At 32.2% G+C, this 144179-nt stretch overlaps 5 protein-coding genes, 1 long non-coding RNA gene, 3 other non-coding genes and 1 pseudogene across 20 annotated transcripts; 5 read left to right on the plus strand and 5 right to left on the minus strand.

Annotated features, from left to right (window-relative positions):
• The first annotated feature begins 1531 nt into the window (after positions 1-1531).
• Engase (cytosolic endo-beta-N-acetylglucosaminidase) lies at positions 1532-65352 on the plus strand. 5 transcript variants are annotated; one of them, XM_083085645.1, is made up of 12 exons: positions 1532-1663; positions 2345-2647; positions 2801-3247; positions 3462-3636; positions 3759-3977; positions 4140-4534; positions 4639-4818; positions 4899-5008; positions 52117-52403; positions 54538-54846; positions 56707-56862; positions 64213-65351. In XM_083085645.1, exons 2-12 carry the CDS (start codon positions 2409-2411, stop codon positions 64465-64467), a joined length of 2772 nt encoding a protein of 923 aa, XP_082941771.1. In that variant the 5' UTR covers positions 1532-1663; positions 2345-2408; the 3' UTR covers positions 64468-65351. The 5 variants fall into 5 exon arrangements, with proteins under 5 accessions (XP_082941771.1, XP_082941773.1, XP_082941772.1 ...); XM_083085647.1 differs by having other exon boundaries at positions 1564-1753; positions 4140-4320; positions 4749-4818; positions 64213-65352; XM_083085644.1 differs by having other exon boundaries at positions 1565-1753; positions 2398-2647.
• LOC145962783 (uncharacterized) lies at positions 29761-31041 on the plus strand. The gene is made up of 3 exons (XR_014435961.1): positions 29761-30118; positions 30434-30545; positions 30616-31041. It is a non-coding gene; the product is annotated as an uncharacterized LOC145962783 (long non-coding RNA).
• On the minus strand, positions 59329-59402 carry Trnaa-ggc (transfer RNA alanine (anticodon GGC)). Its single transcript has one exon. It is a non-coding gene; the product is annotated as a tRNA-Ala (tRNA).
• A 1931-nt stretch (positions 65353-67283) lies between the features above and the next one.
• Positions 67284-74203, minus strand: LOC145963566 (putative cytochrome P450 12a5, mitochondrial). Its single transcript, XM_083085648.1, has 9 exons — positions 74005-74203; positions 73368-73613; positions 72272-72515; positions 71343-71539; positions 70750-70951; positions 70068-70227; positions 69472-69720; positions 68848-69063; positions 67284-68184 (listed from the first exon to the last, which is right to left on the minus strand). Exons 1-9 carry the CDS (start codon positions 74051-74053, stop codon positions 68077-68079), a joined length of 1671 nt encoding a protein of 556 aa, XP_082941774.1. The 5' UTR covers positions 74054-74203; the 3' UTR covers positions 67284-68076.
• Positions 74204-75341: 1138 nt separating this feature from the next.
• On the minus strand, positions 75342-77966 carry LOC145963243 (uncharacterized; annotated as a pseudogene). Its single transcript, XR_014436104.1, has 7 exons — positions 77904-77966; positions 77601-77821; positions 76810-77270; positions 76511-76731; positions 76141-76300; positions 75920-76019; positions 75342-75625 (listed from the first exon to the last, which is right to left on the minus strand). The product of XR_014436104.1 is annotated as an uncharacterized LOC145963243 (transcript).
• LOC145962960 (uncharacterized) lies at positions 77905-81913 on the minus strand. 2 transcript variants are annotated; one of them, XM_083084489.1, is made up of 4 exons: positions 81657-81913; positions 80886-81560; positions 78172-79053; positions 77905-78033 (listed from the first exon to the last, which is right to left on the minus strand). In XM_083084489.1, the coding sequence occupies exons 2-3, from the start codon at positions 81529-81531 to the stop codon at positions 78743-78745; spliced, it is 957 nt and encodes a 318-aa protein (XP_082940615.1). In that variant the 5' UTR covers positions 81532-81560; positions 81657-81913; the 3' UTR covers positions 77905-78033; positions 78172-78742. The 2 variants fall into 2 exon arrangements, with proteins under 2 accessions (XP_082940615.1, XP_082940613.1); XM_083084487.1 differs by lacking the exons at positions 77905-78033; positions 78172-79053 and having other exon boundaries at positions 80228-81560.
• Positions 81914-85635: 3722 nt separating this feature from the next.
• Positions 85636-92731, plus strand: LOC145962871 (uncharacterized). Of its 4 annotated transcripts, XM_083084276.1 has the most exons (11): positions 85939-86072; positions 86694-86783; positions 89293-89479; positions 89561-89722; positions 89804-89953; positions 90052-90186; positions 90254-90364; positions 90792-90908; positions 91469-91683; positions 91769-91928; positions 92227-92731. In XM_083084276.1, the coding sequence occupies exons 3-11, from the start codon at positions 89293-89295 to the stop codon at positions 92325-92327; spliced, it is 1338 nt and encodes a 445-aa protein (XP_082940402.1). In that variant the 5' UTR covers positions 85939-86072; positions 86694-86783; the 3' UTR covers positions 92328-92731. The 4 variants fall into 4 exon arrangements, with proteins under 4 accessions (XP_082940400.1, XP_082940399.1, XP_082940402.1 ...); XM_083084274.1 differs by lacking the exons at positions 89561-89722; positions 89804-89953; positions 90052-90186; ... (3 more) ...; positions 91769-91928; positions 92227-92731 and adding an exon at positions 86985-87082 and having other exon boundaries at positions 85636-86072; positions 87168-89437; XM_083084273.1 differs by lacking the exons at positions 89561-89722; positions 89804-89953; positions 90052-90186; ... (3 more) ...; positions 91769-91928; positions 92227-92731 and having other exon boundaries at positions 85636-86072; positions 87168-89437.
• A 1930-nt stretch (positions 92732-94661) lies between these two features.
• Positions 94662-113995, plus strand: Sec23 (transport protein Sec23). 3 transcript variants are annotated; one of them, XM_083084036.1, is made up of 12 exons: positions 94662-94925; positions 95292-95574; positions 95912-95998; positions 96759-97005; positions 97101-97350; positions 97432-98082; positions 98164-98317; positions 98457-98608; positions 98714-98888; positions 100079-100300; positions 108869-108889; positions 113600-113995. In XM_083084036.1, the coding sequence occupies exons 2-12, from the start codon at positions 95296-95298 to the stop codon at positions 113687-113689; spliced, it is 2328 nt and encodes a 775-aa protein (XP_082940162.1). In that variant the 5' UTR covers positions 94662-94925; positions 95292-95295; the 3' UTR covers positions 113690-113995. The 3 variants fall into 3 exon arrangements, with proteins under 3 accessions (XP_082940162.1, XP_082940161.1, XP_082940163.1); XM_083084035.1 differs by having other exon boundaries at positions 94881-95049; XM_083084037.1 differs by lacking the exon at positions 108869-108889 and having other exon boundaries at positions 94881-95049.
• Positions 113996-134053: 20058 nt separating this feature from the next.
• Trnas-gga (transfer RNA serine (anticodon GGA)) lies at positions 134054-134127 on the plus strand. The gene has a single exon. It is a non-coding gene; the product is annotated as a tRNA-Ser (tRNA).
• Positions 134128-141019: 6892 nt separating this feature from the next.
• Positions 141020-141093, minus strand: Trnaa-ggc (transfer RNA alanine (anticodon GGC)). The gene has a single exon. It is a non-coding gene; the product is annotated as a tRNA-Ala (tRNA).
• Between the last annotated feature and the right edge of the window lie 3086 nt (positions 141094-144179).

Raw genomic sequence — 144179 nt, forward strand, 5'->3', positions numbered from 1 at the left:
GTTAATCTCACTTTCTCCTTTTTATACTGCATCATTAGAGTTTTCAAGTATATCTTTATTAGGTGTTTAATAACTTCAGTCACCATCATTAATTTATTATCCATGATAATTATACTTGTAAACTTTTGCTTGAAAACTAATAAAATCAATTAAAGTGTGCAATAAGCATCAACAATGTTACAATAAGTGTGCAATAAGCATCAACTATGTTATAGAAACAATGACGCATTACGCATAATTTTGTGTGCCCTGTGCACATGATACGGAAAAATGACCAAAAATGCGTCATAGGATTCAAAAACAATTTTTGTAATAATATAATTTTAAATTAAATTTATTCAATACTGTCGCAATAATATTTATTTCAATATTTTAAATAGTATACTTGAATAAAATTAGTAAATATTACTGTTTCGGTGAAATACTTATTTTTTTAATTATGTATTCTTTCCCGGAACGCGTCATTTTCATGTCTTTCACGCACCGTGTGCACAGGGCACGGAAAAACATGCGGGATAGAAAAATGCGGAATAGCGCTGATTGGTTGCTTCAATGACGCACTCTCTATTCCGCAGTCCTATTACGCACACAGACTTCTATATATATACTAGACTGCTAACTCCTCATATATAAGACGGCTTCGATTTTATGTACAAATCACAGATAGGTATATAAAGGTATTCTATTCTGCGCATGCGCTCTGCGATAACGCATGTTTATATGTATATACATACGCAAGCTAGGTTAAGTATATGATATATATCTATATCGATGGTATCTGCGCATGTGCAGAATAAGTCACGTTAGTATTCGTATTAAGTTAGCCGGAAATTTTTCAGCCAACCAAAAATCTCCTTATGGAATCGTTTGTATTTCGTATGAAGATGTTTGAAGTGTGATTAAGAACGTTTGTGAGTAATTAGAATAATTATAAAAAATTAATCATTTTTACAGTATGTAGTTAGCCAACATAACTAAATATTAAAAATTCTCCTTATGAATCGTTTGTATTTCGTATGAAGAGTTTTGAAGTATAATTAAAAAGGTTTGTGAGTCATTCGTTTAATTTTAATTAAATTTTTTTATATTGTGAAGTTAGCCGGAAGCTATATAAAATGGACGCCGTCCTGTGATTGGTCGATTTGCTTATGGTAAATACTAAAATTTTCTCATGTGTACTGACTTTAAGTGTAAGCAAAACGAGCAAAATCTCTTTTGTAACTTTTAATCCATGACTAATTTATTATTAATTCCGCATAATCGCATAATATATCATGGATCGTGGATAAGCGTAGATAATTGAAATATGTTTTTCTACCAATAAATAAGTAAATCTTTTATAATTGTTTTATAATGTAGTCATCATTCATGATTTCAGCCTAAGAATTTAGTACGGTTAGTACAATCTAGAGAATTCTCAGCGCTACTAAAGCGCTACCAATGCGCGCATTGGTTAAATCGGAACGATTTTCTATGCAGTCTACGCGCTTCATGCGTAATTCGGAACGCACCCAGTATGTTAAATCCGATGCGCACCGAAGCAGAATCGGATTGAAGACTTCGGTGGAAATTAGACCATTGAAGTACTCTATTTACTAGTTGATGGCCGAAATGTTTAAGATCTTAATTAAGTAGGATCAACGTTGGTCAATAAACCAAAGAAGTAGGCAAGCAAACTAATTCAAAACAGAATCAATGTTAACCAATAAAATTCAAAGAACTAAAAGCAAATTTATCTGTATATCCTATACATGTATGTATTAGATTACATTTTTGATCATGTTTTATTTTAAAAAATATATATAAAAGTATAATAATTATTTTTAGAAGTCATTTCTATAATTATATATTTGATTTTTTCCTCTTCTCAATTATTTATATCTAAGGAATTTTATTAAAATTTTATTAAAATTGAAGGTATTTTTTTGACATTTCTTATTAAAAGTATTATTAAAGTATTAAATTTTATTAGTAAGTAAATTTATTTTGATTGCATAAAAAAAGATTTTAAGTTCTTTGCACAATATAATTATAAATATTGTTCAAACATGTGTTACATATTTATGTGAACAAGAAAATTCTTTGCATTGCAAGTATAGTTTTATAAAAAAGTACTTTTATAGAAATTTGTTAAAATATAATAATTTTTATATCAACTAAAATGTTTAACAAATTTCTATTTTGTTCTTTGTCATTCATTGTACATGATAATTGTCAGTAGATAATAGTATCAGAAGATTAGGTAATTGTCACTTTAATTTCACCACAATGAATAATATTACTATCAAAACCAACAATTTTTTTTTTTAATGAATTATCATACCTTCCGCTGATATCTGTACAGGAAATATTACTGCAGCAATGTATTAGTAAGAATCTTACAATAATGGAATTTAGAAACCACAAAGATGGCAAGCAGTGAAGAAGTAAGAGAATTATTGCCTTTTGAAACATTGACAGAATTATACAATGCCTTGGAAAATGGATTAACAGAGTTACCAATAGCATGTATCACAGAGTCAGTTGATTATGTATATCAAGGTTCAGAAATCAGTGCACAGAAAATTTCGTTGGAAAAAATAGACAGAGATGAACAGCCAAGGACACTTGTCTGTCATGACATGAAAGGTGGTTACTTGGAAGACAGGTAATTATACAAATTACACAAAGAGTATCTTAAAATTTTATACATACATATATATGTATATGTGTGTGGTGTGTGTAAGAGAGATAAATTTTTATAAATTTTCTAATCAAGTCTATGTTACTTTACATCTCTTTGTTTTATATTTCTTTTCAGATTCTTATGGGGCTCTACCTCCCATGATTCTTATATATTTTATCACTGGAGTGTTGTCGATACATTTGTTTATTTTAGTCATCACTTTATAACTATTCCACCCTGTGGGTGGATCAATGCAGCACACCATCATGGTGTAAAAGTATTGGGTACTGTAATTACAGAAGGAAATAATGATACTTGGAATATGATTCTCATATCACAGGAGAATGCAAAAAAATTTGCAAATGCTTTAATATTGGTTGCAAAGTGTTACCAATTTGAAGGCTGGCTTCTGAACATTGAAAATAAAATTAAGCAGGAAGATATTGATAATTTAATATATTTTGTTAAATATTTAACAGAAAATATTCATAAAGAAATTGAAAATTCAGAGATTATCTGGTATGATAGTATTACCAATAAGGGAGAATTGAATTGGCAGAATGAACTGAATGATAATAATAAGTAATTTAATATTTTATTTATTAATTTATTAATTTTATGAACTTTCATTTATGAACTTTTATTTATTAACACTTTTATTTTTATTAATTTTATTAATTTTTATTTAATATTTAATATGATACATTCATTTTTATAAATTTAATATTGAATTTAATATCATATATTCTATTTCTTAATTCTAGCAAAAATTTTAATTATGATTTTTTTGCCTCAGAGAATTTTTCTTACATTGCGACGGTATATTTTTAAATTATAATTGGACGGAATCACGACTTAGCAATAGTCGCATATTTGCAAAGGAATTAGGTCGTGATGGTAAAGATATTTATGTAGGATTAGATGTTTGGGGCAGAGGATGTCCAGGTGGAGGAGGATTTAATTCAGCATATGTAATTACTATTATTATTATTATTATTACTGCTACTATAGCATTATATTATTATTATTTTATTGTCTTATTATCTTAAGAAAGATTAAGCTGAAATAGCGGAAATAAATTTTTATGTTCAAGGCGTTAGATTTAATTCGGAAACAGGATCTTTCTGTAGCGATTTTTGCACCTGGTTGGACGCATGAATACTTTGGTCCAAGTACTTTCCAGGTGTTAGAGGATTTATTTTGGGCTCAGCTGTTTCCATATCTATATGTACATGTACCTATTTATGAAGATGAAACATTTAAGACTTCCTTTTGTCGTGGTGCTGGTGTCTGCTATTACTATAATGGCGAAGTAAATTTATGTAACAAAACACAAAAAATTTAGTCTTTAATATATATTTGAAAATATTCAAAAATATTCAATTAAAAATACTTGAGACATTTAATTAAGAAAAGTTTTTAAATTTAATTCGAAATAATTTATAATTTTAAGAACGTTTGTGTTTATGTTTAGGAGTATTTTGAACCGTACAAGATAAACGGCGAGAGCGTGCACGGAAAAAAAACATTCTATAATTTGCGAATGCAACAACCGCAACTAGCAGTTTCCGCACCGCATTTACAATTTACGCGATCTACACAAACTACCCTTATTGAAGATGTTAAAGATGACGATGGAGTTAATAATGGCCAAGGTGACAAAAATAATGATACTAAAAAGCTGCGTACACGTATAGAACGTATCTATGAAAATAAGAAGAATATTATACGAGTGTGCGATAATGTCGTCAATTTTGAAGAAAAATTACCTGCCCCTGATATCAATACTTTCGAGTTCTGTGATCAATTTTCCTATAATGGCGGTGGATGCTTGAAATTAATTACTACAGATGATAGATTATATCATAGGTGAAAATATATTTGTCTTGGATAATAATAATTTATACTAAAAAATACATTATTTTAATAGCAAAATACATTGCTCAATGATTAATTATAAATTATGATTACAGATTGTTCTTAATTCATATTGATTTAAAACATAACATCCAGGCAACCATCATTTACACAGAACTTGGAACTTTGATAAATGAATCTCACAAGGATCCTATCTTGATTCTAGGTAATGATGGTAATCTAAAATCGATTCTGCCTTATAGTTCCATCAGAATAAACGCCAAGTGGAGAAAATGGTAAATTTTGCGTATTGCTAACGAATTATTTACAATTAACGACAATCGACCATTTTCATAAGTGAGTATATTTTTTGTAGCATTTACTTAACGAATTTGAGGACTGTAGACGAGATCGGTGTGTCCTTTCTGAAACAATGTGATTGCTACTTGGGTGAGATTGTTTTGGAAAAGAGCGATCATCGTTTTGGTGAGTACAAAAGATTGTGCATTATATTGAAACTCTATGCGGCGGAAACAGTCATACATGGCAGGTGGATTGCATGATAAAAGTGTGTGTGTGTGTGTGCGTGTGTGCGTGTGTGTGTGTGTGTGTGTGTGTGTGTGTGTGTGTGTGTGTGTGTGTGTGTGTGTGTGTGTGTATACAGGGTGTCCTAGGTATCTTCCGTCCAAAAAAAATTATAAGTAGAGCTCGCTAAACTGAATTAAAGTCCTGCACCATTTTGCACAAAACGTAAAATTTCGAGATATTAATTAAAGAAGATCGGCCAATAAATGAGCAATCCACGTGGCTAGGCAGTCGGCCATTCCAGCGAGGACGGCCCACCGCCTGCCCGAAACATGCGATTGCTCGCGACGGTGAATATCAGGGCAGCGAAAAACGAAGTAAAAATGATTCTTATAAACTTGTAAACACCGTATCTAAAAATCTAAAAGTTTTTTTTCGAATTCTTAACATTCTTTTGAATAGTTTTAGAGTTCTATGTAAACATTTAAAATAATTTTGATGATTAAATACAAAAAAATCAAATCCGAAAGTATGGTGCATTAAAGTTCACGCATCGCACCAAATCATGTAAAATTAATTATTCTTCGGAGTTGTAGTTTATTTTACAATAGTTCTGCAGTTCTGTATCAAACATACCAATAGTTCTAGCAAATTAAAAGCAAAAAATCGATTTTTGATAACTCGAACTATAATTCGTATGAGAAGAGTGAGATCGGATCGTATTTTTGCGATATTTCTATGCGATTTGTAAGAAATTTTAATCACTTCCTAGTCAAATAATTATTTTTCAAATAAAAACCATTTTCAACATTTAAAAATCAATATTTATTTAAAATATTATAATTATTTTACAGGGAAAAAGTTATAAAATTTGTAAAATTCAAGAAATACTGCGCAGAATTCTTATCAGATCGACTAGTCTGTAAAAAAATTTTTTTTTTAAATGTTGGTTTTTATATGTTAAGAATGGTTTTCATTTAAAAAATAATTATTTGATTAGAAAGTAATTAAAATTTCTTACAAAACCGCGTGGAAACGTCGCAAAAATACGATCCCGGTCCATTACTTTTTTTATACGGACTATAGTTTGAGTTTCCAAAAGTCGATTTTTTGCTTTTAATTCGCTAAAATTATTGGTATATTTAGCACAAAACTGAAGAACTATTGTAAAATAAACTACAACTCCGAAGAATAATTGATTTTACATGATTTGGTGCGATGCGTGAACTTTAACGCACCATATTTTCGGATTCGATTTTTTTGTATTTAATCATCAAAATTATTTTAAATGTTTACATACAACTCTAAAACTATTCAAAAGAATGTTAAGAATTCGAAAAAAAACTTTTAGATTTTTAGATACGGTGTTTACAAGTTTATAAGAATCATTTTTACTTCGTTTTTCGCTGCCTCCTGATATTCACCGTCGCGAGCAATCGCATGTTTCGGGCAGGCGGTGGGCCGTCCTCGCTGGAATGGCCGACTGCCTAGCCACGTGGATCGCTTATTTATTGGCCGATCTTCTTTAATTAATACCTCGAAATTTTACGTTTTGTGCAAAATGGTGCAGGACTTTAATTCAGTTTAGCGAGCTCTACTTATAATTTTTTTTGGACGGAAGATACCTGAGACACCCTGTATATACAGGGTGTCATGAAAGTAATCATAATTTTAAAAAATTAAGGTAGATTGGCTCAAAGTTAGAAAAAAAGTCTTGTACAGTTATGCAATATTCGCAATAATTAACGAGAAATAAATTAAAGAAAATCGGCCAATGCGCGTGACTAGAAGTGCGTGGCGGTGAAGGCGGTCTCACTGTAACATAATGGCGGCACGCGGCGAAACCGTGATTGGGGAAGGGAGGAGCGATGAGTGTGTAGGCGCGCGGCGAAGGCTCTTCCCCTCTCCAATCACTGCTTCTCCGCGCGTCGCCATTATGTTACAGTGGTCTAGTTTCCACCGAAGCGTTAATTCGCATCTAGTGCGGTGTAGAATCAAATTTAAGTCGATGGAAACGCGACTAACCGTACTCATTTCACTCCCGCTTCGCTCTACAAGCTTTATCGGAGTGGCAGCGAACTGATACCAAATTTAGTCCGTGGAAACTTGATAATAAATAGTGCCAACCATATATTTAGAGGTTAGATCACATACTGTATTACATTCAACAAAAGTTAAGTTGGCTGCACTGAAATTTAATCTTCCTCACTTCTATTCTACTTTCGATGGAAACAGTGGGTCTGTTCTTTTTAGCTGCACTGCTGCACTAGTGCAATAAGTTAGAAAGAGACAAACATACTTTCTTTTACTCTAACTAATTGCACTAGTGTAGCAGTGCAGCTAAAAAGAACAGACCCAGTATGTTAAATCCGATGCGCACCGAAGCAGAATCGGATTGAAGACTTCGGTGGAAACTAGACCAATGAGACCGCCTTCACCGCCACGCACTTCTAGCCACGCGCATTGGCCGATTTTCTTTAATTTATTTCTCGTTAATTATTGCCAATATTGCATAACTGTATAAGACTTTTCTTCTAACTTTGAGCCAATCCTTAATTTTTTAAAATTATGATCACTTTCATGACACCCTGTATATATATATATATATATATATATATATATATATAGCAAGATATAAACAACTGTTCCTTAGTGATCACATTCTTTAGTGTCCTCTTCCTCTTTATCATCTTTTGCTCTTTTCCCTTTCGTTTCTCGACTGAAAGCCACTTGAGTGAAAGGAACACCATATGTTGTATCATGATAGAACACAATACTCCGCAAATTAAATTGTTCGATCTTATGTATATCCAATCGCTCATTTGATTTTGGGTCAGGTGCAAAATTGCACTACGGCGAAAATTTCTACGTCGACAATAAAAAGAATTATTAGAAACAACGAAATTATCAATATTTTAAGCGATTCATTGCTCGAATGCTTTGGCTTCCGTTACAAGGATATCTACATTCCTTTGTCTCGAAATATTTATAATAGTAAATGCAAATTTTATTCTAACGATTTAAAGACGCAGCAGAATTGTTACATCAAAAGGTTGACGTTCGCGCATTCCCACATTAAAATGAACGATATTTGTGTCCGAAGGAGGACGTTTCAGCCACACGTATTTGTTATCCGTACGATAATCGATTGCAGATTGCATCGGTTGCTATGTAGTACTACCTACTCTCGGAAAATGCGACATACATATGATCGATTGCATCGAGAATTCTCTGGGCCATTGGCACTAAGTCATTGACATTTTCTAATACTTTGTACAATTTGACGATATGCAAAATGTTTCTGCAAATTCTTTTGACGATATGCAAAATGTTTCTACAAATTCTTTTGACCACTTTCAAATCGATCTTCTTCTTCCTGAAAAATTTAAAAAGAAAGACATCATCCATATATATGTAGGTGACAGTAAAAAATATAGAGAACAGGTTAACAAAAATATATATTAAAAAGCAGCAAAATTGAAATTATATTTAACAACAATTGATTATCAAGAGACACGGTAGTGTCTCGCGCCAAGTTCATGCAAAGCATTAGCGCGGCACTCCGTGTATCTATACGCGAGTCGGACAGTTGAGAGTAACTCAGATTATCGGATTTCAATAACGGTTGAACGGATTGAATTCTTACTAGCCTTAATCGATAGAGCGGGTTTGAATTGTATAAAGAAAGTATTTTTATTTTTGTGCTGCGTGATCATTTTGAGTAGTGATAAGTAATAAAGTGCAAGTTAAATAATAAATAATTAAATTATTAATTAAAAATTCGCAAGAGCCAGTAAGGTATGATAATTGGAGCGCAAGGTAAATAAATATATCTATTTTACAAGCCAAATATAAATATATATAATATAATAATAATAATAATATATATATATATATATATATATTATTATTATTATTATTATTATATTATATATAATTTTTAATATTATTATTTTTGAAAATTAAAACAACTATTTTGTATAACAATGTTTTCAATTAAAATATTTCTATTTAACTTGTACAAGTTTTCTTCCTTGTACTTCTATTTATCTTGTACAAATTTTTATTCTTTGTTGGCGCAATTTTTTTATATCACTACTTTTGTAGACAATATGACAGTTGGATATAATTAGTGCATGAACTTGGCGCCCTTTTTTTACCTTTTTTTAAAAAGGTAAGTTTTTGGGGATTAAGAAACACCGGTAGGAATAATATATAAAGAAGGAGATAGAGACTTATGTATTGACATGATATGAATTTCTTGAAATAATACTTTTAATAAAATGAGATAATACTTTAAAAATGCAAATATTTTATTATTAATATTATAATAAAAATAGTAAAACGTAATTCAAGCCATACAACTTTTGTCTGAGGCATTTTCCGCTATCACCCCTACCTGAGGAGATATTCCCGTGGACGGATTAAAATGGCCCATCCTGTGTATACAGGGTGATTCTGAACAAACATTTGTCTTTAAAATATCAAATTCTTGAATGAATTCTAAAACGATTTTTCCTCTTGCTAAATTTTTCCCGGAGCTTAGTTTTTAAACTATAAAGGAAAATAGTTAACTACTTACGGAACGCGATCAGCTGATTGCTATACGCGATGACTGTAACAATCAGTGTGTGTGTGAGAATGTGTACGCGCGCACGCACGCACGCACACACACACGCACGCACGCGCACACACACACACACACACACACACACACACACTGATTGTTACAGTCATCGCGTATAGCAATCAGTTGATCGCGGCGAGCGCTCCACGTAATCGTCTATATCGCGCCGTCTCTGCCTACCTCTTGTACTTGTTCCGTGAGTAGTTAACTATTTTCCTTTATAGTTTAAAAACTAAGCTCCGAGCAAAATTTTGCAAGAGGAAAAATCGTCTTAGAATTCATTCAAGAATTTGATATTTTAAAGATAAACGTTTGTTCAGAATCACCCTGTATATATATATATATACACACATATATATATACAAGGTAGACCATTTTAATCAATACACGCGAATATCTCTGAAACACTGCATTAAATCGAAAAATGTTTCAGATATGTTATATGGCTTGAAGGGGGACATAAGAGGGTACCATTTGACCTTGGGTGGCGTTGTCAAGGTCAGGGCAAGGTCACTTTGGATTTTTTAAATGGAACTCCCTATTTTTTATTACATATTCTTGTAGCTCATCTCGAACGCTTTCCAAAACACTATAATTAAGTTAGTTTTCATTAAGTACTTTCCGAGTTATGAGGCTTGAAATCATTTCTTAATTTTACATAAACCGTAAAATATCTTGTAAAATATTCTTTTTTCGATTACTTTACCTTAATACTTTTATGTACAAAATAATGAGAGGAATCAATTGGTGTAAAGAAAAAACATAGTTGTTTCGAAGAAAAAATATGTAATTTGCAATAAACAATTACATATTTTTTCTTAAAAATAACTATGTATTTTCTTTACACCATATATATATATATATATATATATATATATATATATATACAGGGTATATATATAAAAACAAATTTTTATGGTTACTTCAAAAAAAGGAAGATGACTACATGAACAATATCGAGCCGATTAGGCTTTGTCATCCCATTAAGGACAATAACACGCCACAATTCTTAATATCCACGAATAACAAACATTTCACAGATTCAAATAGCACTAACACTAATAATTTCATATTTCCCAATCATATTCAGACAAATCCATCTAATCCGTTAAACTGCACTAATAACAAATGGTTCATCAATCTAACAGACACTGAGATACCAACTAACGTATCTAATTTATTACAACTGGGGAGCAAATCCCCCCTTAGCCTTCCTATTAATAAAAATAAAAAGTTGGCCATTCACGAATTTATTAAAGACTTAGAAGGTAACTCGAAACGATCGAATATCAAGAATTTAATGACAGTGCGCAACATTATAGTTCCACAATTTTCCCGTTTTCTACACAATAGAAAGAAAATGGACTGGACACAAGGAAAACTTTTAAAATTGCATAAATTCACAACTAAGTTTTGTCATGACAATCCAAATATCCTTTTCACAAAGGCAATGTCACCGTTGCAATGACCAAGGAGTACTACATTAACAAGGTGGAGAATCTACTAAAAGATAGCAATACATACTCCATTATCAAAAAAAATCCATCCTTAAAGATAGAAAGAGAATTAAATAACACTCTTAAGAGGTGGTTAAAAAAGGATTACATCTCTAAAAAAGATTACTACTTTTTAAGATCCAGTGATTCTCTCCTCCCTAAAGCGTATGGCCTTCCGAAAATCCATAAAGAAAATATTCCTTTCAGAATTATTGTTTCCTCTGTTAACACCGCATTATATTCCATTGCCACTTATCTACACAAAACTCTATCAATTAGTATTCCTCAATAGTATTCCTCAAGCCAAAAGTAATGTAAATAATAGTTTTGAATTATATGGCACACTTTCTGGTAAAACAATAGAAGCGTCGAATGTATTGATATCGTTAGATGTGGTGTATCGCTATTTACTAATATTCCTGCAAATCTTGCAATTGACAGTATTAATAACAGGTGGAATTTTATTGAAATACACACAATTCCAAAAAGTGAGTTTATTTCGATGGTTACGTTCATTTTGTCTTCCACATATTTTACTTTTAATGACAATATTTATAAACAATCTCATGGGACACCTATGGGCTCGCCACTATCTCCTATTATAGCAAATATAGTTATGCAAGATTTGGAGGAATCGATACTCAACACTTTGGATGTTAGTATTCCAATTTACCACCGCTATGTTGATGACATTATTTTGGTTGCACCTGTTAGTGAAGTCACCAACATATTGAACAAATTTAACGGTTATCACGAAAGATTACAATTTACAGTGGAGTATGAGGTGGAACGTAGCATTAGTTTTCTAGATTTAAATATTAAGATTTTCAACAACACTATTTACATTGACTGGTTCCATAAAAAAACTTTTTCAGGGAGATTGTTATCTTTCTTTTCTAACCATCCTAATTGCCATAAAATTGGAACGATCTATAACCTTGTTGATAGAGCAATGCTGCTTTCTCACCCCGTATTCCACAGGAAAAATATAAAGATATGCATATATATTCTGTTGAGCAACGGTTATCCTATACATTTAATTTTTAATGAAATTAATCGCAGAATAAAAACGATTTACAACAAAAAATTAACTCAGACAATTAATACCACGGATAAAAAGAGAACAATAACAATTATTTTGTCATTCCTTACATTAATAACATTTCAGATCTGGTTGCACCCAACATTAAAAGGTCGGATTTTATAGTGGGGTATCGTTGTCTCAACAGACTTGATAGAATTATTAAAGTCCAAAAAGACAAGAATAATCATTCATCTAAGTCCAATGTCATTTATAAAATTAATTGCAAAAACTACGAAGCCTCATATGTGGGCCAAACAAAAAGACAATTAGGCACTAGACTTAGGGAGCACGCAAAGAATATTATATTAGAATCTTCGAGGCATTCGGTGGTCTCAGAACATATTCTCAATACACAACATACCATGGATTGGGAAAATGTTAAAATATTGGACATAGAGTCTAATTACAGGAAGAGACTTATCTCTGAAATGATACATATTAAAGAACAAAAACATGGAATTAATTATAATACAGACACCGAATTACTCGATAGCGCATATTATGATATTTTAAACGAGTTGTCCAACGGATAATTGTTACTTTGTTTTTATCGTGTCACCTACATATTATTGATATTTAACTATTATCATGACATTTACTAACAGTCATGTTCTTGACTCCGAAATGATAGGAAGCCTCTAGGAATATCTTGAACCTTATAGAGACATGTTTATGACAAATTATGTAAGCAGTTTTAACTTTTTTTTACCGTTTTCATCAGTTTTTCATTTATCATGAATAATATTTATTATTTTAGTGTTTATTAATTCATTAATATTTATTAATTTAATTCATTTTCTCTTTTTCTTCTTCAATCTCAATTAATATTCAATAACAATTTTTAAATTTTAATAATACAATTACAGCATGAAAGTGATAGACTCGGACACAGCTGTTATGGCCGGTTTCAAATCAGGAGCTTCTCGCTTCCCAACGAAGAAGTTGTGTTTGAATAGGAGGCCAAATGTCACTCCGGGTTACTCATTTTTTGTGCTGTCGAAACATGTTCTATTACATGTGTCTTTATGGGCTTCTTTTTATTTATTTATAGCGCTCTAACGATTGTTTTTTCTCATTTTACATTTTGATTAAATTTATACTTATGATTTTTTTCTTTCTTTGCGACATACGAAAAACATTTGTCAATGAATACGGATCATTCCACTTCGCTGATTTTATTATATATCTTACTGAAGAAGACTAAGTAAAGTCGAAACGTTTTTGTTATTATTCAATTAAACGAATTTATTACTATTTGTATTTATGTTATTTAGACCTTAGTAATTAGCTCGTATTATTGGCCCTAGAATTTTTAATTTTTATTTTTTTATTAAATATATACAGGGTGAGCCATTTTAATTAACGCACGCAATTATTTCGGAAATAAAGCATTTTAGAGAAAAATTTCAGACAAAAGTTTTATGGTTTCGAGGGGGCCATAAGATGGTATCATTGGTTTGACACTGAAGAGTCATTTGAAGGTCACGTGAAGGTCACTTTAATTTTTTTAAATGGAACACCCTATATATTTTTGCACACTCTTGTAGCTTATCTCGAGAGCTTTCCAAAACACTATAATTAAGTACCTTTTCGTTAAGTACTTTTTGAGTTATGAGGCTTGAAATAATTTCTTAATTTTACATAAACCGTAAAATATCTTGTAAAATATTCATTTTTCGATTATCTTACCTTAATACTTTTACGTACAAAATAATGAGAGGAATCAATTGGTGTAAAGAAAACACATAGTTGTTTTTAAGAAAAAATATGGAATTGTTAATTGCAAATTACATATTTTTTCTTCAAAACAACTATGTGTTTTCTTTAGACCAATTGATTCCTCTCATTATTTTGTACGTAAAAGTATTAAGGTAAGATAATCGAAAAATGAATATTTTACAAGATATTTTACGGTTTATGTAAAATTAAGAAATTATTTCAAGCCTCATAACTCAAAAAGTACTTAACGAAAAGGTACTTAATTATAGTGTTTTGGAAAGCTCTCGAGATAAGCTACAAGAGTGTGCAAAAATATATAGGGTGTTCCATTTAAAAAAATTAAAGTGACCTTCACGTGACCTTCAAATGACTCTTCAGTGTCAAACCAATGATACCATCTTATGGCCCCCTCGAAACCATAAAACTTTTGTCTGAAACATTTTTCTCTAAAATGCTTTGTTTCCGAAATAATTGCGTGCGTTAATTAAAATGGCTCACCTTGTATATATATATATGTATATATATATATATATGTATATATATATATATATATATATATATATTTAATAGAATTTTTAATTTTTATTTTTTTATTAAATATATATATATATATATATATATATTTAATAAAAAAATAAAAATTAAAAATTCTAGGGCCAATAATACGAGCTAATTACTAAGGTCTAAATAACATAAATACAAATAGTAATAAATTCGTTTAATTGAATATATATATATATATATATATATATATATATACGATTTTGCATTATCGCATGTAATGCGATTTAATGCATCAATATAACTAGTCAATTGTAAGTAGCAAATACTTTAATTAATAAGTTACACAAAAGATGCATTTAAAATCTGCAAACTTGTAAATCTATATAACTTCAATGTATTGAAGGATATTAAGAAAGAAATGTATAAATCAATATCTCCGTCTTTTCTTAATGTTTCACAGATACAATAAAATAGTGCATAAGCGCTATTTTATAAAGTCAAGTTGTCAATATTCGCATTAATTTACTAAAAATAATATGATTGCAAAAATATCTCTCGATAGAAAATTTGTTTTTTCTCCTTTCGACAATCATTAACTAGAAGCAACCACAAGAAGAAAAATCCGGAGAAAGAAAAAAATTCAAATGTGCACGTGATCAAACATGTTTTACTTTCACATCACGATTGCGGAGATGCTGATAGAAACTTTACGCGAGAATGCAAAACGTTAGAATGTTACTTGATCATAAGACAGTGCATTGTCCTACTCTTCCAATACTTAGCGGATTCTAGCCGATTTAGCCGAAAAAATAAATAGAGAAGATATGATACTATTGAATCATAGTGATTTACATTAATTGCATTGTTTTGAATATCATCAAATTTGTCATCTCTCTTTTTCATATAAAGTGTACAATAAGAAAAAGAAAAAATTCAACGCCCACTCTTATTTTTAAAAATGCAAAAATTAAATGTCATTTATCTCTCATCTTATAAATATAAATAATAAGCCCCCGCAATCATGATGCTGGAGGGAAGCATTACAAGACCGTAATATTATAAATCTTACGGACTAAACGCGTTGAAAAGTTCACGATTCAATACTAACGTTTGGCTTCGAATTTGCAAGAGAAAAGTGATACAATGCGAGCACTTGATGCAATTGATGTGATGATACGAGCGGAATGACCGATCGGGAATTAATATCTCTTTATGCAGGCATATGTAGTGTCATGTAATTTGCATTATAACCCAGATAGCAAGCACACGTCATTTTTACATTTCCAATTGGTCATTCACTGACTATTCTTGATGTCACGAGTTGATATTTTTATGACGGAAAAGTGACGGTCTAATGTCACAGATTCTTGACGTCATGACATGTACTGCATTTTGACGTCATAAAATGTATCATATTTTAACGGTTTTTTCTTAGCATAATAATGTATTTAATAGCGTTGTCGAATAAAGCCGATTAATCGATTCGAGATCATCATTGAACAATTACAACCATTCTATTCTTCAGTTTTCATATACTCTCTCTTTCTCCCCCCTCACTCTCTCCCCCTCTCTCTCCCCTTCCCCCCTTCTACTCTAATTTAAGCAAAATTCATATTAAAGGAGCTATTGAAATTTTTGGAAATATATAAATATATTTTATCTTACAAATATTTTATTGCAAATTTGAAGAAGCACTTGATTTAATTTATTTATTTTGTTTGATATTATTAATCCGTATGATCAAGAGACACGGTAGTGTCTCGCGCAACGTTCATGCGAAGCATTAGCGAGGCACTCCGTGTGTCTATACGCGAGTCGGACAGTTGAGAGTAACTCAGATTATCGGATTTCAATAACAGCTGAACGGATCGAATTCTTACTAGCCTTAATCGATAGAGCGAGTTTGAATTGCATAAAGAAAGTATCTTTATTTTTGTGCTGCATGATCTATAAACGGAGATATCATAGCGCAAAGTCGAAATATGAAAATTTTCAACTAAGAAACGTCTTTATCATCGCCACCATCATCAACGCACATGTACACAACACATAGAAAGAGAAAACGTACATTTCCTACTCTCGACAGAAGATTGCGCTAGCGACGCTTTGCGATATTAATGATATGTGTCATTAGTGACATGTATCATTAACCGCATTTTGAGTAGTGATAAGTAATAAAGTGCAAATTTAATAATAAATAATTAAATATTAATTAAAAATTTGCAAGAGCCAGTAAGGTATGATAATTGGAGCGCAAGGTAAATAAATATATCTATTTTACTAGCTAAATATAAATATATATAATATAGTAATATACAGGGTTTTCGAAAAGTCCGGAAACGGTCGAAAATCTAAAAAATAAAGCATTTTAGAGAAAAATGTTTCAAATAAAAGTTGTTTGGTTTAAAGAGAACTATAAAATGGTGGCAATGATTTGACCTTGAATAGTCGCTGGAAGGTCACATGAAGGTCACCTTGAATTTTTCAAACGGAACACCCTATATATTTTTGCACATTCTTGTAGCTCATCTCGAGAGCTTTCCAAAACACTATAATTAAGTTAGTTTTCATTAAGTACTTTCCGAGTTATGAGGCTTGAAATAATTTCTTAATTTTACATAAACCGTAAAATATCTTGTAAAATATTCATTTTTCGATTATCTTAATACTTTTACGTACAAAATAATGAGAGGAATCAATTGGTGTAAAGAAAACACATAATTGTTTCGAAAAAAAAAATGTAATTTGCAATTAACAATTACATTTTTTTTTTTGTGTACAGGGTGTAACTGAAAAAGCGCCCACGGAGCAAATAGCGTTATGCCTGATTAAGAATCGAGTCGAAAAGTTCTGAACCATTTTTTTTCTATAATGCTTAATAAAGCGGTAATTATTGAGTGAAGTTGCGCCAATAAGCACCGACCTTTAGACGGGCGCACGTGAGTGAGCCGCGCGCTTGGTAGTGTGCGTGAGCGCTCCGCCGCTACGGCGCTTTGTCATGCTGCTATTGTGCAATATTCTTATACGTCGTAATAATGCGAAAAATTTTATTTTGCATTAAAAATCATATTTTTTCCATTCCAAAAACCAGAATTTTTTAGAAGCGTTTCCTTCAAGAAAATTTCAACAAGGAGGCTAAAGGTCGGTGCTTATTGGCGCAACTTTACTCAATAATTACCGCTTTATTAAGCATTATAGAAAAAAATGGTTCAGGATTTTTCGACTCGATTTTTAATGAGGTATAACGCCATTTGCTCCGTGGGCGCTTTTTCAGTTACACCCTGTATATATACAGGGTGATTCAAAATAACCTAATTGTCCTTAAAATGACACATTCTTGAGTCAATTCTAAGACGATTTTTCCTTTGGCAAAATTTCGTCCGACGCTTAGTTTTTGAATTATTAAAAGAAGTAATTAACTTATGACGGGTCGGATACAAGAGGCAGGCAAGGGTGGCGCGATTCACCGTCAGACGCGGGTGCTTACGCGGGGCGCCTGCTGCGATCACCTGATCGCTACAGACATACACATGCGAATCCATACATTCTCTCTCTCTCTCTCTCTCCCCCCCTTCCCTCACTCACTTTAAGTTATTATTATTCTTACTTAAATTATTATTTACTTTTTATTATTATACATTTTCACTTTAATTGTTATTATTTTAAATGTTTTGTTTTTTTTTCTTACGAGAGAGGAGAAAATGCATTTTATGCATACTCACCGGGCGGTCCGGTGAGTTATGTGGGACTCGAGTACCAAGTCGAATTACCAACTCGGTATTCCCTACCCACTAAAAACCCCTCTCTTTCGCGAATTTTCTCTAATACTGTTTATTTGACATCCCGAAATCTGTTTTCACACAACACTAAAGAATAGTTATTATTACCTTGTTCCATGTATTGCTGTAATTCCTTGAGAAATGAATTTTCGGATAGATCGTACTTTCACTCAAATTGAACGTAGGTATCACGTTCTAAAGGACAGAGATCCACACTAAATAATTAATCGAAAGTTCTTTTTTCTTTTATAAACTGTATTCTTTTATAAACTTCAACATAATCACATTCATTCACTTATTCCATAAGACGAGAAATTTGTTAATGTAACGTACGGTTTTCCCGTATCTCGCGTAATTTATTAAGTCGATTTTAATTACGGATAGCCGTCGGTTCCAGGTAGTGGCGGAATAACGAGTCGTGTATATGTGTTAAGAAAATAAGTGTATTTATTAAACTGTGTGTGTGTGTGCGTGTGTGCGTGCGTGCGCGCGCGCGCGCGCGTGTGTGTGTGTGTGGATGTAATACAAAGTGTGCGAGTGTATGCGCGTGTGTATAATACAATGTGTGTGTGTGTGTGTGTATAATACAATGTGTGTGTGTGTGTATATAATGCTATGGGTGTGTGTGTGTGTATGATGCAAGGCGGGCGCGTGTGTGCGCGATGCACTTGTCGGATTCCCAGTACGGCGCGCTATCGTGTTCTTGCGGCTCGTCGGGCGCGTTTTTGTCGCGTTTCTTTGGCGCGGTTCTTATCGCTCAGCTGTTCGGCTTTAAGTTGTTCGGCTTTAAATCCGGGCCGATATTCGGATTTGCCTTTAGTTTTCCCCAGATGGATTTCGGGATTTCGGAAGGCGTCGCGACGCTAGCAAGCATCAGAGGCGGCTCTCGTTCCACCCCGGAATAGGCGCGACGCCTGATATTCGGATCTCGGTTCGGAGGCGATCCCGCAAGCACCGATATCAATCGGTAGAGGCAGCGTTCCCACTACCTTCTGGCTCTTGGATTTCGCTAGGATTTTCTCGTTCGCTTTGCTGGCCTTCAGACTAGCTCGGCTCGTTGAGAAGGATCGGAAGGATCTGTGTCGATGTACCGTCGAGAGCCCGTTTTATACTTGGCTAATTACCCGCGCCGGCGTATTCGGTAATTACCCCCACCGAGCGGCGGTAAAAATCGGAGCGGTTCGGATCCGCCCGGGGGAGTTCGGGGTGCCGAACGCGGGTTCTCAGCCGCCGGTAACGGCTCCTGACGGCAGTGTCTCAATAGTTGAGAATCCCTACCCGGTCGTTTTTTACGTTATTAAAAATGGGCGCACAGCGCCTCTGCCATTGCCCGACCGATGTTCGTCGGGCGGCAGCTTCCGGCCGGTGTTCGCCGGGAAACGATGCATTCGGGGGTGCATCGTTACATCACCCCCCTTCTCAAATTCACGCCTGAATTTGAGGCGTGACTAGCCGGATGATCGGGCTCAGCGGATTCGCCGATGGTACCGCAACTTCCCATCGCGGCTGAAGCGCAATATCCACTGCCCGTGCAGGGACGGTAGCGGCGGGATGCATGTACCGCGAAGTGCGGTACCTCAAAAACCAGGCCCGGTTCGACCTGGACCTGGATCGGGGGCGCTGGTATGGGCCCCATCGGCACCAACAGTTCCGGTGCGGCGGCGGTGGCGGTGGTCGCTGTCTCGCGGGCCGGTGGCGGCGAGCGGCGCTCGTATGGCCGCGGCGGTTTTCTCCTCGGTGGTGGCGGAGGCGGGATTGCCAGCATGGCAGCCTTGACGGCGTTTACGCGGTCGAACCGCTGTATTACGGTACCGACCCGTGGAGCCGTTGACCTCTCGGGTGGTGGTGGCGGTGGCTCCTTGTCGGGTTCCGTCGTCCCCGACGGCGGATTTTCTTCCGCCAAATAGGCGTTGATCGCTTCTAGAATGTCGTCTGCCTCTTTCGACATGTCGCAAGCGTTTAATCGTTGGTTGTCGATTCCGAATCTTCGTCGGTCTCATTGTCGGTGTTGGTGGGGAGAAGGTCGTCTTCTGTTTTGTTGTCTTCCCTCGTGTGGCTCGGTTTTAGGTCTTGTATATGTACATGTCTGTACCATTTTCCCCGTCGAACGTCAACAATAACGGGTGAGACGATGTTTCTAACCTCGTGCGGGCCGCTATATTTCGGGGCCAGTTTGGCGTTAAAGGCGTTGGCCTTTTTAGAGAGCGGATGTTCCCTTTTCCACACCCACTCCCCTAGCGTGGGTTTCCATTTTCTGCGGCGCAGATTATAATATTTTTCCTGGCGCTGGAAGACTTGCGCCAGATTAATCCGGACCAGTTCGTAGGCTTCCTCTAGATTTTTCTTCACGGCGTCCGGTGTACCTCCGGTGGCTGGTGGCGCGTCGCCCTCGGTTGGCGGCGTCAGTTCACGTCCATGCAGCAGATATGCTGGCGTATATCCCGTGGCGTCGTGCGTTGCGGTGTTGTACGCAAATTGCAGCGCGGGTAGTTGTTCGTCCCACGATCGGTGATCCTTTTGTACGTACTGTGCGATCATAGTCTTGATCGTTCTATTCGTCCGCTCGACCGGGTTACAATGCGGCGCGTATGCTGGAGCCGTGATGGAGTCGGATATTCAGGGCCGCCAGCCGCTCTTCTAGCAGCTTCGACTTCAGCTGCGTGCCGTTGTCCGTGAGGATGGCATCCGGTCTTCCGTGTCGTAGCACGAGGTTCTCTGTCACCGCCTTGGTTACTGCCTCGGCGGTAGCTCGACGAAGTGGAACGAATTCTACCCACTTCGTGAAGCGGTCCTGGATGGAAAGGAGCCAGGTATGCCCCTTCTTGGACTTAGGTAACGGCCCAACCAAATCGATAGTAGCCTGCTCCCAAAGTCGGGAGATATTCGTGGCGTGGAGGGTTCCTGCGGGCCGCTGTTGTGCGGCCTTGTGGCTCTGGCAGTTCTCACACGCCTGGACGTACTTCCCGATATCGCGAAACATCCCAGGCCAGTAGTACCTCTCGGCTATCCTCGCGATGGTCTTCGCGATCCCTAGGTATCCGGCGGTGGGCGCGTCGTGGAAGTTCTCCCTGGTGGTTCGTCGTAACGGTTCCGGTATGCACAGCTTCTACTGTTCTGGACTCGTTTCTTTAAAGTTTAAGCTGTGCAATATGTAACGGTATAGCCATCCCTCGCTGATTTTATATCCCGGTCGGGCCTCCGGGTTTTCCCGGACCTCCTCCATAATCTTGTGATACCACTTGCAGCGGCCGGTGCGTGCGGCGGAATTCGATGGTTGACGCGATAAGGCGTCCGCAACGCGATTGAGTACCCCGCGACGGTATTGGATATCAAACTCGTGCTGTTGCAACTCGAGGCTCCATCGTCCGAGTCGTCCGGATGGCGATTCCAGTTTCTTCAACCATTTTAGAGCCTGGTGGTCGGTTACCACCGTAAAGGCGTATCCCTCCAGGTAATTCCGCATCCGCCGAATTCCCCAGACGATTGCGAGGCACTCCAGTTCGATTGCGCTATAATTCCGCTCAGCCGCGTTGAGCGTGCGGCTGGCGTAGGCGATGACGCGTTCGCCTTCCTCGTATCGCTGAGTTAATACGGCCCCGAGTCCGATACTGCTGGCGTCCGTCTGTAGATAGAACCGTCGCGTAAAATCCGGGCAAGCGAGTACGGGGGCGGAAATCAGCCGTTCTTTGAGAGCGCGGAACGCGGTCGCCTCCTCCTCCCCCCATTTCCAGCGGGCGTTTTTACGCGTGAGTTGCGTTAGCGGGGAGGCAAGGGTCGAGAAGTTTGCCATAAACCGGCGGTACCACGACGCCATTCCGAGAAACTGACGGATCTGTTTGAGCGTCGTCGGTTCTGGCCAGTCAGCCACGGCGCTGACCTTCGGGTCAGTTCTAATTCCGTCCCGTCCCACTACGTGTCCCAGGTACTTCAATTGATCGACGCAGAATTTACACTTTTCCGGGTTCAGTCGGAGACGCGCTTCTCGGAGTCGACGGAAGGTTTCGGCGAGCAGCTCGAGATGTTCCGAAAACGTTCGGCTAATAATGATTATGTCGTCTAAATACACGAATACGTGTGGCTCGAGTTCCGGACCGAGAACGGTATCGAGGAGCCGTTGGAAGGTGGCGGGTGCCGAGTGCAGCCCGAACGGCATGACCCGGAACTGGAAAAGCCCTTTTCCGGGTACCGTGAATGCGGTCACCGGTCTGCTTTCGGGTGTGAGCGGTACCTGCCAATACCCGTTTCTCAGGTCGAGCGTTGACAAGTATCGGGCCCCCCTTAGTTTATCCAAGGTGGCGGTCACTTGGGGGAGCGGATACGCGTCGCGGTGGGTGACTTCGTTCACGCGGCGGAAGTCTATACAGAAGCGGTGCTTGCCATCTTTCTTTCGGATCACCACTATCGGGGAGCTCCACGGGCTATCGGAGGGTTCGATGATGCCTTGTCTCAGCATCTCCTCCACCTCAATCACGGCCTGCATAGCCGGATTCCGCGGTCGGTACCTTTGTTTGATAGGGGTCGGATCTTTTAGGCGAATGTGATGCTGAGCCTTCCCGGTAGGCCGCTGACCCCTTCGAATTTTTCGAACTCGCGGTCTAAGAATTCTTGGAGCGCCTGGCGCTCCCCCGGTGTCTGGCTGGCCAGGCCCCTCGTGGTTCAGCACTGGCTTCCCTCAGGGATAACGGACAAGGGCGGCGGGGGCACCCCCAGCCCCAGTTTTGCCTGCATGTCTATCCCGAGGAGGAGATCACTTTCCATATCAGGCACGATTGTGAAGGTGTGCGTGACCCTCTTTTTATGTACGCGGAGGGGAACGGTTACGGTTCCAGGGACGTCCGTCGACGTTCCGTCCACCAGCAGAATTTGCCCCCCTCCCGGTTGTTCTACCACCCCTTCTCGTCGGAGCACGTTCACGGTGTGTCGGTTCACGAGGGAGACTTCTGACCCCGAATCGATAAGAGCGTCAAACCGTCGTCCCTTGATTGTTAAATAGATGTGCGGCCGAGGAAGGAATCTTATTCGGGGCCTTGTGTGGAGGTCGCGGCCGCGGCCACCCCTACCCCTGACGCGTTTCCCGGACGCGGATGGCATTCGGCGGTCAACACGCCATCCTTGCCGCACTGGGAGCAGAACTTCACGGCGGGGCGTCTGCATTGAGCCCGCGTGTGCCCCCGCTTGCAGCGCCAGCAGCACTCGTGCTTGTTATAGGCGGCGGCGACGGTTGGAGTCGGTTTCTCGCGCTTTTTAATTTCCCGCTTTTCCCGTTCTATATCCTCGAATTCCTTCGTTCGGGACTGCAACTTGGCGATGCTCCGGACATCGTCCACGCGCACGTACGTCTTATATTCCGGATGCATGTTCTCGTAGATTAATTCGAGCTGCTCTTCGTGCGAAAACCCTCCGGCCCGGCGCATCAGTGTCATCATCACCGTGGAGTAGCGTATAAACTCTTCGCCGCTCGCTTGATGACGACCCATGATCTCTCGGCGCAAAGAGGCCGCGTATCGCCTTGGAAAAAATTGTAGGTGAAACGCCCGTTCGAAATCGTTCCACGTCCGCCAATCCTCGCGATGGTTACGGTACCATAACAGCGTGTCACCTTTCAGCATCTCGGGCAACCCCTTTAACATCTGGGGCCCCGATACCCCATATCCTTCCCTGAGCTCCCGGAGCCGTTCCAAAAACGCGGCAGGGTCCCGACCATCGAAGTGACAACCCCATTTCCGGATCTGGTTGATCATCTTCGCGTCCGCGGAAGGAGCCTCCGCAGGGTTGACCACGCTATGTTCGTGGTGGTTAGGCGTTGTCACCGTGATGCTCGGCCCCGCACTTGCTTCCCCTCCCGGCGCATCAAACTCATCCGGATTTTCGTCGACGAAATTACTCATCCGGCGGCGGAGTTCGTCCAGCAGACCGGAATCATCGAGGTCGTAAGTTCGCAGAATGGCCGCCAACTGAGCCTTCGGTAAGGCATAGATCCACCCTTTCATTTTCCGCACGCGTCTCTTCGCACACACACCGCGGAGTGATTTCCCTATTAACGGTCCCTGTTCGGGTGCCAATGTAACGTACGGTTTTCCCGTATCTCGCGTAATTTATTAAGTCGATTTTAATTACGGATAGCCGTCGGTACCAGGTAGCGGCGGATAACGAGTCGTGTATATGTGTTAAGAAAATAAGTGTATTTATTAAACTCTGTGTGTGTGTGTGTGTGTGTGTGTGTGTGTGTGTGTGTGTGTGTGTGTGTGTGTGTGTGTGTGTGTGTGTGGATGTAATACAAAGTGTGCGAGTGTATGCGCGTGTGTATAATACAATGTGTGTGTGTGTGTATGTATAATGCTAGGCGTGTGTGTGTATAATACAATGTGTGTGTGTGTGTGTATATAATGCTATGCGTGTGTGTATGATGCAAGGCGGGCGCGTGTGTGCGCGATGCACTTGTCGGATTCCTGGTACGGCGCGCTATCGTGTTCTTGCGGCTCGTCGGGCGCGTTTTTATCGCGTTTCTTTGGCGCGGTTCTTATCGCTCAGCTGATCGGCTTTAAATCTGGGCCGATATTCAGATTTGCCTTTAGTTTTCCCCAGATGGATTTCGGGTTTTCGGAAGGCGTCGCGACGCTAGCAAGCGTCGGAGGCGGCTCTCGTTCCACCCCGGGATAGGCGCGACGCCTGATATTCGGATCTCGGTTCGGAGGCGATCTCGCAAGCACCGATATCAATCGGTAGAGGCAGCGTTCCCATTACCTTCTGGCTCTTGGATTTCGCTAGGATTTTCTCGTTCGCTTTGCTGGCCTTCAGACTAGCTCGGCTCGTTGAGAAGGATCGGAAGGTTCTGTGTCGATGTGCCGTCGAGAGCCCGTTTTATACTTGGCTAATTACCCGCGCCGGCGTATTCGGTAATTACCCCCACCGAGCGGCGGTAAAAATCGAAGCGGTTCGGATCCGCCCGGGGGAGTTCGGGGTGCCGAACGCGGGTTCTCAGCCGCCGGTAACGGCTCCCGACGGCAGTGTCTCAATAGTTGAGAATCCCTACCCGGTCGTTTTCTACGTTATTAAAAATGGGCGCACAGCGCCTCTGCCATTGCCCGACCGATGTTCGTCGGGCGGCAGCTTCCGGCTGGTGTTCGCCGGGAAACGATGCATTCGGGAGTGCATCGTTACATTAAGAAAAAACATAGTTTTTTTAAGAAAAAATATGTAATTTGTAATTAACAATTCCATATTTTTTCTTAAAAACAATTGTATGTTTTCTTTACACCAATTGATTACTCTCATTATTTTATACATAAAAGTATTAAGGTAAGGTAATCTAAAAATGAATATTTTACTAGATATTTTATGGTTTATGTAAAATTAAGAAATTATTTCAAGCCTCATAACTCGAAAAGTACTTAATGAAAAAATGTTTAATTATAGTGTTTTGGAAAAGTCTCGAGGCAAGCTACAAGAATATGCAAAAGTATATAGGGTGTCCCATTTAAAAAGTTGGAGGTGACCTTCACGTGATCTTCAAACGACTTTTCAAGGTAAAACCAATGACACCATCTTATGGCCCCCTTCAAGCCATATAACTTTTGTCTGAAACATTTCTTTCTAAAGTGCATAGTTTATGAAATATTCGACCGTTCCGGGACTTTTGGGACACCCTGTATACGTCAAATGTAGACACCCTGTTTTTTTAATTGCAAACCATGTTAGATAAACTACCAAACTTGGGATAATTGTTATTTTTTAAAATAAAACAATATTTTGAATGTTAAAACATTTTTTATACTTAATGTTTACTACGAGGACTCATGAATAAATTGTATTTTCCTAGGACATGTCCTCGAATTATACTGTAAACATATTATTTTGCAATTAAAGTGAGATGTCCCAAAATAATACGTTCAAATTTTAGGTTATATATAGTATATATATCGTGAGTTTACTTCGAGGTCATATTTTATATAATTTATGTATACTTTGAGGACATATGGAATATAATTAAAAAATATTTAAAGTTAAAGTTAGAGATTTTCGAATTACGTATATATCTTCAAATTATAAATGTTTTTACAATATGTTAGATTCCTCCAAAATAGTTTTTAATTATATTTGAAATGTCCTCAAAGTATACATAAACTATATATAAAATATGACCTCGAAGTAAACTCACAATATATAAACTAAAATTTGAACGTATTATTTCAGGACATTTCACTTTCATTGCTAAATAACCCTAACAGCACATGTAGATACTGAGAATGTTCGAAGAATATCGCAAAAGTACAATGCATATATTCTCAGAACATTCGAGATACATACTATGATATACTAAGTATATACTAAGAATGCTCTAATGTCCGCCTATTTTGGTTAACCCCTTCACAGTCCAGCGAAAAGAAACTTTCCGTGCCAAAAGTGTGTTGAAGAAAAAAGTTTTTAAAATTGCATGAATACGTCAGTATAAATATTATTGAGGTCGCCGAATCCGAATCTGAAGCCAGAATTACAAAATTCAAAATGGTGAATCCAATATGGCGGATCAAAATTCAAAATAATTTTGGATTTCAATAAAAATGTATCATTTTTGGGGTTGCAAAATCCAAACCTAATATCAGATTTTCCAAATTGAAAATGGCAAATCCAATATGGCGGACCAGAGTTCGAACAAATAGTTGACATACATAAAGGTTGTATATTTCTCTCTTCAATTATTTTTAAATCCCGCTCTCTGCCGAACCCAGAGTCACGAATCGAGGACGTGGCGGTTATTGACTCCGTTTTTTTTATTTTTTTTATTTCTTGAAAACTGGTATACGTTTCCACTTCTGTGCAAACAGCTTGATTTGATAATTCGTGACTCTGGATTTGGCAGATAGCGGGATTTATAAGTAATTGAAGAAAAAAGTGTACATCTTTTATGTATGGCAACTATTTGTTCTGGTCCGCCATATTAAATTTGCAATTTTTAATTTGGAAAATCTGATATTAGATTCAAATTCGGCGACCCCAAAAACGATAAGAAACTCATCTTTATTCAAACCCAAAATTATTTTGAATTTTGATCCGCCATTTTGAAGTTCGAAATTCTGATTTCAGATTCGAATTCAGCGACCTCAGAAACCTTAAAATACTCAAGGACAATCAAATCGTAACAGTAATAACATGTTTTTTTCAAGATGCCCCTATAGGGGCCATGAAGCAAAAGTGGCACGAATTTTTTTGGCCCCTATAGGGGTCCCTGACAGTGAAGGGGTTAATAGCAAATACTGAGAATATGTTGTAGTATAATTCATATATGTAATAGAAATACTTTTAATAAATGCAGTAAACGCACACACTATTTCTCATTTTAATTTCAAATAATCTTTTTAATATTCTGAATCCCAACAAGGAATCCAGAACAACTAAACTACTAAGCAAATGAAAAATTTTAAATTAAGTCAGTTTATTATAAATTAAACTGATTAAAAAGAAAAAAGAAGAAACTTTGGAACTTATGTTAGTACCAGTCCTTTATATCCATTTCACCAAAAATTAAGTATGAGTTTGGTGGCGCGCGTAGCGGCAAAATGAGGAAACACATGCAATATTATAGAATATCCTGAAAATATACGAGAAAGAATATATTAATACGAAATATGCAAAGTATATTTTGAGAATATATGAAAAATAATATACAACAAGAGATGTTATGGGATTATTCTCAGTATATCATCTGTAACGTACATCTGTAACGTATATTTACAATATAAGTATAGAATATTCGAATGATATCATGTGCTGTTAGGGAATATGTTTAAAATATAATTCTAAGACATGTCCTAGGATAAAATACATTTTATTCATGAGTCCTCGTATAGTAAACGTTAAATAAAAAAAATGTTTTGAACTTGTGAGGCAAGAAATTTGTATTGGAACTATGGGAAAAATAGTTAAAAAGTTCTACAATTAATAGATATTATTAATAAACAATATTAATGTTAATATAATGAATATGTAATTTCATGACCAGAATCCGGATCTTGGTGCCGTTTTCCTTACTCCAAGTGCATGCTAGCGACCGAGCGCCGCGAAAAGCAATATCATCTATGCCGGTCTAGTGATGGTAACAAAGAGGGCACCGTCGCGTAAAAAAAAATATATATATATTAACACAGAATACATGTTTATTTAATATTATATATAATATATAAAATAATATAATAAAAAAAAATAATATATATATTATATAAAATAATATAATAAATTATTATATTTTCTTTTTCTACGCGACGGTGTCCTCTGCTACCATCACTAGACCGGCATAGACGGTACTGCTTTTCGCGGCGCTCGGCCGCTAGCATGCACTTGGAATGGGAAAAACGGCACCAAGATCCGGAATCTGTTCATGACACTGTATATAGACTATATACGTTTTCGTTTGACATTATTTATCTTTCTTATATTGAAATCAGATGAAATAATGATTGATTTCTATGTTGTTGATATTTTTTATGACTTTGAAAATTATTATATTTTTTACGACTTGAAGGAAGATGTTGTTCAAGTGTATACTTTTCAAGACGAGCTAAATTTTAGTTATAAATCAGAATAGATTATATCTTCCGGAAATGGAACCCCTCCCCGTAGGGGAAGCAGAAACCACTGTATCCACGTATGTATTTTGCAAGACGAAACGAAGTTCACTCTCAACAAGGATCAAGATTAGATATAAAATGAATTTTGTTTATTCATGATATCTATTGTTTATTAATATTTATTGGTCGTAGAATTTTTTAAATATTTTTCCAATATTCTCTCTGCTAAAAATACTATCGGAATTTACTTTTACATTATAAAGGCGCCAAATAAAGCGTCATTATAAAGGCGCCAAAGTTATGAGAACCGTGTCTTACAAATATCATAATTATTATAAAAGTTAATTATTATAAGAATTTATTCCTTATTAAATTTCAAATCTTTATATTATTTAATTACTATACAGGAGGGTGATTCAAAATAACCCTATTGTCCTTGAAATGACACATTCTTGAATCAATTCTAAGATGATTTTTCCTTTGGCAAAATTTCGTCCGAAGCTTAGTTTTTGAATTATTAAAGGAAGTAGTTAACTTATGACGGATCGGATACAAGAGGCAGGTAAGGGTAGTGCGATTCACCGTCAGACGCGGGTGCTTACGTGAGGCGCCTGCTGCGGAAAGATGGTCGCTACATATGATATACACACAAGCGAATACATACATTCTCACTCCCCCCCCCTCTCTCTCTCCCCTCTCTCTCTCTTCCCTCTCCCCCTCCCTCACTCTCTCTCTCTCTCTCTCTCACTCTCTTTCTCTCTCATTTGCTCACTCACTTGTAGTCATTATTACTGTTACTTTAATTATTATTTACTTTTTATTATTATTTACACATTTATTTTAATTATTAAAAATAACTACAATTTAAAAAAATAACAATAATTAAAGCAAAATTTTAAATAATAATAAGAAGTAAATAATAATTAAAGTAACAGTAATAATGACCAAGTGTGTGAGCAAATGAGAGAGATAGAGGCAGAGAGAGAGAATGTATGTATTCGCTTATGTGTATATCATATGTAGCGACCAGCTGATCGCAGCAGGCGTCCCGCGTAAGCACCCGCGTCTGATGGCGAATCGCTTCACTCTTGCCTGCCTCTTGTATCCGACTCGTCATAAGTTAACTAGTTCCTTTAAAGGTGCCATTTCATACATCGCTCTATCGCTCGATTTTAGCGACATAATGACGTCACGTAGTCGCCAGCAACGGGATTCTGTAGTTGGATTTTTCCAACTACAAGCGACATTCACGAGCGATAATTTTGAAATTTTAAGACTCAAGGTTACGTTCCAAAACGTAAGCAACCGAAGGAATTTTTACTCGATGGCCGATTTGAACCAATCAGAAAGGCTTAAAAGAGTTTCGGAACGGCGATTCGAGTAAAATTTCCTCGGTTACTTACGTTTTGGAACGTAGCCCAAATGGATAATCAAAGAGTAAGTATATAATTTTGTAATAAATATTAAATATATATAATAATAATATTTTATAATGTAATTTTATACATAATAAAAATGTAAATATAAATCTGCTGATATATAAGGTTATGTTAAAAATCTTTTGCGTAATGGCAAGAGAACATTAAAATAAACGAAATATTTTTATTTATAGAATATGTCATGTGAAACTATTTGTAATGAGGATGAAGTACCGACGCATACATGTCTAGAAAGCTATTCTAATTTTATTACGGATGAAAATTTGTGTTTTTATCCTGTATTAGGTAGAATGTTTGTATTTATAAATTTTATGTTAGTTAATTACAAAAATAATCTGTTTTATAATGTTTTTAGATGATGGAGTAACCCAAACACTTTTTTTTTTGTATCGTTTCTTTTTTTCTTCTAAATAATAAAGAACTGCCACTACTGCTAATCTTTTCTTTATATTATTCTGCTTTATATTATTTTCATTTATAATTTTTGTGTATTCAATCATCCAATTATAATATTTTTTTTGCTTGTAACATTTTGTTTATATTTATTTTATACTGTGCGTGTCTCAACGGAACTTTTCTTTCTAAATCGCTGCTGGAGCCCTTTTCATGCAATAGCTAGTCGCTAGCGACAATCTACGTGACAAGTTACGTGACTTTTTTATCACTCAAAACGAGCGATGAGCGACACATGAAAAGGTACCTTAATAATTCAAAAATTAAGCTTCGGACGAAATTTTGCCAAAAGAAAAATCATCTTAGAATTGATTCAAGAATGTGTCATTTCAAGGACAATAGGGTTATTTTGAATCACCCTGTATATAATAATTATGTATAATAAATATTATAAAAAATATTCTAATATATTATATTTATTTTTTTATAATATTGGATTGATTTGACATCACGAATAAAATCGCCTATTAGGCATTTCACTCGCTCCAATAATCAAGTAGACAATGCGAGTGAGATAGTTATAGAACGCATCCAACGATATTCGGTCAGCGTTCGATAAGAGACAATTTGAGTTATTTTTTAAATATAATCATTCAAAACATATTTTCTTGTTCAAAATGCTAAAATTATCTTAACAATCTATACAACAGATTATTTATAAGGTAAATATGCAACATATACTTTGAGGACATATTCTTATTGTTAGTAAAAATATTCAGGTTTTTCATTTCTTATATCTATAAAAAAAGAATCGCGGACATGTACAGAAAACATGTACATAAAAAGTTCTATAATAATAAAATTTGTAGAATTAAATTTATTTCTTCAATTATCATCAATTATCCTTAGTGCTAGGTAGCAATGGCATTAGTATCATACTAAGGCGCAAATAATAATCATCGGACCGGCTTAGGAATGGAAATTTTTGGGCATGGCCATACTGGCACAAGTCGCCAAAGTGCGATGTAGAAGAGAGAGGGGCCTCACTACATTATCTACCTAGGAACATTTAATGAATAAAGTTCAGATCGGTGATGTTGATGAGTTGTGCGATCCGATTGACCATCGGTCTTGCGGAGGGTCCGAGCCCCGCGGTGTGAAATGGACTATCAGACCGTATGATTGTATGATTACTGGAAAATCGAGAAATATTTTGAAAATAGCCATATGGAACGTTCGAGGGATACTGGTCCCGGGTAAACTCACTATCATCGAGCAGGAGCTGGATCGGTATGGAATCTCAATAGCGGGAATATCGGAGACACACTGGAAAAGTAGTGGTTACTTCATAAATAAAGATCATTGCATATATTTTTCTGGCAATGAAGAACAAAGCCAGAATGAAATGTATTGATCTGTAGAAGCTTAAATCATTTCGTAGTGGGCTATAATCTAGTAAGAGATAGAATAATCACTGTTAAAATCAAGGCAAAATCAGTGGAAGTTAATATCATCCAAATATATGTGTCAACATATGTGGAAATTCCGGACGATGAAGCGAAAAGTTTCTATCAATAGTTAGAAACAACTTTGTCAACGATGCCAAACCGCGAAATAACCATAATTTTAGGCGATTTTAACGCCAAAATAAGTGAGATAACGCAGGACGTGTATGCTACATCAGCCGTTGGGAAGTAGAATATAGGGCTTTGAAATATAAGAGGCCAAAAACTGTTGGAATTCACAATAGAAAATGTGCTCATAATTGTCAATAAAATGCCTTGTTCCGATACGATATACGTTACACGTACACTCACCAGGCGATCGGTACAGAAATCAGATAGACTACGCGCTCATCAGTCCACGCTGGAAATCCTCAATTAATGACATGAAAACTTGTCCTGGAGCGTATTGTGGCTCAGATCAATTCGTTATATTTTTCCTCCAAAAGATTGAACGACTTGAATAATTCGGCGCCAAGCACGGAAATTCGCACGACTCCCAAAAGATCTTTCTACATAAAATTAAACCGATAATTAATCGCTACATAAAATTAAACCGATAATTAATCGCGACAGCAAATAAGCTTCTTCGGCTCAGTTACATCAGAATTGGTAGAAGAGATAAGAAAAATAACGAGCATATTATCGCTCGGCAGCGAGTTCGGCCGCGAACGAGTGGAAGAAAGATATCCAATTATGCGCGATCCTCCGGAATGTTGGAAAAAATCGATGTTAGACGGATTGGAGTTTCTCCTTGGCGCAAGGCTTATCCAAGCCCTGGTAACGACATTCTCATTAAATTTATTATCATTAAATTTATTTATGTCATCAATTACTCTTCTTAGAAATCAATATTTCGATAGATGAAGTAATCGCACGTAAATGCAAGTAAATGCTCGTGTAAGAAAGATCAAACAACAATATTTTTCGATATAGCAAGATAATAAAATAATAATAATCACGACTCGAGACAAAAGATCGGCGTCAAATTGGAATATGGTATCGGCCAATTGAGGCCAGTTCGACACTCAACGTATTAATGTTTTCTCCGACTAGAATATATAAATTATAAATCTTTAGCATATAAATTTCAAGTATCAACTGCGAAATATACATTTTGATTGATGATAATTAAAGAAATAAATTTACTTCCACAACTTTTATTATTATTAAAGAATTGTTCGCGATTCTTTTTCTTTGGCTGTTATTCCGAAAGGAACACTTCGAGTTCATGGCAGCCCTTTTGCGTACTGAAAATAGATACCAATATAATGTAACATACAAAACTTCAGCTGCGGCAAATCATTTTTTCGAAAGATTTTACTTAAAAGAAAAATCTCAACTAAACTCAATTACAACAAAGAATTGTTATGAACCATGTAAAGCAAAATGTTATATATCAAGGTATTTCCTACACTTCAGGCACAGGTTGGGTTAGGTTATATCTTCCGAAAGTGAAGCCCCCCTGTAGGGGGGAGCGGAACATGCGGTGTCCACACATACATTTTTCCATGCGAAGCGAGGTTCCACATGAATTTGCGACTTTCCACGCAAAGCGAGGTTCAACCCGAACCTATGTGTCTAGTTTTTTGGTAGTGGAGCCCCCCGCAGGGGGGGCGGAACCCACTGTGTCCACGCATACACTTTTCCATACGAACCGACGTTCCACATGGGTTTGTGACTTTCCACGCGAAGCGAGGTTCAATTCAATTAAAAATCTATGAAAAGTGGTGTCTTATTTACCTTTTTTGTTAATAATTTTTTAATAAAGAATGAGGGATGAATAAAATCTTTTGAGTGTTATTCAGGATGATGACCTTAACAATATATGTTAAGGTCACAATGGTCTCATTGTTCCGTTCATTGCGATATTTGCCGATTTTACTTTTAGGTAAAAACTTTGGAATAAATGATTTGCCGCGGCTGAAATTGTATGTGTTACATTATTTTGTTATCTATTTTCAGTACGCAAAAGGGCTGCCATGAACTCGAAGTGTTTCTTTCGGAACAATATCCTTTTCTTTTAATAAGAAATGAAAAATCCGAATATTTTTATTAAGAATATGTCCTCAAAATATGCGTTGCATATATCTCTTATAAATAATCTGTTGCATAGATTCTTAAGGTAATTTTAGCGTTTTAACCGAGAAAATGTTTTGAATGATTATAATTTAAAAAAATAACTCAAATTTGCCAAAATATATAGGAATATAAATAATTTTTTAAATTATGTGCTTAAATGTTAATGATGTATCCTTTTTATAAATATAAGTAATTAAGAAAACTTATTATATTTAATAAGCATGTGGCCTTGAAATATGCGTTCGAGATATATCGAATAATTTATTGAATATTCTAATTATAACTTTTTCAATTTCAAAATATATTCTTTCATTGATGAGATTAAAAAATAAATTAAATTTAACCAATCGTACTATTAGACTCTTTTTAATTGTGATAGTCATAAATTACAATGATGCATTTTCACAGATGTAAAAAACGTGAGATATGAAATATAAAATATTTTAAATTTTATATCAAAATATATCAAAGATTAAGATATAAAATATCTCATAAACTATTCAACTTTTAACTATTTTATTTTAGCTATTATAACTTTTTATTTAAAATATTATAAGGAATCTGTTTACATAAAATATAATTAAGATACTTCCATTAAAAAAAAAAGTTAATCTTGAAATAATTTTGAAAAATGCTATTCAAGCTACGCAATTCAAGCTAAGATGCTCATGCTATTATGTCTTGAAATTATATAACTTTCGTCTGAAATATTTTTTTCTAAAATTTTGCTCTTATGAGATATTTCGATGAAAAAATTAAAATGAGATACCCTGTATATATTTAAATTAAGAATTAAAGAAAAAATTTTAATCAGGATCTATCGGACAGATTGTTTATAAATTATATATAAAACGCATACATTGAGGTCACCTTAATATAAATATTTGAATTATTTTAAAATCAATATTTTCATTGTTTAAAACTTATTTAGTCACAAAAATTTATTTACATTTACATTATCTAAAATTATTATATTATATTTGTTAAAGATACAAGATCTCGATTTAGCTTTGTGAATCAGAATATTCTCAAAACGGCCAGAATGGCGTCATCTATTAGTAATTGATAAAATTTATGCTAGCCTCAAACTATGCGTATGATATACAGGGCGATCCTGAAAAACGTTATGTCTTTAAAATGACGTATTCCTGACACCATTCTAAGACAATTTTTCCTTTACCAAAATTTGATTTGAAGCGTAGTTTTTGAATTATGAGCAAAAATAGTTAGTAAATCACGCGTCGGGTACAGAAGGCAGGCAGGAGCGGCGCGGCGTGCCGCGAGCGCGGGCGCAGCTGACCGCCCGACGGGTGATTATCACCGCATGAGTCGCTAACTATTTTATCTTATAACATAAAATTATGCTTTAAATAAAATTTTGGTAAAGAAGAAAATGTCTTAGAATTACGTCAGAAATACGTGTTCCTTAAAAAAACGTTATTTTAATAATGAAAAGTTGTTCCGGATCGCCGGCCGTCCGACGTTGCAATCAGCTGATTGCTACACGCGATGTGTGTATGGCGGAGTGTGTGCGTAAGAGAGAGAGAGAAAGAGAGAGAGAGAGGGAGGGTAGGAGGGACAGACATTCATACACACGCACGCACTTTTTTCTCGCTCTCTTTCTCTCTTTTACGCAACACTCATACACTCTCTCATTCAGTCTCTCACTCACACTCTCTCGGTCACTCACTCACTCACTCACTCACCTGCTTACTCACTTGCTCACTCACCTTGTAGCAGCGTAGCGAATCTTCATGCTATGTATTGTTGTTATCTGCTGCACGGTTATGATTGCTAGAGATGCGCGACACATCGAAATTTTTTCGATTATTAATCTCACATTCGATTGACACAATACAGATTACACGATAACGAGTTTACTGTTTATTCACTCACTATTGATTTATCGATACCAAAAATTACTTTCAAAGAAACGCGAATGCAAACAACACATGACTCGACGCGAAGCGACGGACCGCGGAGACTGCGCGACCACAAGAGTTATGTTGCCAGAAACGCGACACGCGACATCTAACAAACGACTTGCGCGTGGCGCGTGATTGAGTAAATAATAATTATTTATTATAATTAGAAATAGTTATTATTTATAATAAATAATTAATTTTTTAAGTATGTCATTATACGTTTCATGTTTTCTACCGCATTCGCAATGCGAAGGTTTTAGCCGATCGTTCGTCTTATCTCGCGTCAATCACGCGCCACGCGCAAGTCGTTTGTTAGATGTCGCGTGTCGCGTTTCTGGCAACATAACTCTTGTGGTCGCGCAGTCTCCGCGGTCCGTCGCTTCGCGTCGAGTCATGTGTTGTTTGCATTCGCGTTTCTTTGAAAGTAATTTTTGGTATCGATAAATCAATAGTGAGTGAATAAACAGTAAACTCGTTATCGTGTAATCTGTATTGTGTCAATCGAATGTGAGATTAATAATCGAAAAAATTTCGATGTGTCGCGCATCTCTAGCAATCATAACCGTGCAGCAGATAACAACAATACATAGCATGAAGATTCGCTACGCTGCTACAAGGTGAGTGAGCAAGTGAGTAAGCAGGTGAGTGAGTGAGTGAATGAGTGACCGAGAGAGTGTGAGTGAGAGACTGAATGAGAGAGTGTATGAGTGTTGCGTAAAAGAGAGAAAGAGAGCGAGAAAAAAGTGCGTGCGTGTGTATGAATGTCTGTCCCTCCTACCCTCCCTCTCTCTCTCTCTTTCTCTTTCTCTCTTACGCACACACTCCGCCATACACACATCGCGTGTAGCAATCAGCTGATTGCAACGTCGGACGGCCGGCGATCCGGAACAACTTTTCATTATTAAAATAACGTTTTTTTAAGGAACACGTATTTCTGACGTAATTCTAAGACATTTTCTTCTTTACCAAAATTTTATTTAAAGCATAATTTTATGTTATAAGATAAAATAGTTAGCGACTCATGCGGTGATAATCACCCGTCGGGCGGTCAGCTGCGCCCGCGCTCGCGGCACGCCGCGCCGCTCCTGCCTGCCTTCTGTACCCGACGCGTGATTTACTAACTATTTTTGCTCATAATTCAAAAACTACGCTTCAAATCAAATTTTGGTAAAGGAAAAATTGTCTTAGAATGGTGTCAGGAATACGTCATTTTAAAGACATAACGTTTTTCAGGATCGCCCTGTATATACGAGATTGTGTGTGTGTCTCCGAACAATGCGTTTGATATATGATTAGTTTGAGACCTGTCCTCAAAGTATAGAAATGTCCCCAAAGCATACATACGCTCGAGATTCTGTCCTCGTTATATGCTAACAACATATATATATATATATATATATATATATATATATATTACTGTATTATATATATTTATATTTAGCTAGTAAAATAGATACATATATTTATTTACCTTGCGCTCTAATTATCATATCTTACTGGCTCTTGCAAATTTTTAATTAATAATTTAATTATTTATTATTTAATTTGCACTTTATTATTTATCACTACTCAAAATGCGGTTAATGATACATGTCACTAATGACACATGTCATTAATATCGCAAAGCGTCACTAGCGCAATCTTCTGTCGAGAGTAGGAAATGTACGTTTTCTCTTTCTATGTGTTGTGTACATGTGCGTTGATGACGGTGGCGATGATAAAGACGTTTCTTAGTTGAAAATTTTCATATTTCGACTTTGCGTTATGATATCTCCGTTTATAGATCACGCAGCACAAAAATAAAAATACTTTCTTTATACAATTCAAACTCGCTCTATCGATTAAGGCTAGTAAGAATTCGATCCGTTCAGCTGTTATTGAAATCCGATAATCTGAGTTACTCTCAACTGTCCGACTCGCGTATAGATACACGAAGTGTCTCGCTAATGCTTCGCATGAACGTGGCGCGAGACACTACCGTGTCTCTTGATATTATACACTCATCAATAAAATTATCGCATAATTTCATATCAAATTTTCGTATAACTTCAAATAAGTATAACTCCGTTAAAAATGGTCGTATTTGAAAATTTTTTTTTCATTCTCAAGCTTAAAGTTCTATTTTAAAAATCATTTGTCAGATTTAGATTTATCCTCCCCCCCCCCCTCTCGTCATCTCTTTAAAAGTAAGGACGTGTTTTGTTTTCAAAAGTTACATAATTTGACGCATTCCACGGGGTGGAATAAATTTTTTTCGCAAATTTCATGATAATCATCGTAAAATATGGACTTTTATGTGTGAATTTAAAAAAATGAAGTTTGTACGATTTTTTTTCGCGGAGTTTCTGCAACATATGACTTATTAAGATTTTTATTAAAGAAAATCGTGTAATCTAAAATTAACAAAATAATCTGTAATTTGAAAGAAACAAGAGACATTCTGTTGTGTGTGTTTCTTTCTTATATAAAATCACTTATTTTATTCTGATTAATCATTTATTCTTCCTTTATTTCGAGAACGAACAAATTTAATAAGCTTTTAATATATATAGAAAGAGAGAGAGAAATGTTTAACTCTTAATTATGATTGGAAGAAAAGATTTAAACATGTTAGAGAAAAAAAAATTTCGCAGAAAAACAGTTGAATATGATAGACGAGCGCGAATAACGCCTTTTGGTGAACGAGAATAATTCTCTCGTTTATTATGTATAGTATGGTATAATAGTTTCCCTTGCATTTAATCTTCACTAATTATACACACGGTTATATACTATTACTATATGTAGTTACATACTAATGCAGATGATTGCTGTTTGGAAAAGAAGAACATTTTCACTTAATCGCTCGATTTATTATTACTTTTCATAATGTATGTATTATGACCAAAATGATGCATTATTATTTTAGTAGCAATGACAAGCATACGTAATAAAATGAGATGTCCATAAACTAAAAAAGATAATTTGATCGAAACAATTTTGATTTTAATTTTATCTAATAAGATTGAAAAATCTTGTAACTTTATTTTTTAAATTATTATTATAAATTATTATTATATTCTTTTAAATTATTAATTATTATTATTTTTTAGTTATTTTAGTTGAATTATTTTCTTTTAGTTTTAAGTCATCGAGAAATTCTCAAATATCTTTCTTAGATATTTTTTGCACATTATGCGATATACGTAAATCACGTTAAAAAGGAAAGTTTCGATGTCAGATGGCTAATAGAGAAAAAAGAAAGATCGATCGATCATTATTGCTGCTATCTCATCGACGCCTATTCATGCGATTATCTCTACAGAAAATGACATGAGTAATCGTGGCGCGAGACTTTCGCCACATTGGTCGCAATTGCAATTTCGCGTATGCGAGAGATGTCGAGAGACGTCATCTTGGATAAATGAACCGTCTCGAAAACAATTTGTAGAGAGACGGCAATGCTTAGATAGGGGCAGCTGCAGCAGCGACGATTCTTAGCTACTCCTCTCACATTTCTCCGATGAATGTCGTTTTAGAAAGGTGGCAGAGAAACTTCTAGAAACGTGTATCGAGACTTTATCTGCCGCGGTGCGACGAGATCAGTGACGTACTGTGCTATCGAGTTACATTTCTTTTCATTCCTATTGATATAGGAGTTCCTAGCGTTTGTGGAGAAAAAATATCCAGAGCTAATTTCTATCTTTTTGTTTTATCTTTCAAATGTATCTAATTAAGCATCTAATTAAATTGTTTTTTCTAGCGTCTTAAGAATATTTTACTATTTATTGAATGATATTTTTATTATAGTGGTGCAATGAAAAATTTTATTATAAGAAATTTTATTTTAATATTTGGAAAATATTTTAGCATACATTGAATGTTTGTTGTAAGAAAATTGAAAGAAACTAGTACATCTTAACAAATATGTCGAAATTATAAAATGAGACAGGATTTTTGTAAAACTCGCACGATTAAAAGAATTTAACGTTACAGTTTCTCAATCAATCAATTTGTGTAAAACGATGTCCAAAAAGACACAGATTAATTATATACACACACATGTGCGCATACATACATATATACACATATTTAAATAATTTTCTTTTATTTGCTGTTGTTTATTGAGTAAAATTATTTTCCTTAATAGAAAATGTAGTTATCAACGATTAACGATAGTGAGGAAACGCGCAAAAACGCGTATATTATATTCGTTTATCCGTATATAATTATATAGAATTATCCAAATTAAAAATAATACATCGACGACAGAGCGATAAATTATTCATTGCGCGATTATCGTTACGCCGATAAGCTTACATTAGAAAGTCGGAAGTAACCGCAGCATTAAAAACGGATGGCGATTTCATTAACCATGATGTGAACCACTGTCGTTGAAATTCCAAGCTGACATAATTTGAATTGCGTCCTGCTCTGATGCAAGCGCGTTCTTCATGTTAAATTAATTCATAAGTATGCAGGGTACGGAGCAATTTTGTTTGTAACATATCTACGCGTAAAAAGAAATGTCTAATTATGCAGCAGAAAAATATATACATTTGCGAAAACAGAAAAAAATATTTTTGATATTTACATTTCGAAAAATAATACAAGTTTTAATTCAGCATTCAGGGAACTTTTACTTATTTATTGTTTGTAAATCTAGATGATTTTAAAATCTTTCGATACAATATGTGTATATCATTTCTCCTGTATGAATGCACATTCTTCTGCCTTTAAATTCCAAGATCTTCTTGTGACTAAAAATACAATATAGAAAGAATAATTGAAGTAGAATTGAGATATGATATATGTGTGTGTATGATATATGTGTGATTGAAATATGATATATGTGTATATACGTAACTCTCGTGTGTCGGGAAAAAGAATTCTCTCCTTCTTATATTTTTTATACAAATTTTGCCTTCGAAAGAAAAATAAGACTCATTAGAGTGGAAATAAAAATTGAGAATCGGAATGCGCTAAAACCATATGCTATATAACAGCTATTTATATAGCATTTATATGCTATATAAAAAATTAAAATATAGAATTAATTTGCATCTTTACAGTCTTAAAATATGAAAAGACATAATGTTAATTTTTAATTTTAAGAAAATAATTTAAATTTGTTTTAAAGCCATGGAAAAAATATTTGATTTTTAAATCATATGTCTGTTTATTATAATAAAATAAATATTCATAATTTTTTTAATTATCTTCGTAAAAAATACAAATCGAAAAAAGTGATTTATATCTTTAAAAAATGACAATTATAATCATACCATGAAAAAAAATTAAATAGAAAAATAAAATAAAAGCATTAAAAAAAAGATAAATATTAATTTTTTCTCGCGAAAATTTTTTGCCTTGGAATGAATGTAACCTCGGTAAATTCATATGTCTTGGATTCTTATTTTCCTTTTTTTCTTGGATTTTTCCTTTTTTTATTACAAAAGTAATGGAAAATGAAATTCCATTATACATGTTAAAAATTCCGCCTGCATTAACGGTCTACGTACGGCACTGAATACAGCAAACTCTTACGAGTAGTACATACTATTAGTACCAGTACATACTTATATAGAAGTAACGGCCGAGTACACGATGCGTGGCACATACATACACAACAAAAGCAGATATATTTCAGCGATGTATATCTGCGAAGAGGATACCGTAAAGAAATATACGCGATTAACTTTTCAGTATGTCGAATCGTGACTAACTATGTTCACGTACATGTATTTTTACGCAAATTGTAAAATATTTGTGCGAAAAAGGCATTCTGAAGAATGCATTTAACTCTAGCGCAATTACACTGCATTTCCTAAAAATTTTTAAATGAACACCCTATATATATATATTTTGTATAGGGTTTTGTATATATTTTGTATATATATTTCATATGAAATATATATACAAAAAATATTCTCTTCAAAGATATCTTTAGTTTTCAAATGACTTTATCTTAATGCTTTTAATAAATAAAATTGGTTAATCATTTTGTTTTTTTTTAAGATGCTAATGTATGCGTATATATATATATATATATATATATATATATATATATATATATATATTTTTTTTTTTTTTTTTTTTTTTTAAATTATCATTAGTTAAATTAATACATAATTGTTTAATTTGAGATAACTTTAAATTTTGCAATTTTAATTATTTTTTATCATTATGTATCTTACAGCGATTAAAAGTTATTTTTTAATCAGTTCACTGGTAATGGCCCATATATGACCAAAAAAACAAATGCCACAACTGGTAATGGCCCATATATGTCCACTATGAATAACTTTGCCAATTTTCAACGGATTTGCATGAAACTTGATACACCCACATTTTTCGAGTCGCTGATGACAAATTTGGGATCGAAATTTTAAAATTCAAAATGGCGGATTTAGTATGGTGAATTAATTTTGTTATTCTATTATTATATTTGTTATTCCATTAGAGAAGATTCAAATTCGATATGTTCAAGTTTGAATGTCTTAAATTAATCCGTTATCTGCGACCAAAAAACGTACCGAGTGTGATATATTTCCATAATGGAATATCAAAGTTAATCACTAGAAACCGCCATATTGGATCTGCCAGTTTAAATTTTGCAATTTTGTCTATAGATTCATAATAAGAGACTCGAAAGACGCGAACATATCGAATTTGATCTTCTCCAGAATGAAATAAAATTAGTCCGCCATATTGGATTCGCCATTTTGAATTTTGAAATTTCGACCCTTGATTCGTCACTAGCGACGCAAAAAATCCCTTATGGATAAACTTTCATGTAAAATACGAATTTATTTGTTCTCACCAGTTTTGGCACAAAACGTTGATTTCGGGTGTACCAGTGAACTGATTAATATATATAAAATATTGTCGCATCTATATGTATATACGCAATTCTTACGTATAATTTATTATAAAAAGGAATAATTTTTTTAAAAAAGTTTGAAACATTCTTGTATGTGGAATTTACTTACTCTTAATTTTACAATGTTAATTGTCAAATGCATCTTAACACGAACAATGCATACAAGAACTCGCGTTTGTGTGCTAGCACTTCTCGAAGCGGAGATCTCTATTTAGAAGATCACAGGGAAGATGTTGATATGCTTGCAATGCATAAGAAAAATTTGTTATTAAAATACAGCATACGAAAAGACTTCTTTTAAAATTTTTATTTTGAAGTCTCTTTTTTTTAGATTTTTTAATATTTCTTTAATAATTCTATAATTCTTTTTAATTTATTAAAATATATATGATAATACGATTGCGAGACACACACGTGCACTCACGCGCGCACATACATGCACACATACACACATATACACCCAACACACACACAAGGAGCGATGAGTGTGGAAGGACTCTCCGAAACATGATGATGGCACGCTCTACTCATCACTTCGCTACGCACCTAGAATGAGGTTACAGTGGCTGCGTTCGTTGCGTTTTTAACGCTTTTAGCACTGAAAACATCGCTCTATCTTCGTTTGATATTCGATGTGCAATAAAGACAGAATGATGCTCACAGCACGTGATTCGTGCAAAGCGAACGCAGCTAGTGAGCCGGATTTCCTCGCCGCGCGCTTATATTCGCACGGATGGTTGATCTTTTTTAATTAATATCTCGAAATTTTACGTAGTTGTTTGCATAATGGTATGGGACTTTTTAATTCGGTTTAACGAAATCTACTTATGGTTTTTCTTTGTTTACACGTTACGAGAGACACTATATAAGATCAGTCAAACCGTGCAAGTATAAGCGCGCGGCAAAAAAGGCCATCCCACTGTAACTTGATACTAGGCGCGTGACGAAGTAGTGGGCGGAACTTACTCACTAAACGTAACGCTGAAACGCCGCGCGCCGCTATCATGTTTTGGAGAGCGCCCCCCGCTTCGTCGCGCGCTTCTCAAGCAGATTGGCCGATGTTCTTTAATTAATTTTTCATTAATTATTGTGAATATCGCAAAACAGTAGAGGATCTTCCTTCTTAATTCGAGTTAATCTACCTTCATACTTCGGGACTATAAAAAGTTATCAGACACCCTGTATATATAGGATGTCTCTCGTAACGTGTCCCAAAGGAAAACCATAAGTAGATCTTGTATATATTGTATATTATATATAAAAAAAGTATGAAAATATATATTTATATAAATTAAATATTATAAATTTATACTCTCGAGTTGAGTAATATACTAATAAAACTATTTTAATCATTTACATTCGTTTGAAAATAATAGTCTTTATTTATGTGGAATGCAAAATATATTTTTGCTTTGTACTTTTACTCTAAAACAAACCCTTTGCCCTCGATTTCTCTTGAAGACATTTTCTCTTTGCTTTTATTCATATGATTTATTGTCTATTACATTTATCTTTTAATTGCACCGCGTTAATTTTGCATCGACAAAATTCAAAGCAAAGAATGAATTTTTTTCAATTTAAATGCGAGTAACTTGTCACAGCGTATTCGGAAAATTACATTGTGCGCAAGAGCAAGAATAACTGCATATTAATATGCACTCTGGAATTAAAGAACTATGAGAAGAAGGAAAAAAGAAGAGGAGGATACATTATAATTGATGACGGAAATGTGATGCGTGCATAAAATTTCACAATAAAATATATATGATTTTATACATCCCCATTTCACCGTAAAGATTCACCCAAGTGCCAATTTATATAAATTGTTTAATATTCTCGAATCGAATAATTCTTTCTCTATAATGAGATTCTCGCATTTAAATAAAATTAGCATTTTGTACAAAAAATTAAGTATATATATATATATATATATATATATATATATATATTTATATTTATTTATTTATTTATTTATTTATTTATTTATTTATTTTTAACTCGTGAGTATAAAAATATAATATCCCATAATTGTATGAAACAATTGGAAGAATAAATATGATTCTGCATACATAAAAACAGATTAAGAAAATATGGAATAAAAATTTAGGCGAGTGTCATTTTCGAGAAAATTCTTATAAATTGGAAAATTAATAATGTCTTCGTATCTTTTTAAACTTGAATTTTATTTGAGGACCAGTTCAATATGTATTATTAAATTTGACTCGGCATATATATATATATATATATATATATATATATATATATATATATATAATTATCAAAATATATATAAAATCTATGAAAAAGATAATATAATAATTTTGCATTTAATCTTGTAATTATCTTACATTTTTTATTTATATCTACGTATAGAATTAGTCCTTTTTGCAATTTTACTATTAACATATTATCACTCTGTACACAATTATAAATTGCTAAATATATAATATGTTAATGCTTTAGAAAGTCGCGAAAATATGATTAATTCCTATGCGCGGGAGTCCCAAGTACATTATCGGCTTTGGAGTACTAATTCTTGTACATTTTCCAATAACGAAGTCATGCAAGGTGACTGATCTCTCGCGTCCATTTCGCAAATTTCCGACGCAATGCGGCGCAGAGGGGGAAAGGCAAAGAAGAAAAAGCGAGTGAACGAGAGGGAGAGAAAGAAACAATGTACAAAAGATGAGAGAAGTAGAAAGAGACGCAGAAGCAGCAGGTAGGAATAGTGTACCTGCAACCTGCCTGGGATAGTGTACATTTCTCGACGCGCAACTCCAGTCACCGATCGAATGCTCGGCAGATCGGTCACGCGATAGATTTTCTTGAAATCGCAACCGCAATCGTCTCCGCTGAGACCGTGCAAAGTGAAAAAGAGTGGTCGCTTGAATGGCGTTTTCAATTAGCGTGACGAGATGTATAACTCGAAAGAATCGACAATAATAATTTATTGGTATGTTAAGTCACAATTATTCGCGTTATAATTATGCTAATCTTTCAAAGAAGCTAATCTTTCACTGAAGTTTTTATTCGTATATATATGTAATACTCTTAATGTGTTATTTTACATTATAATTATATAATTGTGTAATTTACAATTTACGATTTATGACAGACGGTATTTTATGATTGTTTATAAGAAGAAAGAACTTATATATATATATATATATATATATATATATATATATATATATATATATATAAGAGTAAAAATTAATTAGTAAAATTTCGATGAGTTTCGATTTTGATGCTATGCGACAATTTTGTTTCTCTATCTTTATTATACAGTTCATATCTGTATTTATGGGACAATTGCACTGTTTAGAATGTTTTACAAAATTTTTCCATGTTGATATTTACTATATTCTAATATATAATAAATTTACGATAATATTAACGATATACAGATATTATAAATCTTTGCTCATATACATACTGTGAAAAGATAGACATACTCATACTTCGTAGTTTTCATAAAAAGGGAAACAGTGTTGAGAAAGAAGGAGAGAGAGAGAGAGAGAGAGAGAGAGAGAGAGAGAGAAAGAAATATTTTAAAATCAGCAAAATGCAAAAATTCTGTTGTACGTGCTGACCCAAGCGCTTCGGTGAATGTAATAATAATCTCCATCAAGCTCTCTCGAAACGCTCCGAAAGATGCCTCGCAGCTGTAAGAATGGTCCGTTATGTATGTTTATTCACGAGAAGAAATGTATATGTGTATATGGAAGACTCGATTGGGATGTTCAACTCATGTTTTAATCACTGTTTTGCGATTAGTTCTCAACTATATTACACGTATGTAGGTTGATGTCTTTGAATCGCCAGTATATAAATTTTTCTCTCTTTTTTATATTAGACAGGATATTTATCTTATTTATTTCTATTTATATAAAAAAAGTTTGGTTACCTCACTTACAATTAGAAAAATTATTTGTACATATAAAATAACCCCCACTTAATGTAATAATCTAAAGTATCTTCATTATTTTTAATTATACAAGAAAATTTTTCAGGAAAGTTGTATGGTTAGATGATGAAAATATTTATCGTTCAATGAAATTAGTAATGTATTCCATAAACAACAATCGAACAAAACTGACATCAATTTCCGCAATAATATGTTTATAATTTTTTTAATTAATGAGCGAGCGATCGAATAAATATATCAATAAACAAGAAAAATTTAAAAGTCAAGAAAAAATCATACATAAGAAGTCAAATATGTATAGAAGCTATTAAATTATAATATAATTATTATTTCAAATTAAGCATATTAATACATAAAAAAATTTTATTAATGTAGAATCTTTTTTTATTAATTTAGAATATTTTATGATTTGAAACCTAACCTAATCTTTAATAACCTTTAATTTTAGTGGTTGTTGAATTTGTCTCATCATTTGTTATCGCATAAAAAATATAACAATGATTTAAAAAAAATTAAATTGATATTTTACATTAACTTGAAATCTTTTTTATATTTCTACTTACAAAACTAATTACACAATATAATGTCATCTTCCAAACAAAGCAATCGTTGTATAAATTCTTTAAAAATCTTTAATTACTGAAGAATGATTTCACATATCCACTTAAATCAAACATACTGTATGTGTGTGTATAAATATTGAAAATTTCAATGTATATAATATTATATAATTGTCTTTCACAAACATGCATTTTATTGTAAATATAAGGATTATGTGTTAAATTAGAGAATTTTTGTCATTCAAAATATAATATTATAATAATGCATTTTATTATATAAATTTAAGCATCACGTGTGTTAAATAACTGAATTTGTTAATCAAAATATAATGTGTTATCATTGATCACAGCAGGAAATTATAATTTGAAATTAGAAACTCTTCTTGTGTCAAATTTTATCTGTGTCATTGATTAATTGTATTGATGAAAGTAATATATAAATTATAATAATACTTACACACACACACACACACACACAATCCACGCGCGTAAGTAAAATTGCCCATGAAAATCTCAAAATCGGGATCTCTCCATTTAGTGCAGCGACTTCGATGATACTTGGAACAATTTGTAACAGCGCAAATTATCCTGCTTATTTCATACCGATATCTTCTTTCGTATGCAAGCAATTCGAATCTCATAAATTTCGAATAAAATAATTTCCTGACAAGCTGCTTGTGCCGGATAGATGGTTGCTCAAAATAGTTTCACGGTATTTGACGATCATAGCTCGTTTAAGAATTAACGGATTTCTCCCTCCCTCCCTCTCCCTCTCCCTCCCTCCCTATACTTCCCCCTCTCTCTCCCGCCTTCTCTTTCCCCTCACCCTATCCTCCTCTCCCTCTCATCCCCTCCCTCTCTCCCCTCCCCCTCTCTCCCCGCTCTCTCTATCTCTATCTATCTATTTATCTTTATCTTTATAAAACTAAAACAAAACTGTAAGCGTTATTTAAATATAACAGAAATTTAATTAATTTACTTTAAAAAATTAATTTAAAAGAAAATTATTTTATTTTCATGCATACTTATGATATAGATATACATATACACTCAATAATTTTTAACACTATATATTTTTTATCTTGAATAAATAACATTTGTCGTGCGAAATTTTTTCCGTATTTTAAATTTATATCTAACATATTTGTATATTATAATTATACAATTATAATATATAAATGTTTTCTTTAGCTTGGCCACTTGAAATATCTTCATATTGTGTGTGTTTTGTGTGTGTGGGGGGGGGGGGGGGCGTGTGCGTGCGTGTGTGTGTGTGTATGAGCGCGCGCGTGTGTACGTGCGTGCGTGCGTGCTATTGATGATAGAGAAAATAATAGAAAAAATTATTGTACGGAAGGAAGAAATTATTATACAGAGCATTAAGATTATTACATATAAGAAAGATGTGATGATTAAAATATCAAACAATATCAAGCTCAATTTTACTTCAGTTTTGATATTAGTATATAACACGATATCAGTGTCATCCATAAAAGATATATGTAAACTTTGTCAATTTTATATATATATATATATATATATATATATATATATATATATATATATATACACACACACACACACAAAGATGAAAAATTTTTATGATTATTATAATTTATTATTAGTTTTTCTTAAAGTAATGTAGTTTTCTTCTTATATAGCGTTTCCCGTATTGATGACAATCAAGATACATATTTCATGTAATCGAATTTGAATAAAAAACCTTGTATTATTAAAGGATATAACATCATCCATTTATACTTAAGAAAACAATGATACATTATATTTACTTATCATATTATAAAATTTTATTTTGAACTTTATGTTATTTATTCCTAAGTGTTGTAGAAGTTTTTGCTTTATTTCTAGATAATTGCGATTCTGCATATGTTACCAGTCGGATCAGCGATTACCACGTTGTACAATCAACTTTGAATTCAACATAGCATTCTATCGTTACAATGTTAATTCGCAATTATTATATACAATTTATACTAGATATTCAAGTAATATAAAAGTATTTTAATGTATCCTATATATTCAATTTTTAAGAAACAGTTCGAGAAACAAATTTATATCAAAAATAATATACATAATTGAATTTTTATATATCTGTTTATATTATAAATATATATATATATATATATATATATATATATGTATAATAAAATCCAAAATTGAATAAATTTCAAAGTATACATTATAATTTAAATGAAAAAAAAATACATAAATCAATAAAATTATATAAAATTATAATTCACATGACATAAAAATGTATTTTCGCAAAATTACATTCAATATAATAGTAAACGAGAAATCATATAAATTTGGAAAATGCAATCGTTGCCACGATTAAAATATTACCTTCTATTTTGTGCCTCGAATAAAACAAACAGAAGAAATTACTGATGAAAAATTATTTCGAACAGTAAATAAAGATAGTATAATAATTGCGGCGGGATATAATATTATTATCGTAAAAGTCAACCATGCACAATTAATTCGGAAGAAAATCATGGAGGACGCGACAATCGCGCTTGACTCTACAGTGAGAAGTCAAAATTCAAGTCATTCGAAGGAATCAAAAGATTCGGAATTGAAGCCAGAAAGTTGTCTAGAGTCCAAACACTCGAAAGATGTTCTTATCTCAGAGAAGCAACAGCGGCAGCAACAGCATCCGAAGCGCACATCCGAAGATCAACAGGATTTGCAGGCAACTTTTGAGACAAAGAATGACTCTAATTTATTCATGTTTACATCTTGTGGACAATTGTTGCTTGGTAAGTTGTGATGCGAGAGAGTTTTCTGATCCCTTTTATCGATACTTTCCATACCAGGATTAATATCATTAGTATTTATTTCCAATTGGGTCAAGTAGTACAATTGAGATCTTTAATAGATTAGATAATATAATCATAAATGTATTATGAACTAAACGATTTCAAGTGAATACTTTTATTTATGTTTCTCGATCTTATAAAATGAAGACGTTAAATACTGATAATAAATACTGAAATAAAAGTTAGAATTATAATAGTGCTTTATTGGAATTATCATTGTACAATTATTAATGAAAAATTATCACGTTGTTTTATTTTATTTACTTGCATTTTTTTATTTGCATTTTTTATTCTCATATTTTATTCGCATTTTTATCATTTCATTCACGATATTTTCTGAATCTATATAAAATCGAAGTATAATCTTGTATCTTTTATGTGACATTAAAATACAAATATAATAATGTAGACTCAAAGAATTTCTAACAATAAGTACAAATACAATTTTCGCAAATTCTTGCGATTAATTATGAAAATTAGTTCTATAACAGGAAAAATATATCGCCACTTAATTACAGACAATTAAATATAGTGATACATTTTAGATCGAAAAATTCATGCGTGCGTTTCAAGAAGTCACGAAGCGAAATGTTGAATGCACATAAATCAGAAAGCAACATAAGAGTGAAAACATTTCACTTGGAAAGTCGTACATGCAACTCATTTTGCACAACTATAAAGCACAATGCTCTTTGCATACTTACAATTTATTTCGCTTGAATAATCGGGAACAATTGAGATGAATGAGTTAATTATTATCTCTGGCATATTGCTTTGTTCTTCTCATACCTGAGATCATTCGCTAACTATCAAACTACTGATCATTCGATCTATTGAAAGAAAACATAATCACATGTGAACAAAAATTTACGCAATTTAATTAAGATGGCCATACGATCAAGAATAACAAAGAACATATTTGTCTTTTTTCCAGAATTTAATAATTTATTGTAACAAAATTATTGTAACAAAAACTTTCTTGTGCATATGTGTGTCGCGATTTAATATAATTATAACTTATTAAAATTTAATTTATTAATTTTTTCGATATTATTGTAGAGATAGATCTAGTCTTATAATAAATGCCCCATATAATTGATGATTAGGCAAGAAGTTTAAATAAATTAAAATAATGATATATAAAATAAATTAGAAGATAATGATTTTATATGAAAAAATAAGTCAAAAAAATATGTAATAAAATTTACACAGTTTTATAAAGATTGAATCAACGTGAGGAGTAGCGCAGTAAATTAAACAGAAAAGATTTTTCCCATTTTGTAATTTTTGCAATAATTATTAAAATATTAATTAAAAAAGATTGACGAATAAACGCGTGTTTCGTGCAGCTAAACCATAAGGTGTGTTTTAGCATGCCAACGGCGAGTATCATACAATGTTACACAATGAAAACACGAGAACCAGAAAATGTACGGCCAAACTTTTCGTTGTCGACACTCGTTGCTGACATACCTAAAGAACACATCTTACAATCTAGGTATGCAAAACGCGCACTCATTCGCCAGTTTTTTGTAATTAATATTTCAATAATTATTGCGAAAATTGCAGATTGATAAAGAACTTTTGTATTCAATTTATTACGCTCTAATCCTTCATGAGCATTAGTCCAATCTTTATCAAACACTCTGAATAATGAGATGTATATGGTATAATAATTGTACACAATACCATATACAAAGTGTCATTTGTCCATCAAAAATGAAGAAGATGATATGTAATCTGTTTATCTTGCCATGTTCCTAGGCATCGTTCTGGTCGTTTTTGGTGTTTTGGCGCTCGTCCATGGCGCTTCTTTGGGTAGTTCCGGTGCAGGACTCTGGGCAGGTGCAGGTGCCTTGGTTGCCGGTGCGCTAGGAGTGGTTGCAACATTAGCAACGTCTTCCACCAAAACAAATTCCGCTTTCGCATCCGCTCATCTCGCATCCAGCTTGATTGCTCTTGCTCTTTCGAATATGGCCGCTATAACGGCCTTGACAGCAGTCGTCAGAGATTCGCAAAGAGCATCGGAAGTGTCGTTTCTCAATCTCTCGGTACGTCTTCTATACTTATCTTTTGATTCAATTTTTTTGTACAATGTCAGTATGTAACATTTCGAAAGAAGATATTGAAGTTCGTTTATTGTGATTAATTTATTATGTCAAAATGTTAAAAAATACTGATGATATTATAATATGTATAATATGTATAATATATATTATATGTATAATATGTATAATATATATTATAATATGTATATATTATAAAATGTTATAAAAATAAAAATATTATAAAATATATTATAATAAAAAACATTATGACAAATTAAAGTTAGATATATAGAAAAATCAATTTTTACGAATTTAGTACAATTTAAAAAACAGAAAAAAATAGATGATAAAGATAAAAAAGAATTTTATTTAATTTCTATTTTATCAAATTGTATAATAATTGATGTAATTGTCAATTTTCACACTATCAGCACAATTACTTTTAAAAAAATAAAATTACTTGAAAATAAAGTTTTTTTTAAATAAGTAATTTTTCTAGAGTGAGTTATAAAATTTCCAGATTATAATTAATAATTATCCTATGATCCTATGATTTTGAGATATAAAATAAATATTAGTTTATTAATCTCAAAAAAATAAATATTAGTTTGTTAATCTCAATATTAAGTTAAAATCACGCTTCAAAATCAGATTTCGAAATCACACCAGAACATCGGGAAAAAATTTTGCGCTTAACCATGTGTAATCGTGTGTAATATGTATTTCGCCGGCTGAAAATAATATTATTTCTAAATTTTATCATTACTTTTCATGATACAACAACTAGCATCAGGCTTGTTTGTTGCATTCATGCTAGCACAGTGCATGCTCTATGAGCATAGAAGTGCGGATTCGATAAAGATCAAGAATGCATCCACGGCGTTAATTAGCAGACCGAAGCTTTATTTCTAATTAACACACAGACACACGAGTAGATCTGGATTTGCTGCATCAATATCGGCATTTTGACAGTGAGACAGTTTAGAAGAAAGGAAAAAAAAATGTAACCAGAAATGAATCTTTGTTTAAAATATATATTTGAAAATATCAGCTTTTATGATTTTACAAGTTTTTTAAATATTAATTGAAATGAAGAAAATTCATATCACAAAGATTACATCATGTATATTTTCTCATCAGAATTAGAATATATTATATCTTGTGTAAATTTTATATCGAAAAGAAGTAATAAAAACAAAAACTGAAATATTTATGATTTGTATATAAATGCGTTGATATGTCATAATATTATCATGCGTTGATATGACATAATTTAATCATTATTTTTTTAGGAATAAACAAATAAATGTGCGCTAATTTTTATACATTTTCAAGATATATAAAGAATAAAAAATTTATGTTACAACTAAATACACGTAAGAAGATTTGCTTTTTGAAGCGTCCGAAAATACATGAAAAAAATTTTTTATTAAAAAATTGACAAACTGATATATAGTTGCTAATTTTTAAGCGTTAGGTATAAAAAAATAAAATTATGAAAAAACTATAGCTCTTTTTTTCGTCTTAAAAAACCTGTAAAATGTAATAATGTAATTCAATTTAACTTGATATGTCGAATTTAAATTGATGGAAGATATATTTTGTTTGAATCTGGCAAATGCAACTGATGAAATCGTTTGACCACCGTAGGAGAAAGTTCCCAATGCCAAGGCTAAAACGCGGTCAGGCCGTACCATGAAATTCCACGGATCACGATCACAGGAATACATAGGAAGTTATGCTCGCGCGCGCGCGCGCGGCGTGCGCACTCACGCAATACTCGCGTTAACACGAGTAATAATAAAGCGTGTTTCCTCTTAGCTTTACAAAACTTTGAAAGAATATTGTTTGATGTTAGTTTATTTTGTGGGAGGGGAAAAAGGCTATAAGAGATATATAATGGACTGATTCTAAATGTTCTATTTCGATTGAAACTAGCTTACCAATTTTACAGTTATGATTTGCAAGATTTTTCTTTTTATTCTTTATATGAAATAATTTATCGCATCGATATATGAAATTATTGATAGTATGTACAACGATAAGCGAAATACCAATCTTTTTCATTTTTGATAATTTCCGTATTTACTGTTAGAGGACGCAGAGAACTGGAAGCTTTAAAATATATATGTTTCAGGATGATGACAACAATGTGGTGGAAGTAGACGGTGGTTTAGCAGGTCTATTGGCAAGTATCGGCTTGCTAGTGGCAAGTGTGGCAGAGCTATTGGTATCCGGCTATAGCTGTCTGACTTTGACACCAAAGTTGTGCGGCTGTCTGCGAAACAGCGTAACAGACGAAACGTTGACGAGTGATGGTCACCTGAAAACCCGCAATATGGTTCACCAGTGGGTAATTGCGCAGAATCACGTACCCGCGAAGAACCAGCAACCACCAATCTATGTAATGCAGCCGATGCCGGTGCCAATGCATCCGATGATTCAGGTAAATGCTCAGCCTCTTCTCCCATGATCTCCAACAATTACGGTCGCTTGTCTTAGGAGGATAGGTCACTGATATACGTGACATAGAAAGTTCAAATCGAAGAGAAACTCTTCTAAGCAAATTGATGCACGCTTTATTATAATCGAAATGTTAATACCATGTGCTTGGAAAGTGATGAAAAAGGATTGAAATACATGAGCAGAAACAATTTACTCAAAAATGCTAATATATGAGACTAGGATATTAATCATGGAATATATTTCAATTTTGAGAAAAAGAGAAAGAGAGAGAATTTTAAAAAATTAATATAATATATACAGAGTGGACCATTTTAATCAATCCATGCGAATATTTCGAAAAGAAGTTTTTTAAAAAAATATTTCAGACAAAAGTTTGACTCGAAGGGGGATATAACATGATACCATTGATTTGACCTTGGAGAATTGTTTGAAGATCACTGAAGGTCACTTTTAATTTTTTAAACGGAACTCCCAATTCTTTATTGCTTATTCTTATAGCTTATAGCTTATCTCGAGAGCTTTCCAAAACACTATAATAAAGTATTTTCTAATTGATTACTTTTCGAGTTATGAGGCTTGAAATAATTTTTTAATTTTACATAAACCGTAAAATATCTAGTAAAATATTCATTTTCCGATTATCTTACCTTAATACTTTTATGTACAAAATAATGAGAGGAATCAATTGATAAAAAAATACATAATTATTTTTAAGAAAAAAATCAAGAGACACGGTAGTGTCTCGCGCCAAGTTCATGCGAAGCATAGCAAGGCACTCCGTGTATCTATACGTGAGTTGCACAGTTGAAAGTAACTCAGACCGGATTTCAATAACGGTTGAACGGATCGAATTCTTACTAGGCTTAATCGATAGAGCGAGTTTGAATTATGTAAAGAAAGTTATTTTTGCGCTGTGTGATCCATAAACGGATCTGTAATCGTGACGCAAAATCGAAATATAGAAATTTTCATTTAAGAAACGTCTTTATCATCGTCATCAACACACATGTACACAACACATAGAAAGAGAAAACGTACAGTTCCTACTCTCGACAGAAAATTACGCTAGCGATGTTTTGCGATATTAATGACATGTGTCATTAGTGATATGTGTCATTAACCGCACTTTGAGTGACAAGTAATAAAGTGTAAGTTAAATAATAAATAATTAAAATATTAATTAAAAATTGGCAAGTACAAGCCAGTAAGATATGATAATTAGAGCGCAAGGTAAATAATAAATATCTATTTTATAAGCTAAATATAAATATATAAAATATTATAAAAGTATACATTGTGTATATATACAGGGTGTCAGGGCTATCTGTTGCCAAAAAAAGCTCTTGTGTCTTACCTCCAGAGCTTTTTAAAACACTATAATGAAATATTTTTTCGAGTACTTTTCGAGTTATGAGGCTTGAAATAATTTCTTAATTTTTACATAAATCATAAAATATCTAATAAAATATTCATTTTTCGATTATCTTACCTTAATACTTTTATGTACAAAATAATGAGGGAAATCAATTGGTGTAAAGAAAACACATAATTGTTTCGAAAAAAAATATGTAATTGTTAATTGCAAATAAACACAGTTTTGTAACACCTATGCGATTTGACGTGATAATTTCTCCAGCTATTGCAGGAAAACTTCGGACCATCGTAACTCCAGAAGTAAGCGTTTCCGACCCCATGTTTATGGGACATTTTCTGCTTGTTTAGGTCCCTGGAACTTATTCACAAAGTTTGTACAGACCATTCAGGGACACCCTGTATATTATAGTCTGCAATGAAAAAAAGATTATTCAAAAAGAATATAAGGAATTTTATACAATTACAGCCACCCTATGGTATGCCACCACCAGCACTAGGAAAATTCTCGTGTGGAACATTTGTACCTGCTGGAACTCTTTCGATTTCTACATCAACGACATATGGCGCCCTACCTATGTTATCGCACATGCCTCCGTATGTTGGACGACCATCATCTCAAATGGTGAGCTATTGAATATAAAATTAAAATGAGAGAGAGAGAGAGAGTATAACATCTCTTTTATTAATTTAAATTGATAAATATCTAGAATAACAGCAACCTCATTATTGACCTTGACATATGTCGTCAAGGTCATGACCGTGAGTAAAAGTTTTAACCAGTCATTGTTTATTAAAAAGTTATTAACAATCAAATTGTATAGTAAGAAAAGAAAGTATTAAATAGGATAATCTGAACTGATAGAATATATGTATATTAGCTGTATTTAAGTATTTAAATAAATGCATGTGCGCAGGAGAGGAGCCTTGCATCCCCATCCCAAAACTAACTTAATCCAATCCGTGTTCGTGGTATGGGATATTTTTCGCTTTGTGGTTTCACATGAGTTTAAGGGTAGAGCCCTCTTTCTCTATGCATTTATTTAAAGAGCAAATGCATGCATCATCTTTTAAGTAAACGTGTAGGGGGGGAGGGGCGAAGCTCTCTCCCTGCACCCCAGCCCCAAAAAACTGATCTAATCCGATCCGTGTCCGATAGGATTTACCTCGCACTTAGCGCTTGTTTTTCCTATACAATTTAATTGTTAATAACTTTTTAATAAACGATGACCGTCAGCTAAAACTTTTTGGAGGTCACTATGGATCATGATCTCGACAAGATATATCAAGGACAACGTCATTAGTAAGGTTGCCGTGATTCTAAACATTTATTATTAAATTATATTCATAGGTAACAGAATTAATTAAATTTATAAATAATTAAATTCGTAAACATACATACTTGGATACGCACAAATAATATTGTCTAATTATATTTCGATAAATGACTTTCTTACTTTAATACTTACATAATTATGCGATCACATGATAAGTAATAAGAGAATATTGCAATAGAAATGTTAATTATATTTGGATCTGAAAGTAATCTGCAGACTGTATAAAAATGCTTAAGCACACATACAAAAATTGTTGACATACAATATGATTTAATAAGATGTTTCAAGGAAAATGTTGCTAAAAATAATCTATAAGAAATTAGGCTCTGTATATTGAAATATAAACTTAATCTATTGTCATTTTTAAATGAATATAGGAAGCAGAAAAAGTAAAATATTTTTTAATGAAAAACATTTTTTTGGCAATTTTATTTACATATGGACTAAAAATAATCGGAAATTATTTTTATTATTTAATAAACGTTTGTAAAAAAATGCCAAATCGTCAATCTCAATAACATATAATGATATATTTTCGTCAATCTCAATAACATATAATGATATATTTTCAAAGCGTACATTGTAGAATTGAAAAAAAAAAATTAAATCTCTTTCGGAAAGAACTTTAAAACTTTTTTTAGAAGACTATGTAACATATTTTTTGAAATACTTACCATTTTTCTTACGCTGTGATCAATTCTATTTGGTTAATTTTATTCAGCGATATGTATTTTTATATATTATTTCGGAATTCTCGGCACAGCAGTTGTTTTTTAAGTATTCTCACAGAAAAAAAAACGCATGGATTCAAATTCGAAGAGTATGCAGGTCACTCTATATTCTCTTAAGCAAGTTTAGAATATCCTAAAAATTCGATTTTCATAAACTTTCAAAATATCTTCAAAAACTGATAACTTCCCAGATAGCAAAGTCTGTAGAAAGCATATCATGCCAAGTGTCTGCTATCAACTAATGTTAGCAAAACGGCTACAAATTTGGTACTGAAGCTGTTATTACCAATTAAGTTGACAAATTAATGTCAAAAATCGAACAGAGTCTGCTCACAGAATCTGACGCAGATTGGTGGCAGAAACCAAGCAGAATCTGCTAACATGACTTGATATCAGATTGTCGGCAAAAATCAAGCAGAATCTGCGTGCGCGCAATTTGACTGCAGATTGACAGCAGAAGTGGAACAGAGTTTGCATGCGTGATCTGATGGCAAATTGGCAACAATCTGCATTTGATTCGATAGTTTCTTCGCTTACCGCTATGTGATGTATTTTCTCGCAATCAAATTTCTGTCAGAAATATATATAAAGTCGCTATTATTAATAAAAGATCAAAAATATAATAACTATTTCTATCACTTTAATTTCTGATATGTGATACAAGCAGATAAGATTCAGAATATTAAACTGATTGGAATCAATAGGATAAATGGATAATTATTCATTTATGCCTATTTGAAGCATAAAGGAAGAATTTAATTCTAAATAAATTATATGTCAAGTTTTATAAGTTCAATTTAATTTTAAATTTAAACAGGCCATCAGAGCCAAACGCGGATGGTAGTGCGTAAGTTCAACGAGAATTAAGTTTTCGTTGAAATTTATTTGTGTGCACAGGGCACAAAATTTTCTTGGTACGATACCAAGCAAATTTTAAATAATTCTCAATTCGAGAAATTATTTAATTATTATCTCTCTATTTCCCCCCTGTAGTGTTGTAGGCGAGAAAAATATCGGGCTGAAAGTCGCTGAATCGGGAATCGAACCCGAGTCTTTCGCTTGCCGGGCGACTGCTCTTACCACTGAGCTATTCAGACCCCTCAACTCGATACTTCTCGGTCGCCTACAAATATATATTAAATTAAAGTATAACGCCATCTTCCGCCGGCGTGAATTAAATAACTATAAGAAATTAGGCTCTGTATATTAAAATATAAATTTAAATTTAAACAGGCCATCAGAGCCAAACGCGGATGGTAGTGCGTAAGTTCAACAAGAATTAAGTTTTCGTTGAAATTTATTTGTGTGCACAGGGCACAAAATTTTCTTGGTACGATACCAAGCAAATTTTAAATAATTCTCAATTCGAGAAATTATTTAATTCGATTCCCGATTCAGCGACTTTCAGCCCGATATTTTTCTCGCCTACAACACTACAGGGGGGAAATAGAGAGATAATAATTAAATAATTTCTCGAATTGAGAATTATTTAAAATTTGCTTGGTATCGTACCAAGAAAATTTTGTGCCCTGTGCACACAAATAAATTTCAACGAAAACTTAATTCTCGTTGAACTTACGCACTACCATCCGCGTTTGGCTCTGATGGCCTGTTTAAATTTAAATTTATATTTTAATATAATATTTAAATTTATATTTAATATTATAATTTATATATAATATATTTTATATTTTAATAAGAGCCTAATTTCTTATAGTTATTCAATTTAATTATTTTCACCATTTACTTTATTATTAATTTATTAAATTGAGTCCTTTACTATGTGAGATATAACTACGATATAACATATTACATATTATATGTTGTATTAGAAGAAAATTGTAATTAACCGATAACTCGCCGATAATAGTCTTATTTAACATCTGTAGTAATTAATTTTATTGTATTTATATTACTTATTTATATGAATGACCAGAAGCTGCAGATTCTGCTCGGGATCTGCTGCCAATCTGCCGTCAGATTACGCGCGCGCAGATCCTGCTCGATTTCTGCCGACAATTTGACATCAAGTGATGTTAGCAGATCCTGCTTGATTTTTGCTAATAATCTGCTGTCAGATTCTGTGAGCAGGAGAGGAATCAATTGGTGTAAAAAAAACACATAATTGTTTCGAAAAAAAAATGTAATTTGCAATTAACAATTACATATTTTTTCTCCGAAACAATTATGTGTTTTCTTTAAACCAATCGATTTCTCACATTATTTTGTGCACAAAAGTACTAAGGTAAGATAATCGAAAAATGAATATTTTACAAGATATTTTACGGTTTATGTAAAATTAAGAAATGATTTCAAGCCTCATAACTCGGAAAGTACTTAATGAAAACTAACTTAATTATAATGTTTTGAAACCTCTCGAGATGAGCTACAAGAATATGCAAAAGCATATAAGGTGTCCCATTTAAAAAGTTGGAGGTGACCTTCAGGTGACTCTTCAATATCAAACTAATGGCACTATCTTATGTCCCCCTCGAAACCATACAACTTTTGTCTGAAACATTTTTTCGTATCTTTTAGACTTTACAAGATATTTCGATGGCAAAGTTAAAATGGAACACCCTGTATGTATGTATATATATATATGGGGCATTCTTTGTCAAATAGGACACCCCCCCCCCTGTCCAAAAATGGGGGCAACCGAAAAATTTCTTTTAGGGCTCATTTTATAGTTATATGCATGTACTTTCGTTTTAACTCTGGCCTTTTTGAAAAACCAATATGGCGGACCCAATATAGCGGCCAAAACCTGGGGAAACTGAACTTTAAAAAGCAATATCGCTCATTAGAGCGTACTAAAGCGGTTGCTTTTTTATGAAATCCAGTGGTGCAGTGTTTTCTTCGTCCCTGGTAACGAATTTGTACTAAAAATATCAAATTTCGAAATGGCGGAATTTAAATGGCGGCCAAATGCCAAGAAAATGGTAGAAATCGATGATATTATTAACTGAGACTTATACTGTTCGTTCCAGGCTCATTAAATTAAGTGCTGCAGCGTTTTTTCAATCGCTGATCTCTTGATCACATTGTTAAATTTCAATATAGCGGCCAAGGGTTGCAAAAAAAGATCTTATAATTGCGAAAGTCTGAATTAAGTATAACGATTAGTTTCTATTTTTCTGAAATTCAATGTTTTAGGGTTTTTTAGTGGCTATTCACGAATTGCGTTTAGACGACTGTTTAGACAAATTCAAAGACAATTTATAGTAAGCATGCTCCAGCTATTTGAAATTTGATATTCGGTGTACAGATTCTACAGATTCTATAAAACACTACGATATTTTTGAAACTATCAGTTATTTCTAAATAAGACATAAATTAGATCACACCCGACATGGATTTCATAAAAAAGCAACCGCTTTAGTACGCTCTAATGAGCGATATTGCTTTTTAAAGTTCAGTTTCCCTAGGTTTTGGCCGCCATATTGGGTCTGCCATATTGGTTTTTCAAAAAGGCCAGAGTTAAAACGAAAGTACATGCATATAGCTATAAAATGAGCTCTAAAAGAAATTTTTCGGTTGCCCCCATTTTTCGACAGGGGGGTGTCCGATTTGACAAAGAATGCCCCATATATATATATATATATATATATATATATATATATATATACACGGTGAGTCATTTTAATCTATAATCCCAATTATCTCGTTGGCAAAGCATGACAGAGAAAAAATTTTCCCACAAAAGTTGTTTGTTTCTTTGGGGGCCATAAGATGGCACCATTGGTTTGACCTTGAAGAGTCATTTGAAGGTCACGTGAAGGTCACCTTCAATTTCTTAAATAGAACCTACAATTTCTCATTACATATTCTTGTAGCTTATCTCGAGAGCTTTCCAAAACACTATAATTAAGTTAGTTTTCATTAAGTACTTTCCGAGTTATGAGGCTTGAAATCATTTCTTAATTTTACATAAACCATAAAATATCTAGCAAGATATTCATTTTTCGATTATCTTACCTTAATTCTTTTATGTACAAAATAATGAGAGGAATCGATTGGTGTAAAGAAAACACATAATTGTTTTTGAGAAAAAATATGTAATTTGCAATTAACAATTACATATTTTTTCTCAAAAACAACTATGTGTTTTCTTTACACCAATCGATTCCTCTCATTATTTTGTACATAAAAGTATTAAGGTAAGATAATCGAAAAATGAATATCTTACTAGATATTTTATGGTTTATGCAAAATTAAGAAATGATTTCAAGCCTCATAACTCGGAAAGTACTTAATGAAAATTAACTTAATTATACTGTTTTGGAAAGCTCTCGAGATAAGCTACAAGAATATGTAATGAGAAAATGTAGGTTCCATTTAAGAAATTGAAGGTGACCTTCACGTGACCTTCAAATGACTCTTCAAGGTCAAACCAATGGTGCCATCTTATGGCCCCCAAAGAAACAAACAACTTTTGTGGGAAAATTTTTTCTCTGTCATGCTTTGCCAACGATAATTGGGATTATAGATTAAAATGACTCACCGTGTATATATATATATATAATTGTATATAACCAGGGTTGGGAAGTAACGCGTTACTTGTAACGCCGTTACCGTTATAGTTACTTTTTTTTGGTAACGGACTGGTAACGGCGTTACATTTTTTTTTCTGTAACTGTAACGATAACGTAGTTACATTTTTTTAGTAACGATAACGAATTTAACAGTTACTTTTACCGTTACTTTTCATATTTTGAAAATACTTATGACATCGTATTTCTGTCATACAATTTGTCATTCAATTTTTAGTTATCGACCGACATTCATATAAAATTCGATAATATTTCGGATGAAATTTATTGCTCTGAGAGGTGTCTGTGAAGCTGATACGACAATCTACGAATTTCAAAAAAATACTAAGAGTTCTGATAGCACTTTTCATAGTTCTACAGTTCCTGATAAAAATTAAACAGTTCCGCATTCCTTATATTGAAAAGTCGAAATCGAAAAAATGTCGTGCTAACTTTGCGAATCTAGCACGACACTCTTCCCTCTAAAGAACCAAAACGCGTTGAATATTATTATTTTTAGCAAGAGTTCCCAATAATTCTGCTATAGTTCAGCCTATATATGCAATTTCAGACCGATATTTCAATAATTAATAATTTTTTATGAATTTTTAATGTCCTCGACCAGCACGACACTTAATAAAAATGTGTCGTGCTGATGATTTTCCGTAGTTTTAACGGCAGTTCTGGACAATTCTATAAAAGTTCTATTCTTTAGAAACATTTGTCAAGCAGAGATTTTTTAAATAATTATTTATGACATAGTAAACGGTCGGAATGGTCTAAATGTCATGCTGGTCTAAATGTCATACTGGTCAAGAACATTAAAATTCGTAGATTGTCGTGCCAGCTTCACAGCCACCTCTGGAGCGATTAATGACATCATTGGTCAATCACAGTTATTTCAGTCGTCTGAGGAATGGATGTGAATGGCCAGCTTTTAAGTTTGACGTAATATCGGACGAGAGCACAAAAAGAATGCAAATTTAGCTGTATTTATAAATTTAATGAAAATTAAAATTTTTTTATTTACATGTGAAGTTACATGTTAAGTGCTTTAAAATCTATATCTCTTTAAATTTTTTACGGTTTTGTAAATTTAAAATAAAGAATTTTGCTTTTATATTAATATTTTAATAAAAAATATTACCAAAGTAAATTTTTTATTTAATTCTATCTTGTTTTAACATTAAAAGTAACGGAAAAAGTAACGAATCGTTATTTTTGAAGTAACGGTAACGCTAACTAGTTACTTTTAAAAATAAGTAACTAATAACGGTAACGAGTTACCTTTTTTACTTGGTAACGAGTAACGGTAACGAGTTACTTTTAAAAAGTAACTTTCCCATCCCTGTATATAACACATATTTGAATTTAGATGAGACCAAAACAAAAACATCAACCGCTCGCAGATCAGGAAGAACTAGAAATAAAGAGACAAATTGAGATTAAGAATGACTCCTTGAAAAGGATGTCATCAGTTGGAGAGGATCAAGTGGATCTGGCGCAAACCTACACAGGATTGGACAAGAGAATTTCCGAGGAGTTTATTTCAATCGCTATGGATCCAGATAGAAAATCGAAGGCTTCCAGTCATTACGGCAGCGAAATCGGAACTACAAAAACTTTTTAATGACTTATTACAGTAATTAAAGGACATGGTGCAAAACCAAAAAAGCTACTTACTTATAATTTATAAAACCTATTATATATATACACATGATTTCTCGTATTTAAAATATACATTCTCTCTCATGCACCGAATCATTCAATTTCGAGTAACATTCATTTATTGAGAGCGTGATATTTTGTTATCATCGTATTTGTTTTTTGAGACGTTCACAAAATAAAATGCAATTTCGAAATATGAAGCAATATCAAGCCACTAATATACTATTATTTTGTTAATATTTGAGGAATATTAATATTTTTAACTTATGCATTACAAGTTTCATCTTATCATTAAGCATAATTAAGTACGTGGAAAAAGATGTGACAAAGAATTTTTATGCTAAGAGTGCTGAGATGTCCATTATATTGCTATTATATAATTTAATATAACTGTTATTTCATAATTAATTGTTGATTGCATCATGAAAATTTTCAATTTTATCACGTAATTACATATGAAAAAATTAACATATTAAGAATAAATAACTTTTTAATATAAATAAATAATTTTTTAATATAAATAAGGAGGATGCCGAGTGTACGCACATACAGAGATTTATAGTAACATACACATGAAAAAATTTATAATAATTATAGTTTTATGAATAGCTTATATGTGTTTTACTGTTCTATCTTCCTTAGAAAGGACAAATTCTAAAGTTACCTGTTGATTACCTGATGCACGTGTTCAATTTTGTTTTGTTACTATCTATATTTTACCAATTGAAACGTGTTATTATCTTTTAATATTTTAATTTTAATGAAAATTCTATTTATTTATGTGTTAAAATTTGTTTTTATATAAAAACCTCTATTTCATTTGGGAAGGAAAAATTAAGTTATATTAATTTACTAATTGTAAGCATACATACATACATACGTACATACGTACATACGTACATACGTACATACGTACATACGTACATACGTACATACGTACATACGTACATACGTACATACGTACATACGTACATACGTACATACGTACATACGTACATACGTACATACGTACATACGTACATACGTACATACGTACATACGTACATACGTACATACGTACATACGTACATACGTACATACGTACATACGTACATACGTACATACGTACATACGTACATACGTACATACGTACATACGTACATACGTACATACGTACATACGTACATACGTACATACGTACATACGTACATACGTACATACGTACATACGTACATACGTACATACGTACATACGTACATACGTACATACGTACATACGTACATACGTACATACGTACATACGTACATACGTACATACGTACATACGTACATACGTACATACGTACATACGTACATACGTACATACGTACATACGTACATACGTACATACGTACATATATACATACATACACACACATATATGTATATATGTATATATATATATATATATATATATATATATATATATATATATATATATTAGGCCTATAACTAAGTTCCCGCCATTTTTTTACTTGAAAAATGCATTTATTTCAATAAGAAAATGAATTAATATATTAATCAAAATATAATCCTTTGTTTTCTATCTTTTTCCCATCTTTTTTGCAAAAGTTGGATTCCGCGACGATAGAACGACTTGTTTTTTTAAGCAATCCATTGATCGATGCATTTTTGGACTTCTTCGTAATTGGAGAAGTGTGTATCAGCGAACACGTGTTGCATTGATAGGAAAAGGTGATAATCCGATGGGGCCAAGTCTGGAGAATAGGCGGCTGCGGGAGAACTTCGCATTCGAGCTCCAATAGTGTTTCTTTTAAGATTTTTGCAACATGAGGTCGCGCGTCATGCAAAAGAATCACTTTACGTTGATTACTGGCCTTTTTCGCATCAATTCACCATTCAATCAATATAATTGTTGTTGGTAGCGGTCAGCCGTGACTGTTTCAGAAATCAATCGATGAACTTCAGCTGCAGTTTTATTTAAATCAAAGCAGTGAAGAAGTATGTGTCGAAAAAACAACTTATCACGTTTTATTTTAAATCGATTCAAAAAATATCTCTTTCACAAAAAATGAATCTTTGCTCACTCAATTTCATTGACAAATGCCTAACTTCACTACATTTGCAGCTGGAGCCATTTAATTATGAGCGGCGGGAACTTAGTTATACACCTAATATATATGTAAATGTATATACACATAAATTACAATACAATTGTTTGCTAAAGTATTTTATTTCAGTTTTGATAAGATAGTTTATATAGTATTTTGATTTTTAAATCAGTTATAACTACATTATATAGTCATAATTTTCTTTATTTATCCATACGTGTAAGTTAATTTAACTATAGTTTATTTGTATGTATATATATAATTTTTGTTACATATTAATAGAAAATAAACTTTTATCTAAAATTAACTTTGTCATCCAAATTTAATTTTTAGCTTTAGATATACAACACATTCCAAAAATGTAAGAGATAAAATAAAGAGATAAATCTGATAAATATTATAAAAAACAATTATGTCCATCACACGTAGCAGCAGAAGTAATATTAAAAATAATATCAAAATATATACATATATATATATATATATATATATATATATATATATATATATATATATATAAAATAATATAAAAAATTTTAAATAACAAAAACGTAATATCAAAAAATTTATTTGTACACAGAAGAAATGCTTTTTATTCATTAAATGTAAAAATAATAATTTTATTTCAGATTTATATAAAACATGCTTAATATATTTTATTTGTGGTAACAATACAAATACACAAGTAAAAATAAATATTAAGTTAAATATATTAATATCAAATTATATTAATATTAAGTAAATAAATATAAAGACAAAAATATTATTACAATTTAACTTGAACATCATAATTTTCTTTATACGAGAATGTTTGTTTGTAAAAAATTATAATCTGATCTGTTTCACGCGAAAACTTTAAATGATTACCATTTAATTTTGTTTACAACACATTCGTTTTATCTATTTTACCAGTGAGGATTATATGATATATTAACGATGAATATTTTATAAGATAATCAACCTCAATCGATGCTTGTAATAAATTGTTGTCTCAAGATCATTATTCAATGATAATGTTAGATTACAGAATGTAAAATATTATAAATAAGCAATATATCTTCTTTCTAAAATAGGAAAAAAGAATATATATATGTATATATATTCTTTGTTTCAATTTTACACACACACACACACACACATATATATATATATATATATATATATATATATATATATTTGTGATATTTTTTTGCATTACTTTTTTCAAAAACTTACATAAAGCAAAATATTGCGCTTTCTGTTTTCTAGTATAACTTAAAATGAATTGTGATCAATAGCGATTTTTTTCACTTTTAAAATTGTGGTTAATGGCGATCTTTTTCATTTCTCTGGTCAAATATTTGTAAATCAATTCAGTTATTTATTTAGATAACAAACTAACAGAAAATGTGAATATGTTAAAAAAATATCGCATAAGATAATAAAATTCTGACAAATTCTATAAAACAAACGGTAATGGATTGTGAAAAAATTTGAGACGATCTACAAATCGATGAGTTTGAATCGCATTGGCAATACTAGCGTGTTTGTAATTTGGCTTTTGTACTTTAGTGGTTCGTGATGCCATTCAATTCGGAAATTTCGTATGATCTAGATAAAAATAAATGCGCATTTGAAATTTTTTTCCAGGTTATATAGATTTATATATAAAATAGAATAGTTTAACGCCTAAGTAAAAAAGAGATAATATAATTGAAACATAGAATTTTTTCAAGAATAAGTTAAATCGTACACAATATTATAGAGATATTGTCTTTCTTGTAAATATATTTATAATTCTTTATTTTTTATTAAACAATATTACTATTTGACTTTTTCGATGAATTCTTATGTATACTATTTTTCCTCGCAATCTTATGGAAAATTAAAATTTTTTACTACCATAAAAATATTAAATAAGAGAAAAATCAGAAAATACTATAAAAAAAAATATTAAATAAGAAAAAGATCTCTTCAAAAAGGGAATAAAAAAGTTAAAAGAAAATAGAATCAGAAGCGAATAAATCTTTGACTGGTAATTGCGTTATGTGTAAAATTTCACATATGTTTTAATAGAAGACAATGCTTCTGTCCTTTCTCTTCACCTCACCTCGTTGAAATATTTAAATTATATTGCTAGTAAAAATTTAATTTTTGATTGACGTTGTTACTTCTTTTTAATAAAACATATATCATTTCAAATGCAAAATCACATAATATGATTAATTGGATCCTGAGGACAAATAAATTAATATAGAATAAAAATTTACGAACTGTCAAGAGCAATGTTTCAAGTTCCATCTCGGCGAATCTTCGGCCAATACAGGTGCGCATACCGTATCCAAAAGGCATGTATGCGTAAGGATGCGGCTCTTTGATCAATGGAAATTTAGTTTTATCCCGTAACCATCTCTCTGGTATGTATTCGTGTGGCAATGGAAATTGTGCAGATTCCATTGAAATCAATGCATGACAAGCGATAACGTCCAACTGATATTATTGGATGATGCAATACACATAATTTTATTATTCACATAATTTCATTATTCAATTATTCCACAACATACGACAAGTTCAATTCCTCTTTAAATTGTAAAAGATTAATATAAATTTATTTAGCGAATTGAACTTCAGGAACAAGCAAGTAATTAATATTTCTCTTTTGTCTAAATTCAAGCGAATTTTGTTTTAATATATAGAACACTTTAATTTGAAGAGTTTGGTTACACAATAAAATGTTTAATGTTAGTAAATATTTCATAAGAAATATATTTGGACACATTGATTAAAAATACATTAACATTTAATTTATAACATATTTATATAACTAATAAATGGTGTATATGAGATAAATATTTTTAATTCTAAAAAAATTGATAGGATAAAAAAGAAACGTACCCCTGCTGGTATTCTATATCCTTTTATAGAAACATCCTTTTGCATAGTTCTTTGAATGCCAATAGTAATAGGAAACAATCGCATAGATTCTTTAATGCAGGCCTTAGTATACGTTATTCGATTCAGTATATCATGCGTAACAAGCGATGTTTTGCTCGGTAAAACAGACATTACCTCTTCTCTTAATTTTTCTTGAGTCTTTAAATTATTCGCGATATAATAGAGCAAACCGCCAGCCGCATTGCCAGTCTATAACAGATCTTGTTTACTTAATTCTTTGTGAATCTTATTAATTCTATTGAATTCTACTATTTATATATTTATATATTATATAATTCTTCTATTTAATCTTACATAATATTTGATGTGATTATATACATAAATAATATACTTGCTCTCTCTATTTTTGTTTGTCTTATTCAACAAAAAATTTACCTCTACACATACATGAAGAAAATTATAAGAATTTATTTTTATCTTTGTTTTACCATTACTATAGCCACTTTTCAGGAAAAGAAAATAATTCTATTTATAAAAGATCGAGCTATATATTAAAAATTAATTTGAATATTGGAATTAGAATTCCCGCACATTACCGTGTCAATACCCGCCATTAGCATATCCAATGCCATTATATGAGCTGTTTTTTCGTCGATACGCAAAAGCTTCTCCAGTATACTATGATCTTGCGAATCTATACTGTCTGTTCTTTCACGAAGTTTCTCCTTAGCGCGTTCGATACATTTAATAGAAATTCTAAAATTAAAAATAAATAGTAGTATACAAATGTGAATTGAGAAAATATGACTTTAATAGCATTTATGAATTGTGCTTTAAAACTTCCCACACAGCACATTATACTAAAAGATAACGAAAAGATGTCTTTTTTAAATTATCTTTTCGACAAAACGAAAAGATGTCTATAAAGGCACATGTATGTGGCTCTCTCTGATTGATGCGTGCGAGCAGTATCCTCTTTCTGGCATTACTGCTCGTAAAAGGCAAAAATATGCTTCAGATTTTATATTAATTACTAATTCTTTATATACATTTCGTGATAAATATTAAATACGAGATAAGTTAAGAGTGGCTCGCCGCGTAGCGGCAAGCGAAGAAACACGTGCCACATACTATTATGTCTTTTTTATGTCATCTTTTTCGACAAAGCGAAAAGATGTCTTTACAGACATCTTTTCGTTTTGTCGAAAAGATAACTTAAAAAAGATATCTTTTCGTTATCTTTTATAATGTGCTGTGTGGATAGTTTTTTATATTTACTCATTAAATGTATCCAGGGCATGGAACAACTTCTTGAGATTTCGCGTATTGTATATCTTCCACAATGATGGTAGGTTTTCCAAGCGATACATGAGATCGAATATGTCATGTACGCAATTAATCATTATTTGTGGTTCCGAATTCATGGCAAGATTGGGCTTTAAACATCCTAATCGACAACCCAATGCGATCGAACACATTGCTATTTGTTGTATAAGAGTAGATTAGCAGTCATAATCACAGGTATATAATTCAGTATAAAAATAAAGTATATCTATAACTTTTAAGTATTTTTTTGTCGAATCGTTGATAAAAATGAATTATAATCCATTAAAAAATGTACAGAATCGCACATTAAATTATATAATATGTATATCTTATCAAGAGAGAATGTATTATTACATTATTATATTAAATATTGAATATATTGTACATCTTTTATAATTATATATCATATACGTTATATATATTGTATGTATAATTGATGTTCTGTTGTTTTTGTATATTTCTTTTTTCGAAGAGAACAATAAAACATCAATGGCATAATAAGTATTTCACAATTCATTCGCATAAATGCATATACATATACTTACATTCCAAACTCCATTTATACAATTCATTCATAAAGTTATTTGGCAATTCTAGAGTTTTAGGATCTCGCAATGCTCGTATCTTTTCTATGAATTCGATGGTCACTTCACTTATTTGCGTGATATGCGCTGTGACTGTTTGCGGTTGCATCATGTGCGGGTTAACTTTTGAGCGAAAATCGCGCCATACCTTTCCTTGACTGGAAACAGCAGAGAAAGAAAGAGCTTTTTTCCAAGAAAAGAAATAATATTTTATGTGATCTACTATAATTATGCTTATTTATTTATAAATCTGATTTAATTTCTGTCATTTTATATTATTATGATTTGAAAGTAATAGTGTGGCAACATTTTTCTCAGAATAAAGTATTTAAAAAAGTAAAATTAATCTTTAATTTGTATCATATTTTAATTTTTGTCTATAGTCTATCATATATAACTACTAAAATTGCAACATTATAACAACATTATAAATATATATGCGTATATATACATACATATGTATATGTATACATGTTGCAATTTTAATGGTCAACAGTGTATAATTTTTCTCAGAAGCAATAAATAATTTAAGTTATCACGAAAGATGAATAGAAAAAAAGAAAGAAGAGAAACATGATTCTACCAACGTCGTTTAACTTAATCTTAGCTTAAATCATTCTTTGTCTCTTTCTAAAAGAACAGTTAGAAGGAGACAAAGAGTGAGTTAAGCTAAGATTAAAGTTAAACGACGTTGGTAGAAACAGGCATTAGACGTCTATTCGACTTATCATTTCTCACTGGGAAGAGGTTTGTATTACAGATAATATATTTGTAAAGATAAAATTTTGATATTTGCAATTTACTGTTTATTAATGCAATGTGTATTAAAAGATTTCTCCTTTTTATCACAAATAATTATATTCTTATCAAAAAAAATTTATTGTACTGACTTTACTGCAAGACCATACTGTCCATCGTAGATATGTTTCCTATTCTTACGATAGTAATGTAAGCTTTCTAAGGCAATTCGTATCGGTGAAGTGCTTGTCAAATGATACATCTCTTCGCAAAGTTGCGGACAGAATAGAAAGACACATGATCGACGATTCATTAAGCCGTCCAGTTTGACGATGTTGCCATACTGTTCGTGCAGCATACGTAATAGAGTCATAACATCTGCATTACCGTATTCACCTACATCATTTTCATCAATAAGTAGTCACTTTAAAGATGCACGTGGTTTAAGAGAATGAGAAAGTATATATGTTATATTTGTACAATAATTGTTACCTTTTTTTAATTTAATAAAATGATAATAATAGTTAATAAAATAAATAATAATAATTAATAAAATAATAGATGCAATATATATGATACTGTTAAATAAGCTCTTATTAAAACAATTTTATATTGGAATAAATAATGCAAGTAGGAGTCTGATTAACAGATGTTGAGAGAGAGAGAGAGAGAGAGAGAGAGAGAGAGAGAGAGAGAGAGAGAGAGAGAGAGAGAGAGAGAGAGAGAGAGAGAAGGAAAGGGGAAGAGAAGAAAGAAAAATATATAAATCTTATTTTTATTTTTACTTTGATATCCTTTTAATCTCTTTCTATCTCTCGGTCTCGCACTCGCATCTAAAAACAGAACATTGCTATTATTTCTTTAAATGTTATTAACTTTTAATCAAAGAAATTTTTACATATGTTGAATAATAACAATAATAGGAAATCTAAGATAAATAATTAAAGAGATAACAAAATTTGTTAGAGATTATTTGTTTAGGTCCTTCATGCAATTCAAAAGACACTAAAATTAAAGTAACAATAAAATAACATGTCACATATTGTACTTCTCCTATAAGTACTATACGACTTGTATTTGTCTATTAATTATTAATTTTTCTAAAATTTCTCATTATTTATTAATTATATATAGAATTATATGTAATTCATTATTTGTAATTCATTTAAACTTTATGCTTAAATTTGGAATCGATTGATAAGCAATATTTTTATTATTTCAAATATAAATTGATCAAAGAGTTTTTACCTATATAAGGTATGAATCTAAACCAATTGCCAAGCAAAGGCAATGCTTTTGGACCAGGAATATTTTTGGTCGGCCATACATATTGCGGTTTGTTTTCTATGTTTGTTATTTTACTATCTACTGAACATCCTTTGATCGACTTTGCGCGACTTTGTACATTTGATGACAATCGGAAACCATTAACCGTTTCACGAATAAAAAACCTGATATGCATCATATTTTTTATTAGATGCTCTTGAATTTGTTCTGTAACATATCAATATCTGTTTATATCAGAAACGATGCTGATAAATGAGTGATTTCGCAAGATTATTATTTTAACGCATTCATAATACATAGTTAATACTATGTTGACATTTATTTGAAATATATAATAAACATATAAAATTACATATTTTATTTAATAAATGTATAACGAAAAGTATTTATTTAGATAATAAAGAAATATCTAAAACTGTCGAATTGAGAATTTAAGATAAAAATAATGTTAACACTTACTCATACACAAATATGATATTAAAATTGAAACCAATGTGTGTTCATAAAATACGTTATACATTCGCGTAATTGATTGTTAAATTAAATAAAATGCATTTATATCAAATATGATGAAACAATCTTGCATGTGAACGCATACCTTTTTTGTGTTTCTTCCGTCTGTAAAAATTACGACAATTTTTTAACATAGATATTCTTCTGCTTATCTTTCTCACTTTCTACGCACTGAACAAGAACTGGCTTCCCAATAGCACAAAAGGCCAAAAACATTTTAAAGATATTTAAAGACGGATACAAGACGTCTTTAAGTTTGTTTTAGATGTTTTTTAGGGACGTGTCTGGGTTGTTTCTGTTTATCTTTCTGTTGATTTTCATTATTTTAATATTCGTCGTATATATAATAACGATTTCGACACAAATTCATTGAATCATAATATAAACAGATATAAATATTTGACGAGATACAAAAATAAGATCGAAATCTGATTTATCTTAAAAGCAGATAGTTAAATAAAATATGTTATTAAATTTACAAAAAAGAGAGAAAAAAAAAAAAAAATATATATATATATATATATATATATATATATGTAGTATTATTTTTATTTATCATCTTTATCATTTTCTAAACATTTTGTTTTTTTATATGTGATATTAAAAATATTGTGTATTTATAAAGTAAATATGTGTGATACATGCTAATAATTCTTAAAGAAGGGACTCGAAATAAGATATATGTTGAAATTATAAACAAATAATTTATAGAAATGATTCAAATGAATACCCGTACGGCATTTTAGATTTCAGATACATAGCAGATAGATAAAATTTGAAATGTTGCTATATAGCAGATATATAGCAATACATATATAAATTATCTATTAAATACATATTTAATACCGATAAATGTCCGCGCTATGGATACGTAATTTACGTTACATATCAGATACATATGATTATATATATTCGATACGTATAAAATACGTAAATTATATATTTCATACGTATCTGTAATATTGCAAATACGCGCCTAAAATGTATCATATAGGTTATTTATTCATATACACATACAGGGTATCGATTGTGTAACTTTTTCTAAAGTGAAAACGTGAAAAGTGAAGAATTTCTTCCAATCACACATCGATTTCATTTTAAAATCAATGCGTGATTGGCGGAAATTTTTCACTTTTCACGTTTTCGCTTTAGAAAAAGTTACACAATCGATACCCAGAGCGTTTTCCAGCAAGCGATACAAACATAATATTACGCAGAGTATTATTCTATCTTTTTTCAATACCAATGAACAAAGATAGAATGATTCTGTGTAACACTGTCTGTGTCGCTTGCTGGAAAAAATTTATTTTTAAAACTAAATAAGATATAAACTTTTTTTAATTATTTTCTTATTAACTTATTTATTTTTAATATTATATATTTAATATATAATATATTTTTATAAAATATATATATATTTTTCTATAACATTTTTGACACTATATTTTAGTTATAATAGTATTTTAATATCACATCATATCAGTCTATATATCAGTATATAATATCAGTATATAGTAGTTATTTTAATATCACATATCAGTCTATATATCCATATATAATATCATGCAGTATATAGTAGTTATTTTAATATCACATCATATCAGTCTATATATATATATATATCAGTATATATAGTAGTTATTTTAATATCATTTCATCACTCTTGATGTTGATCAGTTTGATCAGTTCGGTTTTTTTCTTTGTCTCTGAAACAATCAATAAATTTAATGTTTAATATGTAATATTGTTGTTAAATATAGAAATATAATAAAGACAAAAAAGAAAGGCGTTTCTATAAAATATACATATAATTACAAGGAATCTTTCAAATCTTTTAATATTTGTTTGAATATTATTTTGAATAAAAAAACAATGAATAATGAATACAATGAATGTTATAAAGGATTATTAGAGACAAATTACATTTAAAAAAGCACCTCAATTAATATTCGATTTTTATAATAAATATTAATATTTATAAAAATAAATATAATACTTACGCAATTCTGCGAACACGTGCAGGAGCTTGAACAATTCAATTGTTCATGAGTTTTGTTATTATTTCTTCGGTTGAATTGATATCATGTAATCGAACAACAGCTACAAATACATATATAGTATATCAATTTATAATACTGTACATATAATACTATAAACATTATCATCATAACAATTGTTAATTTCAAAAAACAACTATAACGACGTATACTTGAAGTCTTACCCATAATTAAATTAACGATTTTAAAATTGCGAAATGTAGTTTTTCCTCGAGCTCCTTTCCAACTGTATGACATTAATATGTCATCCTTTATTAATGTTTTGAAAATGTTTTTTATCATATCTTGTAAATTTGTCCCGCCTTCCAATTTCAAAAAGTCTCTCTAAAATAATTTGAAATATGTAAATTATTAAAATAAAAAATAAAATTTGTAAATATGTAAATATGAAAAATATACAGAATGGTATATATATATATCAAACGACTATATATAATCATTCACATAATTATTTAATAATTATAAATAATATAAATTATAAATATAAAGTATTATTAATAATTATAATTATTAAAAGTAAAAATAGACATTTACCATTTTCACGAAAAACTCTTCATTTTTTAAATTTTCTTCAAAAAGTTGCAGCTCATTAATCGATGAAATAGTGTTGAATGTAAAAGCTTCTTCATTTATATTATTTTCTTGATTTCTAATGGTTTGGTCTGTTATTTTATTCTCCAATCTATTGAGCCTTCTATCAATGTATGTTACTTCAACCAGGATGCGATTAACTTTTTTTAAAATTTCTTTCAATACTAAAAATTAAAATATCATGAATTATATTTTAAAATATTGTATTTAAAAGTCATTACCATAAATTTAATCCTTTTTACCTTTTTGAGATTGATCTTCATTATTTTTATTTGTTAACTCTTCATATTCATCAATGAAATGAACATTATCTTTATCGTTAAAATCTTGATTTTTATTTTCTATCTCTTTTTTCTTATGTTTAGTGATCATTTCAGTTTCTTGTTGATGAATAATCTGCTTTTTCTTTTCAATTTGAACCATTTTGACTTTTTCGGGTGCAATGATTGGATTTTCAAAGGTTGCCAAAATCTGTGCAGACTTTTCCGAATGAAACAATTGTTGTGATCCAGAAAATTCCTTCGGATCGGTAAAGGAGACAGTAGATCCACTTCTGTACCAGAAGATTCATCATCAGATGATGTAAAATTTTTTGCAGTAGCTCTGTCATGACGTGTTTGTTTAATACTTTCTTCATCTTCAGTATTTATGTCGGATATATTTTCGGCCATCCTTAACTTTTCTTGGCCTCGTTCAAAAGTATCTGAATATAACAATGACAATTATATATTGACAATTATAAATACAAAACATAGACAATTAAGAGTAGTGTGAATTATATGTCGATAGCTTGATATTAAGAAAATATTTAAGTTTTCAAATGGAATTAATTCTTTGTTTTATGCAATAGCAGTTCAATGAATCGATCCAATAAAGTCAACAAAAGTAACTTTTAATTTCATTTATTAAATATCATTAATATAGACTCTTGTTTACATTACTTTAATTTTATTTATTGGATCAATATTGCCAAGAAAAAAAAATTTTTTTAACACAAGGATAAACGAGTTTTAATAAATAATTGTAAATATACCTGCTGAAGCAAAAATGTGTAGAACATCATACATTGCCCAGCCAGCTTTTACATTTTTTAAATCCGGTAGTTCTTTATTCCGTAGCCTTATTCAGCCTCTTTTTCACATCATAATTTGGATAGAAGCAAACCTGTTGCTTTTTAATAGATTCTTGCAACCAGTTATTAGGGACTAGTGCTAGCCCGTCATGGAATTGAACTACATAGAAGTTTTCTGGAAACTACCAACAAAAAATATGTATAATAATGAATTAATTTATTGACAATAAATATATTACAGTCATGTGCATTTCTATATATTACCTGTAAGGAAGATTCTTTTCTTGTTTTTTGGGAAGAAAATTGCTCGCACCTCGATTCAGCCATATCCAATAAGTGTATTAGAAGTATTGGAAACCACGGTGTAAAATGTTTAAAACAGAGAACACATAACCTGCAAAAATTAATCACAATTTATTATATACAATTAGTTTTATTAAAAATAGTGACATGCAATATTACATATACATAAAGTTTAGTTAATTTTAATTAAATTTTGAAGTTATTTAGATGTGTTATATTTTAAATATACCTTTCTACAAAATCTTGAGTGTTGATGAGACGAATGCACAGACGAATGTGAATGAATATGGACAAGTATCGTGTCGAATAGTCACAAATGCAAATTTTCTTGATTACGTTTATATATAACTTTTTCCTTTATTGCCACTTGATGAGTAATGCAGACAAATAGCATGCAAACCAGCACACGTAAATTGCACGTTAGTCGGATGAAAGCAACGAAGTTAATTATAATCGTGAGTCGATCGATAAGTCGATAACCAACTAACGAAATATCGATTTATTAAAACCAGAATGTTGTCAATCATGTTACGATGGAAAAATAGAAAATAAAAAATAATTTCTTTTCACTATGAACAATGCAGCGTATAGAACCATTAATTATGTATAATAGCATATGTGTGTGTGTAAATTTATAATGACAGTTTTATTGCGAACATATAATTAAATATTAAAGTTTAATTCTTGCTGTTCATTTTTGCAATTATCGCGTTATAATATTTATTTTTTTTAATTTATTTATTTTATATTGTGTTTATATTGTTAGATTATATGTTATATATTACATTTTAAAAGTTATTTTATTGTCCACAAACGTGCCGAATAGGAATGACATACAATTTTGAATTAAATTTAATTTTCCACATCTTTCCCTGTATTTCATGCAAAGGACAATATATCACATTACTATTTATTTCTTCAACAGCATTAATATCCAGATTCTCTGATGCAAATGGTCGTGAATATAAAATATCTGTTTTTCTCAGTTGATAACCAACAATATATATTGTATTATTGGTACATTTCACGATGTTCTTAACTGTCATTAAGTTTCCACCTTTTGTCATGATACAATTATTTGCTTCATTATTGCAGTCGACTTCATAATTTCCTAATAATATTAGTTTTTTGTATTGCGATTCAACAATATCTCGAATTTCATTTGCCAATATACCATTAACATGTCTTGCTTTTAATTCTAATTTATAAAGTGAATGTAATGATTTATTATTCATGCTCTCATATCGATTTTGCCTTCTTTCTGTGTATTGTCGTATAACTTGCTGCAGTGGTTTCTCTGCTTTACGCAGAAAACTTTTTAAAATTTGTAAAAAGTTTTCAAATCTAAACGAACTAAAGGAATCAAGTGGTCCAAATTGTCGAACTTCATTAGAGAGATGTAATAAATTATGTACATTATGAGACATGTATTCCTTGCCATAAATTTTCTGAAATGAATCTACAAAATGTTGCAACAGTTTTTCTGCATAATCTACATTATTTTTATTTTTAGCACTGGACTGATGAGTATTGATATAGCTACATGCAAAGTCAAAAAGTTTGTATATACGTTTCTATTTAAAACTGTTTTTAAAACAATAGGTCCAGTGTAAAGTAAAAATTGCCTAAATTCTGTGGCTTTCCAGTATGCTATTTCATTTAAACTTCGAGGTCGTCCCTGGCGAAAATAAGAAACTTTATAAAGCGTTAACAACCGTTGAGTGAGGGTTTTCTGAGAGTTTATATGCTTTTCAAACTTTGTAAGAGCACTTACATAACGCTGTTGGGTTTTGAATGCTTATCAAACGCTGCAGTGTTGCAATTTTTGTTCTACAAACTCTTTATATAATGTTAGATGAAAGTTTTGCAATGCTGAGGTAACATTTTTCAGAGTACGTTCAGTAAACGTTGATACATCTTCGTGTACAGAGTTTACTCAGACTTTTCAAACGTTTACGTTTACGCTATAACGTACAAACGTCTTTTAAACGCTGCAGTGTTGCAATTTTTGTTCTACAAACTCTTTACTAATCGTTTTTAAACTCTCGACGAACTTCCACAAACGTTCATGTAAACGCCAAACAAACGTCTCATTTTTGCCAGGGGTCTTGAAAATTCTTTAGGCACAGCACTTCTTAAATTAATAAGTGCTTGCGAAATATTATCTTTTGCTTGCACACTAATGCGTCGTCTACAATGAGATTTTAAGGAGACTTAAGGCGTAAGATTTAAGAAATTGACCAATCACAGTCGAGTATTCTCTTAATACTCGACTGTGATTGGTCAATTTCTTAAGTCTTATGCCTTAAGTCTCCTTAAAATCTCATTGTAGACGACGCTTAATGCGAACAGCTAGTGGTCCATTCATCCACAACAATATCATTTTTTTTACAATACCCAAACAAATCAAGTGCATATAGTCAAGAGCAATATTCGACACTAATCCTAAATGAGGCACAGAGAGCAAAATTGTGGGTTCTCCTTGATGATAATCAGAGTCTATTTGACGTATAAATCCTTCATCAGTTCTGAGTGCACTTGATCTTTTTTCATAAGGAAAGCACATTTTGGAGTTAACGTAATCTCCATAAATGGTACATTTAGTACAGCTCGAATAGCCATTATGTCCTTTAATATTTAAAATGAAAGATTTTGCTGGAGCATCGCAAATAATGGCCTTAACATTAACTTTAATATTACAGTTTAATAGGTCTGAATGATATCCTCTCTGTACTAATGGTATTAATTCTTTCACAAATGGTTGTAAGTATTCATTGGCATTGTTTGGTTTCTTTCGACCATAAAACAGCCCGACTATATGCACTTGGTTTGAAATATCATCTGAAAGTAATATTGGCCAGAAACTACTTGGCGATGATCTGGATATTGGCAAACCATCTATATTAATTAATAAATTAATTTCAGATACCTTCAAAGACATACTTTTATAATGTTGCAGGAATACTTCCAAAGTGTTCGATAGACCAAAGTGGTAATACGATCCTCCAGCTAATGCAACTATTTCAGCAGGTTGCTTAGGTGTTTTTAGAAGCACTCTTGCATTCTTTGGTAAAGTTTTGAATTGTGAATGTAGAGCATGCCTCAGAATTTCCATAAGAGCATTAATTGCATTATGTCTAATTTTATACTCAAAAGACCAATTTCGAAGATTGCACAACAATTCATTATCCATACTTTTATCATCAATGTTCATATTATCACCTGCATTGTCACTCGAATCGTCAGAGTCTAATGATAAAGGTTGCATTTCTTCTCGTTCTTCAATATCAATAAAATCTTCGTCGTCTGTGACTACTTCTGTGTTATGTACTTCATCCGAATATTCTTCTTCATTATTATTGTCACTAAAGTTTGGCAATTGATCATTACTAGGAGAAGATGATGTTGAAACTGATGATGATTGATCATTTTCAATTCGACATTTTTTTATGCATTCGCCCAATGGTCCAAAATCTGTCACACCACTGCTTGACGATTCTAGCAAGAAATAATCTATTTCCGTCTCTTTTTGTGCTAATCGTCTCTTGTGCCGCGAAGAAATATCACGGTTACTTATTTTTTTATCCATTATATACAAAATTATTTATTATATGTAACCTAGAAAAATAACACAATCATAATCAAATACGCATTAATATTGTACAGTTACAACCGTATGGAAATTCTAATCATTACAAAATATAAAAAACTTACCTTTGACTCACTAAATTATTTTTCACATATATAATCAACACTTATACTTTAATATCTGATCACCGCGATTACGATTATGCAGAAACGTGCTCGACTTTCCGTTTATCAGGTTTTTGCAGGTTAATGATGCTACTACGATGCACCATCTTATGATATATTATTACATTTTGTCCAATATGTATCAACTACGTGTTTGATACATAAATATTTATATAATATGCGTAGTATACCTGCTATGTATTACATATGTATTTTCACTTGGATACATCAAACATATTGAATTAATTCCGTATTTAACACGTTATATTTCATATACAGGGTGACCCATTTTAACTTAGGCAGCCAAATAACTCGAAAAATAAGCAAGATAGAGAAAAATGTTTTAGACAAAAGTTGTATGGTTTCGAGGGGGCCATAAGATGGTATCATTGGTTTGACCTTGAAGAGTCATTTGAAGGTCACGTGAAGGTCACTTCAATTTTTTTAAATGGAATACCCTATATATTTTTATACATTCTTGTAGCTTATTTCGAGAGCTTTCCAAAACACTATAATTAAGTACCTTTCCGTTAAGTACTTTTTGAGTTATGATGCTTGAAATAATTTCTTAATTTTACATAAACCGTAAAATATCTTGTAAAATATTCATTTTTCGATTATCTTACCTTAATACTTTTATGTACAAAATAATGAGAGGAATCAATTGGTGTAAAGAAAACACATAGTTGTTTTTAAGAAAAAATATGGAATTGTTAATTGCAAATTACATATTTTTTCTTCGAAACAACTATGTGTTTTCTTTACACCAATTGATTCCTCTCATTATTTTGTACATAAAACTATTAAGGTAAGGTAATCGAAAAATGAATATTTTACAAGATATTTTACGGTTTATGTAAAATTAAGAAATTATTTCAAGCCTCATAACTCAAAAAGTACTTAACGAAAATGTATTTAATTATAGTGTTTTGGAAAGCTCTCGAGATGAGCTACAAGAATGTACAAAAATATATAGGATGTTCCATTTAAAAAAATTGAAGTGACCTTCACGTGACCTTCAAATGACTCTTCAAGGTCAAACCAATGATACCATCTTATGGCCCCCTCGAAACCATACAACTTTTGTCTAAAACATTTTTCTCTATCTTGCTTATTTTTCGAGTTATTTGGCTGCCTAAGTTAAAATGGGTCACCCTGTATAATAAAATGTAATGTAAATGCAATATTATTACGTATTTAATATATAATTGCAATAAAAGGTGCCGTATGGGTAAATTGCATATAAAAATAAGAGATATTTTGTTATAAAAGCTATTAGATTGTTTCTCATCTTAAATTTGAAAAACTCTATAGATAATAAAGAAACTTAGTTTATACATTAAAATAGGGAGTATCCCGTTTGACCACGTTGCGATTGATCACAGCCAATTATATCGACCTGTGCCTAAGGTAACCAGCAACGATTAATCAATCAGAGAGTCCTATTTTGAATTGGCCAATTGGCGACGTGATCAATCGGGTACCCTCCATTAAAATGTAATATTGTTCATATAATTTATATTATGGAAATTTTATATTTTTAGAAGAAGAATTTGCGGTAGAGAAGTGCCAATGATTTTAGGAGTAATTTCAACCCCTCTGGACTTGGAAATTTTCATGTGCCTTAAAACTAAAAATGATGAAATTTCTGTAATTTTTATTGTAATTATTCGTTGCTTACTAAATATCAGCAGAATTGGTAATAACTAAAGATATATACTAGAGAAGCTTATAAATAATTATTTAATTATTTAAATATCTGCAGAAAAACTATTATTTTTTAATTTTTCTTTCTTGTTTTATATATACATTTTCAAATTATTATAATGTCATCACAATGAATCAATAAAAGTACTTTACATATATATATAATCATAAAGAAACAGAAATAGAAGAAAATAAAAATTAAGAAAAAAAAATAGAAAACAAATGTACGAAACTTAAATTATCTCTTTCTTACGGAGCATTATTATGTTTAACATATAGTATTACGTGTGGATTAATTTCTTGCATAGGATTTGCGGCTATACGTATTTTTTTCAGATTGTCTAAAGCGGGGTGCACAAATTTTTGCAAAAGCGCATAACCATAAGCATAAAAAAATTGATTCGTTCATTTCCTTATGCATATACTTGTGGACCAATCAATTTCCTTATGCTTATGGTTATGTGCCTATGCAAAAGCCTGTGCTCCCGGCTTTAAAGGCTTTCGCACATGAAATTCCATAAGCACGTAAGACATAAGCGTAAGGAAATCGACCAATCGCGGTCGAGTTTTGATCCCTTGGAGGGGCTAATACTTGACCGTGATTGGTCGATTTCCTTACGTTTACGTCTTACGTGCTTATGGAATTTCATGTGTGATGGCCATTAGAGACAACTTTGTGAAGGTAGACAATTAAAATTAATTTTTCAAACTTTTAACAATTGCAATTAATTATTAATTATTTGTTTGTTTTGTTGGCCTGATTTTAATATTTGTTCGTTGTTATTTTAATTATTATTAAGAAAATAAGTATCAATATGAAGTTAGCCTATTTAATCGAAATTTTTAATTTTTTTCCAATTATTATATGTCAGATTTATAGACTTCTATATATTATAACATTATCATAGATCTGTCCTTTATATCTGAACTGGCCATTCGTATTAAGTTAGCCGGAAATTTTTCAGCCAACCAAAAATCTCCTTATGGAATCGTTTGTATTTCGTATGAAGATGTTTGAAGTGTGATTAAAAACGTTTGTGAGTAATTAGAATAATTATAAAAAATTAATCATTTTTACAGTATGTAGTTAGCCAACATAACTAAATATTAAAAATTCTCCATATGAATCGTTTGTATTTCGTATGAAGAGTTTTGAAGTATAATTAAAAATGTTTGTGAGACATTCGTTTAATTTTAATTAAATTTTTTTATATTGTGAAGTTAGCCGGAAGCTATATAAAATGGACGCCGTCCTGTGATTGGTCGATTTGCTTATGGTAAATACTAAAATTTTCTTATGTGTACTGACTTTAAGTGTAAGCAAAACGAGCAAATTTATCTCTTTTGTAATTTTTAATCCATGACTAATTTATTATTAATTCCGCATAATCGCATAATATATCATGGATCGTGGATAAGCGTAGATAATTGAAATATGTTTTTCTACCAATAAATAAGTAAATCTTTTATAATTGTTTTATAATGTAGTCATCATTCAGAAAATGATCACAATTTGTGATTATGTATTTAATTGTTATTTTATATTCGCTTTCAAATAATAAACTATATAATAATAAAATTTATATAAAAAGATGGTAATATATGTAATCCAATTAATTATAATTGACAAAATAATTTCTTGTGAAAAAATAAAAGTAAAAAATATAGAAGAATTTTTTTATAGCCTGTATAAAAAATCAGTTTTATGCTAAGTATATTATAATTTTCTGGACTGTAGTAATATTTAATATATAATTTTTGCTATATAAATATATATTTCTGATATAAAATCTATTTCTACAGATAGTAAGATCGGCTGAGTTAAGTCATAGAATATCGGAAGGCTTACATCAAAATGCGAGAGAGAGGAGATGGCATATATCAATATGAATCCATTGCTGATGTTGTAAGAGCAAAAATAGATATCTCTGTAGATTTTATTATTTTTGCATCTGAAAACTTGAAAATTGCCCATGCCTTATCGGAAGTAAGTCTTTTTTTGTATTTTCAAATATATATAAGCGCACATTTTTAGCAGATAGCACAGATGAGGTCTGTTCTTTATAGCTGAACTGGCTACACTGGGCTGCACTAGTTCAGAGGTTATCCTTTTTACTCTACATTGGGAGGAAAGAGATAACCTCTGAACTAGTGCAGCCAAGTGCAGCCAGTTCAGCTATAAAGAACAGACCTATTATCATTATGAGTTCCAAAAGAATTCACTTTTCCTAATTCTTTAAGAATTCGCGTAATCTGTTCGAAATGAGTTGAAAAAGGATTCAATATTCAAGTTCGTTATGAATTTACATAATTTAGTCGAAATGAGTTCAAAAAGGATTCGACATTCAAATTCGTTATGAATTACCGTAATTTATTCAAAAAAGAATTCAAAAGAAGTTTTTTTTGGTACTTTAAAAAGGATTCTATACAAGTATATCTTTTGACTTTTTATAGAATTAAATTTAAGTTCTAAAGTTGTTCTAAAGTTGTTATAAAGAAAGTCTTAAAATATTATATCAGGCGACAGTCTGATTGGTTAATGAGCGTCAGCTTTTTTACTCGTGCGAAGAAGGCGCGCGGATAGCTATACGCATCTTTTGTGGTTCATGTGGTTTTGTGTGTGATCGTTCGAGGAGAGGTTGTCCCTGATCTTATCGGTTAATATATACGGTAAGTGCCTAATGGTTTTTCGTGATTATTACTATATAATTGCGTTCCGATATTCACTGCCAATATTGAAAATTTATAGTATATATACATGACATACTGGCAGTGAATATCAGAACACAGCTTGTGTATTCCTGCGGACTACCAGTTTATGTGATTCGTCTCAATCTATTTATTTAATAAATCTACTATTTTATATACCATTAGTTGTGTATATGTGATCAGTTGTATATTTGATTTTACAATTTTTATCCATGTTGCTAGTATTTTGCAAAGGATTATCAGCATACGAACATAACCTCTCTACCAAGGGGTCTACCGCACTAGCAATAGGTGTATAAATCTGGCAATAAAATAACAAAGGCTATAATAATGGAAAATAATATATATATATATATATATATATATATATATATATAGAGAGAGAGAGAGAGAGAGAGAGAGAGAGAACAAGACCCCTTGATATCTACAATTATAATATATATTATATATATAATATTACTGTATCCAAATTTTTTATATGAATGAACAAATATATATATAAATTATATTTAAATTATATTTATTATCTATATATATTTCTTAAAATTCTTGTTTTTATATGAAATTCTTTTTATGTTGCAGAAACCTGCACTCTTGATTTTTGGAATTGTAGAATAGGAATAGATCTACATTTGCTCTACATTTTTCCAAAATTGATAGCATACTTTCAAGGTAAAGAGATATAAAAATTTTCTCCCAATTATAGTTATTTTACAATTAATTATTTTTATATTTTTTTAACAAAGCTTATACTTTTTTAACAAAGCTTTATATCTCGCATACGTTTTAAAAAGACGTTTGTGTCGGTTAATTATAATAACGACTAATGTATTGTTTATATGGCACTCGTGTTTACGTTGTTCGTTGAGGAAGACGAAACAGAGTAAAGTTAAAGCCTTATCAATAACGCACCGTATAAGATCCTAATATCTGATTATTGAAGTTGTTGAGTTTTGACATTGAGGTTTTGTGTAAGCTATCTGGCTTATATTTTCTTTCCTACTTTTTGCTATTTGAGGGTATTTTACAATAATAAAATTTAAAAAAAAATTATAGTGCCAGGAAAATGCCAAATCGAAAAAAATACTCCAATCTTTCGAAAAGACAGATTTTTCGTCGACTGGCTGCCCAATCGAAAGCAGATATGCATGATCTTCATAATTCATCTGTACAATTAGCAAATAAGCTGCAATCTGAAGATGATACATAGTTTTTACGTCAGACAAAGGATATGTGAAAGAAAAAATAATCTTCAACCCAATATTGAATCTGGAGGCATACATAATACCATAGAAAGTAACATTGATATTGAGAACGAGTTGAATGACGAAGATAATATTATACAAGAAATAATATTACATGATAGATGTAATACCGATTCAGAAGAGGAAGCCGAAGAAGATAATTTTGATGAAAAAAACGCTTTTAATTTTATTGAAGAATTACAATTGTTTGCGGTTGATTCTCAAATTAAACACATACATTTAAATCGCCTTTTAAAACTGCTTAGAAAGGCAGGATTTAATAATTTGCCTCAAGATTCTCGAACTCTGTTACGAACTCCTCGAACTTCTAATTTAAAAATTAGTCCTTGTCCACCTGGAGAATATCTTCATTATGGATTAAAAACAATAATCGAAAACCAGCTATGTGATTCAACTTATATTGATGAAACGGGATTTATGTTTGATATAAATATCGATGGTTTACCCATAGCGAAATCTTCTAAAACATGTTTATGGCCTATATTAGGAAAACGTGTTCACAGCTCTTTGAATACGCCATTTGTTATTGGAATTTATCATGGTAATAATAAACCATCTTCAGTTCACAACTATCTGAGACCGTTTATAAATGAATACGAACAGTTACAAAATGGAGGAATTGTCACAGATGGAAAAAGATTCCAGGTTACTTTACGATGCATAATTTGTGACAGTCCTGCACGGTCTTACGTTAAATGTACTAAGCAGTTTAATGGATACTTCAGTTGCGACAAATGTATTGTGGAAGGAGAGTTTAGAGATCGAATGGTTTTTCTTTCCGAATCAGCACCACTACGAACAGACGATACCTTCAGAAGTAGAATGAATGAAGAACACCATATTGCAGTTTCGCCGTTTGAATCGTTACCTATCGATATGGTAAAACAATTTCCGTTGGACTTTTTGCACGTGGTATTGTTGGGTGTCATGAAATCCCTGTTAATGAGCTGGTTAGATAATCGTCGACGTCCAAAGTTTAGTTCTCAAGCTGTGCAAAAATTATCAGATTCATTAGTTGTAGTCGCACAATGGGTGCCAAAAGATTTTAACAGAAAACCTCGAGGTTTGCAGGAGTTATGTCATTGGAAAGGCACTGAATTTCGATTTTTCTTACTATACCTTGGACCGATAATCTTACAAAATTTTCTTCCTGAAGAATATTTAATTCACTTTAATAGTTTAAATTGTGCTATACGAATATTGTGCGACCCTCGAGACTGTAACAGAAACAATGCTTATGCTAAAGAACTGCTCATTTATTTCGTACAAGAATTTAAAAAATTGTATGGAGAGCAATATGTTACAAGTAATTTTCACTATCTTATTCATCTAAATGAAGATGTAAAGATGTATGGTCCATTAGATTCATATAGTGCTTTTGATTTTGAAAATCATATGCAAATATTAAAGCGAATATTACGAAAACATGCAAATCCCTTGCAACAAATTCATCGACGATTGAGTGAAGAGAACAATTGCAATCAACATCTGCAAGAGAAGAATCCAAAAATTGTGAAGTATCCTCTACTCAAATATCCAATTGTGTCAGAACTTCCTTTGGGTTGCCACAGCGAGCACAAAATTCTACAATTTCGCAATTTTATGTTATCGAATAAGAGGCCGGACAACTGTTGCTTCCTGACTGATGCAACAATCGTGATGATCAAGCATATTGGATTAATAGAAAATGTGATTGTTATTCTTGGTCGTCAATTTCTACAGAAAAACGATATTTTAAATTATCCGTGTTCTTCAAGTAACTTAAATATATACAAAATCGAAAATCTGTCACCTGTACATATGTGGCCTGCACAATGCATAAGCCGCAAAGGATTTCTAGTGACATACGAAAATACCACTTACGCTATGCCTCTATTACATATTAATTGAGGTGATGTTGATTCACAAATTTGCAGATGCAGTATTACGTGGTATTTTTTGACGACTTTTGTAATCTCGTACCAGAAAATTGGATAAATGTAGAATCAAACGAAATTTTTTGGCCCCCAAAACACGTTAAATTTAATAAGCATAAAATGCATAATCTACAACCAAAATCTGACTGGCTTACGTATGAATGCCGTAAACGTCTAGGACCTTTTGGTTCGTTTTTATCAATATTAAATATTTATAAAATATTAACTAACTATACAAATCATTAATAAAAAATTAATTATTTTGCAGAGACTATTCATATAGCTAATCAAATAGAAGAGCATTGTATTAATGCATCGACGAATGATGATACTGATGATATATGCACAAAACCTCTCTTAAATGAAGCAGAAAAGAAACGTCATAAAAAAAAGCCAGCATTTTATGACGATACATCAGAAGAAGAGCAAGGTAATGTCGTTTATGTATAATACAATTATTTTCAAATACAGGAAAACAAATATATATAACGAAATATTTTGTATTTTGCAGAAACCGAAAGATGTAAAGATAAATGTGCTACAAGCTCAGTTCGGCTACCACCATCTCATTATGAGCAACAAAATTTTGATCAACATAAAACTTTTTTGACAAATACACTATCGTTAGATTTACAAGAGAGAAATGAAACAAATATGTTAGGTAAATTATATGTGAAATACATATATATTTATATTTATCTTTAATTGCATGTGATTTTTCCATAAATATGAATATTATATGAATTAATATATTTCTAGAATGTGAAAGCTCATCTATATCAACAGAAGTATTTGAAAATAATAACGTTTTGGAAAAGTCCTTTGTCCAGGATGAAAACTTGGATTCAACACTTGTACATAAAAGTACAGAAAATACCATTTTGCAAAAACAAAGTAAGTCTTACATTTTATATATTTTTTATCTTAGTTAATATTGACAGTTGCATTACAATTTTTTCAGCATCGACATATTCAAGGAAGAAAGCATGCATAGAAAAAGTTGAAGACGTTAATAGGCCAATCGAAAATTTACTTAGATCTTCAAAACAACGTAGAATTGAAGCTACGACATGTAAGTCGTCTGCTTAGAAAATCCAGATATACATACATTAATTCATTCATTATGGCTATTACTAATTTGTGTTTTTATTCTTTATCCCGTGAGCAATTTGCTTCTTAAAATCGAATATATATTAATTGTGCAGCCAGTCCAGTACAAAATCTCTAAATGCAATTGTTTCTAAAGTAAGATTCTTAAATTCATAACAAATTTTAAAGATTATATAAAAATTATTAAATTAAAATTACAAAAATTATACTAATTTTATTAGTAAGATTGATTTTTAGAAATCTCTGAATTCTTATTATATCGATTGGTATTCCGAAGTGTTCTTGGTTTTAAGAATGAGATAGCCAAAAATGTAATTTTATGATACTATGCTATTTAAGTACATATAAAATATTCAGTTTTTATCTAGAAAATTGAAATGTTCTTACAGCTGCAAATGCTGAATTGGAAACAAACGTGAATCTTGTTCTTGCCGAAGATCGGAGAAGAAATGCGGAAGATTACCCGGCACAAAATCACCAGGTGCAAGAACACAATCGTACACAGTGTAAGTTATTAATTTTTACTTTATGCTATTGGGCAAATGAAAAATTGCTCTATTTATATATAACAATAAAATAAGATTTTTTACTATTGCATATGCTATTGTGTTTTTTGAGATACACTTATGTGTTTTGTCATAAGTGTTATAACACTTATGACAAAATAATAAAGGTCGTTTAACTTGCTAGACTAAAAAAGGCTCATATGTTTAACTGAATTTCATCATGACACAACGATTTCTCTTTTGCAAATTTGACAAAGTTGTTAATAATTTCTGTGGAAAATCTAAAGAATGAGGAGTCCTCCACTTTAATTATAATAACTGCAACGTATGTATTTCTTATCTTTTGTGTGGGTATTGCAAACCGTTAATTGTAAATCTTTGTATATAATTTTAGTTTTGTACTTGAAAAGGACCAAAACCGATGGTCGAAACGTTGTTATAAATAAACAAATTAATGGCTAGTATTGGTCGAAATACAAACAACTCTTTGATTTATTAATTTACTAGCGATACAAAAATATTCACTATTAATAATATATATATTAAATTAATAATAACAGTTTCAGAACCGATGACAGAAGAGCGATTTCAAAAATATTACAAGGGCCTCAATACAAAGTTGAACCATATTATCAATTTACTGAAAGATCGTTCTACAGACATGCAAGTAGATGAAGGAGAAAATCTTTTGCCTAATTTTCCTCTAAGAACTGTCCAAGAGTTTGAAGAGTTTGAAGAAAATCTTGTTACATCTTTGGAACTACAAAAATTATATGTAAGGAAATCATTTTTGTTATTTCCTGTATGTACAATATTCAAAGTATGATAATAATAATAATAATCGTTGCCTGTTTTTACAGATTCATGAAATAAAAATGATTGGAGGATCAGATCCAGGCAAATGTACAAGAGCCACATTACGCTTTTTTATATCAAATGAGGTAGCTTTGAAGTATTCTTGGTCTGGCCAAAAGAATACGCGGAACTTTCGAGAAACCCTAATTTCCCAACTTATTGTCGGTAAGTTAATATAGATAATGTTTAAGATATATCCAAATAAATTTGCATAGATGCATAACATAATATGTATATAAGTATATTACATAAAGAAATGGTCAATTTCTTTATACGTATTTTTATGCGCTATGTAAATTTGTTTGCATATATTTCAGCTTTTATACAGTGATAAACGATATTAATTAAAAAAATATCAATTTTTTTCAAATCATCATTTTTTATTGGATAAATATATTCAAATATTAATATTAAATTATTTTTGTCATATCTATATAATTAATTAGAAAATTTTCTCTTACAGAAACTATTTCAAAAATAAAAAACGTTACCAAAAACGATATTGAAATAATTATAAAGAAGTGGCTGCAGCACGCTAGTGACCGATTAAAAAGTAAAAATTGATTTCTTTTACTTTTTCAATAACGGTATAAAAATTTTTCTTTCATAGTTTATTAAAATATAATATATAATATATATAGTGATTGATTCATACATTTTGTTTTCAATTCTAAGTTTTTATTACAAAATATTTTCAAGATTATTTTGTGTGTCTTAACTCTCTTATTTATATAATGTTTAGTTTTTTATAATATTTTGAACATTGTCATTATGTATTGTTCTTTTCAATGTATTTAATTTTTTGCTGTTAATGTATTATTTTAATTTGGATACGTCGTTTTGATAAAAAAAGTATATTACTTATTATTTTATAATAACATTTATATATTAAAGATATTTATTATTTTATATTTTAAATAAATTAGTGATATAATTAATAGAAACAATTAAGTTTTCAAACCAAAGAATATAAAATGTATAAAGATATACAACATATACATTTTAAATAAAAGTAATATTTAATTTGTAATAAAAATCAAAGTATGACATTCTTTAAAATTAAGAAATATAAATTAAAATATATTTTGCGTTAAAAATATATTTTATGGAATAATGTATTTTATACGATAAATCAGTTTGTTACTATAATGCAAATATTTTACTACATTTTCCGTATTGTCATTTTTTGTTGCAGTGTATTTTTATATAGTGAATTAAAGAAAGATTTATATAATATACATACATTTACCGTATAAAATACATTTTTCCATAAAACATATTTTTAGCGCAAAATATATTTTATTTTAAGCATCCAAAAAGAATCCTTTACAACCTTTCCAAGAACCATTTTCAAATCCAGAAAGAAAATAAAGCGACCTCTTATGGAGCTCTGTTAGAATACTATTTCGAATTCTTAAAAAATACTATTTCGAATTCTTATAGAATACTATTTTGAATTGTTATGGAATATAAAAAGATTTCCTTTTGTATTCGAAAAAGGACTCACAATTGGTGACATAAAGGTGAATTCTTTTGGAATTCTGAAGAATACTTTTAGAACAGAAATGGCGATGAAAAAAGAATTCTTTTTGAAAATATGGAATTCAAAAAAAATTCTTTTTGGATTCTCTGTGCTATCTGGGTATTCTTTTATGTTATCATTTTTTTTGTTAATTATTATTGATTATTATTGATTACTTTGTTAATTATTGTCAATTAAGAAGAAATATATATTTATATAGCAAAAATTATATATTAAATATTACTACAGTCCAGAAAATTATAATATACTTAGCATAAAACTGATTTTTTATACAAGCTATAAAAAAAATTCTTCTATATTTTTTACTTTTATTTTTTCACAAGAAATTATTTTGTCAATTATAATTAATTGGATTACATATATTACCATCTTTTTATATAAATTTTATTATTATATAGTTTATTATTTGAAAGCGAATATAAAATAACAATTAAATACATAATCACAAATTGTGATCATTTTCTGAATGATGACTACATTATAAAACAATTATAAAAGATTTACTTATTTATTGGTAGAAAAACATATTTCAATTATCTACGCTTATCCACGATCCATGATATATTATGCGATTATGCGGAATTAATAATAAATTAGTCATGGATTAAAAGTTACAAAAGAGATAAATTTGCTCGTTTTGCTTACACTTAAAGTCAGTACATATGAGAAAATTTTAGTATTTACCATAAGCAAATCGACCAATCACAGGACGGCGTCCATTTTATATAGCTTCCGGCTAACTTCACAATATAAAAAAATTTAATTAAAATTAAACGAATGACTCACAAACCTTTTTAATTATACTTCAAAACTCTTCATACGAAATACAAACGATTCATAAGGAGAATTTTTAATATTTAGTTATGTTGGCTAACTACATACTGTAAAAATGATTAATTTTTTATAATTATTCTAATTACTCACAAACGTTTTTAATCACACTTCAAACATCTTCATATGAAATACAAACGATTCCATAAGGAGATTTTTGGTTGGCTGAAAAATTTCCGGCTAACTTAATACGAATTGGCTTCTCTCTGTATATTGTTAGAAATACAATTGGTCACACTGAATTATTTTGTCATGTTGGCAACCCTTTAATCAACGATTAAGTTTGATCGAAGCGGCCCTAAAGGTGGAAGCACATAAAATTACATAGGCGCATAACCATAAGCATAAAGAAATTGATTGGTCCACAAATATATGCATAAGAAAATGAACCAATCAATTTTCTTATGCTTATGGTTATGCGCCTATGCAATTTTATGTGCTTCCACCTTAAGGGCCTCCGCACAAGGTGTTCCGTATCGCATTACGTTACGTTAAGTATAAATCGTAAATTTAACTCCGTACGTAAAATTAAACTTCAGTCAACGCACAGAAGAAATCGTAACGTAAAGACATGTCTTTACGTCCGCTGAATGCGGCCATTGGCCACATTCGGACTCAACAGTTGGACAACGTTATTAGAATTTCTGATGTAATTGACGCTGACTGGCCGGATCTGAAAGTAAAAACCAATCATGTTCGATTGTTGCTTAGCGATTGAGTCCGCTGAATTCGGCTATTCTACGCATGCGTTAAATCCAAGTAGTCACAAATGACGTGGCTTGGAAAGTGTATGTAAAAGAGAAAATTATTATTTTCTTAATTAAACAATACATTTCATAGTGGGAGGTTGATGATAAAATTGTATTCATGAACAGTGCTAATTAACTTGTGCTATTTTCTTTAAAGATAATTGTAAGTATTTGTTAATTTGTGATTAATTTACTACAACAATTTTTTGTATTCTTGATATCTACTCTTTTGGAAATTTATCCATTATTCTGCACTTATGTTATATGAAATAATTATATTAAAAAAAGAAAAAATAATGTTAAAAATATAGTTATATATATATATATATGTATATATGTGTAAAAAAATTAAACTCTATATTGTAAGAAAATATATTAATTATCTTTTGTATATTTTTTTTACAGCATTATGACAACATATGAAGATTTTATTCAACAAAATGAAGATCGTGACGGTGTGCGTTTCACATGGAATGTTTGGCCCTCATCGCGTATTGATGCTACTAGATTAGTTGTACCATTGGGTACTTTGTATCAACCAATTAAGGAACGAGTAGATCTTCCGCCAATTCAATATGATCCAGTTTTATGTACAAGATCTACTTGCAGAGCTATTTTAAATCCATTATGTCAAGTAGACTATCGTGCAAAATTATGGGTCTGCAATTTTTGCTTTCAGAGAAATCCTGTAAGAAAAAATTCTATCCATTTTCTTTTAAGCTAAATCATTTTAGCTAGATTGAGTTTAACTTAATTAAATTTAAGCTAGCAATTGTTCAATTTTGGAAGTAAACTCAGCAGAATAGTAAGCTATAGATCCTTGATGTATCTTTGATAAAAATGACTAAAATAATATGATTTAGATTGTATATCATAAGATTTTAATCTTGTGTTATATTATAGTATGTATGTATATACACAGCATATATATGCTATACACATACACACATGTATACAATATAATGTATATATAATCTGTATAATATATTCATGTATATTTTTCATGTATGTTCATTTTTTTTTAGTTTCCACCACAATATGCTGCAATTTCAGAACAGCATCAGCCAGCTGAACTTATTCCAATGTTTTCAACAATCGAGTATACAATAATGGTAAGTAATAAGGTATTATAAATGAATAGAGTAAAAATCATTTTTTATTTATCACAAGAAACATTTTGAAAAATATTAAAGTATTTATTTCTATTAGAAATTAAAGTATATTTTAATGTGTTTCTTTATTTTATTATGATGTATTTACATTCATATTCTTTATTACTTCATTTAAATTCGTATTTTATTTAATACATAATTCTCTTGTAATTTTCTGTCTATATCATATAAGATAATTTAAAAAGTAGTCAAAATATTTATTAGGAGCATATAGTATTCATAAAAATATTTTAAAGGTATTTTTATATTTCAATAAATTCTAAATTTGTATTATTATTATATATTATTTTTTTTAAAGTTAAATTATATTAATACGCATATTGTGAATTATATTAATAATTATGAGAAAAAAACCTTGCAAAAAGAATTTATAAGGAAATTCTTCGAAATAAGAAATAAGGGAAATATATATAAATGATCAAAATGTATACATTTATTTGAATAGTAGTGTTATATATGTGTTATATATGTTGAATAGTTATATTATGAAACAAATATTTTTGATTTTACTTTTTTTAAGATTCGATTCTTAAGAACATTATTTTTTATTATCATTTATTGACATTACATGATTTATTATAGTTTTTATTATATATAAATTTATGATATATATTATTTTAAATATATATTATTTAAATATATATTATTTATATATTATTGTATCTGTGTCCAATTGTATGTATTTATATGTATTGTTTAGCGTGCCCAATGTTTGCCACCAATATTTCTACTTGTTGTGGATACATGTCTGGATGATGAAGAATTAGGGGCACTTAAAGATTCATTACAAATGTCATTGTCTCTGCTTCCACCCAATGCTCTTATTGGTCTTATCACATTTGGCAAAATGGTTCAAGTTCATGAATTAGGATGTGATGGTTGTAGTAAAAGTTATGTATTTCGTGGCACAAAGGATCTTCAACCAAAACAAGTTCAAGATATGTTAGGTACGAATACAATAAGTCCCAAGTTATATTTACTATATTAGTCATTGTTCTTCATGATTACTTTATTGCATTTTATTCACATTACATTTTGATAGGTATAGGTAGACCAATTCCTGGACAAAATCCAAATCAACCAAGAGGACCTGGCGCGCAACTATTGCCAGCTGCTAATCGCTTTTTGCAACCAGTACATAAGTGTGATATGAGTTTGACAGATCTTTTAGGAGAATTGCAACGTGACCCATGGCCTGTTGGGCCAGGGAAACGTTCATTGCGATCTACAGGTGTGGCATTGGCAGTCGCCACGGGTCTCTTAGAAGCTAGTTATGCAAATACTGGTGCTAGGTATTTATATGTTGTAATATGATGTATATATGTTACGTTTTTCATTGTAATCCTACATATAATGCCATCAATGTATTTAAGGATTATGCTATTTGTTGGCGGACCATGTTCTCAAGGACCTGGCCAAGTTGTAACTGATGATTTACGACAACCAATCAGATCACATCATGATATTCAAAAGGATAATGCTAAGCATATGAAAAAGGCAACTAAGCATTATGATGCACTTGCATCACGTGCTGCAACTAATGGCCATATAATAGATATTTATTCTTGTGCTCTTGACCAAACTGGTTTATTAGAAATGCGACAATGTTGCAACTCTACTGGTGGTCATAAGGTGATGGGGGATTCATTTAATTCTTCATTATTCAAACAAACTTTTCAACGAGTATTTGCTAAAGATGCCAAGGGTGATTTGAAAATGGCATTCAATGCAACCTTAGAAGTAAAAACATCTCGGGAAATTAAAGTTTCTGGAGCAATTGGACCTTGCGTATCATTGGGAGTGAAAGGATCAAGTGTTGGAGAACAAGAAGTAGGTTTAGGTGGTACTTGTCAGTGGAAATTTTGTTCATTGACACCATCTACAACAACAGCATTATTCTTTGAAGTTGTAAATCAACATACAGCCCCAATTCCGCAAGGTGGAAGAGGCTGTATTCAATTCATTACCCAATATCAACATAGTAATGGACAAAGGCGAATTAGAGTTACTACTATTGCAAGAAAGTAAATATATTTTTTATTATACATTATATGCGATAATATTATAAATATTTATGATACTATAGGAATATCTTTAATTATCAGTTGGGCAGATGCATCGTCATCTTTGCATCATGTAAGCGCAGGATTTGATCAGGAAGCAGCAGCTGTTCTCATGTCACGTTTAGCTGTATTTAGAGCAGAAAGTGATGATGGTCCAGATGTTTTAAGATGGGTTGATCGTATGCTGATTAGACTTGTTAGTAGTTTCTATCATTAAAATTGTGCCCAATTACACTTAATATAAAGCTTAAACTTTATATGTTTATACATATAGATTTACACATAAATATATATTGTATCTATATATTTTGAGGTGTAAAATCTTATTATTGCAGTGTCAAAAATTTGGAGAATATGCAAAAGATGATCCAAATAGCTTTAGATTGGCAGAAAATTTTTCCTTGTATCCACAATTTATGTATCATTTACGCAGATCACAATTCTTACAAGTATTCAATAATTCTCCAGATGAAACTAGTTTTTATAGGTAAATTGTTATTTTATTTTTATAAAACACATGATATATTTAAAACTTATTGATACATTTAGTTCTCATATTTCATATATCAATATATATTTTTTGACATTCTAGACATATGCTTATGCGTGAAGATTTAACAAATTCTTTAATTATGGTTCAGCCAATTTTATACAGTTATGGATTTAATGGCCCTCCAGAACCAGTATTATTAGATACTTCATCTATTCAGCCTGAGAGAATTTTATTAATGGATACATTTTTTCAAATACTTATATTTCATGGAGAGGTAAGTATAACAGTATTAAATTAACATATATTAAATCTATTTGAAATGCAATATATACAAAAAAAATATATTTTATGTCGCTAATAAGTTATAACAGAGAATATATACAGGGTGTTAGAAAAGTCTGGAAACGGTCAAATATCTCGAAAACGAAACGTTTCTGAGAAAAATGTTTCGAACCAAAGTTGTAGGATTTCAAAAGATCTATTTACTAGCGCTATGAGTTTAACCTTGGGTGCTACAAGAATAGCTACAAGAATAAGTAATAAAAAATAGGGGTTCCCATTTAAAAAACGGAAGTTGACCTTCAAATGACCTTGAAAATGACCTTTAATGTCGAATCCAAGATCACTATTAGATAGCCCCCTTTGTTCCCTACAACTTTTATCCGAGTCGTTTTCCTTCAAACGTTGATCCTAAAAAGTTATGAGAGTGGAACTTTTAAAATGGGACACCCTGTATATATATATATATATATATATATATATATATATATATATATATATATATATATTTCACTAAAGAATAAAGATAAAAAAAATTACAGAAAACATTATCTTTTTACTATCATTAATTATTTTTTTATATTATTTTATTATATTTTAATTATATTTATATTATATTTATATTATATTGTGCGTGTGTGTGTGTGCGTAAATTATATCAAATATAAGTCTAAACATAATGCCATATGGAGTAAACTATCAATATTCTGCGAAAATTTGTTTTGGTTTAGTGTAGAGTTAATTTCAGTTTTTAATTTTTATATACATATTTATATTTATAGTCATGTATGTCTACATGTATATTATACATATATCTGAGTATAATGTGTGCATAAAATCTTAAATGCAAGAATTTGTAGCTAATATATAATTATTTATTTAAAAATACAATCTTTTGAATTGTAAACACTTTTTCTATTGTTTCATGATAAAGTTTATCCAATCCGGGCAATATTAGCGATTAATGTCATTGTACAATTTTATTATGACACTATAAATGTTACAAAAATTTTAAGTATTGAATGATTAAGATTATGAGACTTTTAAAATAAATAAATAAATGGTAAATAGATAAATATATCGATATATCTAAAAATATTATTTATTTCTAAATTTTGATTGTATATAAAACTCAGAAAGAAATTTATTCACTAATGTATATTATTTTGAAATTTATTTTTACAGACTATTGCACAATGGCGACAATCAAAATATCAAGATCTGCCAGAATATGAAAATTTCCGACAATTATTAGCAGCGCCTGTTGATGATGCAGCTGAAATCTTAGCTGGTAGATTTCCCGCACCTCGATATATTGATACAGAGCAAGGTGGTTCTCAAGCTAGATTTTTATTGAGTAAAGTCAATCCAAGTCAGACTCACAATAATATGTATGCTTATGGTGCGGTAAGTAAATATATTTAATATTTTGATATTTTATTTTAATAAAATAATTTGTCATGAAAGAAAATAATAGAAATAATAGATTTTATCAAAATTTATTATAAAAGACATTCGGTACAACATCTAAGAACCTTATTGATAGATTCTATAATTAATTTAACATTGGTTACATGATGATGAAAATAAATATTAGTAATTTTTTAATTTTATTATATGTGTTAATATATAATTTTTAGATTATTTATTTTAGATGATTTAATATATAGTATTTTAAATGATTATAGAAGTTAAAAATATGAAAAGTTATTACGTACATTTTCCTAAAATTAAAAGCCGGTTTTACTTTTTATATTATTATAAAACCATGCATAATAAAATTACTTATAATAAAGTTATTAAACATTTCAATTTTCAAATTGTATTATTTTACTTAAATATATATCATATGCTTGAAAATCACACATGCAAAATTTCATAAAATTAAAATTACCATTCAAAATAAATTAATCATCAAAATAAATTTAACATTTAAAATACATTTGTTGACATTAATGTCAATGGTTATTTTTAACAACTATTATTTCCTTAATATCTTCTTTGAAACCATATAAATTAAAATTTTTATTAAAATAATGTTGACGTATAAAAAAAATTATAAAAATTTGTGTTTATTTTATTCTTGTAAATTCTTTCAGAAATCCTTTTCACTTATTGTAATATATATAAGGTGTCCCTGAGCACTCCATCACGCATTTGTGAGGAGGTAAAGCGCAGTAAATTAAATAAAGAAGTTCTATTCCATGTAACGATTTTTGCAATAATAATAAAAATATTAATTATTAAAATCGGACGAATGAGAGAAGCGCTCGACCGCTCGGGCTATAGCACGGCCCACCGTGTCAGACATTGCCGTGTCAGACATCTGCTGGCGCGCGACGACGGGAGGGACAGCGCGCCGCTACCCGTGGTTACCGCTATCGGCGCTATCGCCAGTTTTGCCGCGCTCCGGTTGACACGGTGGGCCGTGCTATAGCTCGAGCGGTCGAGCGCTTCTCTCATTTGTCCGATTTTAATAATTAATATTTCTATTATTATTGCAAAAATCGTTACATGGAATAGGACTTCTTTATTTAATTTACTGCGCTCTACCTCCTCACAAGTGCGTGATGGAGTGCTCAGAGATACCCTGTATATGTGTATATATATATATAGGGTGTTTCTTAATAAGTGCGAAAAATTTTAGGAGTTGATTCTTTGTCGAAAATTAAGGAGGGTTTTTCATATAAATATATACTCTTACATCCCTCCCTGTGGAGTTACACTCCTTCAAAAATGGGGGTAAAAATTAGGTTTTTATTTTTTAGGTTTTTATTATAATTTTGTTTTTGTTCTAATTTTCCCAACCTTTACTCTAATTTTATTTTTATTTTAAAAATTAACTTCTCGTAATTCGAAACCTATGCTATTTAACATCGTGCTGTGCACGATAACGTATTTTATTTTTTTTTTCCTTGAAAACTATTGATTTTATGAAAAAAATAAAAGAACAAAGATTCTAAATAAATCAAACTTTTTAATGCATATTTTTAAATGATCATATTCCGGTCCATTAAAAAGTTCTAATAAAAAATTGAATAGAGGTTGCTAGTTTCAGCCCCTTATAACAATACGGGAAGTTGAAAAAAAATATTAATAAATAACTTTTTTACTAGTAGAAAATATCCTAGTTTCATTTCTTTAACTTGTTCTAAATTTGAGAAAAAAAATAAAAACCTAATTTTTATTTCCATTTTTGGAGGAGTGTGATTCCACAGGGAGGGATGTAGGAGTATATGTTGATATAAAAAAACCCCCTTAATTTTCAACAAAGAATCATCTCCTAAAATTTTTCGCACTTATTAATATACACACATATACAGGGTGTCCCAGACTACCCGTGCACCCCTTTTAAAATGAAAATAAATGGCTTTTATAAAAAATCGCGAACAATTTTTAAGTAAATCGGGTACGCTCTATCAAATGGTGATATTTTCAACTTTTGATTCCGACCGGAAATACGCCATCCGGATCGGAAGTTGAATTTTTTTAGAGGAACATGGTACTTTTTATTACAAATTCGAATTGTGCGTGAAAAAATAAGAAACTTTTGTATCAACCGTTTTTTCTGAAAGTGCATGTATCAATCTTAAAATTGACCTTGAAAGTAACTGTAAGACTGAAACCGTAAGATTGACAGAGGCACCCGATTTACTTAAAAATTGTTCGCGATTTTTTATAAAAGCCATTTATTTTCATTTTAAAAGGGGTGTACGGGTGGTCTGGGACACCCTGTATATGTATATTTTATCAGAGAGAAGAATGAGAGGTATCACGGCCCGCTTTTAAGTGATCCCTGAAAGCGATACGCCCTCTGTGGATCTTAAAAATGTGCACCTAAACTACGAAGCCAAGGTGCACGAATGTTCTCAGAGAGTAACATATAAGGTGCACAATTTCTGGTTCTATTCCGTCCTATGTGCACAAAATGTCGGTAGCACCAGTGCTGTATGGCAAGGCGCTTACGTATATCAAATAAATTTTAATATAAATGAGAAATGACGAATTTGCGATCCTCTCTCTCTCTCTCTCTCTCTCTCTCTCTCTCTCTCTCTATATATATATATATATATATATATATATATATACATATATATATATACATAGCAAAAATATATAGGGTGTTCCATTTAAAAAAATTGAAGTGACCTTCACGTGACCTTCAAATGACTCTTCAGTGTCAAACCAATGATACCATCTTATGGCCCCCTCGAAACCATAAAACTTTTGTCTGAAACATTTTTCTCTAAAATGCTTTGTTTTCGAAATAATTGCGTGCGTTAATTAAAATGGCTCACCCTGTATATATATATATATATATATATATATATACAGGGTGAGCCATTTTAATTAACGCACGCAATTATTTCGAAAACAGGTTTGACACTGAAGAGTCATTTGAAGGTCACGTGAAGGTCACTTCAATTTTTTTAAATGGAACACCCTATATATTTTTGCACACTCTTGTAGCTTATCTCGAGAGCTTTCCAAAACACTATAATTAAGTACCTTTTCGTTAAGTACTTTTTGAGTTATGAGGCTTGAAATAATTTCTTAATTTTACATAAACCGTAAAATATCTTGTAAAATATTCATTTTTCGATTATCTTACCTTAATACTTTTACGTACAAAATAATGAGAGGAATCAATTGGTGTAAAGAAAACACATAGTTGTTTTTAAGAAAAAATATGAAATTGTTAATTGCAAATTACATATTTTTTCTTCAAAACAACTATGTGTTTTCTTTACACCAGTTGATTCCTCTCATTATTTTGTACGTAAAAGTATTAAGGTAAGATAATCGAAAAATGAATATTTTACAAGATATTTTACGGTTTATGTAAAATTAAGAAATTATTTCAAGCCTCATAACTCAAAAAGTACTTAACGAAAAGGTACTTAATTATAGTGTTTTGGAAAGCTCTCGAGATAAGCTACAAGAATATGCAATGACAAATAGTAGGTTCCATCTAAGAAATTGAAGGTGACCTTCATGTGACCTTCAAATAACTCTTCAAGGTCAAACCAATGATACCATCTTATGGCCCCCTCGAAACCATAAAACTTTTGTCTGAAACATTTTTCTCTAAAATGCTTTGTTTCCGAAATAATTGCGTGCGTTAATTAAAATGGCTCACCCTGTATATATATATATATATATATATATATAAGGTAGACCATTTTAATCAATACACGCGAATATCTCAGAAACACTGCATTAAATCGAAAAATGTTTCAGATATAAGTTGTATGGCTTGAAGGGGGACATAAGAGGGTACCATTGATTTGACCTTGGGTGGCGTTGTCAAGGTCAGGGCAAGGTCACTTTGGATTTTTTAAATGGAACTCCCTATTTTTTATTACATATTCTTGTAACTCATCTCGAGAGCTTTCCAAAACACTATAATTAAGTTAGTTTTCATTAAGTACTTTCCGAGTTATGAGGCTTGAAATCATTTCTTAATTTTACATAAACCGTAAAATATCTTGTAAAATATTCTTTTTTCGATTATCTTACCTTAATACTTTTATGTACAAAATAATCAGAGAGGAATCAATTGGTGTAAAGAAACAACATAATTGTTTCGAAAAAAAAAATGTAATTTGCAATTAACAATTCCATATTTTTTCTTAAAAACAACTATGTGTTTTCTTTACACCAATTGATTCCTCTCATTATTTTGTACATAAAAGTATTAAGGTAAGATAATCGAAAAATGAATATTTTACAAGATATTTTACGATTTATGTAAAATTAAGAAATTATTTCAAGCCTCATAACTCAAAAAGTACTTAACGAAAAGGTACTTAATTATAGTGTTTTGGAAAGCTATCGAGATAAGCTACAAGAATGTGCAAAAATATATAGGATGTTCCATTTAAAAAAATTGAAGTGACCTTCACGTGACCTTCAAATGACTCTTCAAGGTCAAACCAATGGTACCATCTTATGGCCCCCTCGAAACCATACAACTTTTGTCGAAAACGTTTTTCTCTAAGATGCTTAGTTTTTGAAAGAAAAGGGGTGTACGGGTGGTCTAGGACACCCTATATATATATATATATAGAGAGAGAGAGAGAGAGAGAGATTTTTGATTGATTGATTGACCTTTATTAGCTTTCTCAGCTATTTGTAGTATACAATTTTAAAATACATTAAATAACATTAAATAATATATATTCCTTTAACATTCGCTTAAATGGTTCGATCCTATCACAATGTTTCATTTCGGCTGGTAAATCATATAGTTTCACTCCTTCATAAAACATACTCTTTTGCGCACTTCTTGTTCTGCGAAATTGTATTGCAATATCTCCGGCCTGTCGAGTTTGTCTTTCACTTACATTTCCTACTATTTCTAGTCTATTTCGTAGCTGCTCTGTCAGCAAATTCCTTACAATCTTAAAAATAAATAAACATACATTATAGTATAGCCTCTGTCTTACGGACATGAACTGCAACGCTTGCAGCATATGTTCCACTTTGGTATACCTATCACACTGTAATATAACCCTCATTGCCCGATTTTGCGCTACTTGCAATTTATCCAGCTGTGTTTCTCCCATATCCATTAACAACGTTGCACAATATTCGAAGTGAGGTGCTATGTGATTGCCTTATATACAATACATCTAGTATATGCCGATATACAATTTCCTATTCTATTTAAAAAACTCGTCTTCTTTCCTATCTTTTTTAACATATAGTCACAATGATCTTTAAATCGAAGTTTATCATCAATAATTATTCCTAGGTATTTCATTATCTCTACTCGTTCTATCTCAGTTCCATCCAAGCATTTTAATACAATATTTCCTTTCAGTTCCTTTCTTACACTCTTAACTATCATATATTTCGTTTGTCCTGCATTCATTTTCAATTTATTTGTATTCATCCATTTTTCTACCATATTAAATGCCATATTCATTTCTGACTCTAACTGCTCACTACTTTCACCAACTACATATATTAATGTATCATCCGCAAACATTTTTATACTACATCCTTCAGGACAAATTTTAATTATATCATTAATATATACAATAAATAACAAGGGTCCTAGTACAGATCCTTGCGGCACTCCATATTCAGTGGCATTAATTTAGACCATTTATCGTTGAAACGAACCTGCTGCGTTCTATTATTTAAGTATGATTTTAACCATTCTAAAACCATCCCTTTCATTCCATATTGATATAATTTTTCTATTAATCTTTTTCTATCTATTGTTTCGAAAGCTCGCTTAAGATCCATAAATATTACTCCAACCATTTTTCCTTCGCTAACTATTAATTTCCATTCGTCAACAACAGTTTGAATTGCCGTTTCACACGAATACTGTTTTCTAAAACCTGATTGATGTTCTGTTATAATACTATTAGATTCCAGATACATTTCAATTTGCTTCTTTACCACTAATTCTAACACTTTCTCATATATTGGTAGCATATTAATAGGTCTATATTCACTTGCTTTTTTAGCTTTTTCTATTTTTGGAATCGGTATTATCGTTGATGTTTTCCAACTCTCTGGACAGCAACCTTCCCTCAAAGAATTATTTATTACTTCAACAAACTCTTCTTTTATTACATTAAACGTTGACTTTAATACATCGCTAGTTATTCCTTTTTCCGTCCCTTTCTTTTTTGGTAATCTCATAACAATTTCCTCTAAATCCTTTACATTAATCATCTCAAAGTTTTCTACAATTCCTGTATTGTCAATAGCATAAACAATTCTTCTACCCGTATCTCTAGACTTATCAATATTTATAGATTTCACTAATTTACTAATACTTTGTACGTAATATATGTTGAATTTATCAGCTATATTACATCCGTTAATGTCGTCTATTATCTCAAAATCTATATTATCTATATCTTTTGTACCCCTTGATTCTCCTCTAATTAATTCTTTCAAAGTTTTCCACATTTTCGTAGGGTTTTCTTTATTACTATCTATCATATCTTCATAGTATTCCTTCTTCTTTTCCCTGATTAATTTAACTACCGCATTTCTTTCAGTTTTAAACTGCAACCAATTCTGTTCCATATTGTCGTACACTGCCTTATTATATGCTTCATCCCTTTTATTTGCTGCTTCTCTTATATCATCTGAAAACCATTGTTTCCCTTCCCAAACTTTTGGAATTCTAAACTTTTTCTTAGGTGCTATAATGTCCAGTGCCTCTACTATGCTATCAACAAATTTTTTCGCTCTCCTATTTACTTCCAAATCTTGACCTCCCCCCATTCTGTTTTCCACTAGACTACTAAATTCATCTATACTAAATTTACTATAGTCTCTGGCATTAAATTCTCTATACTTACTTTTAATTGTATTTAAATATAACACGATTTTTAGCCACGCATGATCTGTTATTTTAAGTTCATGAATTACCTGTAATTGCACTTTATTATTAGCAAAAAGTAGATCAATAATTGTTTGACTATCCTTTGTGACTCTCGTCGGTTTATTAACATACTGTTTCATACCTAGACTCAACATTAGGTTTTGCAATTTCTTTGTATAGAACGAGTCTACCATAAAGTCTATATTAAAATCTCCTAATACCATACAATCTCCCTTTGTTGTTAGTTCCTCTACAGTATCCTCTAAAAATCTAACAAAATCAGCGTCTGATGCACTCGGTGAGTAATACACTACCATTATCGTACCTTTATACATTTTTTCTTTTATTTCTATTGCAACACACCAGCAATTCGAAATTATTTTTTTCGTCAGTAATATTTTATACTTAACATCGCATCTTACATATAAAATTGCTCCTCCTGTATTTCTATTTTCTGCATCGCATCTAATTATACTATAACCTGGAACATTCACCTCACTATCTTCAACTTCAGCAGTCAATCTCGTCTCAGATAATGCTACAATTGCAGGATTCAATCTCTTCATAATCTGATGCTGTATCTTTATGCGCTAACAGACTTTGCGCATTTGTATATAATATTAATTCTTCTTTCTTCTGTGATTGCTATTTCGTATCCTCCCAGCCGACTCTCCTCTTCTCTTCCTGTATCGCCCTCCTGAATGTTGGACATTGCGGATCAAGCGCATCGTGCTCATCACTTATCTCCAAGTTGTATGCTTGAATTTTAAACATACAGTTTACGCATCTCTTTTTGGTTTCCCTGCATTCAAATGCTTTATGTTTCCCGGCACATTTGTGGCAAGTTTCATCTCGAGTACAATTTTTCGCAATATGAAAATAACCCCAGCATTTAAAACATCTTTTAACGCTAATATGATTAAACACAGGGCACTTATTCCATCCTACACTTAGTTTTCCTTTACTCAATATTAATTCATATGTTTTTTTATCTGTTTCAATTATTACAGAACCTCCTTTTTTTCCTCTTTTTCGTGATTTACTATCATCATTTTGCTTCTCTTTAATTATTCTCTTTAATTATTCAGAGAGAGAGAGGGGGGGGGATCGCAAATTCGTCATTTCTCATTTATATTAAAATTTATTTGATATACGTAAGCACCTTACTATACAGCACTGGTGCTTCCGACATTTTGTGTACATAGCACGGAATAGAACCAGAAATTGTGCACCTTATATGTTACCCTCTGAGAACATTCGTGTACCTTGGCTTCGTAGTTTAGGTGCATGTTTTTAAGGTCCACAGAGGGCGTATCGCTTTCAAGGATCACCTAAAAGCGGGCCGTGACACTTCTCATTCTTCTCTGATATTATAATACTTGGAGAATTTTAATCTATAAAATTCGATTATAAGAAAATATTAAAAATTATAAATTATAAAAAAATCTGAGGTAATATTAAACTTCTATTATGAAATTATGAAATGAATAATTTAATTTCAAATAGATTAAAGAATTAGGAATTGAAAGAAGTATAAATAATTTTTATGAATGTTCATGTATAATACCACTTGTAATTAATATTTTTATTTTATGTTACCATGATGCTGTGAACTATAGGGGATGCCGATACCTAACGGGGTGTGTTATTTTATTTAATTTTTTTTCCTCTATTTGCTTAGCTGCTTTGGTGATTGGATTATTTAAGATTAACAGATTGATATTCATATGCAAATGCATTTCATTGATTTTCTTATAATTTATTAATTTTTTATTAGTGTATTTTAGTACTTTTTAAATTATCTTATTTCATTTAAAAAAGGCCATAGAAAATATATAATAATTTTATAATTGTATATAGTATGGGTAAAAAAAAATAATACGAGCAAAAGATATAAATAATTTCTCATACAAAAATGGGAAGAAAAATAGAAAATATAAGAAAATTTTTTCGTATAAGGTTTTGTTCAAAAAAAATTTTTCTTTCATATTTTATTTTACCTATTTTTGCATGGATTTTTTCAATATAAAAATGAATCGAATATTGCTGGTATATTATTATGCGAATTATGTAAAAATAAATCTTAATAAATTTACAATGATATAGATGTATTTTGATATTTTAATTATATTAAGATTCTACTAATTATTTTTACAGATCGCATAAAGTGACATTATAATAATTCTTAATAATTATTATAGAAATAATTGTAATTTAAGACACATATGTATGTGTGTGTGTGTGTAAGTGTGTGTGCGCGCACGTATGTGTACATATACATATACCTGGTGGTGGGAAATTTAAAAGAAATTAAAAATTTATCTTTCTAAATATAAATTATCTGTTTTCTTAACATATGTGCAACATACTTCAAATTTGTGAAAAATATTATAGATTGATCTTTCAAGGGAGTGCCTCGTTTGACCACGTTGCGATTGACCACAGCCAATTATATCAACCTGTACTTAGGGTAACCAGCAAAGACTGACCAATCAAAGAGTCCTATTTTGAATTGGCCAATTGGCGACGTGGTCAATCGGGTGTCACCCTCTTTCAACATATTTATAATCATTTTGACATACTTTAAAGATAGACAATTTTTAAAACTTTATTCTTTTATTAAGTAAATTTTTAGTGTAAAATGCATATATAATTAGATCACTGTAAAAAAATTAAGGATAAATTTGTTTCGAATCTATCGAAGAATTTAAGTTTTAAAAAAATTTTTGATATTTTCATACATTTTCTTTTTACTAATATTGAAAAATTTCAAATTAAAAGTTTTAATTTTCTTAACTGCCTAAAATATATTTTGTTTTGTTAAAGAAATTTTTGCATAAATATTTCTTCCTTCATTTTTCTTCTATGTTTTTCTTTCTTATATTCTATAATACATACTTTGAATATACTTTAGAAAAAATTGAAATATTTTAGATAATTAAACCAAGTAAACTAAAAAAATATATATTTCTAATTAAATATTTTAATTTATAAATAAATTATTTTATATACAGGGTAGACCACTTTAATCAATACACGCGAATATCTCGAAAAGAAGAAGTTTTTTCAAAAAATGTTTCAGACAAAAGTTGTATGGTTTCGAGGGGGACATAAGATGGTGCCATTAGTTTGACCTTGAAAACCTGAAGGTCACGTGAAGTCACCTCCAACTTTTTAAATAGGACACCCTATATGCTTTTGCATATTCTTGTAGCTTATCTCGAGAGCTTTCCAAAATACTATAATTAAGTTAGTTTTCATTAAGTACTTTTCGAGTTATGAAGCTTGAAAACATTTCTTAATTTTACATAAACCGTAAAATATCTTGTAAAATATTCATTTTTCGATTATCTTACCTTAATATTTAAGGTAAGATACCTTTTATGCACAAAATAATGAGAGGAATCAATTGGTGTAAAGAAAACACATAGTTGTTTCGAAGAAAAAATATGTAATTGTTAATTGCAAATTACATTTTTTTTCTACGAAACAACTATGTGTTTTTTTTACACCAATTGATTCCTCTCATTTTTTTGTGCATAAAAGTATTAAGGTACGATAATCGAAAAATGAATATTTTACAAGATATTTTATGACGGTTTATGTAAAATTAAGAAATGTTTTCAAGCTTCATAACTCGAAAAGTACTTAATGAAAACTAACTTAATTATAGTGTTTTGGAAAACTCTCGAGATAAGCTACAAGAATATGCAAAAGCATATAGGGTGTCCCATTTAAAAAGTTGGAGGTGACCTTCACGTGACCTTCAGGTGACTCTTCAAGGTCAAACTAATGGCACCATCTTATGTCTCTTTCGAAACCATACAACTTTTGTCTGAAACATTTTTTGAAAAAACTTCCTTTTCGAGATATTCGCGTGTATTGATTAAAATGGTCTACCCTGTATATATATATATATATATATATATATATATATATATATATATATATATATATACATATACAGGGTGATTCTGAACAAACGTTTGTCCTTAAAATATCAAATTCTTGAATGAATTCTAAGACGATTTTTCCTCTTGCAAAATTTTGCCCGGAGCTTAGTTTTTATACTATAAAGGAAAATAGTTAACTACTTACGGAACGAGTACAAGAGATAGGCAGGGACGGCGCGATATAGGCGATTACGTGGGGTGCTCGCCGCGATCAGCTGATTGCTATACGCGATGACTGTAACAATCAGTGTGTGTGTGTGTGTGTGTGTGTGTGTGCGTGCGCGCGCGCGCGTACACATTCTCTCACACACACTGATTGTTACAGTCATCGCGCATAGCAATCAGCTGATCGCGGCGAGTGCCTCACGTAATCGCCTATATCGCGCCGTCCCTGCCTACCTCTTGTACTCGTTCCGTAAGTAGTTAACTATTTTCCTTTATAGTATAAAAACTAAGCTCCGGGCAAAATTTTGCAAGATGAAAAATCGTCTTAGAATTCATTCAAGAATTTGATATTTTAAAGACAAACGTTTGTTCAGAATCACCCTGTGTATATATACAGGGTGGGCCATTTTAATCTATGCACCCAAATTTCTTTGTACCTAAGACAGATACGGAAAAATGATTCAGACAAAAGTTGTTTGGTTTCGAGGGGGCCATAAGATGGTATCATTGGTTTGACCTTGAAGAGTTATTTGAAGGTCACATGAAGGTCACCTTCAATTTCTTAAATGGAACCTACTATTTGTCATTGTATATTCTTGTAGCTTATCCCGAGAGCTTTCCAAAACACTATAATTAAGTACTTTTTTGTTAAGTACTTTTTGAGTTATGAGGCTTGAAATAATTTCTTAATTTTACATAAACCGTAAAATATCTTGTAAAATATTCCTTTTTTTGATTATCTTACCTTAATACTTTTACGTACAAAATAATGAGAGGAATCAACTGGTGTAAAAAAAACACATAGTTGTTTTGAAGAAAAAATATGTAATTTGCAATTAACAATTCCATATTTTTTCTTAAAAACAACTATGTGTTTTCTTTACACCAATTGATTCCTCTCATTATTTTGTACATAAAAGTATTAAGATAAGATAATCGAAAAATGAATATTTTACAAGATATTTTTTTTACGGTTTATGTAAAATTAAGAAATTATTTCAAGCCTCATAACTCAAAAAGTACTTAACAAAAAAGTACTTAATTATAGTGTTTTGGAAAGCTCTCGAGATAAGCTACAAGAATATGCAATGACAAATAGTAGGTTCCATTTAAGAAATTGAAGGTGACCTTCATGTGACCTTCAAATAACTCTTCAAGGTCAAACGAATGATACCATCTTATGGCATCCTCGAAACCAAACAACTTTTGTCTGAATCATTTTTCCGTATCTGTCTTAGGTACAAAGAAATTTGGGTGCATAGATTAAAATGGCCCACCCTGTATATATATACACACACACACAGGGTGTCTGATTCGTAAGGGACCAAACGAAAAGTGATGATAGATTGGGTCAAACTAAGAAGAAAAGTCCTCTACCATTTTGCAAAATTCGCAATAATTATTAAGTAATAAGCAAAAATGTCACATGAAGGTTACCTTTAATTTTTTAAATGAATCCCCCTATTTTTTATTATGTATTCTTATAGCTTATCTCGAGAGCTTTCCAAAACACTATAATAAAGTATTTCTTCATTGAGTACTTTTCAAAATATTCATTTTTCGATTATCTTACCTTAATATTTTTATATACAAAACAATGAGAGGAATCAATTGGTGTAAAGAAAAAACATAGTTGTTTAAAAAAAAAAATGTAATTTGCAATTAACAATTACATATTTTTTCTTAAAAACAACTATGTTTTTTCTTTACACCAATTGATTCCTCTCATTGTTTTGTATATAAAAGTATTAAGGTAAGATAATCGAAAAATGAATATTTTACTAGATATTTTATGGTTTATGTAAAATTAAGAAATTATTTCAAGCCTCATAACTCGAAAAGTACTCAATGAAGAAATACTTTATTATAGTGTTTTGGAAAGCTCTCGAGATAAGCTATAAGAATACATAATAAAAAATAGGGGGTTCATTTAAAAAATTAACCTTCATGTGACATTTTTGCTTATTACTTAATTATTGCGAATTTTGCAAAATGGTAGAGGACTTTTCTTCTTAGCTTGACTCAATCTATCTTCATTTTTCGTTTGGTCCCTCACGAATCGGACACCCTGTATATATATATATATATATATATGTGTGTGTGTGTGTATGTATGTATGTATTAGACAGCTATACCACAACTTATTCATATAAACATTGAAAATATTAAAAAACAATCATAAATTTAGCACATTATTTAGCGCAATAATAAATTATCTTATTTTGTTTTTAGGAGAGTGGGGCGCCTGTTTTGACGGATGATGTTAGCTTACAAGTATTCATGGAACATTTGAAGAAATTAGCTGTATCATCTACAGCATAAGTCAATATATATATTATAAATATTACATATATACATATATATATATATATATATATATATATATATATATATATATATATATACACATATACATATATACATATATACATATATACATATACACACACACACACACACACACACACACACACACACACACACACACACACACACACATATATATATATATATGTGTGTGTGTGTAGTAAATATTCATTTATATTATGTCGACAATTTATATACTTAGAAAAAGGAATATAAGTTAGTAAAAATTGTGCAAAATAAAATAAGCAATTGAAAAACGAATGTAAATTATAGATATAATTTTTTTGAAATTATAAGTTAAACTAACCTAACCTAACCTAACCTAAGCTGTGTTCCAAAATTCACTGCCAGCGCTGTAATCGTTACGTTATGAAGCATACTATCAACAGCGTTCCATTTTGTGAGAGCGTATTGCAAGTACGAATACGATATTCAAAACGGAACACTACTTCAGTGCTGGCAGTACTAGTAATCGAGTAACCTATTTAACCTAGAAATATGGAGAGGCGACAAAAATTTTTGACATTTAAATTTAATACTCGAAGAATCTGATGAAGAATTAAGCGATGAATCTGATTCGGAGGAAGTTAAAAATTTAAAGTTTTATAAAATTATAGAATATTATTGCCTTTTATATTATCCCTTTTCATTTCTACAGCTCTAACAATTATTATTTGCATCTCTTATATTATAATATTAAAATAAAAAATAAGAAAATTACTACACATTACTTTCACACATTCGCTTCCAATAAATTGTATACATATAATTTTTATTTCTAGTAAGCTTTATTAAAAGAGTTATCACAGCTTACATCAAAATCACAATATTGTTTTATATACTATATAAAATAAAATAAACTCTTGTATTTATGTAATAACTTAAAAAAAAGAGGTTGTGTTCCAAAATTCAGCGTTACAAACTGCATTCCAAAATTCATGGCAGCACGCTACGGCAGTGCTGTGAGAGAACAATGACGTCATTAATTCTGTTGTTCCTGCTGCAGCTCCTGCGGCTAGAAAGGTGAAGCAGTTACAATCTCTAAGATGGCGGAGACCATGGAATTATTAATAAGATTGTTAATAAGACTGTTATTTATTATATAGTATAAAATTATATAAGTACACAAGAGTTTTAAGTTATTATATAAATACAAGAGTTCATTTTATTTAATTTAAGAGTTTATTTTATTTTATATAGTATATAAAACAATATTGTCGATGTAAGCTGTGATAACTCTTTTAATAAAGCTTACTAGAAATAAAAATTATATGTATAATTTATTGAAAGCGAATGTGTAAAAGTAGTGTGTAACAATTTTATCTTATATTTTTTATTTTAATATTATAGTATTATAAGTAATGGAAATAATAATTGTTAGAGCTGTAGAAATGAGAAGGGATAATATAAAAGGCAATAATATTCTATAATTTTATAAAACTTTTAACTTTTAACTTCTTCCGAATCAAATTCATTGTTTAATTCTTCATCAGATTCTTCGAGTTTATTAAATTTAAATATATCAAATTGTCGCCTCTCTATATTTCTAGGTTAAATAGGTTACTCGATTATTAGTACTATCAGCACTGAAATAGCGTCACAGTATATACAGCAGCGCAACTCTGGCAATTTCAGCGTAAGTAAAAATGAACTGCACATGCGCGGACTTGGTAGGTAACCAATCACGGCAGTGACCTTCTGTCTTGCTTGCTTTCTCTTTGTCTCCCTAGCCTATTATACACACACTATACAGGGCGAGACATCTGACATCGAACATACACTATACTGGATGACTCATTTGAAATATACAATTTCAGATCAGTCACCCAGTATAGTGTATGTTCCAATGTCAGACGTCTCGCCCTGTATAGTGTGTGTATAATAGGTTAGAAAGAGAGAGAAAGAGAGAGCAAGTGAGACAAATGGTTACTGCCGTGATTGGTTATCTACCAAGTCCGCGCATGTACCACAGACTTCTATATAATATACTAGACTGCGAGCTCCTTATATACTAAGGCCCAGTTCCACAACTCGAGTTAACCCAAGTTTAATACGTTAAACTGGGTCCTGATTGGTCCATTCGCCACTTAAACTCGGGTTAACTGGATTGTGGAACTGGGCCTAAGTTCGTAATGGCCACGTTCGGAACGGCCACGTTCGAAATGGCCACGGATAAATTTGACCACGTTCGTAATGGCCACGTTCGAAGCGGCCACGTTCGTAATGGCCACGTTCGAAACGGCCACGTTCGTAATGGCCACTCGTTCGTAATGGCCACGTTCGAAACGGCCACGTTCGGAACGGCCACGTTCGAAACGGCCACGTTCGGAATGGCCACGGAATGGCCACGAAATGTTGGAAGCACTATCCCCTCACACACACACGGGCGGGCCTTCGGTCCCCCCTCCCGCACCCACCCCGTCCCCCTCGCTTCGCGTGAAAAGTTGCAAAGTGAACCCGTGCGCTATCGGGTTGGTGCGCTATCGGGATTGTGCGCGATTTACTTTGTGTGCTATCGGGACGTGTGCTATCGGGTTGGTGCGCTATCGGGAATTGTGTCAATTTTTCGTGTGCTATCGGGTTGGTGCGCTATCGCACCGTGCGCTAACGGGACCCTCCCGGCCGTTTCGAACGTGGCCGTTACGAACGTGGTCAAATCGAACTTTATTCAATATATCCCGTGGCCATTCCGAACGTGGCCGTTTCGAATGTGGCCGTTCCGAACGTGGCCGTTTCGAACGTGGCCGTTTCGAACGTGGCCGTTTCGAACGTGGCCGTTTCGAACGTGGCCGTTTCGAACGTGGCCATTACGAACGAGTAGCCATTACGAACGTGGCCGTTTCGAACGTGGCCATTACGAACGAGTGGCCATTACGAACGAGTGGCCATTACGAACGCGGCCGTTTCGAACGTGGCCATTTCGAACGTGGTCAAATTTATCCGTGGCCATTTCGAACGTGGCCGTTCCGAACGTGGCCGTTCCGAACGTGCCCGTTTCGAACGTGGCCATTACGAACGAGTGGCCATTACGAACGTGGCCGTTTCGAACGTGGCCATTTCGAACGTGGCCATTTCGAACGTGGCCGTTTAGAACGTGGCCATTACGAACGAGTGGCCATTACGAACGTGGCCGTTTCGAACGTGGCCGTTTCGAACGTGGCCATTTCGAACGTGGTCAAATTTATCCGTGGCCATTTCGAACGTGGCCATTTCGGACGCTCCCGAATTTAATACATAAATTTCGTGGACATGTATTTGACGCAAGTTAACGGTCTAGTATATAGTATAGATGTCTGTGGTGCGTTCCGAATTACGCATGAAGCGCGTAGACTGTTTAGAAAATCGTTCCGATTTAACCAATGCGCGCATTGGTAGCGCTTTAGTAGCGCTGAGAATTCTCTAAATTGTACTAACCGTACTAAATTCTTAGCACTCCTTCCAGCGCATTGACTGCCTCTACTCTCGACTTGAGGCAGTGATGCGTTGATGCGTTTATGCGATCTATGCGTTTTATGCGTAATTCGGAACGCAATAACAGATAACAGATTCTTTGTGACGATGGAAAAACAACAATTATATGAATTTCCAGTTTTAATTGAAGAAACTAATGAAATAATAACTGTTTTTAAATAAAAATGATATGGAGAAAGCAAGCCAAGCTAATATTAATATATTATTTTACCTTGATTTATTATTTTATTTTATTTATATTTATTATATATTTATATTTATTATTATTAATGTTTATTTATGTTTATATTTATTATTATTCATTTATATTTATTATTATTTACTTATAAGTGTTTATTTATTTTTTTATTTTATTTGTATTTATTATTTTATTCTATTTTCGTTTCCGAGAACGTTTCTGAGAAAAGTGTTTCGAACCAAAGTTGTAGGATTTCAAGAAAAAATATGGAATTGTTAATTGCAAATTACATATTTTTTCTTAAAAACAACTTCATGTTTTCTTTACACCAATTGATTTCTCTCATCATTTTGTACATAAAAGTATTAAGGTAACATAATCGAAAAATGAATACTTTACTAGATATTTTATGGTTTATATAAAATTAAGAAATTATTTCAAGCCTCATAACTCGAAAAGTACTGAATGAAGAAATACTTTATTAGAGTGTTTTGGAAAGCTCTCGAGATAAGCTACAAGAATAAGTAATAAAAAATAGGGGTTCCCACTTAAAAAACGGAAGTTGACTTTCAAATGACCTTGAAAATGACCTTCAATGTCGAATCCAAGGTCACTATTAGATAGCCCCCTTTGTTCCCTACAACTTTTATGCGAGTCGTTTTCCTTCAAACATTGATCCTGAAAAGTTATGAGGGTGGAACTTTTAAAATGGGACACCCTGTATATATTTGACGCATGCGCAAAAGTGCTAAAACAGACTAACTGTGCGAGAGAGAAGGTATCGTCTGCATCGTTATGTTTTCGCTCACTCCTACTGAGTTAGCAATATAGGAGTACTATATATATGTACATCTGACAGACAGGAGCTCGCGGTCTAGTATATTATATAAAAGTCTGTAGTTAAACCAGATCATTCAAAAACGCCATTACTTTTCGTCCTTTTTTAATTTTTAGAATTAAGGCCCTTACACAATGGTAGACAACAAGCAATAAGAACAGAAATGATGTCTATTCTCCGCTCTTATTGGCGAATATTTTCTATTCCGCGTTTTTATTGGTGAATAGTTTTTATTCCCTATTCTTATTGCCTATTGCCTACCCAAACAGCACAAGATATCCTCAGGATGATCCTGAATATATCCTAAATATCCTCGGAATATACGCGGGATTTATTCAGGATATGGTATAAAGCCAAACAGCTCAGGATATTTTTTGGATCTCTTAAGGAAGTCCTGCAAAACTGTAAGGGATATTTTAAGGATATCCTTTTGTGTTCCTCATTGCATCCCAAATTAGTTCAGAAAATATGTGATTGATACTACATATATATATGTTATTTGAAGGATTAATTTAGATTATATCCAGTATATGTTTCAAGGATTATTTAAGAAGAAATTTAAAAAATTATATATGCGTTGCATATATCCACACAATACGAATGGCTATTTGCCGACTGAATGGCTATTAGTCGCCATTTTTTAGTCAACTTGAAGTCGTCTTTTTAAGTCGACGTTTATTATTGTGGCCTGTTTTTTTGTGTGAGTGTATATTCACCAAGTAGCTACCAAAGATATCCAATGGATAATAGAAATATTCATATACTTCCACGAGTTTTACGCCTCGCCGCTAGGTGGCGAAAAGGAAAACGCTTAACCCGTAAGTGGAATTCATCTAAGACAGTAATATAAGGCCGCGACACAAGTCCCACGAATCACAGCTTATTGGTCAAAGAGCGCTATTATAGTCGCATCTCCTCTAGCTTTTGCAAGGAGCTTCAGAGCTCCATGTAATTAACCGCAGACAGTTAATTTTTTTTAATTCCATCATATATGTATCTATATACAGAACATTAAATCGATCAATTTTTGAGAAATGACATTAAAATAAAAATTTAGTAGTTAATGGACATTAAATTGACTGAAAATTGATTGAAAATTGACTTATAATCGCCATAAAGTTGACTTCTAAATCGACTTATTAATTGGCTGATAATCGACTATAGTCGAGTCATTTGTCGACTGTTAGTCGACTTTAAGTTGACATTCAATCTGACTTTGAAATCGACTTTAGACTTTTTCTGCCGACTGACAATCAATTAACAGTCGACTTGGTGCTGTTTGGGTACAAACATATATTTGACATATAAACTGCCAAATCAAGCAACGCGATATAAAATATGGGAAAAAATATGCTGGATATAACCTAAATTAAAATCCTGAAAATAGCATATAAAGCACCTCAACGATATATTCTGGACCAATTTAGGATGTATTGTAGACGTTTCAAGAGTTATAAAATTTCCTATGGACATCCTGCAAATATCCTTAGGACTTTGAAATAGAATCTCCTGAGGATATATCTAGGCTTTATGTGAGGCGCTCATTTACTATTCCTCAGGACATCCTCAGAATGTACGAGGATTACAAACAGATATCCTCAGGATATCTCCTATATCCATGCAGGACGTCCTTAAGGTACAATTTCATGCAGACGCTCGACGCTCATTTTTAGCGTCAAATCTGGTCACGTGATAGATTTTTAAATTCCCGCGTCGAGAGATAAAAGCTAAACTGTGTTTAGCTTTGACGCTCGACGCTCATTTCAATCAATCCAGTGGTTAGGCTCGTGGACCTAACATGGTTAGGCTATATTTCGCGTCCCTCTGAATTATTAAATATATTACACTGCACTCAAAATATCACTTGAAAATAATTTTTTATTACAGAATATTATATTGTTTGTTTCATATACTATCAAAGATGCGCTAAGTGATAAACAAGTCGATAATACGGATACAGACTCCGCAAACGCTCAAACAAGCATGGACGCTGGCTGTTTGACGCTATTGCCTCCTCCACAGATAGAGCGTCAAATGTAGTCACGTGACCAGATTTGACGCTAAAAATGAGCGTCGAGCATCTGCATGAAATTGTACCTTTAGGAGATCCAAAAGACGTCCGTGTGCTGTCTGGGTAGCATTGTGCAAGAGCCTGTAAAATAAAGATGGAAGCACATAAAATTGCATAGGTGCATAACCGTAAGCATAAGGAAATTGATTGGTCCACAAATATATGCATAAGAAAATGAACCAATCAATTTTCTTATGCTTATGGTTATGCGCTCCTGTAATTTTATGTGCTTCCACCTTAAGGGTGCCGTCACATGCGGCATAACTTGCGTAAAATGTAACTTGCGTATTCTAATTTTTAATTAAAGTTACGTCATTTTGAAAGTCTTTTACATGGGGCGTATTGTGCGGAATGCGTAACAAATACAACCAATTGTAGATTAGATTTTCCGTTGTACACTCTAATGGAAATGTTAAGAAGATTTGCGATTGGTCTTCGTAACCTACGCGTCTCGAAAAGTACGCATCATGAGGAACCGATGCTCTGTATACAAGTATGTGTGAAGCGGAATGTATGCAATATTTCTAAAGTTAAAAAGATTGAAGTATATAATTACTTCAATCTTTTTAACTTTAAAACGGTACATGTGTTCTTGAGGCCACGTTAAGGACAATCGGTGATACCAGTAGGCTCACTATTCAAAAAATGGTAATTATTTAGCTTAGGGGAGCCACCTCGGATAACCTTGACATATGTTGTCAAGGTCACTGTCCTGAGTAACATTCAAAAGGTTTTAGCCGGCGCTCGTTGTTTATTTAAAAGTTATTAACAAAAGAATTTCACAATTTTAATGCTTTTTGTTTCCGAAAATATTGATTTGAGAAAAAAAATTTTAAGCAAAAAATAAAACCGCTGAAAAACTCTATAAAAAAGGTTATATCCTTTTTTTTCATAAACCTACTATTTTAGCTGTTATTCTCTCTCTCTCTCTCTCTATACATATATATATATATATATATATATATAGAGAGAGAGAGAGAGAGAGAATCGCAAATTCATCATTTCTCATTTATATTAAAATTTATTTGATATACGTAAGCATCTTGCTGTACAATACTGGTGCTACTGACATTTTGTGCACATAGCACGGAATCCCAGTGAGAAATGATAAGTCGAATAAACGTCTAAGACATCTAATAAATGTCTATTAGACATCTATTAGACGTCTTAGACGTTTATTAGACGTCTATCCGACTTGTCATTTCTCACTGGGATAGAACTAGAAATTGTACACATTATATGTTACCCTCTGAGAACATTCGTGCACCTTGGCTTCGTAGTTTAAATGCACGTTTTTAAGGTCCACAGAGGGCATAATCGCTTTCAGGGATTACCTAAAAGCGGGCAGTGACACCTCTCATTCTTCTCTTTGGTAGTACATACGTTTCGGATAAACGAACAATTAAAAAAAGGGCCGCTTCGACCAAACTCCGATTAAGGGCCTGAGCAGAATAGCTGCCTTATAATTTTAAGACTATGTTTTATGCCTTAAGTCTTTGTCTTAGGTAACGCACAATACTGTGTGTTATGTCTCGAATCTTATGTATACGCGAACGTTTATTTCTTACAAACGTTCGCGTATACATAAGACTCGGGACATAACACACAGTATTGTGCGTTACCTAAGACAAAGACCTAAGGCATAAAACATAGTCTTAAAATCTTAAGGCAGCCATTCTGCTCAGGCCCTAACTCATAGGCCGGTATTCATAGTCCGTTCTTATATTTAAGATCGTCTTAAGAACCCATTCAACCAATCAAATAGCTGCAATGCGGTCATTGATTGGTTGAATGGGTTCTTAAGACGATCTTAAATATAAGAACGGACTATGAATACCGGCCATAGAGGTCTAAATATCAGAGAGGCGCCAACTCGTGCCTCCTTCTGATTGGTGGTGAGCTATCCGTTCTTAAGATGGCGGCTACGGTGACAAAGTGGGAGTAAACCTAGGGAATACTAAGGTAAACTAACCTGCGATTTACATGGACTAATACTGAAACACTGTCACTACCACTATAACATCACGTGCGTGTAGGATCTAAGATGGCGGCGCGGCGGCATGGTGGGGGTAGTTTGGCGTCTCTCTGATATTTAGACCTCTACTAACATTCGTATTAAGTTAGCCGGAAATTTTTCAGCCAACCAAAAATCTCCTTATGGAATCGTTTGTATTTCGTATGAAGATGTTTGAAGTGTGATTAAAAACGTTTGTGAGTAATTAGAATAATTATAAAAAATTAATCATTTTTACAGTATGTAGTTAGCCAACATAACTAAATATTAAAAATTCTCCTTATGAATCGTTTGTATTTCGTATGAAGAGTTTTGAAGTATAATTAAAAAGGTTTGTGAGTCATTCGTTTAATTTTAATTAAATTTTTTTATATTGTGAAGTTAGCCGGAAGCTATATAAAATGGACGCCGTCCTGTGATTGGTCGATTTACTTATGGTAAATACTAAAATTTTCTCATGTGTACTGACTTTAAGTGTAAGCAAAACGAGCAAATTTATCTCTTTTGTAACTTTTAATCCATGACTAATTTATTATTAATTCCGCATAATCGCATAATATATCATGGATCGTGGATAAGCGTAGATAATTGAAATATGTTTTTCTACCAATAAATAAGTAAATCTTTTATAATTGTTTTATAATGTAGTCATCATTCAGAAAATGATCACAATTTGTGATTATGTATTTAATTGTTATTTTATATTCGCTTTCAAATAATAAACTATATAATAATAAAATTTATATAAAAAGATGGTAATATATGTAATCCAATTAATTATAATTGACAAAATAATTTCTTGTGAAAAAATAAAAGTAAAATATATAGAAGAATTTTTTTTATAGCTTGTATAAAAAATCAGTTTTATGCTAAGTATATTATAATTTTCTGGACTGTAGTAATATTTAATATATAATTTTTGCTATATAAATATATATTTCTTCTTAATTGACAATAATTAACAAAGTAATCAATAATAATTAACAAAAAAAAATGATAACATAAAAGAATATGCTAAAAATGTGCGCTTATATATATTTGAAAATACAAAAGAAGACTTACTTCCGATAAGGCATGGGCAACTTTCAAGTTTTCGGATGCAAAAATAATAAAATCTACAGAGATATCTATTTTTGCTCTTACAACATCAGCAATGGATTCATATTGATATATGCCATCTCCTCTCTCTCGCATTTTGATGTAAGCCTTCCGATATTCTGTGACATAACTCAGCCGATCTTACTATCTGTAGAAATAGATTTTATATCAGAAATATATATTTATATAGCAAAAATTATATATTAAATATTACTACAGTCCAGAAAATTATAATATACTTAGCATAAAACTGATTTTTTATACAAGCTATAAAAAAAATTCTTCTATATTTTTTACTTTTATTTTTTCAAAAGAAATTATTTTGTCAATTATAATTAATTGGATTACATATATTACCATCTTTTTATATAAATTTTATTATTATATAGTTTATTATTTGAAAGCGAATATAAAATAACAATTAAATACATAATCACAAATTGTGATCATTTTCTGAATGATGACTACATTATAAAACAATTATAAAAGATTTACTTATTTATTGGTAGAAAAACATATTTCAATTATCTACGCTTATCCACGATCCATGATATATTATGCGATTATGCGGAATTAATAATAAATTAGTCATGGATTAAAAGTTACAAAAGAGATAAATTTGCTCGTTTTGCTTACACTTAAAGTCAGTACACATGAGAAAATTTTAGTATTTACCATAAGCAAATCGACCAATCACAGGACGGCGTCCATTTTATATAGCTTCCGGCTAACTTCACAATATAAAAAAATTTAATTAAAATTAAACGAATGACTCACAAACCTTTTTAATTATTCTTCAAAACTCTTCATACGAAATACAAACGATTCATAAGGAGAATTTTTAATATTTAGTTATGTTGGCTAACTACATACTGTAAAAATGATTAATTTTTTATAATTATTCTAATTACTCACAAACGTTTTTAATCACACTTCAAACATCTTCATACGAAATACAAACGATTCCATAAGGAGATTTTTGGTTGGCTGAAAAATTTCCGGCTAACTTAATACGAATTCTACTAACTCAATCGTTGATTAAAGGGTTGCCAACATGACAAAATAATTCAGTGTGACCAATTGTATTTCTAACAATATACAGACAGAAGCCTATGTTTGTTTTCCAGCAAGGTGACACAGTGCGACACAGTGCGACACACTCAAACACTGTGCATGAGTGTTTGTTGGAACACAAAACTCGACCATTGCGGACTACATTAATATTTTCGCTAGAATTTTTCACTAGGATAATTTTAAAGTGTGAAAGCAATAAAATAAGGTAATGATAAAAACAAAAACTAATGCTGATATAAAAGGTTATTAGTATTAAAGTATTACAATAACAATTTACACCACAGACATCTATACTATATACTAGACTGCTAACTTGCGTCAAATACATGTCCACGAAATTTATGTACTAAATTCTCACGCATGCGTAACGTTGGTGGACAGCAGTCACGTTTGTGATTGGTTGATGTTATGTACAATGTACATAAGTATGTAATTTGTGTATAAACTTACAGTTGAATATAAGTTATTTTTAAATAATATATAATGTTCTTCGTTTTTAATTAAAATTTATCACAGCCTTTAAAGATAAAATATATCAAAATATATTTAAAAGGTATATGATATAATTAAAATCAGGATTAAAAATATATATAGAAGATTAAAAATATATAAAGATTAAAAATATACAGGGTGACCCATTTTAACTTAGGCAGCCAAATAACTCGAAAAATAAGCAAGATAGAGAAAAATGTTTTAGACAAAAGTTGTATGGTTTCGAGGGGGCCATAAGATGGTATCATTGGTTTGACCTTGAAGAGTCATTTGAAGGTCACGTGAAGGTCACTTCAATTTTTTTAAATGGAACATCCTATATATTTTTGTACATTCTTGTAGCTCATCTCTAGAGCTTTCCAAAACACTATAATTAAGTACATTTTCGTTAAGTACTTTTTGAGTTATGAGGCTTGAAATAATTTCTTAATTTTACATAAACCGTAAAATATCTTGTAAAATATTCATTTTTCGATTACCTTACCTTAATAGTTTTATGTACAAAATAATGAGAGGAATCAATTGGTGTAAAGAAAACACATAGTTGTTTCGAAGAAAAAATATGTAATTTGCAATTAACAATTCCATATTTTTTCTTAAAAACAACTATGTGTTTTCTTTGCACCAATTGATTCCTCTCATTATTTTGTACATAAAAGTATTAAGGTAAGATAATCGAAAAATGAATATTTTACAAGATATTTTACGGTTTATGTAAAATTACGAAATTATTTCAAGCATCATAACTCAAAAAGTACTTAACGGAAAGGTACTTAATTATAGTGTTTTGGAAAGCTCTCGAAATAAGCTACAAGAATGTACAAAAATATATAGGTTCCATTTAAAAAAATTGAAGTGACCTTCACGTGACCTTCAAATGACTCTTCAAGGTCAAACCAATGATACCATCTTATGGCCCCCTCGAAACCATACAACTTTTGTCTAAAAGATTTTTCTCTATCTTGCTTATTTTTCGAGTTATTTGGCTGCCTAAGTTAAAATGGGTCACCCTGTATGTATATAACATTTATATATATATTTATATTTATTTTATTACAAAATTAAAAGTTTATAATGTAAAAAGTACAAGTTTTAAGGTGAAAACTTAAATATTAGCTGACTACAAGTGTCCACCATATTAGTTTTCCACCAATATTACGCATGCGCGACCGCCATATTACATGGTTTTCGGGGACACATTTTATGTACAAAATCAATGGGAGTTAGCGATCTAGTTATAGTATAGATATCTGTGATTTACACACGGATAGTTTTAAAAAATATTATTCAATGACTAGGGAACACACTCTTATTGAAGACGTTTTTAATTTACTTAGCGGCCATTGGAGTCGTTGCGATAGGTTTTCCCAACATGGTGGACACCGTTTTGGCATTTTTTTTTCTCGAAATGCAATTTTCTCGTACGAGTTTCTCGCCGAACTAAATTTTCTCGCAAACGTGACGTGAACCTTGTTGACGTATATCGTGGTCACGGTCAGCGTGGTATTTCGAAAATGTGAGGTTACATTTACCTGGGAAATCCGATCACAGCGACAAGCAATGGGAACTAAATTCTACTTCAATAAGCGACCTACCTCCACTACGCGAATTCGAAGGGAGTTTCCAGACCTGTATATAAGACCGTGGAACACACTCAAACTCTACACCGATGCTGTGTCGAGTTGTGTCTCGCTGTGTCGTTGTTGGAAAGCACTGTGTCTGACACTGTGCCACACAGTGTCGCCTGTGTTCCTTGCTGGAAAACACCCAATATAATTGTAGAAATACAGTATGGATGCTTTCGAAAATAGATTTGGTTACTGCCAGTAAAACCACTACAGTTGGCAGCAATGAAATTACTGGTGCTTTTTTTTTTTTTTTTTTTTTGACGCAGGGGAAATCTCCAAGGAGATACCCAATGCTCGCGGGGACGAAACATTGGGTTATGTGGGTTTTAGGGGCGCTTAAGACACGCCCCCGACCCACTAAAACCCCTGCGGTGACCTGGCCCGGGCCTGTCTGGGGCCCTCCGGGAACGAGCACCTGCAATACTTCCGGAGGGCCCCTGCCTAGCCTTGCCCGAGGGCCGCCATCTTTTTATTGGACGGCGGCCCTTGTCCCTCTCCCTTGTATATTTGGGAGAGGGGGCCTTCCCTTTGTTGCGGCACAGGAGGGTCACACTCCCATGCCGCTCCTCCGGGGGAGCAAATTTCTTCTCCCCGGGGAAGGACGAGGGCTTGGGTCTCCCGCTCAAGCCCCCGTCCTGTTTCGCCTTCCCCCCCTCTTTGTTGTAGGAGGGGAGGCGAGAACTACCTATATGTATAGGTGGGGTGATCTGTTTCAGTGATCACCCCACCCCCGTACCGGTGGTGTTATTAGGGGGCGGAAAGACTGTAGTGTTTTCCCCCCAGGTTTATCATCCCCCGTCCTGTCGGACAGGGGAGAGATCACTGCCTCCAATGAGGCGGCGACGGGGGGGGGGTCTCCGGCGTGTTCGCCTTCTTCCTGTTCTTCTACCTCTTCCCCCGTCGCTTTCCGTATCCTCTTCTTCGCTGCTGATTGCGGCAGCAGCCCTTTCTCTCTCGCGCTCCGCGGCTTCCTTCTGTGTCATCGTTCTGACACAGAAGGTTGCCACAGCCCTCCATGCTTCTTCGTTCCCGACCATTTCTTTAACAACGGCCGGGAGCGATAAATCCTCCCCTATAATTTCGGAAAGGACACGGCGCTCCTCTACCCATGCTGGGCAAATCTCGAGTGTATGTTGCGCCGTGTCCCTTTCCGCCTCACAGTGGTGGCATTGTGTCGTGCCTTCCTTCCCAATCTTATGCAGGTACTCGCCGAAACAGCCGTGTCCGGCGAGTACCTGCGTCAGGTGGTATGACATACTGCCGTGGGGCCTCTCTGTCCATTCGTCTAGGACAGGCCCCACGGCCCCGACGACTCTGCTCCCTGAATCTGTTGGGGGAATGGAGGTTAAGTACTCCCCCCACTCCTACATCATCTGTTGTCGGGAAATTACTGGTGCTGCGTTTCGTTTCTTCCACCAGTAAAAGCCAGTAAAATAGATGAAGTGCTTCCAAAATGTAGGAACATATTTTATTTGAAAATATTTTCTCTGGTGAAAATTAAACGCTTCTCGAAGTGTCAAAGAAGCGTAAACGAACAGAATAAACGCTTCTTAGAAGCTTCATTGACTTCCCATTAACTCTTCGCGATTTTAAATCTTCGTGCATATTTCTCGAACGCTCCATAAAGTGTATACGAAGCATTCCGTTACGTTTCCCTTACGCTTTAATATTTCATGTTTTCCTTTACGTTTCCCAAATGCTCTATAAAATGTGAACGAAGCACTCCGATACGCTTCCCACACACTTCAATGATTGACATTTAGAAACTCTTCATTTACACTTCCTAAATGCTCCATAAAATGTGAACGAAGCACTCCAATACGCTTCCCGCACACTTCAATGATTGACATTTTAGGAACTCTTCATTTACACTTCCTAAAAGCTCCATAAAATGTGAACAAAGCACTCCAATACGCTTCCTATAAACTTCAATGATTGATTGACTTAGAAACTCTTCATCCACATTTCTTCAACGCTTAAACACTGCATAAAACATGTATGAAATACTTTCCATACACTTTAACAATTTAAAGAAATATTTTTAAGGACGTCAAAGTTTCGCGCGAGCACGCAAGGATCTGTTAGTTCGTTCGTTTACCGCTACGCGACGTGCGATGCGCTATCTTTCTCGTATTTAAGTTTAGTTATGAGAATTATATAATGTTTACAAAGAGTAACAAATAAGATTAAAGATATACTTCAATTTAATTTCTGATCTCGATGCAGGAGCTTCAGATATTAAATTGATTTTATAAGTCGGACAAGTAAATGTCTGGCGAGTAAACGAAAATAATCCGTTTATTACCTATTTAAAATGTAAAGTGCAATATTAACGGTACAGTATAAATATAGTAGAGTATAAACATTCCATTCGTATTCGCCAATAAGTTTGATAACATTTTATTTACGTTCTTTAAAAATTATATTAGATATTTCATTCATGTTTGTCGGAGAGTTCGATAACGTTTCGTTTACGTTCCTTAAGGAGTTTGATGACGCTCCGTTTACATTTGAAGGATATTTCGTTCACGCTTGTCGGAGAGTTTTATGACGCTTTGTTAACGCTTTTCTAACACTTAATAGCCGCTTTCTTTACGTTCCGATGTTTCAATTTACGCCTTTTAATAGCTTCGTTTACGTTTTCGTCATTTTTCCGTTACATTAGATTTACTCTCCAATTCATGCTTTGTTAACGCTCGGTTTACATTTTATTTTCGCCAGGGTTTGAATTTTCAACTAGTGCCTCTTCTAGTGACAGCGATGATAATGAAGAATTAGATATTATAATAAATAATAATAGAAATGAAAGAAGAGTACCAAAAATTAGGAACTATTTAGAGCATGTTGTCACATTGTATACAGATATTGAATTTAAATCACATTTCAGGTTAATATATACACACTATTTATTCATAAGAAATATTGTATAATAATACAATACTTCTAATGTATATATAGATAAAAATATATAATATATAGTAATAATATATTATAATATATTATTATTATTATTATTTATATAATATACAGGGTGTCCGATTTGTGAGGGACCAAACGAAAAGTGATGATAGATTGGGTCAAACTAAGAAGAAAAGTCCTCTACCATTTTGCAAAATTCGCAATAATTATTAAGTAATAAGCAAAAATGTCTCAGCGCATGAGAAGCGGTAAATCGCTTGTAGTGTGTGATTATTAAGTGATCAAATGAAAAGTGGTGATAGATTGAGTCAAACTGAAAAGAAAAGTTCTCTACCATATTGCAAAATTCGCAATAATTATTAAGTCATAGGCAAAAATGTCTCAGCCCACGAAAAGCGATCTGTCTACCGCTTCTTATACTCTGACACATTTTTGCCTATAACTTAATAATTATTGCGAATTTTGCAATATGGTACAGGACTTTTCTTTTCAGTTTGACTCAATCTATCACCACTTTTCGTTTGATCACTTAATAATCACACACTACAAGCGGTTTACCGCTTCTAATGTGCCGGGATATTTTTGCTTATTACTTAATAATTATTGCGAATTTTGCAAAATGGTAGAGGACTTTTCTTCTTAGTTTGACCCAATCTATCATCACTTTTCGTTTAGTCCCTCACAAATCGGACACCCTGTATATAATATTATATATTATATAATTATTATATAATAATAATATATTATAATATGTTATTATTATTATATATTATGATATATATATATATATATATATATATATATATATATATATATATAGGATGTAACTTAAAAAGTACCCATTAAGTACATAGGCCGGAATGTGCGCCCAGGTAAAAGTCGATATTGATTGACACGATTTTATTCCATAATTACTGCATAATTAATATCTCCAAATTTTACGTGGTTATTTGCAAAATGGTATAGGGCCGATATTACATTTGTCGTACGACAAATTTTTTAAGCACATTGGCTGCGGGATAATAATTTTTTGAATCTTTAGAAACTTTCTATCCCGCAGCCAATCAATGTGCTTAAAAAATTTGTCGTACCACAAATGTAATATTAGCTTAAGACTTTTTAGTTCAATTTAGCGAGATCTTATAGTTTTTCTTTGGCACACAATAGGACGGACACCCTGTATATATATATATATATATATATATATATATATATATATATATATATATACAGGGTGAGCCATTTTAATTAACGCACGCAATTATTTCGGAAACAAAGCATTTTAGAGAAAAATGTTTCAGACAAAAGTTTTATGGTTTCGATGGGGCCATAAGATGGTATCATTGGTTTGACCTTGAAGAGTTATTTGAAGGTCACATGAAGGTCACCTTCAATTTCTTAAATGGAACCTACTATTTGTCATTGCATATTCTTGTAGCTTATCTCGAGAGCTTTCCAAAACACTATAATTAAGTACCTTTTCGTTAAGTACTTTTTGAGTTATGAGGCTTGAAATAATTTCTTAATTTTACATAAACCGTAAAATATCTTGTAAAATATTCATTTTTCGATTATCTTATCTTCATACTTTTATGTACAAAATAATGAGAGGAATCAATTGGTGTAAAGAAAACACATAGTTGTTTTTAAGAAAAAAATATGGAATTGTTAATTGCAAATTATATATTTTTTCTTCAAAACAACTATGTGTTTTCTTTACACCAGTTGATTCCTCTCATTATTTTGTACGTAAAAGTATTAAGGTAATATAATCGAAAAATGAATATTTTACAAGATATTTTACGGTTTATGTAAAATTAAGAAATTATTTCAAGCCTCATAACTCAAAAAGTACTTAACGAAAAGGTACTTAATTATAGTGTTTTGGAAAGCTCTCGAGATAAGCTATAAGAATATGCAATGACAAATAGTAGGTTCCATTTAAGAAATTGAGGGTGACCTTCATGTGACCTTCAAATAACTCTTCAAGGTCAAACCAATGATAACATCTTATGGCCCCCTCGAAACCATAAAACTTTTGTCTGAAACATTTTTCTCTAAAATGCTTTGTTTCCGAAATAATTGCGTGCGTTAATTAAAATGGCTCACCCTGTATATATATATATATATATATATATATATATATATAATATATTTATATTATATATAAATGTTCATATTTCTGTACAATTTTTATAATAATACATATTTTTTACTACAGAATGGAAAGAAATACTTTTAATTTTCTACTATACTTAATTGGACCAAAATTGGATAATATTCCATTCAAAGGAAGAGAAAAAATTGATATCAAAAAACAAATATTAATTGCTATATATGTCTTAGCAACTCCAGATTCGTATCGTTCCATAAGTGAACGATTTGATGTGTCAAAATCAATAATCTGCAATAACTTTCATTTTAATGTAACATCACAAATGTTAATGGTTATTCATATATTATCATAAACATTAATGGTTATGTAAAATATAGACTATTATAATAAAATTAATATTATGTGAAATATGGATTATTAATAAAATTATACCATTATGAGCACGATCATATACTTCTTTTTCTACTTTTATAATGTATTTAATATTTGTTATCTCATCGAGTAATTTCAAATTCATTAATTCATTTGATTTTCGTTGTATTCATATAAAGGGACAGATTTAACAGACTTTTCCATTTCTTTGATTTTTTAATTTCTTTATTTGTAATTTTTTTCGTTTTGTCTTATAAGCTTTTGGATTTGGAGATCACTCCAATGGCTTTACTGGTGGGAGAAACAAAACGCAGCACCAGTAATTTCACTGCTACCAACTGTATTGGTTTTACTGGCAGTAACCAAATCTATTTTCGAAAACAACCTATATCGTCAGAAATACAATTGGTCACACTGAATTATTTCATGTTGGCAATTTAATCAACGATTGAGTTAAGGTGAAAGCACATAAAATTGCAGGAGCACATAACCATAAGCATAAGAAAATTGATTGGTTCATTTTCTTATGCATATATTTGTGGACCAATCAATTTCTTTATGCTTATGGTTATGCGCCTATGCAATTTTATGTGCTTTTGGCCATCACACATGAAATTCCATAAGCACGTAAGACGTAAACGTAAGGAAATCGACCAATCACGGTCAAGTATTAGCCCCTCCAAGGGGTCAAAACTCGACCGTGATTGGTCGATTTCCTTACGCTTATGTCTTACGTGCTTATGGAATTTCATGTGCGAAAGCCTTTTCACCTTTAATCGGAGTTTGGTCGAAGCGGCCCTAGGCCCAGTTCCACTTATTCTAACCGAAGTTTAGCTCATTAAAGGAGGATTTACATTGCGTCCCAAACCCATTATATCCAATCAGACGTCATACATCGGACATTGAACGCAATGTAAATCCTTCTTTAACGAGTTAAACTTCGGTTAAAGTAAATTGTGGAACTGGGCTCTTATATAAAAAAGGTCGTTTTCCAGCAAGGAGACACAAATAGACACAGTGTCAGACACTAGAGAGTTGTGTAAAGCTGCTTGTTGGAACATTATTTAATTCTCAGCCGATAATTCGCACTTTAATAATAGTGATTTTTCTTGTAAAATTTTATTCTTACATCTCTTACAAATAACCTAACCTAACCTATCAGTTTCTAAAAATTATATAGAAATTAAAAATTGTGTATTAACGGCATAGTAAGTGTAATTTATACAAATACATTTTGCTTAGGCCCAGTTCCACAATTTACTTTAACCGAAGTTTAATTCGTTAAAGAAGGATTTACATTGCGTTCAATGTCCGATGTATGACGTCTGATTGGATACAATGGGTTTGGGACGCAATGTAAATCCTCCTTTAACAAGCTAAACTTCGGTTAGAATAAGTTGTGGAACTGGGCCTTAGGGCCGTTTCGACCAAACTTAATCGTTGATTAAAGGGTTGCCAACATGACAAAATAATTCAGTGTGGCCAATTGTATTTCTAACAATATACAGAGAGAAGCCAATATAATTGTAGAAATACAGTATATCGTCAGAAATACAATTGGTCATACTGAATTATTTTGTCATGTTGGCAACCCTTTAATCAACGATTACGTTTGGTCGAAGCGGCCCTTAATATTAATTTTATAAGAAATTTCCCTATGTTCGTCAAATAATTGGCAGCCATGAATTGAACACAAATCTCACCTTTTTAGCTGTATATACTTGTGTTGAGTTATGTCGTTGTAGGAAAGCATTGTGTCGAACACTGTGTGACATTGGCTGAGTTCAGCAGAAAAAACTGCTTTGCAACTGTTGTAAAATTCGTGAGCCTGATTGGTGTATGCTCTTAATTTTGACTGAATCTAAGAGCATACACTAATCAGATTCACGAATTTTACAACAGTTGCAAAACAACTTTTCCTGTTGAACGCAGCCATCGAGTACGTTTCAAGGATCCTCTATGGCAATCGGCATTGCATCCATCGAGCAAGATACCAACATCGCTCTGGAGTCGCATATCACTGTGTTAAAAAGCAGCATTAGGTGTGAGGTCTGGATAGCTCAGTGGTCTAGAGCAGTTGCCCGGAAAGCGAAAGACTCGGGTTCGATTCCCGATCCAGCCACTTGCGCCTCACATATTTTTCTAGTCTGCGAATATTGTTTTCTAGCAATTATTCGTTAGGCTGAAAAATGTGTGAATGCTCTCTCCACAGGATATGCGTCAATGCCGTTGCCACGGATGGATTCTGTCGCTCGTTGATCAAATGGGCGTAAAGACACGTCCAACCTCCTCCCACATACATCCCTATCTTTCTCTGGAGGCCTGCAACGTTAATCAGGTTTAGTAACAACCGCTGTTGCAACTACTGGTGTTAAATGCCGTGTAAACCGTGCTTTACGCCGATGTTATTACACCAGTTGTAGTAACGCTACTCCTGCTGAGGAAAAGGAATAGACTTACAAATCCGGCTTTAAGAAGACGTGTAAACGCTACGAGAGTTATAACAATCGTATTGCCAACCTGAATAATCAAGTATCAACGAGTGACGAGTACTAGTATACAAAAACTGCCAATAAGTTAAAGTAAAGAGGAATAGTGATAAAATAAATCCTTGCGTGTAAACATCACTTTTAGGGAGTTATAACTACGATTGTTACTAAACCAGATTAACGTTGCCGTGTAAACGTACTCAATGACGTATATAACTAGACCAAGCTTTCATATAGTTTATAGGTGAGGGGAGTGAAGCCGGATATTGACAGTTTAAAACAGAGAGATAACGTTGAATGGTCTCTATGCTTTCTCTTTTCTATAGACCAGTGCTGTCACTTACAACTTTCGACCGGATTTCTTAGCTCACGCCTACCGCTCTCCTCTTACCGCGCGCGCGTTAGCAACCGCGCCGCCGAACGCTCGTAACTAAGGAGCACGGCGGTAACCTCAGGCACGTGCGCGTCACAAATGTAATGTGGCAATCTATCTAAGTTCTCTTTACTGTTTATTAATAATAAAAATAATTATTCTATTATTAATTACGTATATATTCTGTAACAATTTAAAATATTTGTGTTTTGAAACGTAATTACAATAAAGAGAACTTAGATAGATAGATTGCCACATTACATTTGTGACGCGCACGTTCCTGAGCGCTCCTTTCTAACGAACAGCGCGAGCGATAAGAGGGGAACAGTAGGCGTAAGCTAAGAAATCTGGCCGAAAGTTGCAAGTAAGTGACAGCACTGCTATAGACTGTCAAAAGCAATATGGCGTGATATGACACAAACGCAAACTGGACATGCGAAACAGTATATGAGTAAAATTGGTAAAAATACACGTAAAAATATATACATATATTTGAAAAAAATATTACAAATATTGCATTAAAAAAAGGACAAAATGGCTGTTTGCTGTATTTGTGGCATCGATTATGCACCAAAATCAATTTTATTACTAAATAAATATAACAATATTTGTATTATGATCATGTGTATACTGCATAAAATAGTATTAATATCAATAATGTATCAAGATAAATGAAAATTTCGATTCCATTTTTATTTCTGTACCACCTTATATATAGCTCTTGACAGCTTTGGGACGGCCACGCTCCAGCTTTGCTTCTTGTATGATAGAAAAGGAAAGCATAGATGCCGTTCAACGTTCTCACTCTGTCTTAAACTGCCAATTTCCGGCTTCACTCCTCTCTGAGAATGCTTGGTCTAGTTATATACGTCCAACGACATATACAGGGTGTTCAAAAAGTCCCGGACCGGTTGAATATTTCATAAACTATGCACTTTAGAAAGAAATGTTTCAGACAAAAGTTGTATGGCTTGAAGGGCGCCATAAGATGGCGTCATTGGTTTGACCTTGAAAAGTCGTTTGAAGGTCACCTTCAATTTCTTAAATGGAACCCCCTATTTTTTGTTACTTATTTTTGTAGCTTATCTCGAGAGCTTTCCAAAACACTATAATAAAGTATTTCTTCATTGAGTACTTTTCGAGTTATGTTTCGAAGAAAAAATATGTAATTTGCAATTAAGAATTACATATTTTTTCTTAAAAATAACTATGTATTTTCTTTACACCAATTGATTCCTCTCATTATTTTGTACATAAAAGTATTAAGGTAAGATAATCGAAAAATGAATATTTTACTAGATATTTTATGGTTTATGTAAAATTAAGAAATTATTTCAAGCCTCATAACTCGAAAAGTACTCAATGAAGAAATACTTTATTATAGTGTTTTGGAAAGCTCTCGAGATAAGCTACAAGAATAAGTAACAAAAAATATGGGGTTCCATTTAAGAAATTGAAGGTGACCACGTGACCTTCAAACGACATTTCAAGGTCAAACCAATGACGCCATCTTATGGCCCCCTTCAAGCCATACAACAATTGTCTGAAACATTTCTTTCTAAAGTGCATAGTTTATGAAATATTCAACCGGTCCGGGACTTTTTGAACACCCTGTATACATAAGTAGTAAGACTAGGCGGGATCTAACCCAGGGATCTCAGGGGGGTGAGGGGCGAGGGGAACTGGCGGGGGGGGGGTGACGTCACGTGCGGGGGAATGACGTCACGTGCGGGGGGGTGACGTCACGCGCGGCGGGTGACGTCACGCGCGGGGGGGGTGACGTCACGCGCGGGGAAGGGGGGATCCGCGGTGCGAGCGATGGATGAGGGGTCCGCGTGGGAAGGGTGGGGGGGATCCGCGGCGTGACCGATGAACGAGGGGGTCCGCGAGGAGAAGGGGGATCCGCGGAAAGAAGACGGTGGTGTGAGAAGGATAGCGCTACGTGTGGGAAAAGGATAGTGCGAAGTGTGTGAAGAGGACAGTGCCACAAGGATGCCATCAACGTACGACAAGGATGACGTTAATGTGGGACAAGGACGACGCATTGTAAGATGACGCATAGGTGGGAGAAGGACGACGCAAAGGTAAATGAGTGAGTGAGTGATAGCGACGAGCATATGAAAGAGAGAGAACGATAATATCGCGAGACAACGTGTACGAAAGAGAACGATATTGCAAGAGCAACGCGTGTGAGAGAGAACGATAGCGCGAAGAGAACGCATACGAAAGAGAACTATAATATCGCGAGACTTAGAATGATAATAGCGCGAAATTAACGCATGCGAGAGAGAACGATATCGCGAGACTTACAACTAACGTGCGAGAGAGAGATAGCGCAAGGGAACGCAAGGAGAGGCGCGTAAATAATCACATTCTTTTCACAATTAAAATATAAAATTTATTTAAATGTGTGTGTAAATACATGTGTGTGTGTGTGTGTGTCTAATAATAGTAATATAATATTAATATAATAAAAATATAATAATAATATAAAATATAAAAAAAAAATATATATATACATGGGGAGGGGGTGATGCGCCAGGCTAAGAGGGAGGCCGCTCCTGGAACAGAAAAAAGATGCTGCGTTAATAGAAATATATTACGATAAGATTTATAAAAAGAAAAAAACACACATCTGTCAATCCATTCCTGTTCCTCCACTCCTCTTTCCTCCTCCTCCTGCTCCTGCTCCTGCTCCTCTTCCTGAATCCACTCTTTCTCTTCTATTTCATCGTAAGGCTCTTCCCCGAAGAGCCGCCGCAGGTCGAAAATGTCTTCAACCTGGTGATGGCGACTCTCCGGGGTGTCGCCCCACGTATAGGAGAAGTCCTCCCTCTCAGCCCGGCGCACCGCCCGCACCCACTGACGGTGCTCTATATTCATGAAACCGGGAATTTCCACCTGGTCCTGGAACTACATAAAAAAATATTCATTTAAAAAATACAAAATTTTTCACAAAATAATCACAAAATATTCACAAAAACGATACTTACATTCCACGTAAAAGTCATGTTTAACACCACGATGCACAATGTATCCATTAATTTCGTCTTCCAATCTTTATAAACTTGAAGATCCATTTTAGTTCTTTTTTTTTCACACTACTCGCGCACACGATTCAGAACTTTGTGAAGAGGCAACGAGGTCTCGGCACGAGATTTTATAGTAGAAATGTGGCATTATCATCATATCAAAAACGCGTCGTAAGACAAAAGTGCGGTCCCATGCAACTCAGCGTGGTATATAATACAATATTAATATTATCATACCACGACTTTGTGAGGAGACAATCGTCTCGGTACGAAACTTTAGAATAGGGACGTATCATTATCGCTTTACCAAAAACGCGTCGTAAGACAAAAGTATGCATGTTCCCATGCAAATTAGCATGATATAATATAACATTATAATATAATGCGTCAACCCTGATCGAACGGTTATTGAACGGTCATCGAACGCCCATCGAACGGAAACGAACGACCGTCGAACGGCTATCGAACGGTAATTGAACGGTCATCGAACGGAAATGAACGCCCGTTGAACGGTCATCGAATGGAAATGAACGACCGTCGAACGGAAACGAACGCTCGTCGAACGGAAATGAACGCCCGTCGAACGGCAATTGAACGGTCATCGAACGGAAATGAACGACCGTCAAACGGAAACGAACGATCATTGAACGGCTATCGAACGGCTATTGAACAGAAATGAATGGCTATCGAACGCAAAACTATATTTTCAATTAAATTATTCTTCAATATGTCTGCAACCTTATTATGCTGTATGGGTATCTTCGTTTGCTTACCAAGTGTTGAAAAAATAAATCTTTCATCAGCCGGCCATGTATAATTTTCCTCATATTCGAAGTATCTCAATATCAAGCGAAACTTGTATAAAGTTCCCGATTGTAAATCTTCCACATGATATATTACTTCTTTGTTATAATTCATTTTAATATAATTCGTTGTGTGCCACTTTTCTGCTGCAATATCTCTGTACTCTAGTGTAGAAAAGATCGTCAGATTAATGTTTGAGATCCATGAAATGTCCATGCTATTAATGTCGACCCTGCTCAAAGTAATATTAATTGGTTCTGAATATATATCGATCTTGCTTAAACTCTCGTTGTAGAAATCGCTGAAATTAATTGGATACACACGCACGTATATCAAGTAATCTTGTACTGGTAGCGACAAGTTAATCTTTGTGAAAAATCTGCCGTCTGCCACACGTTTCGGCACATTGATAAATTGTTTGCTCTTTTGTTGCGTGCCGTTCACTAATGTAACTGACTTCCAATGCACTTCGCAAGTGACGGCCACGCAGTTCACTTTCTTGGGTGGCATCCAATAAACTACTGCTATAGTAGGCGTCAAAGCTAGAACACTAATGTTTTCAGGTGCATTAAGCTTGCCCGATTTAGTTTTTATCGGTATCACATTCGAATGCAATGGATTTATTGATAATTGATCAAAGTAAAAATTGCTTAAAGTAAACTTCAACTTGTACTATGTAAATGGTGTTAAGTTCTGAATTTCGTAATATCGCTCGTACGTCTGCACATTGAATTTCTCAGACTTGTTGACATTGTTGTCTAAGCAGGACAAAAAAAAAGGCTTACGGTAATAGTATATACAGGGTGATTCAAAATAACCTAATTGTCCTTAAAATGACACATTCTTGAGTCAATTCTAAGACGATTTTTCCTTTGGCAAAATTTCGTCCGACGCTTAGTTTTTGAATTATTAAAAGAAGTAATTAACTTATGACGGGTCGGATACAAGAGGCAGGCAAGGGTGGCGCGATTCACCGTCAGACGCGGGTGCTTATGCGCGGCGCCTGCTGCGATCACCTGATCGCTACAGACATACACATGCGAATACATACATTCCCATTCTCTCTCTCTCTCTGCCTCTCTCTCTCCCTCCCTCACTCTCTCTCTCTCTCTCTCTCATTTGCTTACTCACTTTAAGTCATTATTATTCTTACTTAAATTATTATTTACTTTTTATTATTATACATTTTCGCTTTAATTATTATTATTATTTTAAATTGTACTGGTTTTTTTTTTTTTTTACGAGAGAGGGGAAAATGCATTTTATGCATACTCACCGGACGGTCCGGTGAGTTATGTGGGACTCGAGTACCAAGTCGAATTACCAACTCGGTACTCCCTACCCACTAAAAACCCCTCTCTTTCGCGAATTTTCTCTAATACTGTTTATTTGACATCCCGAAATCTGTTTTCACACAACACTAAAGAATAGTTATTATTACCTTGTTCGATGTATTGCTGTAATTCCTTGAGAAATGAATTTTCCGATAGATCGTACTTTCACTCAAATTGAACGTAGATATCAAGTTCTAAAGGACAGAGATCCACACTAAATAATTAATCGAAAGTTCTTTTTTCTTTTATAAACTGTATTCTTTTATAAACTTCAACATAATCACATTCATTCACTCACTCGATAAGACGAGAAATTTACCAATGACTCTATCACTAATCACTATCAATCACTGTCGAATAATCACTGTTGGCAATTAGAAACCACTCGATTAAAGAAAGACACGCGCACATACGTTATTACACGACGTGACGACGCGACAACGCGACGATATTTACTCGGCGACAGCAAGCAGTTTTTGGTTATGGTAGGTTACGGTAGGTTAAGGTACTAACAGCGCTGTCGAACGTGAACATGTGTTTGATTGAAGACGCGACAATTTAGCGTATAATATTATTATCATATGATATTTATACATCGCATATTTGTTTTAAAATTAATTAGAATAAATAAATGTTTAATACTTTCACTATTAATGTTAAATATTATTTATTATTAATACTAAATATTATTATTAAATATTCTTAAATATTATTATTAATATTAAATATTTATTTATTATTACTAAATAGTATTATTAATACATAAACTTAAATTTAAAGGCAATAAGAGCTAAACGCGGATGGTAGTGCGTAAGTTCAACGAGAAATAAGTTTTCGTTGAAACTTATTTGTGTGCACAGGGCACAAATTTTCTTGGTACGATACCAAGCAAATTTAAATAATTCTCAATTCGAGAATTTATTTAATTATTATCCCTCTTTCCCCCCTGTAATGTTGTAGGCGAGAAAAAAATCGGGCCGAAAGTCGCTGAATCGGGAATCGAACCCGAGTCTTTCGCTTGCCGGGCGACTGCTCTTACCACTGAGCTATTCAGACCCTTCAACTCGATACTTCTCGGTCGCCCACAATTATATATTAAATTGAAGAATAACGCCATCTTCCGCCGGCGTGAAATTTAAATAACTATAAGAAATTAGGCTCTGTGTATTAAAACATTTAAATTTAAGTAAATTTAAGTTTATGTTTTAATACACAGAGCCTAATTTCTTATAGTTATTTAAATTTCACGCCGGCGGAAGATGGCGTTTTTCTTCAATTTAATATATAATTGTGGGCGACCGAGAAGTATCGAGTTGAAGGGTCTGAATAGCTCAGTGGTAAGAGCAGTCGCCCGGCAAGCGAAAGACTCGGGTTCGATTCCCGATTCAGCGATTTTCGGCCCGATTTTTTTCTCGCCTACAACATTACAGGGGGGAAAGAGGGATAATAATTAAATAAATTCTCGAATTGAGAATTATTTAAATTTGCTTGGTATCGTACCAAGAAAATTTGTGCCCTGTGCACACAAATAAGTTTCAACGAAAACTTATTTCTCGTTGAACTTACGCACTACCATCCGCGTTTAGCTCTTATTGCCTTTAAATTTAAGTTTATGTTTTAATACACAGAGCCTAATTTCTTATAGTTATTTAAGTATTATTAATATTAAATATTTATTTATTATTATTAAATATTATTATTAATATTAAATATATTTATTTATTATTATTAAGTATTTATTAAACTATTATCTGATTGAAAATCGATAATCATATGAAAATAATATGAAAAAATATCATTAAATTCTGGCGTTTCAATCTCTCTTGGTTTTTTCTTATGGTTTTAAAATCAAGCGCCGATGTACGGCTGCTCCTGATACAATCACGTTAGATTTTTCAAATGTACGTGACAAGTCGCGAAAAAAAAAATAACCGCCAAGGTTAAAACGCGCATCACCCCTAGACAAAGATTTAGCTGAATGCGCTAAAATCGAGCGCCGATGTACGGCTGCTCCTGATGCAACCACGTTAGATTTTTCAAATGTACGTGACAAAACATCGCTCTAACCCCAACGTCGTACAAGTATTTGGACATTGGAATAAGCGTTGGAGGTGTATCGTACGTGGAACTAATTCTCGGCGATAATCGAGGCAATCAAATAGTGTTGCTTTTTTCAACGTGAAATTTGTTGATGCAGAAGCAAGCAGACGTTGAAAAATTTCTACAATCGACTGCTCTCCCATTAAGGATTGGAGATTTATCGATCGAAATGTATCAATCGAAAATTGTGAAACTCACATTATGTGAAAATTCTTTGTACATGAAACCACAAACATTATTACATTTATTTAATTTTGAAAATTGTATCGATCATATGCACAATTGGTTATGCGAGAATACGTATCTCGTGAATGAAAAATTTAAACAATTTGAATCTGTATTACAACGTAACAATATTACTACTGTATGCGATGCTGTCGCAAAAACGATACGCGAGAGTGATGTCTTTAACAGCGAATCATTAATCGATTGCGAATTACTAACATGCGCTGTAAATGATATTCTTTACGATGCGTGCAATAAATAATTATTTTTATTCCATCTGTGATTTTAATTCTTTCCTTCCATACGAATAAGAATATTTGACAATTTTTCTCAACACGTTCCGCTAAAGATGTAGAGAAATGCTGAGGTAGATGAGACGTGATGCTCTAGTTAGAATGAGACAAAAGATATTAAAAGATATGTAATGAAGAGGAGCCTGTGACATTAGAATATTATTTCTTTCGTTGTTCTTTGCGTTTCATTAGTCTTGTGTTTCGTTGGTCACATATAATGGCTGAAGACGTTATTATCATCGATGATGATACGGATGATGATGATTATTGGATGGAGAGAGAGAGAGGAGAGAGAAATGGAGGAGGAATCATCCGATGGGAAACCTGATTTCCGTTTTCGGATTAGTCAAGATGAAGAATTACTTCAAATAGAGCGGGAACAACTTTCAAAGAAGAATCTGGAAACTTCAATCGTTCAGTTTATAAGACATCAAGAGCTCGGCTTGGAAAAACCTCGCACAGTATGTTATATTTTATGAAGGATATTTCAATGTCCGAGAAAAGTGATCATCATATACTAAATTTCAAATCTGACCGGAGTCATTCTGATAGTACTGTGAGAAATAAGCGAGAAGTCGATGAAGTTACACTCGAAAATATTTCTATCATCCCAGAAACAATCGGTAAGTTGCAAAAAAAAATGCATAAAACATTAATAAAAATATCTATGACGAAAAAGTGTAAATATAATTTAAATTCAAGAGAGAGTGAAAATCAAATCTAAAAATATCTTCCAGTAGTGAGAAGAATATAAATTCTATTCCATCCAAAAAAGAAATAGAAAAGCATAATATAAACATAACATTGTACATAAAAATTTTCATGATTTAAGATAAAGTCAATTTTATTAATTTGCTACTTTGTTTTGAAGCAATCGCAAATATTGTACTTCTGATTTCTTAAGCTATAGGAATTTATCGAAAAATACTTGTCATCTTATTAAAAGTTATTTATTCGTTTTTGCCATGGATTAACGATTACTTTTCTAAATCTTAAATGACGCAAAAAATTCTTATATTATTTTTTTAAAGATCAATACTGTGCTGATTTCCATATTTTGTAGTTCACATTTATTTTTTCTCTTTCCTTTATTTTTACATTAAATTGTTCTTTCTGATTTACTGAGATAATCCACTTAATCTTATATATAATTATGTTAATATGTACGATCTTGAAATCTCTAGAAAGCAGTTTGAACAAGCCAACATCTCTCAGAGCATTTGTACAATTCGACAGTCAATTCATAGAAAAAGTAAACGACATTTTTGTGACATTGAGGTAAAGAATCTAAATTCTCAGTTTGTATTTTTTCATTTTTCTCTCTTTTCCTAAATTCAACGACATAAATATATCAAAATGTTAATTCTGTTATAATTTTACTAAATATAAAGAGACTGAAATGTTATTCTTTTAGATGGAACCAACCTAATTTTACCGATGAAATAATACAAGAGTACACGTTGCAGTGTTTTATTATCGAGGACTTAAAAGAGATTCAAATCGGCGAGAAAAATATCACAACTA

Source organism: Camponotus vicinus, unplaced genomic scaffold, assembly GCF_025532165.1.
Source record: "Camponotus vicinus isolate PSW18456_S1 unplaced genomic scaffold, iyCamVici1.0 SCAF_12, whole genome shotgun sequence".
In the NCBI taxonomy this organism is placed as follows: domain Eukaryota; kingdom Metazoa; phylum Arthropoda; class Insecta; order Hymenoptera; family Formicidae; genus Camponotus; species Camponotus vicinus.

What these genes read in the sequence shown, in the direction of transcription:
- Engase (XM_083085645.1), top strand. Translation starts at nt 2,409, where the DNA reads ATGGCAAGCAGTGAAGAAGTAAGAGAATTATTGCCTTTTGAAACATTG. An exon ending in GAACTGAATGATAATAATAA is followed by an intron (nt 3,248 to 3,461) that starts GTAATTTAATAT and finishes TTTTTGCCTCAG; the next exon opens with AGAATTTTTCTTACATTGCG. An exon ending in TGTCGTTTCTCAATCTCTCG is followed by an intron (nt 52,404 to 54,537) that starts GTACGTCTTCTA and finishes TATATGTTTCAG; the next exon opens with GATGATGACAACAATGTGGT.
- Sec23 (XM_083084036.1), top strand. Translation starts at nt 95,296, where the DNA reads ATGACAACATATGAAGATTTTATTCAACAAAATGAAGATCGTGACGGT. An exon ending in ACAAGTTCAAGATATGTTAG is followed by an intron (nt 97,006 to 97,100) that starts GTACGAATACAA and finishes ACATTTTGATAG; the next exon opens with GTATAGGTAGACCAATTCCT. An exon ending in GGATGCCGATACCTAACGGG is followed by an intron (nt 108,890 to 113,599) that starts GTGTGTTATTTT and finishes TTTTGTTTTTAG; the next exon opens with GAGAGTGGGGCGCCTGTTTT.
- LOC145963566 (XM_083085648.1), bottom strand. Translation starts at nt 74,053, where the DNA reads ATGTTAAAAAATTGTCGTAATTTTTACAGACGGAAGAAACACAAAAAA. An exon ending in TAGATTCATACCTTATATAG is followed by an intron (nt 72,516 to 73,367) that starts GTAAAAACTCTT and finishes AAAATGATGTAG; the next exon opens with GTGAATACGGTAATGCAGAT. An exon ending in GATATAGAATACCAGCAGGG is followed by an intron (nt 69,064 to 69,471) that starts GTACGTTTCTTT and finishes CAATAATATCAG; the next exon opens with TTGGACGTTATCGCTTGTCA.
- LOC145962960 (XM_083084487.1), bottom strand. Translation starts at nt 81,531, where the DNA reads ATGGATAAAAAAATAAGTAACCGTGATATTTCTTCGCGGCACAAGAGA.
- LOC145962871 (XM_083084274.1), top strand. Translation starts at nt 87,311, where the DNA reads ATGATACATAGTTTTTACGTCAGACAAAGGATATGTGAAAGAAAAAAT.